This window comes from Oryzias latipes, chromosome 16, assembly GCF_053564925.1.
Source record: "Oryzias latipes strain Hd-rR chromosome 16, Olatipes_Hd-rR_3.1".
NCBI lineage: Eukaryota > Metazoa > Chordata > Actinopteri > Beloniformes > Adrianichthyidae > Oryzias > Oryzias latipes.
In genome coordinates, this window is record NC_136252.1 from 12,381,972 (window position 1) to 12,523,176 (window position 141,205).

Below are 141,205 nucleotides of genomic sequence, written 5' to 3' on the forward strand. Positions count from 1 at the left end.
CTTAAAGAAACTATTGGCCATTCATGACACACCTTTAAAATAAATCAATCATATCCCCATTAAATCAGAAATTGAATACCTGGCCATCTCCATCAACAAAGACCAAAAAAAAAGCCAGTCAAGGAATGTGGGGGAAAAATTGATGAATGCATGATAAAGTTAAATACGGGCTGCAAAGAGACATATCGCTGCTGGGCCGGTCTATCTGACAAAGAGGGAGTGTTTGTCAAGATGTATTCACCCATCTTTCTCTAATCCCATTCCAAACAAAATGATAAAATCCATCAACCAAATGACTTTTAACTTTATTTGGAGAAACAAGCTCATTACCTGAAAAAGAACTATGTGGTCAAAGAATTTAAAGACGGTGGTCTCAAAGTTATTGATTTTGACTGCCTCAACGGAACCCTAAAGATAAACTGGTTAAAATCGTGGATCACACAACACAACCAATCCTTCTGGTTTTGTCCCAAATTATTTATTTAACAAATCAGGCGGATTAAAGTTTGTGCTTATTAATAATTTTTATGTTAATAAGCTCCTTAGCAATATCAGAATTCCACAAACAAATTCTGTTATACTGGAAAAATGTTTATGCATAATTTCTCGCCACACTCAAATATTATTTGGAACAACAGATGCATCCTCCATTAAAAACAAGTCCTTGTTTTGTGAGAAGTCACTGATCTGATGGACAGGGAGGGTTATTTATTAGATTACGAGATATTTTGTTTAAAACATAACTTCAATCTTCCCATCTCCGAATTCTTAAAAGTATGCAATGCTCTTCGGCGAGAATTTGTATTTCTAACAAGGAACTAACAACAATTAGCCTCATTATCAATTGAAGGATGCCCTCTTATGGACAAAAAAAGGAATAACTCTTATCAGAAATAGGTTCAGACCCCTTGTGCTATCCTAGGCACTTTAACATTGGGAGTTGGGTCATTTAGACCCACTAGACAGTGCTCTGAACCTTTTTTCTTCAATGATTTGTAAACCTCACTGGTGTCCATGGATGACATGAAATCTTTCCACCTTTATCCACCTTTGTCATGGTAGGAAGAACACGTCAATGTAAGGGTGGGGTCATCTAAGATAGTACAAGGTTAAAAGGTTATTTCCTGGACAGCAGAACAAAGATAATATATTGCAGAAATTTGAACAAAATATTGTTACTAAATTAAGAACTGAATTCATGAAACTTCCTATTCCCCCAAAAGTTAAAGAAACACACTTCAAAATTATGAATAATATTTATCCCTCCAAAGAGTTAATTAGGTTACGTTTCAACATTGATGACAACTGCTGTTCCTTCTGCCAAACTGCTATTGAAGACACCAAGCACATATTTTTCCTGTGTAATGTTGTATAATATTTCTGGTAGGACGTTTACAAATTTAAAATCAAGTTCCCATTCGTAATGGACTTATTTTCAAAAGAAGTCATAATTTTTGGCCTATCACTACACAACAATGTAAATAATTTATGTATCAATACCGTGTTATATTTAGCCAGTTTTTTTTATACACAAAAACAGTTTACAGAAATGTCATCCCAACTTTACCTTCTTTAATAACAAAGTCAATTTATACTTAAAATCCATAGGATTAACCAACTCACCTAAAGCCATAACAGTTCATGATATTCCCAGTATCTGAGACAGTTTATTCATTTATTGTACCCGCCCTACAATTTGTACCACTATCCGACTCTGAAATAGATGTTTTCTTGGTTTATCTTTTTCTCTATAAAATGTGTATCTGCTTGTTTACATATCCATATTGATAAGTATTCTACTTTTTTTTTGGTTTCCTTTTAAATTGCGGTGTTCTTTCTACTTGTATCCACTATATTTTGTGATTTTTATGTGAGTGTTCTGATGTTGTTTTGTATTCAATAAAATTCTTTAAAAAAACAAACATTGTTTTTGCAAAAATTATTTAAACGCAATGCATTGTGGTCTGTATTTGCCAATCTAGTGATTGATGAACACTGGTTTTTCGCAGAGAATTCTGGGAAATCTATAGGGCACTCGATTTTGGAATTTGGACAGCACTACACAATGACAAATGCACTGTGTAGTGCACATCTAGTGAGTAGTGAAGGAATTCATACTTTTTTTCAAATCTTTATTCAAGACAAACAAATGACGTTCAGTAAGGAACAACATTACATCTATTTTTTTTATAACGAACAACAGTGAGAATTATAAATTTTAATAAATAAATACAAAAAAATCATCAACAATAAACTAAATTTATGTTGATCTACAAAGGTGAGAAAGATGATAGGTTTGAACTGAAACTCAAAGAACTTTGAACTTTTATTACAAAATGTTTTTATATAAATATACTATTTTGTTAATAATAACAAGATGCAACTAGCTTCATACAAGATGGAGCTCCCATTGACTGTAAAAGAGAACTGGACTGAGTGCGTGTGACGTCACCTACAGAAATTGCCTTCCTTCCACCTCCAGCCAAATGAACTTAAATCAATTCTTAAAAATCTCCACAGTGTTTCCACTCATAGTTACTGGTTAGATTAAGCCATTTACCATCAAATAAGTTCTGTTTGCCCTTTTTAAATACTAATGACAACAGAAACTTCCCAAATGACCCTGCTCAAAAGTTTACATCCCCCAGTTCCTAATACCTTTTATTTATTTATTTATTTATTTTTAACTTGTCCTGTCCAACAGCTAAGCAAACAGATGAGAGCCTAAACCTTTTGTGTTGGACATATTTTACTTCTACAACAGGGGGTTATGAATCTTATGATACACTAGATGTATATTTAAATAAACCCCTTTTGTAATTTCAGCTAAACTTTATTCATGTTAATTATATTTGTAAATATTTTTTGCTGGACCGGACGGAAAAGAAAAGGAGGAAAGAAGAGAAAGGGATGACAGATAAAAGGGGGGGGTAGAGGGTTGATTTTAGTAGCAAAGGTAAGATCATGAAGATCATGCGTCAGCAAGCAACAAGTTGCTGGAGCTTTATAATCAAAAACTGACAGGTTAAAATGCGTGAAAAATCTCAAATGGGCGGGGCCTGTCCACACACACACTCAAACGTTACGAACACACCTGTTGGCTCCAAAAGTGTTCACACACAAACAAGTCTACATGGACATACAACCACTAACATTAACACACGCATACATATGCATTCAGACTAACATGTGAAACATTTCATTCAGTCACGCAAACTGTGCAAAGGTGAGATAGCACCTTTGCTCGAGTGAGTGTCTATGTCCTTCTGGGGTGGATGATGGAATGTGAAGAGAGGGAGAGAACCCGCCCACCCCCCCACCCCCCACCAAGGCCCCCCACCACAGCAGCAGTGGCAGCCGGGACCCCCCCTCCAACACCCGCACAGTACAGCAGATAGAGAAAGAACGCCTGCCCGGCAACCATATTCGCCATGCCAGGCAGGGCCAGTGGGACTACCACAGCGGCCCCACCTCCAGAGAGCAGGGGGACGCAGGGGGCAGAGAGTGCAAGCCCCAGCCCGACCCGTAGAGCAGCCTCCCCCCCCGTGCCCAGGGGGCCCAACGAGGGGCCCCACCCCAGGGGGGCACCCTAAGCCCCAGACAGGCAGCCACCACCACACAGGAGTCCTGAGCATCTCCCCGCCCCAGCCCCAGGTACGAGTCAGGTCCGCTCAGGGAATACCCGCCCCCACGGTCCAGGCAGCCCCCCCCCAGCCCACGGTTAGTCCAGGAGAGAGCAAGGCAGGGGCGGCCCCCAACGCCCAGGAGGAGGATGCCCAAGAGGAGTGAGGGTCCCCAAGGGTTATAAATATGGCCCGACCAGGCTCACCCGCAGTTAGAAAATATAAAGAAGGCCGGCGCCCAGGGGCCAGGATCAGAACCCACACCACCGGGACAAGGACACCCCCAGGCTCAGATGTGATATGATCCCCGGCTCCTGGTCTTGCCCGAGAACTCAGAGATCCCTCTCCCTGCGTGGAGAGAGGGCTGCCGGGCCCAGTTAGCCAGCACTCCAGGGATGGGGCGGGGAACAGAAGATCAGAAGTCCCTCTTCCTTGTGTGATGTATGTGTGTTAGTGAGAGTGTGTGTGTGCATGTATGGGTGTGTGCGTTGGAGTGTTTATTTTGTGATGTAAAGGGGGTGTTTGTACTAAAGGGTGTGGTTAAAATTGGCAGCGAGGGCACTGAGAGGACATCTTCTGCTTGCAAACAGTGATGTCCAAGCACCCTCCCCACCAAGGGGCCCTAAAATGTCTAAGGTGCAGTTAAAATTGGCAGGTATGGCATTAAGGACATCTACTGCTTGCTGGCAGTGATGTCCAAGCACCCCCTCCCCCCACCAAGGGTCCTAGATGTCTAAAGTGCAATTAAAAGCGAGAACCGAATTTAAACCCCAGTTCCTAATACTTTGTATTGCCTCGTTTTGCATCAAAAACAGCTCAAAGTCTCTTGTGGACGTTGTGGATAAGGTTATTTCTTTTCTCTAATCGTAAAGCAGCCCATTCTTTTTGGCAGAAAACCTTAATTTCCTATAAATTCTTAGGCTGTCTCTCTTGAACTGTACATTCAAGATCTCCCCAGAGCGGCTCAATAATACTGAGGTCTGAGAGACTGAGACACTCGCTCCAGAACCTTCACTTTATTCTGTAGGAACCAATGACAGGTGGACTTAGCCTTGAGTTTGGGATGCTTGTCATGTTGAAATGTCCAAGTGCGTCTTGTCTGCAGCCTCCAAGCTGAAGAGAGCAAGTTTTCCTCCAGTATCTTCTAATGTGCCGCATTCATCTTGCCATCAATTCCGACCCAGTTTCCTGTTTCTTTGTAGCTCACACATCCCCAAACCATCAGCCATCCGCCTCCATGTTTCACAATAGGAAGTGTTCTTTTTATCATTGACTTTGTTGACTCCTCTCTAAATGCAGCATTTACGGTTGTGGCAAAAAGTTCAACCTTGTTCCCACTCCAAATGACTTTGGTCCAGATGTTTTGAGGCGTGTCTCTGTTCTGTTAGCCATATTGTAAATGAGCTATTTTGTGGCATTTGCGAAAAAGGTTTTCTTCTGGCAACTCAACCATGCAGCCCATTTTTCTTAAGGTGCCTCCTTATTTTCCATCTGGAAAAATCCAAACCTCAGTCTTTCAGAGAGTCCTGGATCACAGCTGAAGTTAGTTGGTGGTTTTTCTTTGCATTCCTAACAATTTTTCTGGCAGTTGTGGCAGAAATGTTTTTGACCGTGGTTTGGTTTCAACAGAACGCCTTACTTTCCACTTCTCACAGATTGAACCCTTCTGACAGCCATTCTCAGTTCCTTGTATATCCTTTTCTTTCCCTTTCCTGTGTTGTACAGTTCAGTTACCTTTTCCCGTAGATCTTTTGACAGCTCTTTAGCTTTCCCAAAGACTCAGGATCCAGTGCAGCACTGGATAAAGGATCTGTTGGGAGTCCAGAAACTTCAAGACCTTTTGTCCACACACATTGATGACAGACAAACAAGTCACAGGTGAGGATGGTTACCTTCAGCTGCTATTCAAACCCATTTTGATCAGCTTGTGTGCATTTTTTTAGAACAAAATCATCAGGGTGTGTGAACTTTTGAACAGGGTAATTTGGGGACATTTCCTATGTCATTTGAAATTTTTGACAAAAAATGGCTTAACCCAACCACTAACGATGAGTGGAAAAAAAGTTTTTGTGTTATCATTCATATTCTATGAAATAACCAATAAATCAGGATTTCCTCCAGGGTATGTAAACTTATGAGGACAACTATATATACAATTAAAAAAAAAAGAAAATCCAAAAATGTCTTATGAGAAAGTTTGAAGACACTCCTCATCAAGAGTCTGTTGCTTCAGGATGTGGTTAAGAATTCTCCCCACAGAATGAATCTGTTGTTTCCAGATGCCTTCAAAGGATTCTGTTCAGGTGGCGGATGTGATCGCCTGGGGGGTGGTTGTTCTCTATCTGTTACCGTCCGGGTGTTGGGGGGTTCTAGCTGCCCCTGCTGCAGCAGCGAGGGGCAGGGTGTGGGGATGACTGGGCACTCTCCCTCCTTCTTTTTAAATTCCATCATCCATTTTAGAAGAATATAAACACTCAATTGAGCACAGGTGTTAGCTCACCTTTGCACCAATACTTTGCGTGATTGAATGAAATGTTTCACACTAGTTGGTTTGAATGCATAGGTATGCATGTGTGAACATTATTTGTATTGTGTACATGTTGATGTGAACATTTTTGGAGCCAACAGGTGTGTTTATGGCATTTGAGTGTGTGTGTGGACAAGCCCCAACCTCATAGACCTGTGTTACATCTGAACCTCACTCTAGTGATAATAACCATCCAGCAACTTGTTGCTTTATGCTGCTTGATGGTTTTACCCCCCCCCCCCCTTCTATAATGACCCTCCTATCCCCCTCTCTCTAACATCCCTCTCTCTTTTTCCCTCCTTTGCTTTTCCGTCCGGTCCAACACAAAAGATTTTCAAACATGATTAACATGAATAAAGTTTGGCCTCGATTACAAAAGGGGTTTATTCAGACATACCTCTGGTTTGTCAGAAAATTCATAATCACTGTTGTTAAAGTAAAATATGTCCAACACAAGAGGCCTTCAGCTCTCATCTGTTTGCCCAGCTGTTGGACAGGACAAGTTAAAAAAAAAAAGGTTGATATCCAGGTGATGGTTTTTTTTCACAAGCATCTCTAAAATATTTGCATGATTCCACTTTTTTATTGCTTCATGTATCTCCTTCTCTGCACCCACATGTTTGTGACGGTGTCTGACCTCAGGACTGATACTTGACCTTTCCCTTTGTTGGATCTTCTGATGGCGTTTATGCTAGACTATGTGTCGAGTGAGTGTGCCACTCCAATATAAATTGATCTAACAGTGAGACATGTGAAAAACACCCTAGAGCTTTTTACAGTACTTCTCCCACACTTTCCACCAAACATCCCAAAATAGCCTATTGCAACATTAGAGATGGGAGGCTTGTATGCCACCAAACGATCTTGTAGAAATTGGCCATTCTTTACTGTACAGGCTTTGACAATTCTGTTTTGCATAGACACATTCTGAGAATATCTTTCTGATGTCAGAACCTGCTTGTGGAATCCCAAATGCGTGTAATACTTCCTGCTGTGTCCCAGTTCTTGATGTGTCCCCCTAAGACCCACAGGGTTCTGGTCCTGTCCCCTGGGTGCCGGCCTTATGTATATATTCAACTGCGGTTGATCCTGGTCAGGCCATGTTTATAACACCCTAGGGGACCCTCACTCCTCTTAAGCGTCCTCCTCCTTGGCTGGGGGGGGGGCTGCCTTGCTCTCTCCTGGACTAACTGTAGGCTGGGGGGGGGCTGCCTGGAGCGTGGGGGCAGGTATTCCCTGAGGGGACCTGACTCGTACCTGGGGCTGGGGCGGAGGGCTGCTCAGGACTCCTGGGTGGTGGTGGGCCGCCTATCTGGAACTTGGGGTGACCCCCTGGGGCGGGGCACCTCGTTGGGCCCCCTGGGCGCGGTGGGGAGGCTGCTCTACGGGTCAGGCTGGGGCTTGCACTCTCCCCCCCTGCTCTCTGGTGGTGAAGCCGCTGTGGTGGTCCCGCTGGCCCTGCCTGGGATGGCGAATGTGGTTGCCCGGCAGGAGGTCTTTCTCTATCTGCTGTACTGTGCGGGTGTTGGGGGGGGGGGTCCCGGCTGCCACTGCTGCTGCGGTGGGGGGCCTTGGTGGGGGGGGGGGGGGGGGGGGTGGCCGGGTTTTCTCCCTCTTTTCACATTCCATCATCCACCCCAGGAGGACATAGAAACTCACTCGAGCACAGGTGCTGTCTCACCTTTGCATAGTTTGCGTGACTGAATGAAATGTTTCACATGTGTTAGTCTGAATGCATAAGTATGTGTGTGTGAATGTTAGTGGTAGTATGTCCATGTAGACTTGTTTGTATGTGAACACTTTTGGAACCAACAGGTGTGTTCGTAACGTTTGAGTGTTTGTGTGGACAGGCCCCGCCCATATGATATTTTTCATGCATCTTAACCTGTCAGTTGTGATCATAAAGCTCCAGCAACTTGTTGCTTTCTGACACTTCATGATCTTATTTTCCATCTGGAAAAATCCAAACCTCAGTCTTTCAGAGAGTCCTGGACCACAGCTGAAGTTAGTTGGTGGTTTTTCTTTGCATTCCTAACAATTTTTCTGGCAGTTGTGGCAGAAATGTTTGTGACCATGGTTTGGTTTCAACAGAACGCCTCACTTTCCACTTCTCACAGATTGAACCCTTCTGACTGCCATTCTCAGTTCCTTGTATATCTTCTGAACCTGCTTGTGGAATCTCAAACGTGTGTAATGCCTTCTGCTGTGTCCCAATTTCTGATGTATCCCCATAAGACCCACAGTGGTCTTTGGGAACAATCACAGGATGCTTAGCATCTGACATCTCAGGTTCTTTATTATCAGACACGGTTGTGTGTTTTTCACAAACCTGACATGTTTCAATGAATGTCTTCCGTCTTCGTTAGAGTTGTCATCAGATGGTAGTGATGTGATGTATATAAATGCTTAGCATCTGCCTTCGTCCGACTCTCAAGATTCCACCATGGAATCACAGGATCAGGTTGCTTATATGACTAGTCTCTTTCAGAGCCAGGAGTTCTTGACTGAATTTCTTGACAGCATTCGATAATCTCAAGTATTCTTTCTGCAACATCACCAGCAATGTGATAGAAAGTGGGAAAGCTCAGTTAAAAATGGCGAATACCGCCTAGGAGGGGGATAAATAATTATAAACAAAACTGCTTTTTGAGTCTTCCTGCATGTTTGGGTGATTTATAGACAATATGATGTTTTCAAAGGAGTCTTTATCGTGTTTGACTTTAGTGCTAGGAAGTAAGCTAGACTGTGATAATACTGCTGAACCACCTCCTTTCCCTGAAATCCTGGATTTGTGATTGCTCGGGCTGTGCTTCATTCAGTTTAACATAGTCATCCTGTTGTAGCCAAGTTTCTGTTAAGGCTAGTAGACTAAGTTTGTTATCATTAATTAACTCATTGACTGAGAGGGATTTAGAGGAAAGGGATCCAATTTTTAATAACCCACATTTAATGACGTGGAATGATTCTTCTTGTTGTTATTGAGAGTCCTAGTATCTATTACTTTTAGGTTTCTGTGTCTCACTCCTTTCATTTGGCTCCCAGGACATGAGCTAAAGTTAGGAACTGCTCGACTTTCCCTGCATGGGGTTTGCACCAACGCTAAAGGAGGCTCAGAGGAGAGTTTTAAATTGCTGCTCTGTGCTCTTGTTCTTTGGAAGATCAATGCAGGAATCACAGCAATGACAAGAGAACCACTAGAACAGAAATTGTGCGTTTTTCTGATGCTGGAAACAACAAACTCCATGCTGGGAATAGAAAGACATGTTTTCTATGAATTCAGTTAGTTTTCAACCCAAACTTCTGTAGGAGAATCACTGAAGATCCTGGGTTGACAGGCAAGCTGTTTCTGAGGGACAGATTATTTTATTTTCCTCCAAAGCATGTGTCACGCTGCTTGACTGCGGGAATGCATCTGTGCAGCTCCTGCAGCTTTGAAAGGCTTGAGTAAAAATCACCAGCTAACTGTTGTTTAGAGTGAAAACAATGTGTTTCAGTCACAGTGTCCGTAACTGCCCAGTTTCTCTTTAAAAAGTGGTTAGGTGTGTCATCGGCAGCCTCTTTGAAAACCCTGTGACGATGTCCAGCAACCTTTAGCAGCTTGTGTGCCTTCATTAGAAAAAAATGTAGACTGTAATATCTGATGGGATGTCTTTGCAGCATCTGTGTGAAAATGCTCCGGTTGTTTTCAAGCACTGTTGTGTTCACAGAAAACAACACTATTACACACAAACAGAAAACAGGCTGAGACACCACCATTCATGAACTCCAAACCAAGAGAGGCAACACAATTGAGGCTGCAGGGGCCGAATGCAGCAACAAGGAAACCCCTGTTAAACGGGTCTAGGTAGACGTGTGCTTTCAAGGCTGCAGCTGATAGATGATTACTGGAGTGACAGCAGCACTTTTTTTTAATCTTATCTCTGTGTTACAGCTACGTTTCTTGGAAGCTCTCTTGTTCTCTAGGAACTAAACCAGGATCCAGTAATGAGTTAACATTATATTTGGCCCGTAGTCAAATTCACTGGGCTGGTGGGGGCTTTATTGCTTTAGTGTTTCATGTCTCTTCAGCCAACGACCTGATCAGTGCTGTTCAAGGACAGCAGAAATCCTGAATGCTGTCGTGTTCTCATCTATCTAATAAAGATGAAAGGCTTTGGGAGGATAAAAAGCAGTCATGTATCCTAAAATCAGTGGTGCAGAAGACCCAAACACTGGAGAACCCGAGATATGATGACAGAAGCCTGAATCAGGTTAACTCAAATACATCTGGTGGGGTTTCTCTGCGCTGGACCCTCCAGAAACAAAAAAGAGTGTCAGCAAACGGCCAGAAAAAAATGACTGAATGAGTGGAAAGAGTGAATAACCATGAGGGAACAGTTCTCTCAGATCTCTTAGTGTGTCTCGCGTTTATTGGGACTCACACAGACCGGCATTTAGTGAGGAGTTCTCATCCCTCCTCTGTCTGTTCAACATACAGCCCCCCAGCCTTTTTATGGGATCAACAAACTCCCTTTATTGGAAAGGAATACATTACTTTCCTAGGTCCAAAAATAACTAAATATGCATCTTAACATAAATATAAAATAACCACGGTCTTAACAGAACCAAAACCACATACAACACCAAAAGAAAACCCTCCAGAAAGTTAGTCTAGTGTTCTGCTTCTCTTCTTCCTCTCTGCTGATGGTTTAGTCCATTGGAAGGTAAACAGTTAATAGGGCCCAGCTGATCCTCCTCTGGTTTGTCTTCGTGTGTGCACCCAGGTGGACATCCTGTAGAGGTCAGCCTTGGACGAAGAAGCACCGTTAGCAGAACAGAGACGTTACAGAAAATGAAAACAACAAATGTTCATGCTGAATGCCTAATATTTTTATCCAGTGAAGATGGAGCGACAGCATCGTCACACATTCCAAAAAAAACCTTCATGAACCCCCCCACTATATGGTGGAAGAAGGGTTTTTAGACCTTGAGTGATCCCAGGAGCTTATGCCCCTGGTCGGGTCTCCCACTGAAGACAGGTCCGAGGTGGCAAGCCAGACAAGAGCGGTTCAGAATCCCTTTTATGAGTAGTAGCCTAGGATTATCACCTGGATTGGAGTCACCCCGGCCCCAGGGTTGGGGCTCATATGTGAGCACCTGGTGGCTCGCCACCACCCACTAGGAGAACTCAAAAGGGGCCAATGGAATGTGGTTCGGTTGGCAGTCAAGTGCAGATGCATCATTGGCCTTAACCTTGGTCATGGAACTTGGCTTATGAAAGTTGGAACACAAGCTCTCTGGGTATGAAGGAGCCTGAGCTTGTGTGGTAGGTTGAGATGTACCGGCGAGGTATAGCTCAGCTCACCTCCATGCAGCGGCTGGGCTCTGGAACCCAATCCCTTGAGAGGGGGTTGGACTCTCTACCATTCTGAACTTTCTCAAGGTGAGAGGCGGCGGGGGGCTGGTGTGGGCTTACTTGTGAGCCCCCAGCTCAGCTGTCAAGCTTTGAAGTTCACCCTGATGTATGAGAGGGTCATGTCCCTTTACCTTTGAGTGGAGGATAGGTTGTAATTGAACAGAAGAGTACCTGCCTTTCTTGGTGTCTCCCAGAGGGGTACTTGAATTAGCCCCAACGTGGGACTTCAATGCTCATTTGGGCAATGTCAGTGGCACCTGGAGGGTCGTGATTGGAAGGAATGGCCTCCTTGATCTGAACCTGAGTGTTGTTTTGTTGTTGACATTCTGTGCCCGTCATTGTTTGTCCACAACGAACACCATGTTCGAACACAAGGATCTCCACTAACACACATGGCATCAGGACACCCAAGACAGGAAATCGATTATTGACTTTATAGTCGTTTCAGTTGAAAAAAGGTGACGTGACAAAAAAAATTGTGAGTGAATTTGTTTTTTGTTTCTATTGGAGGTGCCCTTTGTCAGTCATCAGTTTCCGGTTTATTATGAACCACAGCTGTCTTCATTTCAGTTCATTGCCTTCAACTAATAGAAGTGTCTGGTTTTCAGTTTCTCATTGCCAGGTCATCTGTTCTGCTTTTGTCGCCTTTTTGTTTCTCCAGGGATTTTGTCAAATATCAGTTTATTTATTAAATGCTTTATATTCTGCCACTATGCCTAGTTTCCTGCATTCTGGGTCTTTCACCTACTATTCTGAAAATACGCTTGTGAAAAGCCCAAATGACCACTTGTCTTCTCTGACTCTATGGTGACAAATGGGGACCAATAGTTTTGACAACCGAAATACAACTCCAAACTGAAAGCTGAAAAACTGGTGTTGAAACTAAAAATAAATAAAACCAAAAAATGAATATTTCTGCAATTTGAATATTACCCTGATTTTTTTTCAGTTTCAAATAATCTGCTTTTTAAGTTTCAAAACTCAAATTCTCAAAAATTTCAAATCTTTTGTTCACTTTCAAAAAAAATTTTCAGTTTTAAATCATAAATCTCCAGTTTCGACTTTTTGTCAAGTGGGCCCCATGTGGTTTAAAAGTGGACAGAAAATGTGGGCGCCGAATGGGTTAGTTCGCAGTTTCTGTGGTGGCCCCACCTGTGTTTGCCCACTTTGGCTTAAGTGAGCACTCAGTGGGCTGGCTCCCAATGCTAACTTGGCACCCGGTGGACAGCGGAGCTTTACGCTCAAAGAAATGGGATTGATAGATGTGTGCAGAGATTTGTACCCATTTGAAAGAAATTACACCTATTTTTCCACATTCCCACACCACATCCAGTATATTTAAGAATAGACTACTTTTTGAATGGCTGGATGGCTTAGTTGGCTGGATGTAGGAATGTCATGCAGGAAACCTGAGTGTGCAACGAGCCAACATCAAGTATGGGTCCTTCAGCAGGACCCTTTGTGCTGCTGCCTATATGGGTCCCCCTGTGCCTTAAATTAAAGGGGTTGGGTCTGGTAGGGCATCTGGCATAAAAACTCTCCCAAAACTTCTGCCTGAATCAGTGAAAGCTGATCTGCTGTGGCAAAACCATCCATATACATTATATGGATGGATTGGCCGTCACGTGACATACGGTGTGAGACATGTGGCGCCATTTCTATGCATTCAGTCTTGCCTGTCTTACCTAGTGAAGTACTGACAAGCTCCAAACAGGCACGCAAAGAATCACAAAAGGGGACACAATTTTTTGCAATCAACTGCACTGAAAATAAACCGATGTGGAGGAATCACCTTTCACAGTTTAGTAATCACATTTTAATAAAGAGAAATCAGGCTGGGGGTGCGTGAAGCGGCTGCTAGCAAGCTGGTTTTGGTCATTGATATACATTTTATTAATGTTTGATGTGTTTAATTTAATAGTTTTTACCTCAAAATTTGACAAACCTGCTGTTTTCAAGACATGTTGGGTTTGTAGTGCAGGAATAAAATCTATTACTTTCTCAAAAGGCTTTGTAGTTGAAGACTGTGTATTAGACACATTTACAAAATAATTTACACACCTGTATAAAACTTATAAAGTGGCAGTTAGTAGACTAGTTAATGGTAAATTGTTAATTCATTTGGTTCATTTGGTTAAGACATAAGAGGATTTATCAATCTTTGTTATTTTTATGATAAAACACATATAAATGCATTTTTTAACAACAAAATGCTCTCTCAAATGCTCTGCAGATTCGTCATGGCCCAAAATTACTATAAAACTCAATAAGATGCTATAGCTTTGTAAACTTATTAACTGAATTGTTCTTGACAAGTGAGCAGTCATTGGACCAAAATTGATATAAAACGTTTCCCATGCTTATTTCTCTAGCATTTTTGAGGTTTTTCCATACTTTGTCTTGTAAATTGCAGTGGTTATTCTAGATGATTTTAAAGAAATCTTCTATAGAAGTATTTTGTGAGACATGTAGAGGATATCTCTACAGGCCTTCACTCTAGTAAACCTCGAAAGATCTTGGCAGGCTCCAGCAACCATCAGATTCAGTAATTACTATCCCGTCATCAGCAGAAAATCACATACAATGTGTATCACAATGCACATCTACACACATCACAGCTTCAGAAGCACAAACAGCAACAACGGTACACCAATTATTACCAAAGATCTATTAAAACGTCTATTTGAATGTGATTTTTAATATGATTGAGATGTGTTTGACATGTATGTCATGCAAAAATAATAAAATATAATAAAAGTTGTAGTTTGTTCTTAGTTATTTTTCATTATGGTAGATTTTTACAAGGTGTTGCTTACCTAATTTTATTTGCATGTGTGGTAGAGAGAGGTTTTTTCTTTATACAGCACTTTGAGGTGTTTTTAATAGAAAAAGGGCTTTGTTCCTTCACTTTGTCAAGTGTATTAGCCATTCCTGCTATATAACTTCAACAATCTCCCTCCTTTCTGGATTTGGGTGACAAGCATTTACGAGCTCAGGTACAAAGATTTTGGCATTTATGCAAGAGAAACAAATATTGAACATTTAAAAGATGTTAATTTGACAGGAATGCGTTTCCTGCAACACCAAAAGGCGTGGTTATTGGAGATTCACAGGTTAATCTTTAGGGATAGTGAATATAATATACCAAGAGATCAATAATTTTCCAAGCTTTAATTGAAACTATGTTTTGTGAAAATCGGTTAAAGAATTAGGGAGTTAGCCTGATTTTTGTGGTTGATGCCTGCCTGTCCTAAACTGGAACAGCAGGGTTCTGTTGACGTGACTTGATGCATAGCAATGGCGCCTGTGTGCGCACGTCGCTGTGTATAGCAGCAAATAGGCTAAGGCTATTCTATTAAAAAATGTTGAAGGGGGACACCTAACAGGAAAAGTCAAAAGGTGAAAAGAAATACTATTTTTGTATCAAACACAGACAGACACAGAATTGAGCTCTATGACAAAGGGATTAGAGACATTTCTTAGAAAGTATGACTGTATAAGGACGATGTTCTTATAACATTGTCTAACCCGAATGTCACTCTCCTCAATATTTTAATCCTACTTCAAAAACTCTGCACATTCTCCGAATTGAAATTAAATCTGCAGAAAACACAAATTCTTTGATTTTATTATCATCCGCTAAAAGAAATTTTAAAAATGTTCAAATTCAACTTGGGAAACACCAGTATTAAATGTTTAGGTTTACAAATACCCAAGGATTTAAAAATAAAGAAAATATCAAACTAAATTCTTCCAGGCTAATCGTAGAGATTAAAGCAGACATCCAGCGTTGGTCATTATTACCAATAAACCTTTACAATCGGATTGCTGTAATAAAAATTAATCTTATGCCGGTTTCTTTACTTGTTTCAGAGCCTGCCTGGGAATATTCCACCCACACAATTTCAAAATTAATTTAAGGAAAAGTAAAACCTAGAATAAAATTACAGACACTAGCAATAAGAAACGAGGACAGGGGGTTGCAGGTCTCAAGAACTATTACAAAGCAGACAGGCTACCATTGTTGATTGGCTGCTGTGATCCAAGCAATGGTGTGAAATGGAAGGAGATAGATCAATCCTTTTTTGACACACCTCTACAATTACTGCTCAGAGACTACCCCCTCCTGAAGAAACATTCAAACACGCGCCCGTTCTGTAGCTAGATATATGTGACATTAGAAACCTGGTCCAAAATACTTCAACCAAACAATATAGAGAGGGGTCGTAGAACCCAAAGATGGCCACCCGATGACCCTGAATTTCATACCAGCAAATATAGACAAAGGGTTTAAACAGTGTTTACATAAAGGTATTACATGATACTGGAAAAGTTTTGAAAATACATACTTGAAAGTTATCAACAACTACGGTACAATAAGACTTAGGAAAACAAGATTTTTGTTTATTCCTTTAATGAAGAAACTACTTTGACTGACATATAAAGCCCATTAATGAGAAAACTAGGAAACGGATCTAATCAAAATCTTTCTTGACTCGAGTAAAGGTAACATCATAAAAAACAAAAATCTAGATATATTCTTACCTACAAATGCTAAGAAACCTTTCTACAACATACGTTAAAGTCATATGGGAAAAAGAAGCTAGAGTGACAATATCAGATGACGACTGGCTATACAGAAACGAAAGATTAGATTCATAACCCCTGTTGTTAAAATAAAATATGTCCAACACAAGAAGCCTTCAGCTCTCATCTGTTTGCCCAGCTATTGGACAGGTCAAGTTAAAAAAATAAATAAATAAATAAATAAAAGAAACGAAAGATTACTTCATGTGTAAACATGTGGAGAAAATTCAAATGAAAAACACCATTTTTCTTTTATTACACCACTCATATCAAGCAACCACTATAACAAATCAGATGAAGCTCGGCGTTGGCGGGAATGTGGATATATAGCAGGACCGTTTCACATTTTTTGGAGCTGTGATGAGATCAGATCCTATTGGTCTGAGGTGATTAAAACAATCAATAACACAACTGGATTAGATTCACCAAAGGACTTCACAGTGATTTATCTGGAAAATGTACCTCAGGATACTCTAAAAAGTACCTCTGTTTGATAATGTTGGCGGGTGTGAAAAAAGTGATAACCTGGAAATGGCTGAGCAAGGACCCCCAACTCCACAAGGCTGGACGTCAATTCTAATAGATACATAGATCATGGAGAGACTAACCTTTTACTTTTGGACTCGCAATAAACACATTTGCCAAATACTGGGAAAGCTGGACTCCATAAATCAGCAGAACACCTAGAGATGTAATGCCTTTGAATGTATTTGTTTACCCTTTTGTTAGGTCATTAACCAGACATATGCAAATAATTGTTAATGTCAATTTCGGATGCTCTAAATATTCATGGGTTGTTGTCTGCTTTTTCATTTTCACAATAGAAAATTCTAAGTTTGAAAAAAAAAACAGCTTTGCGATGCCTCAGCTACAAATTTGGCATTCAAGGGCCCCACTTGTGTTAATGCAGTCCGCCCATGCAGCAGTGATGGGCTTCTAAGCACCCTGAACCACTCGAATCGTGCTGCTGCTGCTCACACTGGCTCAGCGTGAGCTGGTGTCCTCTTTTTTAAAGCTGCCATTAAACTAGCCCACGTGACATGTGGAAAGATGCTGTAACTTTCCACTGTACGCTCAGATTCAGTAACTTTCCATGCTAGGTGAAAGGACATAGTGCGGCCTTGCAGCAGCGCACATCCAAGTGAAAGTGCGTTTCACAACCTTGAGTTTGAACATGTGTTTCATGCGTGTTTCATTTAACCCCTGCACCAGTTTCTCACCTCTGCCCCACAGAGCCGCTCTGTTTTGGAAACAGACATTTAAGAAAGCACCACTCCATAATAAAGATGAGCTCTTCAGCTTCAATCAAAATGCATCACTGTTGGTTTAAGTGTGAAAGCAAAACCCACTGACCTTTCACGAATAAAGACTGCACGCTGTGTGATAAGGCTCCCAAGCAAAGGTCACAAAACCTTCTCTACATCCAACATGTCATTTTTGCACTGAGAATGTAGGTGATGAAAGTCTTCTGCTGGCTAACAGCAGGCGCTTAGATGATAAAGATTCATGGCTCTGATAGAACTCCACCTATCAGTCTTATCTTTAAAATCCCATTTGTCTGTGTTGCCGATGAATGATTACCCTGCTGTGAGACCGCTGGAACCAATGGTTTGACCCACCAACAACATACGTCTTATTCAGTCCTGCCGTTGATTTTAGGAAATATTTAGAGTGTATCCAAATGCATATATGGAAATGAGTCTCCATGGCTCCATTCAACAGGCGGGGTGTGTGTGCTTCACTGCTGATGTAATTTACAGGATGGCATTTCTATAAGCTATCAGTAGAGGTTGAATAGAGCAGCTCTGTGTGATGCTATAGATTTTTCTTGGTAGCTTCCTCTGGCTTCAGTGGGAAATTCCATGACATCAGGACTTGTGTATAAATACAGGCATCATTGCAGTTGGAGTCCAATCAGGCACGTGGAGCAAAATTCTTCAACATCTCATCTGAGAAGTGGCTTTGAGCATGGAGCAACACATGAATGGTGAGTTCAGGAGGAGGATTTCAAATGTTAGAGCAGAAGTGAACTGTGTCTTAACCCAGCCACAAAGGACTTCAGCTGTTATGTCTGTAAAATTAACTCCAATAACACAGAGCAGTGAGTTCTACCTGACTTTGGGTCACATCTGCACAGTTCTCTACTTAGTTACCTCTGCTGTTTTTACTAAAACATCCATCAGTGCTTTAATGTTCTGTTTCATGCAGCAGAATCTGAAGTTTGTGCTGGTCATGGGTTCACACGGGTGCACCATCAACTCAGTGCACTTCTCAAGGACACCTCTATGTCAGCAGTGGGTGGGGCGGTTGCTTTCATCTTTTTTTGTTGCTGACTTTAGTGCAAAAAAAAAAAACAACTTTGTAAAAATAAGATAATTTTCAAACCCAAGGTAAGAAAAACAAATGTGAACATGAAGACGCCTCTATGACGGCAGAGGTTGGGGTGAATGTTAGGTGGCCCTTGTTTCTAATTAAGAACTAAATTTCCACTTTTCAGAGCCCCAAATAAAATTTATTCTTGAAAGTGATTATCTAGAGAGGGCACTAGCTCAAAGCAGATGGTGGCAAAAAACAATGTTGGATTAGATTCAACCTTCCAATCTTAAAGACAGTTTTATGTCTTTAAGATTGGAAGGTTAAAAACCTTAAAAGCAGAAAAAGAAATAACCTTGTAGGTGTTCTTAAGTTACATGCATGTTATTACATACATGTTTGTGTCCCCTGGGCAATATCCTAAACTAGTAATTGATGTTGAGCCTTTGAACCGTAAAGAAAATATGCAGAAGTGACCAATAACTGTGTGGTTAAATGAAAAAAGCAGCTGCTTTTGGTTTCTATTAATTTAGCACAAGCTAAAAGTATGACTGTTGTGGAAGTCTCAGAAGTCTTGGTAAAAACACTGTCATTGTTGATAAAAAAAGACTGCACTCATGACGTGACTTAGCGCTGAGCGCTTTTGTCTGAACAAAACAGTTGTTTGGTAATGCTGCAGGATCCTTCTTACTCTGAGTGCATTTTCTGCAGCAGCTCACTGACCTCTCTCATGTTTCATCACGTGTCCTCACACTGCAGCACAAGTCTGGTTCAGGTGGACCACAGCCGCCGTTTCACTGCTGCTTCTCCCATCCATGCATTTGTACGACTTCATGAGTTAAAACCACAGCTGTCAGTCATGTGTCAGACGACTTTTCATGGCATTTAACCAACATTTGGATCAATTTCGAATCCAACTTTATATATTTAGCACTTTTCCTGCTACATATTAAAATAAGAAGTACGAAATACTAGTCAAGAGTAGCAATCATATTAAAAATAAATAAAAACAAATAAAATCCCAACACACATATACATCCCACAAATGCCAAATAAAAATAAATCAAATTCTTATTAATAAAAATTAAATTAAAACATGTGGACATGTAAAAAGATGAGTTGTGAGGTTTTTTTCAAAAGCCTCCGCAGTGGATGAAGCCCTCTCATTTTCAGTCGGGCTGTCCCGACTGAAGAACAGTCTGACTTTTGGGACTACCAGCAGATCTGCACCTCATGACCTAAGGGCTCTGGAGGCCCATACACTAAAAGTACATCTAATTCCATTTAAGCTTTTATAAAATAACCTTAAAATGGATCCTAAATTTGACTGGGAGCAAAGATTTCAAAATTGGAGTCATATGCTTTTTCTTTCTGGTTCTAGTTACAAGGCGAGCAGCTAAGTTTAGAACAAGCTGCAGCCGATTGACGGTATTTTTCTTAACGCCAGAAAGAAGGGCGTTACAGTAATCTTTTCTAGATGTTATATAAGCGTATATTTATATTTCAGCACTGGCTGATCAAGTACAGAAAAATATCTTCAATGTAGAAAGAAGTTTTCATTTTTCCACTTTCTTCAAACAGAGAGGCCTCTCCAAAACCACCCTATGTCTACACGCATAAGAACAGGCGTCAGCAGCCTGACAACCTTAACATTTTTCACATTAGCATTATCTCTTAGGCCGCTTTAAACTGTTCTCACACACAACAGGGATTCTATATTGTGAGCTTCTTCGTCCACTAAATTCATCCACTAATCATCTTCAAGTGGACACGCCATGCTGCTTCACCTCTCTGAAAACAAACTAACCTTCAACTAAACCTGCTCCAGGCCAGGTTATGTTCAGAGCATGAGTTGCTATGGGAACTAAGCATACCCTGAAACATACCTCCATTTGTGGAACCGAAAGCTGAGATTATCCGCTTCCTTAGTCTCAAACTTACCGTGGTAACTAGCATAACCTGCTTTCTGGAAAACCCTCCTGCTGTTTGTCGCTCAGGTGCAGATTTTCAATGTGTCAAATGCTTCTCAACCCTGAACCATTCGAACCATTCAAGCATCATGAAAGCTTTGGTTTCACTCTGACACTGACATGTGTCAGAGTGATTATTTATGAATCAGAATGTTTACATTGTCTCAGTCATGTCTGCGTTCCAGGTCTGTCCCTCCACACCTCTGCGCAGGAGTTCTATCTCTAGTCTGTTGACGCGTCAAGTTTGGAGCAAAAAGCAGGCGAATCGGAAACAGGTCCGGGTTTCAAAATAAAACTTTAATTTCGTTTCCTATTTACGGTGCTCATGCGATAACACACACGACAAAAGTGTAATTGTGGAAGTTCAAAACCATAGGATCATTTATGACACAAAACATGTATTTTACAAGGACTCAGGAAGGCCTTGGGGTCTGGTAAGTGTTGGATGATCGAAGAGAGCAGGACTAACTACTTGACATGGGGGTGACGGAACAAACCACTCCTCTGGAATCCTGGATGGACGGGAGACAAAACGGAGTCTACGTAAATTAGGAAATTCAGGGTAACAGTCAAGTCCAAAGACCTGAACCTGATGGTCTGACCTTCCCTCTCTCCAGGCCAGGGCCCTGAGGCTGGCTTCAGGCATCTTAGCAAATGCTGTCCAGCTGTTAGAGATGGTCCTGCCCTGAAGGAACCACCTGTAGAGATGAGTGCAGCGGAGCGCTTCATCCATGAAGCCATGGAAGTGATCATTGATGAAGCAGTGAAAAAGGCCACTGATGTCCAAGAAAAGGTAAACCTTTAGTTTACTGTGCACCTCATTTTGATTCTTCCTGACTGTTTTCTCCTACTATAACAGGTTTGTGAGTGGCAGTCCCCTGAAAAGCTGAGAGAGCTGCTGGACCTGGAGCTGAAAGATGGAGGGGAGTCTGACTCCAAAATTCTGCAGCACTGCAAAAATGCCATCAGATACAGCGTCAAGACCAGTAAGACTTCATGTTCAGGACCTGAAGGTCTCCCACATAATGTACCGTTATATGTGCAGTAAAAGGTGGAGTAGCTCTGTAACAGACTGGTGACCTTGAGTCCTGAAAGCTGGGATAGGCCTTTAGCAGCCTTGTGACCTTGAAAGGGTACAAAAAAATTGGTTGGATGGACAATGGAGTAACTCAATAACTATCTCTACACCAAAAAAAACCAGAAGACTTTAAATCAACTAAGCTTTAAATGTGTTGTACATTTTTACATTGTGTGACAAAAGTCAATCCTGGAAACCAACACAACAGCGGGAAAACACATCGTGAGCACTTTTGAGAAGGTACAACTGTTAAATGACGAAGGAGGAAGCCAAACCTTCTAGTCAGTAAAAACACATGGTCAAAAAACAATGCATCCTTTGTAGAGAAAAGAATAAGTGCAGGTGTAATAGAACTATCTGATTTGATAATAATAATAAAAAAAGAAGAATTATTCTGCTGCAAAAAACAGCTGATATCTCACCAACCAGCCAGCTGCAGGAGGTTTTTCATTGCACTAAGCTGATTCTTTACTTTTGCAGGTCATCCTCGTTTTTTTAACCAGCTGTTCGCAGGGTTGGAGCCTTACTCTATGGTGGCGAGCTTCATCACCGAAGCCGTCAAAACCAGTCTGTAAGTGATCACCTTTTATTGTTGTTATTAAGAGTTCAAAAGTGCTTGTTTCAGGAGACTCTTGTGTCGTGTGATTTGGATCAGGTACACATATGAGGTGGCACCAGTCTTTACTTTGATGGAGGATGCTGTGCTGAAAAAGATGATGGAGTTGATCGGCTGGGATGAGGGAGGAGATGGAATCTTTAATCCAGGTATATCAGTGAAAACATGTATAAAACCTGTGTGGAGCCAGGCTGTGTGTTTTATCCCCCCCCCCCCCCCCCTTTTCTCTTTTGGTGAAAACACCAAAGGCAGAGAGCAAAGATTGATTAGAAATCAGTACAAGAGTTCTTTAGAAAAAAAAAACTGTTGTTTATCTGATGTTTTCATGATGTTGTGACTTCCTTTCTCATTGCATTTAACCTAATATCATATTTTAAAATAACATCTATAGTTTTTCTTTGTAAAACGATGGAATAATTTGGTCTTTAGACATTTTATCCAACAGTCAACTTGGCTGGTGCGTCAAAAATGAGATTTTGGTCTCTGGGGTTTTGACTTTAAACTTGGAGTATCAAACCAAACACAGCAAAACCCATTTCCAGGATGTTGCTACCAAAAATGCTCTGCTAAGTGCGTTGTAGTGTTTCTCTTTTGGAGATGTTAGGGGTAGCTCCCAAAACATCTGCTGGATTGTTCTGGAAACATTTTTACAGCTTGTTATTAGTGGAACTTTGTGTTAGAGCCAAAATCCAAATGAGATCTAAATTAAATCATTTCCGTTACACATATTCCATATTTTTTAATTGTTGTTAAATAAAGCAAAAGCAGGGAGAAAAAAATTGATCAAAAATCAAAAATCAAATTTTAAATGGAAAAAAAAAATCAGAGCTTTTTTTTGGCCATACTTTGGGTAGGTTTTGTTTGGAATAACCATTATAATACACTCAAAAGTTAAAAAAAATATTTTGTGTGATAAAGGTCCTTTAACAAACAGTACAATATCAAGAACAACACCAGTAACATAAATGTGAGCACCTTGTTTGTGTCTCTGGCCTACAGTGAATAAAATGTCTTGTACCTGGTGCAGCGCCACACCGACTTTCACGCCCAGTCCATAATCCCTCAGAAGATACAGATGATCCTAAAAACACAATAAATACAAAATCAATAACAAATAAAGGTCAATTTACAAAAGTACAATCATTCATGCCAGATCTAGCTGAAAGAGCTCAAAATACACCTGATCAAACAAACGAAAATGGCAGCAGCTCACTTCCTCTATCAGCCTTCTTCTTATAGGGTTGGTGACAGCGCCCTCATCTGGTGCCTCCTGTTTGAGTTACAACTCAAAGAAATACATGTTGGTCATAAAGCATTCCATTTTTTTACCCTGCAAGTTAATTGTTGGAAACGATCTTTCTTCCAGGTGGTTCAATGTCCAACATGTATGCTGTGAATCTGGCCAGGTACCGGTTCTGCCCAGACATTAAGGAGGTTGGGCTTTATAATGCTCCACGACTGGTCATGTTTACATCACAGGAAGTGAGTGTCTTCATCAACTCTTCAAAAGCATAATTGAGAAAGAGAGATTTGGGATCCAACATGATCAACTGCTGATGATCAGAAAAAGGCACCAAAAAAAAAGCCATTTGTGAAAGGAGCAAGGACTGGACTTGTGTTTCATTCTTTGGACCGGAGCTGCTCAGCAATCTGTCTGCTCAGTCCAATTAGCATTTATGAACCAACAATGTTCATTTGGGCATAGAGAGGAGTGAACCAATCAGACGCCCCAACTGTCCCCCAACTCCATCTGGTTGAAGCCCATCTACTATACTATTATAACATGTAGTTGTAGCGTTAGATAAACTAATTCTTCTCTAAGAGTCCTTATACATCGCCTGTCCGTCCTGGGAGAGCATCCCTGCTTTATGTGGACATCCCTAAGGCCTTTCATTTTTTTCTGGAACTTTTTTAGAGGTTTTTCCTTACCAAGAAGGAGGGTCTTAGGGTAGGGATGCCCAGTTTAGCCTAGCCTGTTTAGTTTTGTTTGGCAATCACCTATTGAATTCTATGACTTCATTTTTTTTATGATTTCATGTTCTTATACAATTACTGGTAGGAAGCCCATAGAGATGACAATTGTTGTAATATTGGGCTATGTAAAGAAAACTGAATTAAACTGAATTGAAAAATGTGTTGCCTTTTTCAGGGACATTACTCCATTTCTAAAGCTGCAGCTTTGCTGGGACTTGGCACTAAAAATGTTTATGCGGTTCCATCCGATGACAGGTAACCTGCCTCAGACAACACAAACATCTTCTGTGAGGAGTAAAGATAGAAGTTTCTTTAAGTCTTAAGGCTGCATTGGCTCTTCATGTCTTTGGACTAAAATGTTTCACTCATGTGTGCAATGTTTTATACAGGGCCTCCTTCATGCTTCCTTTATGTTATTAGCAGTTCTCCCATTTTTAAAAATTTTCTCCAACTTTAGGAGTTATAACTATCTTTCTATCCAGCTGTCCATCTGCTACCGCAAACTTTCTCTTAATCGTTCCCAGGTTTTCTGCATAATTGATAATGGACAAGAAGCAAATTCAGGGTGATGGAAAAAGAGAAGACGTGTAGCAAATCATGAATGGATACATGGACCCTTAAAAAAAATTACATTTTGGTTTCTCCAACTCAACCTTCTGCACCCTCTTTGCACACACCAACCACCCTTTACATCCTCCTTCTCTACATCCATGAAACTCCTCTTTGGTCTTTCCGCGGGCATCTTTCCTGGAAGCTCCAACCTCAGCATCCTCTACCAACATCATCACCGGCCCTCGTCTCAGTGTGTCCAAACATCTCTGTCCATTTCATTTACATTTAACAAAGTTCTTCAAAGTTGTCATTCCACCTTTTCATCAAATTTGTGGAACCAATTAAGATATTTCTATTCCTGTCCTTGACCACACTAAACTTCTACACGTTATTTATTTTATATTAAGACACATTTTGCTTTCAGGGGTTCCTCCTTTTAGATTTAAAAAAGATGAAAAAGTGGAGTTAAGAACAAACACACAAAGAGAAACAAAAAAAAGACTAATTGTGACACAGGTTAGTTATTTAACAAACACACATAAACACACTTTGTGTGTGTGTGTGTGTGTGTTTGTGTGTGCGCACACACACAAACAAAGTAATAAATGTGAGACCACACACAAACACACACGCGCGCACGCTCACACACACACACACACACATACATAATAGCTCTCACTTTGACCTCTCATCCCAAGATAGCTTTACAGAAAATATTCAGGTAGTCAAAACACAGAACATATATTATATTGAAATATGGAAATGGAAAATTGAGGGTCGTGAAAACAAAGACAGATAAATATTTTGAGAGAGCTCCCCTACAAAATGTCAAAGATGTGCAGAAACTAACAGAAGAGGGAAGGTTATTCTGTTCTTTGGGAACTGAAACCCTCATTGCGTATTTTCCTGAATTTCAATGAAATCTGGGGACGTGAAAATAAATGTGATAAGTATGACGGAGGTTGTGTTGTGAACTTAATGGTATTACACATGTCTTTATGAATGCATTCAAAAATGAACTGTAAGCAGTGATTTGGTCTTTGAGCTGATGGTGAGAACCAACCATGCAGCATGGTGTCATGTAGGGGCAGCGGAGAAGAAAATGACAGAAGTGACTGCAAATGGCTTATGTCTGTCCCTCCATCTCTCCTCTAATTTCTTTGTGTCTGTTTGTTACGAAATAAAAGCATTATTTGGAGGCAACTGCTAGTTTGAAGGGGATATGGGACACCACCAACTGTGTTTACCTGAACTTGGATGTGGCACACAAATTCATGAGATTTGGCCTCTTGTGGCTGCATTGAACCCATACAGTGAATGAAAACTATTATTGGGAATAATGAAAAACAGAAAATCTAACAGAATTTTAAATCTGTTCTTCTATCATCAAATGAAATAGTTCCACTCTCCTCTTGTTTGGTTGTGCAAAACCCCACCATTGTATCTGCAACTGTATGGGCAAAGTCAATCTTCTTCCTCCATCAATACATTGAAAGAAGCAACACCCAGGACTGTTTGCTGGATTTACACTGTTTCCAAAAATGTTGAGAAAATATTGTGTGTCCTCTTGTATACGTATGTGTGTGCATAATTAACAAGCCTTTTCTTTTCTTGTTTCAAGAGGAAAGATGATTCCTTCAGCCCTGGAAGAGAAAATAGAGTTGGCACGCAGTGAAGTAAGGCAGTCCCCTTATTATTATTACCTGTCGAGTCCATACTGCCCCCTGCAGACATGTTACTGTCTTTATCGATACTTGTTCAGGGCGCCGTCCCCTTCTTTGTGAACGCCACCGCAGGAACCACGGTGTTTGGAGCCTTCGATCCTGTGGACGAGATCGCAGACATCTGTGAGAGGCACAGTCTGTGGCTGCATGTGGATGTCAGCTCCTTCTCTTATTCACTCTTCAGCATACATCAGTGTAGGAACATTTAACCAGTTCTTCGTCTTAATGTCCTCAGGCATGTTGGGGGGGAGCAGCTCTGGTTTCCAACCAACATAAACACCTGCTAAAAGGCATTCACAGGTAAAGAAAGGAACATGAAGATTGTGCTGTATGAAAGATCAACTAGGAAAAAAATTAATTTCTTTGCCATTAGTAATGACTAATCAATTTTCTTGCTGTCTGTGTCAAATCTGTTATGTTAGGGAATTGTGCTTTGAATAGCAAATAATCAAAATTATTTATTTGAAGGTCTATTGTGAATTTTAAATCTTCTGAATTCTTTTTGTTCAACAATTGAAAGAACTCATATTTATTTTTCTTTAAACTGCTTTAAAATCTGCTTTTCTCTCCTGTGACTCTTGCAAACAAGCTAAATGCTTTTTAGCAAACACTTTGAAATCCTTTTTTCTGCCACAAACGTTCTGTGAAAAACTTTTTGATATCTCGCGATGGGATACCCCCATATGTGTTACCCAGAAGCACTCATCTCATTGCAACAATTCTGATTGGCTGGTAATCACCCCACTAGCTTCACTTGTCCGAAACTAGGCAGTGTTACAACACAACATCAAAGATTTGCTATTTGAAGCTAAGCTTTATCTTTAATATTTATACTTTTATGCAATCCTTGTTGGACCGGATGGAAAAAGAAAAGAGGGGGAGTGAGTGGGATGTTAGAGATGAGGGGTAAGGGGTTAGGATGGGAGAGATAGAGGGGGTGGGGGAGCAGTCGATAATACAGAGTCATAACATAAGAGTGTCACAAGTATATTGCATGACTTAGTTCTCACATTCACACACCGATGCAGACCAACATATAGTCTGCACACAACTATTTACAGGATATAAATGTATTAATACAAAGAGGATTGTCTCACAGGGCGGACCCACTGGATGTGTCCTTAGATGGGAAACTGCATGCTATTGGTAGCTGGGGCACACAGTGACATCCGTATGCAGTGTCTCTGCCTACAGAGAGGGTCTGGAAACTGAACTATGTGCAAAATCTTCTTATATCCAAAGAGGATAAGGATTTCAAAAGTGCAAAGAGCTTATAAGGCTGTCAGAGCACTAAATACTTCTTCCATGCTCTCTGTGTACCCATTAGAACTGTATGGTCTGGTTGGTACACAAGAGATCCAGTGCTGTGCTGTCCAAGACACATCCATGGAAATGAGGGTGTTTCAGGAGCAGCCCACATGGCGCAGCCTGACCATCCAATTCAAAAGGCCAGCAGAGGGTCTGGCTCTCTTTGAGTTAAAATTGAAAAGCCTTGCACACTCCAGCTCAGTGTCAGTGGCACAGAAAATCTGCCCCAGCAGTAGGACAGCCATAAATGCCCCAGCAGCAAGTCAGCAGACTGTCAGCTGCCAGCCCAATCTCTCCACTTGAGAGAGAATCCTGGATTTTCCCCATTCCCTGATCCCCCTGCTCCAGCTGAGAGATACATCTGCTGATCTGAGTGACATTTCAACCTATGTCCAAATATATCCCTCTAACAGTTAATATCTCAGGCTTTTGGAACCAGTCTTACAAGTACGCAAAACCCAACCCGGCTTTAGTGCTGAACGTGGTTGATTCTCATGGATACATTCTTCTCACCTGATGGTTAGAGGATGTAGATTCTGTGTTTTGTGTGTGCTCTGTTCATCTACTTTAAAAGGACTCAGAAGTCTCATAAAAACAGTTCAATTTTTCATGACATGGAGACTCATTGGGTAAACCATCACAAAACAAATGCTCTCTCCCTTGATTGTGGAAGCATGTATGTTTTTGTATATCACTTGTGGTTCTCTAGCCTCTGTTGGCCTGCAAGCCTGCTCTGCTAGGTGTTTGACTGCCTCCTGGGTTTTTACAGGATTGTTTCTATCCACAACATTTGTGCGACAGCGAGTTGGTCTTCACATCTGTTTTTATACATTTTACATCTCTGCTATAGGCTCTAATTGCCAGTGGATTTTCACATGATCAGGCAAATAGGTCCTGATTATTGGTGAGTGTTTGAGATAAGCTTGTTTGGCAATGTGGAAATCTCTGTATCTCATAGCAAGACATTGAAACACATGCTATGAAAGAGAACTTTAGGTTACTTGCGGTACCCTGGTTTTTTAAGTAAATGTCAGGTGTCTAACCAGAAAGCTGGGTGAAAGTGACAAAAGGTGCGTATCTTGAAGGATTTTTCTACTTATGGAGGGAGGTGACAATCAACATCCAATCAGGATTTGCAAAAAAGACAAGTGCTTCCGAGGAACATGTGGCACACACCATGGCGAGACATCTCACCCATGCTACTTGGAGAACCAAGTAACCTAAAGGTTGTTCTTTTTACCCAAAAGAGCGGATTCTGTGGCTTGGAACCCACACAAAATGTTGATGGCTTGTCTGCAGTGTTCAGCATTCCTGATTAAAGATAAAACGGTAAGAAAAGATGCTTTACTTCCTGAAATAAGCACTGATACAAAATCCAGAAAATGGGACTGCTCAGCAGTGCAGCATTTTCAGCACGTGGAGGGCAAAACCTCCTCATTGTCTAGAGCCTGAGTGTGTGAAAGACTGTTTTCTTTCAGAGTCTCCTCCAACGCTGCCACTCTGCAAAGGCCTCCTACCTCTTTCAGCAGGACAAATTCTACGACGTGAGCTATGACACAGGGGACAAGTCGGTCCAGTGCAGCAGGAAGCCCGATGCTTTTAAGTTCTGGCTCATGTGGAAGGCTTTGGGATCCTCAGAGCTTGAGCGGAGGGTTGACAGAGCTCTGGCTATGGCAAGGTAGGTCTGAGGTAGCACACCTGTGGAGCTAGCTCAGGACAAACTAAAGTTGTGCTCAAATGTTGACATTCCCTGATGACTTTGTTCTAAAACCACACACACAAGCTGGTACAAACGGTAATTAATTATTAGTAGTATTAGTAAATAATTTTTATACCACCCAACCACTAACTATGAATGAAAAATACAAATTTGTGTTTTCATTCTTAGTCACTTAAAATAGACCAAGAAATCATAATTTCTTCCAACGTATGTAAACTTATGAGCACAACTGCATCAGCCTGCAGCCTGAAGCTGTGTTAAAGCTACCAAAAAGAAGTGTCCCTATGATAATGCCACTTCCCAGACTGGATGCAGGACAGTTAACTGAAGCACAGCAATGACAGCATGTGTTGATCTAAAAAACAGAAGACAACTTTTATTCAATGTCAATATGTGTATAATTATGAGTTTATGTTTCGTTTTATGAAGGAATGCAAAGAGTCATGTTTACATGTGATAGTTTTTGCAACACAACTCTGAGCTGTTAGTCACATAAGATTGTAATCATGAAAAATGTTCCTTCTTTCAGATATCTTGCTCAAACATTCAAGAAAAGAGAGGGATTTCATTTGTTAATGGAAGTGAGTTGTTGTTCCCATAAATTCTTCAAGCTTGTTTTTTATTTTAGTCCATCAGTTCATGATTTAGTACAAAACTTTTCATTCTCTCATCAGCCTGAATATTCAAATGTTTGCTTCTGGTACGTTCCACCGGCTCTGAGAGGTCTTCCTGATGGCCCTGAACTCTGGAGAAAGCTGCACACTGTAAGAGTATAACTTTGCTTCCAGTGAGATGTATAGGTTAGAGTCGCTACGCTAGCTGGTTACGTACGCAAAGCTGGACGTCATATTGGATAGGTCGAGATGCCGGCTCACTGTGCTCCAAACAGAGCTGGAAAAACAAGGATATGGCCTTCCACAAGTAAACGATTACTATCAGCTGATAAAGGAGAACTTTTAGTTTAGGAAGATCTGAGTGAGTTTTCAGAATAGTGAACATTTAGGCTGATCTTGTAGTCTATTCAAAGTCAAATGTAGCATTAGACTTTGCACTATTTCCATGTTTTCCGCCAGGACCACTTATCTTTTTTTGCTTTTTGGGGGATGACCCTCTGAATTGAAACATATTACGAAGTAGAGAAAAAGAAACTAACCAGGATTCGCTCAGTAGTGCCGAGCAAAGACCGTGGTGTGTTGCGACTGGCTCCGCCTCGACAAGGCCTGGCCGCTGCGTGCTTTACCTCGCCACACCGGGGCCGTGGACTGAAGTGGTCCTTCTGCCCTCTTTCCCATCTGGACCGGCGCGACTGTCAACTGGGTTACACTGTTCTCAGTCTATTCCGACCACGTCTTGCCGCCTCGGACAGGGACTGACCCATTTACAACGGACGCAAATGGTCTGTGGCAATGTGGGCTACCCCCGACTCATTCTGAAACACAGACACTTTGTGTAAATCTTAGTCTGTGTGTAGATTTGAATAAAATCACAACTATTTATCAGTTACGCATTGCGTTTCCTATATATTGATGAATTCACTTATAGAAAAGTTTGAAATGTCGTTCATCCATGTCTTGTACAAAAACATTAATACCATGACCTGGGTTTTATTTTTGTGATGATCAGTTTTTTGGTCTTTTTAAAATCAAACAAAAATTAAGCATTTTGTGGTCAGTTTACTGTATCTGCTACGCCGTGTTTCGTTGATTACAGATCTTATCAATATGGCGTCGCTCTTTACGTATCTTGGACAATGGTAACAGGCTAGTGTAGCATCTCTACCAAAATATCATTGTTTACTGCAGTCTGTGTGTTGATGTTCTTGCTCTAAAAGCTGCTGGGGTTTGCAGCAGTGATAGTTATGGATCATAATTTGGGTGGGTAAATAAATATTTAAATCAATGCTAACTTAGAAAACAAATATTGATTCATTCAATCCATCAAAGACTTACCTAAATGAACAGTAATTCTGGTATTTATACGTTTTCGCTTGTTAGTTTGTTAGTTTTTTGTTTTTGTTTGTAAAAATGCATTATTTTATTAATATTAGTTGCATCATTGTTCATATTGTGCAAGTCACATAAAAACCTTTCTTTGTCATGAACCAAAAGAAATTTCAGTGCAGCATGTTCTGGCCTCCTCCAGGTGGCTCCTGTGATTAAAGAGCGCATGATGAAGACAGGCAGCATGATGATAGGTTACCAGACCCATGGGGACAAGCCTAACTTCTTCAGGATGGTGGTCATCAATCCCCAAGTCAGCAAACAGGACCTGGACTTCGTCCTGGATGAGATCCATAGCCTGGGAAAGGACTTAAGATGAATCATGTAAACCTTTTAAAGACCTGCAGACAGCAGCAGCAGATCACAGTGAATTTCTGTCCCCTCCAGTACATCCAGACAGTTCATAATGGTGTCGGGTGTTTGCTAAATATGGTTATTGTGTGTGACAGCGCATGACTTTTAGAATCTTTTTGTTGAAATATATATAATCAAGACATCACCATCTTTCAGTTATGTTTACAATATATTCTAAATTTTAATCTTCCGTGCGTTCAGGAACATTTGCTGTCTACATCTTTTCTTGAAGAAAGACACCATGATGTTTCCATGGTGATCATAAATGTGTCTCCATACCACAGGATTTCTGTTCTTCAGTTCAGACATGAAGAAGGTACTTAAATGAGCAGCCAGATGTTATTAGAAACCTGAATGCTGAGGAACAGGAATTCTGTGATAACATGACCTGTATGAATGACAACCTTCAGTCTGTGGGCCATGTGAAGTGCCACATGGTTCCAACCTTGGACCTCTGTTGTTCAACATGTTTCCACTGATCAGATCATTCACTTAAATCATGTTACATACTGAATGTATCCCAATGACTTTGAGCTTTATGTAGCTTTGTCACAAAACCATCATCAGACTCTCTGCTGATGCAGATAAACTCCTGGATGTAGTCAAACTTGCTCCAGCTGAAAAACTAAAAGACTGAATGAAAGAAGGAATAAAACTGAACAGCTGATTTCCAGAGGTTTGAAGACCAATATTCAGAAATTTTGTAGTCATGATAGACTCAGATCTGAGCTTCAGCCACACATGGAGACCACTGAGAAAATCGATTTTTACCATCTACAGTACAGACAATTCAAATGAATGGGAGGGTGTGTCCATACTTTTGGTATGTACTGTAGGTCAAACAGAGATTGAAGCTAAAGTATTCTTCTCCTGCTGGCTGGACTACTGTGACAGTATTCCATCTGGAGCTCCATCAGTTTTTTGTTCTGTTTTATTTAGTTATGCTTTTGTCGTGTAATTGTGCTGCATCCTGTATTATTGTACTTGCGGTACAAGTAAAACTATGCTGCCTTTACTATAGAAGCTTTAATAAAACATATGTCCTGATTTGTTTGTCCTCCTTTCGTTGTTTATACAAACAGAGCCGGAAAAACAATTATTTGACTGAACTGCGTCACATTTTCCACAGCAAGCTTGTGAATCTGAAGAGAGCAGAGTAGCGCTGGAGAAGGAGGAATGAGTAAACCCATTCAGGTTCACAAAATAGCTGCTTGGGCAGAAGCGAAGCAGCCAACTTACCTGCTCCAGAGCAGATATCGACCACCACCTCAAAAAGACGTTCAGTGACAAATAAAGGGAGCATTTTCTAGGCCACTGCCAGCATCTGATTGAACCAAGTGGACCTACAGTGGATTTTGACAGGAGAGAACAGAGGCAGGAGGAGGTCCAGGAGCTTCATAAAGAAGGCTAGAGCAAACTCGTTTCCAGGTCCAAGTGGAGTACCTTACAAGGTTTACAAGAACTGCTAAAAGCTACTCTACAGGCTCTGTAAGATCTTGAAGGTGATATGGTGGAGGGGGGAGGTTGCTAGCAGTGGCGATTTGCAGAAGGGGCATGCATAACAAAGGAAGAGGAAGACCATTGATCGGTTCAGAATGATCTCTTTGCTCAGTATTGAGTGGAAGATATTCTTCAGCATTATGGGTAAACGCCTGACCAACTAACTCTTGTAGGATTCATAAAACGATACCTCAGTCCAGAAAAGAGGGATTCCAACTGTGCCGGGATGCTTAGAGCACAAAAGAGTGGTCACATCATGGATGTTGATTTATTTTTTCTGAAACCATATTGATCATCCGACATTAGTTTCTGCTCCTCAACAAATGTTTCTGTCATGATCGGTAGGCGGGACAGATCCAGACGCTGAATCTGAGCTTGGTAATTAAGTTTTAATGTCAATTTTGTTTTGGCTGGGAGATGATCCTTGGCGAAAGCGTGGCTCGTGGCGTGGCTGGAGGCAGAGCAGCGGCAGAGCGTCTCCGGAATTCATCGTGGCAGCAGGTAAGCAACTGAGGATTTCCACACAGGTCACCTTCGTCGTGATGAATCCTGAGACAGGGAGGCATGGAATTAGAACGAGACAAGACGAGAGTATACAAGGCATGAGCAGGCAGACCTGGCGTAGTCACCATTAGGGGTAACGAACTGGCGTCGAATGAATGGGCTGGATCTCCTTTTTTTTTTTTTTTCTTTTTTCTTAACTGGTTCTGTCCAACAGCTGAGCAAACAGATTAGAGCTGAAGGCTTTTTGTGTTGGACAGGTTTTACTATCACAAAAAGAGGTTATATAGCTTCAAGAAACTAGAGTGTAGATTTGTATAAACCCCTTTTTGTCGTATTATTTTTTATTTATTTGTTACATTTAGTGTGTGTGGGGAGGGAGAGGGGAAGAATGTGAGGGGAGGGTGGAAGAGAGTAAAAGGAAGAAAGGTGAAAAGGTGGAGGATACAAGCACTGATTTGAATAAGTTATTATTTTAAGCTGTAACAATTATACCAGATCTGCTGGAAAGACGAATGTTACATCAAAGGTGGAAATCTGACACTAAGATGAGCGAAAAAAATCTGTCCATCAATACACTGTGGGTAAGGAGGAGGGATGAAGCAGACAGGGAGCAGTGTGGCAGTGTGCACGTGCACGTGGGGGTGGAGATACATGCATGCTGCCGACGTGAACCGTGTGTTCATAAGGGGAGCCAGATCCTACCCAGCCAGACCAGCCAGACCAGGAGAGGGGAGGAGAGCCCCCCAGGCCAGAAGCCCCCCCAGCATCCGGACCCAGGCAGCCCGGGAGGGGAGGAGGAGGGGACCGCCCACCCCACCAGCCAGGCACAGAGAGGGCCCCCCTACAGGGGAAATTTTAGCAAACACATTTTTCAATAACACTTGCGAAAGTTTCCACGTTCGAGGCAGGGGCTCGATACACGCAACTGACAATGATAATGTCAATCTCTATAGACATATATTCCATGACATAATCAATACAGCCAGACATTGTCTCCACAACTTTGTGTTCAAGACCATGTTTCAGTCAGCACATGAAACTCAATGAGGAGATCTTGGACAAGATCCCCCTTGGTTGTGAGGGACCAAATGTTCAGGAGACTGAAGTTGACATTCATGCAGGGGAGGTTGTTAGCTGTGTTGTTAGTCAAGTGAGCTAGTACTTTTAGTACTGTCCAGGGAGTAGCGGGTGCCATGCACGCCATCGTTCACTCAACCCGGAAGTGTCCACCCCAATGTCGCTTTTTGACACTTGGATGTTGGCCCTTACCATCCTTGTGAAGCAGAATTTATCAAGCGTTGGATTGTTCACCCACTATTAAGAAACGTGAGCTTGGTTTTAGACCGTCATGAGACATCATTTTGAGGTCAGATATGCTGCTCATCTCAGAAGCTTCTAAGCAGATCGTTCTCTTGGAGTTGACTGTCCCCTGGAAGGACCGGATCAATGAGGCAAATGAGAGGAAGAGGGCAAAGTATGCTGACTCAGTGGAGGAGTACTGGAACAATGGTTGGAGAGAAAGTTGCGAGGTTCAGGGGGTTCATAGGCCAGCCGCTTTGCAGGGCATACATCATGCTGGACATCACCAGGGCCAGCAAACAAAGGGCCATTGAGGAGGTCACTGAGGCAGCAGAAGTAGCCTTAGTGTCAAAGGGCCTAAATCGTGCAAAATCAACTTTTTGAGCTTTTAAGTGAATCATAATGTTCATTCCGATCATCCCGATTTGCACTGTAAATGTCAGAATTTTAAAACTGAGATGGAACGGTTCGGATAAAAACAGTCACACTTTAACTGAATCTTTGTTTTGAGAAAACATCTTGGTAAGTTTGCCATTTTGCACAAATGGCGTCGAAGAAAACAAGTCCGAAGCAAAATAAATCGCAGCCGTCGGCCATGTGCGGGCATGACTACACTCAGATAGATGTTGCTTCCAACATAAAAAGAAAACCACCAACAACTCCCACAAAATCTATGGGACCACCTGTGAAGATATAAGCGGGACAGGAATCTATTTCCAGATCTGATGATGCTGTTTTGGCTGTAGTCGAAAGGTTAACTTCCAAAATAGAGGACTTCGGCTGCTTGAAAACACCATAATGGTGGCAAACATCTCCTGGCTGGTATGAACGCTGCTGAGATATAGGACTGCAAGACAAAGATTGCAATGATGGAAAGAGAAATACCATGGATCATGAAGGACAACAAAAAATAAAGGAAAAAGGTGCTGACTTGGAAAGATATAAACGACGTTGGAACATGAAAATTCATGGTCTGAAAGAAAAAGATCATGAGAACATCAAAGAAACTGTGGTTGAAATCTTGTCCAAAATCTCACCACAGTGGGCAGACGTGATGGACACGGTGGTGGACACTGTTCATCGACTGGGGAAGAGAGAGGAAGGAAGACATCGCCATGTGATCCTGCAGTTCCTCACGAGGCGACATAGAGTGATTCTGAAAAATCACTAAAAACTGCCAGACCTGCAAAGACCTGGGGATCCGCTTCAAGGAGGACTTCAGTAAAGCAGACCGAGAAGCTTGAGCGGCCGCCTGGCCAAAGATGGAGCGGGTCACTGTGGAGTGCAAAATTTAACAGGGAGGTGAATTATTTATTTATGTCATTGAGAGTTCATCGTGTTTAATTGAAATAGGTTATTTTATACTAGTTATTCTAAGGTTTGCTGGCTTATTAACATTTTAGTCACTTTGTATACATATTAGAACAAATTTAAGTTAAAAATTTACCTTTAATAACAAAAATACATTTTTTCCAAGATGTGAGAGGTCTTAATCCCTATGTTTCTATAATTTATCTCTTGATAATTTGTGTTATTTTCCAGTTAAACATTTCAGTAAAGTTCGCCATCTAATGTTAAAATTCTCAGTTCTATATTTAGAAAATAGTTAGAGGCGCAGCTGACCTGTAATTTAAAACGACATCCAGAAATTACAATGGAAGAAGCAGAAAAAGCCAAGAGAAGTTTAGCTTTAGATAAATCTCCAGGATCTGATTGGCTTACCATTAACTTTTATAGACATTTTTGGGAACACTTGAAAGAGCATTTTTGTTAGTCATAAAGGAAATTTCTGTCTTGAACATCCTTCCAATGAAGAAGGGCGTCATCACCTTGATTCCTAAACCTGGGAAAGATGCCATGACACAAAGATGACTAATTGATCATTTGAGACCTATATCCCTCCTCAATAGTGATTATAAAATTCTAACCAAGATTTATGCATCTAGAATGAAAACAGGAGAGAATCAGATAATCTCAGACACACAATCAGGGTTTTTAAAAGTACGATCAATTCACAATAATTTCCGCTTAGTTCTACATCTCAGCAAGTGTGAATGGTTGCTAATACACCAGTCTCATCAGTCAGTTATTCATAACATACCTGTTAGGACTGTTGTGAAATATCTGTTCACATTACCAAAGATAGCAAAAAAATGGAGGAAATGAACTTATGGAAAACTTTAGAAAAATGTAAAGTCAATTTAAACATGTGGTCACAGCGTGACATTTTTATTCTGGGCAGAGTGTTTCTCACTAAATTAGAATGCTTATCCAGATTCATTTATCCTGCATATTCCCTCCCAATTACTAAATCTGCAAGGAAAGCAATAAATCAGGTCAATATCAATTTCATATGGAAAAACAAGACTTATTACATAAAAAAGAACAATAATTGAGGATTACAGTCAAGGTGGACTTATAGCCATAGATTTTGAAAATTTGGATGGAAAGATTTATATTATTTGGCCTCGGTCTTTTCTGCAAAATGGGAGAAATATTTGGTTTCATATTCCTTCAAACATTTTCTCTCATCTAGGGACCATTGAGTTCCTTCTAAAATGTGACTAATTACAGAAACCTTCCAATCAAACGCTCTGCTTATCATCAGCAGGTATTACTGTACTGGAAACTCATCGTCAAACATAATTTTAGTCCACACAACACTCCCATATGGAACTGTCGGTATATTTTATGTAGGAACATATCAATATTTTACAAAAATTGGATTGATAACAGTATTCGGTTATTATTACACATTATGAATCTTAATGGAAACATTATTTCTTTCGAAACTTTTTCCAGTAAGTTTTAATTACATGATAGAAAACAATATAACAATGTGATAAAAGAACTTCCTCCAGCCTGGTACATAATGTTCCAATTCATCTTCTATCTCTGTTGTTTGATGGTGAATCGCTTAATTCCAAACTTTCAAACTCATTCATACGATCTTTGTTTATTAGAGAACTGTTTCAGACATCTTACAAAAATCATTCTATGTACACAAAAGAGGAAATATACAAGTTAAGATGTCAGTTGGCTATATATCTAATTCTTCCAAAATACAAAGAAATCCATTTTAAAATAATTAATGCAGTTTATCTATGCAAGGACCTACTACATATACACTATAGTTTTCAAGAAAATAATTGTTTCTTTCTACGATATAAATATAGAAACACTTGATCATCTCTTTTTTGAATGTGTATATACTAACAGTTTTTGAGTAGGAGTTTTTTTGTTGTTGGCGTTCAAAGTTTCCTTTTCCTATTCAGTTACAAAAAGACATCGTTTTGTTTGGAGTAATTTCTGGTGATAATTTATTTGATTTGGCATTTAACACTATTAACATCTGGAAAATGTTTCATTCATAAGTACAGATTTTTAAAAATCAAACCATTATTTGATACATTTCATTGAACATCAATTTTCATGAAAGGAACAAATAAATAAATGAAAAATGAAATGAATGAAAATGAAATAAAGAGATCTGTTTATATTTTAAACCTCTGAAATTTATGGAAAACAAAATGCCATAAAACTGTCTGTTTTCATTGAAGATTACGTGTTGTATGACAATCCCTAGTATTGTAGACTACAATACTAATTTTATTTTATTGTATTTTATTGTTTTTCTTCATTTTTATTTCTTTCTGTTCTATTCATCTATTCATATGTGTGTCATCTTTTAAAGTTCTAATAAAATAAAATAAAATACAGGGTAAATAACCAAATATGTTGCTGTTAATACTAATATTGCTGTTTGTAGTTCTTGAAAATATTAGAACGATTATTAAGGAAAATATTTGAACCAAGATCACCTGTGTTTGTGTGTATATTATATTTTGAAATATGTCAATAAAAAAACTCGTCTCATTCGTCCCTGTTATGGCGCAGAAGAACTTGTCCTTAGGTCAGGTTATAGTCTTTTCTTTGGTCATCATATTTGTCAGTCAAATTCTTTGTCCTTTTATTGGTGTTCTGAGAATCAAAGCACTTCCTGTTTTAGCTGTCTCACTCTGATAGGCTAACATCTCTTCCGCCTTGTGAGATGTTCCCGCCTCTATCAGGAAAGAAGGAGAAACTGCAAGAAGCGCGCGTGACTCTCCGAGGCTGTGAAACCACGCCGCTATGTGTCCAACGAACGACCGTGTTTGTGGGAAATAAGGGTGCCGAGTCTGCAAGGCAGCTTTGGGGAGTGTGAGAACAGAAAAGAAAAAGTCAAACCGAGCACTGTCCTCGGATACCCGCAGAGCTAGCCTGAACATGGCGGAGCATCAGCCGGTTTACGACAGCAAACAAAGATCCTTCCAGAGCCCCGGAGCATCGTACTCCAGTAACGGACGTCCAGAGAGGGACGGGGTGGCCTCAGCTGGAGCGTCCGGGGCTGCAGGTCTGTCCGGCGGCCTCTCGCAGCCGGCAGGTTGGCAGTCCCTGTTGTCGTTCACCGTCCTCTTCCTGGCTTGGCTGGCCGGGTTCAGCTCCAGGCTCTTCGCCGTCATCCGTTTTGAGAGCATCATTCACGAGTTCGACCCTTGGTGAGTTTTTATTGCTGGACGTGGAGGTGGTCTGAGTTTCTGAACTGCAGCATCATCACGAAGAAGCAAGTCACGTGACACTACCAGGAATGGTGGGGTCGTAGTACTTATCTAATTTATTCTAAGGCATTTGCACGAGCAGATGACTGGGATCACAAGTTGCTTGCGTGGCATTTTTTCCACAAATTGATTGTGATGAAACAACAGGTGTGGTCAGCTTTGCAGTAAGCAATGATTCCTGCGAGACGTCCTGGTCGCTGGTGCCCCATCAGTTCTTACTGAGACCAGGTCATCAATGGGAACCTTTATTCTACTAAGCACTCCTTTACTGTGTTGTAAATATCAATCCCCTATTTTGGATTTCCTTCATAGAATAAGTTCTCAAAATAGCATCCGTATGAAAACAGCCAACTGAGCTGTATCTCTGGAGTCTACGACTCGTCACACTGCAGTGAAAACCAGATACACCTGTCCAGGTCCGACTCAAGTGGTCTGACAGGATCTGCAGACAGCTTTCTCACCCTCCACGCCACAGTCTTTGCACCAAGCTGGACATCGGCAATAGTGGACATGATCTCGATGATCGGTGAAGGGCTTCTTTTGCTTGGTCAGAATGTGTGCTTCTTTAAATGATACCTCTAGCCTTCTTCATCGATTTAGTGAACAGGGGCTGTTTTTTAAATGACTTTTCAGCTCTTTCACCTTCTCTGCACAGATACTACTGCCCACCGAAAACTCCCGCACTATGGCGTAAGGTCATTCCATGTTGCATCTTTACAGACTTCCACGCTTGCTACACAGATCAGTGGTTTCAGCATCTGAAAAACGCAGATAAATCCAATCCATTCTAATTATTTTTATTCTGGGTGAATCCCATCTCTTAGCAGCTTGGTTCATTTGTGCTGCCAGGCACTCATGGAGTTCCATGAGTTTTTTTAGCCAGTAGGCAAGTATCATGTCAAGAACCAGTGCTGTCCAGTTCTTCATACTTGAGACTATTGTTTTCTCCCATGGTTGCTGTTATAGCCAAGCATCTCAAGGATCACTGCTGTAACAGTAGTTATTTGGGGTTGTCTTCCCATGTTTAGGTCTGGAGTGTGGTATAGCCTTCTCTCTGATCTGGTGTTCTGCCACTTCTGTGGTGTTACCACTTCAATTTCAAGTTGTGTTAGGGGTTGCTTTTTGTGAATGTTGGAACATTGGGCTACTAGTTGCGTGGCAATTGGCCTTGATTGTGGGGTTTGAAGCATCCACTCACTCCACATTCTCTGCATGTAACCTCTCTGAGTAGGATTACTTGTTCTCACATTGTCTCTCATGGGTTATGATGTAGACCAGGGGTCGGGAACCTTTTTGGCCGAGAGAGCCATAAACGCCACATATTTTTAATTGTAATTTTGAAAGAGCCATACAATAATGTAGTGTCCCTTTCCCACACTGAGGCACGGAGACTTGACCTCATTTAAGGTTCTTTGTTCTTGTTATTGCAGACCGCAACAAACGCCGCACAATTAATTCAGCAACTCCTGAATCTCTCCTGCCGACACGACAGCGCGTCTCCCAACTTTATATTCACCTGCTCCCGCTCCAGCCCACCCATTTCCCTTATTCGGCCCATAGCTGAACCCAATTGGTCCAAATTACCTAACAACAGGCTGAGCGACAGAACTGAGGGCCAATCAGATCTCTGCTTGATGCAAATCAGTCTGCAACAATATGTTTAAAAATAAATATACTGGTGAATGTGTGCATTTGATGTAATTTCAAGATTTTTAAAGTACAATAAGTCTGTGAATTCTTTTTAATAACATTGTTATGCTGTTGCTAATAAATGATGAGTATTTCTCGTGGTAGTTTTGCTGATGGTGTCTGGTTGCTACGTGGTGAGTTTCTGCTTCATGCAGGCGTTGAGACTTCCAACGTGATCGTAGGTCTGAATGTTCTGTAGATGTGAGACAGACTGCTCACATAAAGACGCGGAGCCAAACACACACTCACACTCTGCAGTGAGTGACGGGCAGTGGGTTTTACGTTTTTACAATCCCTGCGCGATTCACCTGCTGCCGGTCCTCACAACCCCTCACCCCTACACTCTGCTTCCTTCCTCACACATCCCTTCCCCGCATCTGCGCGCTCTTTTTCAGAGACGAGAGCGCGCAGTTTTAGGCACGGCAATTCACAGGTTTCCGGCTGGTACAAACTCTGTGAAATAATAGACAATAGTAAAGTGACCTCTGGCATCGCATCGCGCCCGAGAAGGACTGGTCTAATGAAAAAAAAAGTATAATTAAAGATTTGTCTGCGAGCCACATGTGACCATCAAAAGAGCCATATATGGCTCGCGTGCCATAGGTTCCCGACCCCTGATGTAGACAGTAGCATTAAGGGTATTATCCAAGGACCCTCACTTGGTTATGTTAATAGCTCATCATTGTTATGGTGTTGCCCCATTCATAGTCCATTCCACCCCTAGGAATCTTCTTATCTGCGCTTTTCCAGACGCTCAAAGCGTTTACAATGTGATATCCTGGGGTAGACTAGCAGAGGTTTGGCTGCCAGGATGCGCCTTTGGCTCCTCTGACTATCACCAGGACATTTATACACATTCACACACCAGTGGAGCCACACTGGAGGCAGGAAAAGTGAAATGTCTTGCCCAAAGACACAACAGTTGGCTGGAGGGAGCGGGGAGCTAATCGTCGAACCTTCGATCATTGGCCAACCTGCTAAACCAACTGAGCCACTGCCGCCCGCATCGAACCATGGTGAACGGATTCTACTGAAGATAACAGAACTAACTGCTTTTAAATGTTGGCTGGAAGGAAGCCAACATTTCAAACTTGAGTTGAAAACAGATGCCAGACTGTCACCTCGACCACGGTCGCGTGGAGACCTGAGGATTGAACGGCCAGGAGGGAGTAGCTCAGCAAAAGCGTCTTCTTCACGTGGTGTAATACACCAACTAAAGGAAGTTGGCGTTAAATAGTCATTCAGGATTAAAGTCTTGTTTTTGAAAGGTCTAGAGTTCAGGAGGGAGATACGAATAAGAGTGCGATCAGACTGTTGACAAGCAAGATTGACTGGCTGGAGGTTTTTCAGCGCAGGCCCTTGTCTGTGGATCCTCAGAGGCTGGTGACAGTAGCGGACGTCCAGACTTCGGAATGACAGGCTGCAGCCATTTGTAGGGGCACAGTGAGCTGCAGACACAGATGCTTTGCTATGGTAGCTGGTGCGATTGCCGAGATGTTTGGATGGGTTCAACGTTCGAGTGTTTGATGCGGGGGAAAAGTTAAAAAAACCTTAAGCAGCAGGAATCGCAGCTTCTTTGTGATATTTGCGGTGGCGGATGAGGAGTAAACCGCAAGTGAAGCGCACCAAGTAGGGAAGAGGAGACGCTAGAATCAGAGGAAGTGTCTTTTATTGTTGTCCCATAGGAGAAGTCCCAAGAATATTTGCAAAACCACAGATTTTTAGAAGATCAAACATGAGTAGTGGCGTCACTTCAAAAAACGCAAAATTGGGAACAGGGTGAAAAGCAGAGATTGGCAGCTTGCCTCATACTACGGTTCCATCTTGAACATGTGTGGAAAAGTTGTTTGCAAAAACACAGTTTGAAATTGTACTGAAAGAGTTTTACCCACACATTCCAGCAAAAAACTTGCTGACTCTTGCACTTTTAGCTCTAAAATAACATTTTGTGTCTGAGCTTTGAACAGGGAAACAAATGAAATCAGTCTTAAGGGACAGCAGTGTCTCCTGAGCAACAGTTAAGTGTTTTTCCCTTTGCAGGTTCAACTACAGGTCCACTCACCATCTCACTACCAATGGCTTCTATGAGTTTCTGAACTGGTTTGATGAAAGGGCCTGGTACCCCCTGGGAAGGATAGTTGGAGGGACGGTGAGTTGTTAATGTATGAGGGGTAGGAGAAGACAAATATGTACTTTTCTTCCTTTTCATCTCAGTAGTCCTAAAATGTTCTTTCTTCTGATAGTTTATTTCAACATATTTTGTTTGTACAATTAATTAACCATTATCTTTAATTCATTTCTCTAATTGATCTATTTTGAATGTACCATATTTTCAAAACCATTAGGCGCACTTAAAAGTCGTAAATTTTCTCCAAAATGTACAGTGCGCCCTATGGTGCGGTGCGCCTAAGGTGTTGTTGCGTGACTTTGGCAAAGAGGGCGTAGGATAAGATAGCATGAAAACGGTAAAGAGGGAAGTGTGGGCGTGAAAGAAGGCACACCCCAGAATAGTGCAATAGTGCAGATATGCATTGCGCAGAACAATATTGTTTTGGAAACCCTAATAATGCCACCTGCAAAGAGACACGCGCTCTCGAGCTGCACGCAAGCTTTCACCTGTGCTCTCTGGTACAGACATCTTCTCAGAATGTTATATATTGCCCAGTAATAAACAGACTACACACACTTTGTGACCTTTCAGGTAGCCATGAGCCTGACACCCATGAAGAACACGGGGCAGGAGGCTCCACCTTTGTTTATACAGACACGTAACTTTGCGCTGCACAAAATGGTTCCCAAACAAAACATGTAGTGATATTCATCGCACTCTAACAGTGTGCGTTTATGTTTGGTGTTACAGAGTGAAGGAGAACAGTAATAAACCCCCCCCAACACAAAATCCTCCGGCGGTCGGCCGTGTCGCGCACTAAAAAATGCACGCAGCTTATAATGGAAATGAAAACAATGGAAATTAATACAGTCAGGACCATAAATATGAGCCCATGTTTAATAAATGCTTTAGTTTTTAACATTTTTATGCAATCTTTTTGTTGAACCCATGAAATAAAAGATGAAAGTCTGTACTTCAATGGCATCTAAGTTGTTTTATTTAAAATTCACTGTGGTAATGTACAGAAACTAAATTAGAAAGAATGTGTCTCTGTCCAAATATTTATGGTCCTGACTGTAGTTAGAACGCAGTAAATTTGTTGTATTTCCTCGCGAGATAGAAACTTCTATTGTAGAATAAGGATGTGTATGTACTGCTGAAACCACGGGCGTGTGTGTAAGAAGAGGGAGTGTTCGCAGCGCAAGAGGGAGTAAGAGGGGCGGAGTAGGAAGTGAAGGAGAATGGGAATAAAAGGTTTCCCCCAGAAGCCCTTGAAGTCTGAACACAGGACTAGCAGAAAAAGTAAATTATCAGCAAGATGAATGTGTTTAATGTGTTTATTATAGTTCCACCTCGAAGGACATTCTCCCTTCTATACCTGTCCTATTTGTCACTCCATAACACGTTACTCCAAACGGGTTGATGCCTTTTGTGACGGGTTTCATCCCCACCCTTGTTCTCTTCCAGGTCTACCCTGGCCTGATGCTAACAGCAGGACTCATTCACTATGTCCTTAACTTGCTGCACATCACCGTGCACATCCGGGACGTGTGTGTCTTCTTGGCGCCTGTTTTCAGCGGCCTGACATCCATCTCTACCTTTTTGCTGACGAGGGAGCTGTGGAACCAGGGGGCAGGGCTGCTGGCAGCGTGTTTTATTGCTATCGTTCCAGGCTACATTTCCCGCTCTGTGGCCGGCTCCTTCGATAATGAAGGCATCGCCATCTTTGCCCTGCAGTTCACCTACTATCTCTGGGTAAACCTTTTCGTTCTTGGTCTTAGTATGGCACTTTGGTCTGTCTGTTTTACTTATATATCATTACCGTATTGTTGTATCTTTGCTACAGTGACACACTAGAGGTTGCAGAGTTACTTCAGATTGGCATTGACGGCTAAAAAGTCGAAAGAGCATACCTAATTTGCACACAATATCCTTTTCTAAAATATACATCTAGTGGCTATTGGTGCACTTCTAGTAAAGGTTAAGATGATCATAAAGCAGAAAGGTGTGGTTCGCAGAGAAAGTTAAAAGACAAACACAGTTTTGAAGAGCAGCTCTGTTGGAGGAAAACCACTAATGGAGGTGAGACTGCATGGTGTTAATGCTCTCCTGTATAACATGCAGGTGAAGTCTGTGAAGACTGGATCCATCTTCTGGGCCATTGGATGCTGTCTTTCCTACTTCTACATGGTAAGAACATTCACACAAACAGGGGTTCACAAAGCTGCCCACTCAATAAGCGTGGACCTGCTTAGAAGACAAAGTCTGCATTTCTGGTACGGACATCTTCTCAGAATATTATATGTTGCCCAGTAATAAACAGACTGCAGACTTTTTGTCACCTTTCCGGTAGCCATGAAGCCTGACACCCATGAAGAACACAGGGCAGGAGGCTCCGCCTTTGTTTATATAGACAGGTTACGTTGGGCTGCATAAAATAGTTTCCAAACAAAACATGTTGTGATATTTGTTGAAATCTAACAGTGCGCGCTCATGTTTGGTGTTACAGAGTGAAGGAGAACAGTAATAACACCCCCCCCCCCCCCCCCCCCAACACAAAATCCGCCGGGGGTCGGCCGTGTCGCACACTCAAGAACGCACACAGCTTGTAATGGAAATGAATACATGGAAATTTATAATTAGAATGCAGTAAATTTGTCGTATTTCCTCGCGAGATGGAAACTTCTGTTGCAGAATGAGGATGTGTATGTGCTGCTGAAACCACGGGCGTGTGTGTAAGAAGAGGGAGTGTTCACAGCACAAGAGGGAGTGAGAGGCGCGGCGCAGGAAGTGAAGGAGAACAGTAATAAAAGGTTTCCCCCAGAAGCCCTTGAAGTCTGAACAGAGGATTAGCAGAAAAAGTAAATTATCAGCAAAGATGAATGTATTTAATGCGTTTATTATAGTTCCAATCACGCTCCATGTGCAGAACTTTATAAAAAAAAAAAATTTCAAAAAACAAAAGTGTGGTGATGAGGTCATCACCCTTACGCCCACCAGAGGGGTTTCAAGAGTCTGCAACACCGCAACTCTTGCTGCTTCACCACCGCAGTGATAAAAATTCCACACTGTCACACCTCTAGGCTGGCTAAATGCAGGGCTGCTCCACACTAGTGGATGTTTAGGGGTTTTCACTGAGCTACAGGAAAAAAAGTTTTAATGGAGTTAAGATCTGGAGACTGGCTAGGCCACTCCAGAGCGTTAAAGGTCTTCTTTCAAAGCTAGTTCTTCTTTGCCCGAGCAGTCTGTTTGGGATCATTGTCCAGCTACATTTCATCTTCAATGGTCCGTCCGTCCGTCCATCCATCCATCCATCCATCCATCCATCCATTCATCAAACCAGTTTTGTCCCTTTTGATCACGGGGTTGCCGGAGCCTATCTGTGAGCGAAGGCAGGTGGCACCTTGGACAGGTCGCCAGGCTAACACAGGGCCACACACCCATGCACACTCACATTCACACCTATGGACAATTTAGAGTAACCAATAAACCTGCGAAGCATGTTTCTACAAACCAAATAAGAATGTTTCTACATGTCTGCATGTTTCTACAAACCAGGGGTCTTAAACCGGCACGCCGAGGGGCCCACCTTAATATGAAAGTTTAATATTGGCGTGACCCGTGAGTTTTATAAGAAAGCACTAAGGAACCACAGGCATTTACAGTGTTGTGTGCGTAGCTGATGAACCAACCAATCACAGTGGGACACATGGCTCCTGTGGGCGAGACATTGACCGGGCTTGATGGATGCAGGCAGAGAATCATTTAAGGCAGGAAACCTGACACCCCCCTCTCCATCTTACATAGGAGCAGATGGAGGTTACGATGTGCAATGCATTCTGATTGTAGCATACTCTCACATAGATCTGCTCTGATTGAGACTGCAGACCACATTAATGAGTTCCTTACTTTTCTTGTATCTCAGATATGTGCAGGGCTGAAAATAAGCAGCTACAACCAGGTACTGCTTAGCAGTATAAAATCTGGGAGTGGCACGGAGTTTTAACTGTGTGGCCAGTCTTTGTTGTTTTAACAGACACACACTTCTTTGCGTACACCAGAGTCCTTGTTCATCCCAATGTGTACGTGCATTCAAGCTGAGAATGCGGCCCAGCCTCAGCCGGAGTCTGCCTTCAGTGGATCGAGGCTAAATTGAGTTTGAGAGCCCTGTTCTAAAGTGCCCCTAGGTGTGCATGTGTGTGGGTGTGGCTCTGCGACAGACAGCAGGGTGAACCCCGCCTTCACCCAACAGTAGCCAGGACAGGCTCCAGCAACCCCATGACCCCGAAAAGGATATAACAGGTTAAGAAAATAAAAAAATGAATTGACAGCTGGATGAATGGACTTTCAAAGGTATTACAGCAGCAGCTGGTGGTGGCCCCAACAGGAGCTTGTGCCAGTCACTGGAAAGACTGCAGCATGACAGGAAGTGCCAAACTAAACCTGAACCTAAAAAATGAGCCTGTTTCAAATGTCATCCAGTCTGCTGATGTACTTGAATGACCGTGGTGTTCTGTTTGACAGGTGTCGGCCTGGGGCGGTTATGTGTTTATCATCAACCTTATTCCTCTACACGTGTTTGTGCTGCTGCTCATGCAGCGTTTCAGTAAAAGAGTCTACATCGGTGAGAAGCACACACACTCACAGGATCTTCTATAGAAATCAAAAGAACATTAGAGCAGAAACTTAAAAATCACACTGGCTTTTCCCCATATCCATCATCAAGAGGGACGAAATGCAAAGCAAGCAGGAGGCAAAATAAAAGACTAAGAATACACAGAAAATGTTTTTTTATATTGTTTATTGTATAATTAAAGGAAATTATCTTGTCAAACACAGATTGACAGGACCACAAGCACACAAACTGTGTGCTTGTGGTCCTGACTCTCAGGTGTGTTAAAACTCTGAACAAAGAATTTATCTTCTTCAAGATTCTGAGTAAGTCCAGGTCAGAAAATGTCAGCAGCAGCTTCCAAATTGACTGTGAGGAATAAAGAGGGGATTGTGAGGATGCAGTTGTCTTGTAGTCTTAAAATACGTTTTTTTTTTTGGTGAACAGTCGTATCATCCATGCACATGTTTACCTGCAGCATACAGCACCTTCTACATCATTGGGCTGATCCTGTCCATGCAGATCCCCTTTGTGGGCTTTCAGCCAATCAGGACCAGTGAACACATGGCAGCAGCAGGTCAGTAACCACACAAACAACACGCCTCTGCTGGATTGTTTTGTGAGGCACTAACGAGTCTCATCCCTTGCATTTAGGCGTGTTTGTGCTGCTCCAGGTCTATGCTTTCCTGCAGTATCTGAAGGACAGACTCACCAGGCAGGAATTCCAGACTCTCTTCTTTCTGGGGGTGTCTTTGGCTGCTGGGGTGGTTTTTCTCTCAGTCATCTATCTGACATACACAGGTCAGTGTCCCATAATGTGATCTAAAAGGACTTAAGAAATTTTGTGACCAATCGGGCTGCTGTCTTCTGCCAGGATTCAGTTCAGTTTGGTCATAAAAAGCTGAAAAAACCCCAGAAACATTATTAGAAGCCATCTTCAAGTTTGTGCTCTGTGTGAGTTGGTGTGAGTCTGTGTCAGTGTTTGTGTGTCAGTCTGAGTCTGTCTGCATCTCTGTGTGCATCTGTGCGTGATAATTTACACCGAGAGACTCACAGAACCACACAGTGTGTGCAGGCTGGCGGTAGATGGTTGACTTTAGTTTCGTCTGATTCCGCCTGCAGGTTACATCGCTCCGTGGAGTGGCCGCTTCTACTCCCTGTGGGACACCGGGTAGGTAGTGAAAGCAGCTCTGGAGTCAGTTTCAAATGTCAATCCAGCTTGTTGTGTTAATTTCTCAGACAAAGGCCTTCTGCTTTCGCTTTTGTTCTTCTGTACCGTGAGTGAATTTGTTTTCTGTGATCAGATATGCAAAGATCCACATTCCCATCATCGCATCAGTGTCTGAGCATCAGCCCACCACCTGGGTCTCTTTCTTCTTTGACCTGCACATTCTGGTCTGCACCTTCCCAGCAGGCCTGTGGTTTTGCATCAAGAGCATCAATGATGAGCGAGTCTTTGGTAAGAGGGGACCATCGACCTGATTATCATCCTTTCTGGGAGTATTTATTTATTTCAAGACAGTTCTTTAGCTGAATACAGGTAGAGGATCTATCCATGCGTTTTCCTTATGGCGCCGTTTCCCTTTTGGGCCCACGGGGTAGCTGGAGCCAGTCATGGCTACTGTTAGGCGAAGGCGGGCTACACCCTGCACAGGTCTCCAGTCTGTGGCACACACACACACACACACACGCACACACGCACACACACACACACACACACACACCAACACTAGAGTGAATAATCAACCTATGAAGCATGTTTTGGACTGTAGGATGAAGCCTGAGTGCAGGGAGAATCCACGGGAAGAACATGCAAACTCCACGCAGAAAGATCCCAGCCAGGATTCAGACCAGGGCCTTCTCACTGTGATGCGATAGCGCTAACCACTGCACCGCTGAGCAGCTCATGAGGATGTCTAACCTCTGCAAAAAAAAAAAAAAAGAAGTAGTTTGGGAGAAAATGTAAAATACTTCTAAATGAAGCTGGACTGTCGCTCTCTGCCTTTCGGTTTTCTGGGTTAAAATTCCCCTTTGTCCTTTTAGCCCACTATTCAAATGTGGGTTTTTTATGATGGATTTGCTTTTCTGGACAAGAACAAAAACATTTGTTAAAGAACGTAAACATGTTTCCACAGTAGTAAAGGAAGAAAAAGCTCTAAAAGGAAACACGGGAAGGCTTTGCTTTATTTTAGTAGAGTTTTAGTAGAATTTTTTGTCTTGCATGGAGATTGGCTTCATGTCATAATGCTGACGATAAGGTGTTTTTAACTAATAAAATATTGTATTCATTTTTAATTATAAATGCACACCTGGGGTTGCTTTCCATTGTGATTTGTTTTGTGAATTTCTGCTAAACTGGATGATGATCATGAATAGGCCTGCACAATATACCGCAAATTTATCGTTATCGCGACATCAAGCTGTGCAATATGCATACCGCAAAAGACGGCGAAAATCGCAATAAATGGTTACCTTGACCCTTGTGCTATCCTTGGCACTTTAACATTGGGAGTGGGGTCATCTAAACCCACTAGACAGTGCACTGAACCTTTTTTCTTCAATGATTTGTGATCTTCACTGGTGTCCATGGATTACATGAAGTCTTTCCACCTTTATCCACCTTTGTCATGGTAGGGAGAACACGTCAAAGTAAGGGTGGGGTCGTCTAAGATAGCACAAGGGTTAAATGTGCTAAAACAAACTCATGGCAGCTTGAAATATTGAATAAATGAAATAAATCCCTTTATGCATTTAACCAATCGGAAGGACCCGTTTACGCTGTTGATAAATCAAATGAGCCTCCTATGTCGACAAGGGTCATTTGGAGTATAATTTTCATACTGTTGCATTGAAATGGAAATTATGTTTTTGGTTGGTTTGATATTTGTTTATATACCGCAAATTGTATCGTTATCGCAATATTAATCACCAATATCGCATATAGCGAGTTTTCCTCATATCGTGCAGCCCTAATCATGAACGACTTTCTACATGCTGAAAGGACCCAAAGCCTGACTGTTGTGTTCTGCAGTGGCCTTGTACGCCATCAGCGCGGTATACTTTGCTGGCGTGATGGTGCGTCTGATGCTCACCCTGACTCCAGTGGTGTGCATGCTGTCAGCCGTGGCTTTCTCCAGTGTCTTTGAGCACTACCTGGGTGACGATGCAAAGAGACAGAGCCCCCCTGCAGAGGACAGCAGCGATGAGGACGACAGAAAGAACCCAGGCAACCTGTATGATAAAGTAAGCATGTTTCTGCTCTGTGAGGCCCTCTGGTCCACCACTGCTCACTTCTTTACCGACAGGACTCTCCTCACCCAGAGGTGGCTTCTTTTTTCCACTTTACTCATTTTTGTTTCACATTAGTTCAGTTTATTTTAACCTGAGTGCCTTTACAAGACTTTCAAAAGGGAAAGCTGGAAAATGAATAATTTAATCACTATGATGCTTTCTTAAGTTAAGTCTTGTGTAAAAAATACTATAATTTAAGCTTTTCTGCATCATGTAGAAACTGTTTGTTTTTAGAAAAGAAAACATTAATTCAGCTGTCCTGTGATGGATGGATGGATGGATGGAACTTGATCCCATGACGGGGCAGTTGCTTATGTTTTATCTTTGACTTTTCTATGGTTGAAAATATAAGTAGAAGAAATGTCTGGATGTTAACTCATGCTATGGAAATATTTCTTGCATCCTGTGGGGGTTTTTTTGTTTTTTTTTTGTGTAGGAAAGGTTTTCATGGGTGACGTTTCCTGTAAAATTGTGATTCCATCTCTTTGTAAACTGCCTCCCCACTCAGGCAGGGAAGGTGCGGAAACACGTGTCGGAGCAGGAGCAGGCTGAGGACGGCCTGGGCCCCAACATTAAGTCCATTGTTACCATGCTGATGCTGATGCTGCTCATGATGTTTGCTGTCCACTGCACCTGGGTCACCAGCAACGCCTACTCCAGCCCCAGCGTGGTGCTGGCATCGTACAACCATGACGGGTGTGTAGTGCAGTAATGATGAAAGAAAATGTCCCTCCATACATTTGGACCCACAGTAATGTTTGACCTTTGCCCCCTCTGCACCATGTGGCCCTTCAGTTCCAGAAACATCCTGGATGACTTCAGGGAAGCTTATTATTGGCTAAGGCAGAACACGGATGAACACGCCAGAGTGATGTCATGGTGGGACTATGGCTACCAGATAGCAGGCATGGCCAATAGGACCACTCTGGTGGACAACAACACATGGAACAACAGTCACATTGCTCTGGTGAGCCCCAACCCTCCACCCCCAACATAGAGGAGAAAAGCTCTGTGGAACTAATCAGAACCAGAAAGAGGTTCTGGCTCAGATGAGACAGACTAAATGTTAATCAGTGACTCTAATGAAGAACCGTGTTGACAAAATAAGCTTATAATTATAAAAGCTAAACGTGAAAAACTTTCAGTCCTCATCCAAATCAAATTTAATCTTTTCCAACTCGTGTTACTCAAAGTGCTTTATATAAAAACAGAATTGAATTTTCAAAACAAAAAGCAAGACAGTTTACAAAATTATAAAACCCATACAACACACATACAAACACACATGCACCATACTAAAGCATAAAATGGTTCACTTAACTGATTCAACGCATGTGTAATCTGACTTTGTACTCAAGTGGGCAAACAATATTTTGGGCACCAGTGACCCCCCCCCCCCCCCCCCCGACTCAAGTTCACAGAATGCGCCACCACAGGACCCCCCCCAGATCTACCCGAAGAGCCAGACATAGGAGATCCCACTGCGGCCACCCTGTTCACTGGGAAGGGTCAGTCAGTGATGTGGAGGATCCCTGTGAGGAAAACAGTTACAACTAAAATCTAAAAGGAATAAAATTAAAATAGATAAGCAAATAAGTACTTGAATAAATCTTAATAGACAGATATCAAATGATATATGTCAATGAAATAAAAATATAAATGTGTATATACCGGTATATATATTAAAGGTACATGTTTACATAAACGTTTATGAAATTAGTAAAAAGAGTAAATAAATAACTGAAATATCAAATCATTTCCTAAATTTTAACCAAAAGCAGATTAAAAAGGTCTTGAGCCTTTCTTTAAAAACATGAACAGTCTCTGCGGCCCTGAGGCATGCTGGGAGGCTGGTCCACTGGCGAGGTCCGTAAAAACTGAACGAGGCCTCGCCGTATGTTTTATTTCTAACTTTTGGGATAACCAAAAGGCCTGTATCAGAGTACCTCGGGGTCCACGAGGGCTCATACTTTAGATAGACCAAGACCATAAAAACACTTATAAACCAATAAAAGAACTTTAAAATCAATCATGAAGCGCACAGGGAGCCAATGCAGCGATTTTAAAAACCGGTGTTATGTGTTCCCGCCCCCTGGCCCTCATCATCACACTTGCGGCTGAAGTCTGCAGCAGTTGAAGGTTCGATATCCTTCTTCTGGGAAGACCAGAGAGCAGGGTGTTACAATACTCTAATCTGCTGGAAATAAAAGCATGCACTAGCACCTCTGTGCTGGCAAGAGAGAGAAATGAGCGGAGTCTGGCAATATTTTTAAGATGATAAAATCCTGGTTTTGTTAATTTTTAATTTGTGGTATAAAATGAATCTCAGTCAAAAATAACGCCCAGGTTTCTCACACAGTGAGAAGTTTGATCAGTTTTTAGTTTAGATGAAACAATCTCTCTCTTGTCTTCAGGTGGGCAAAGCCATGTCATCCAATGAGAGTGCAGCTTACAAAATCATGCGATCTCTGGATGTTGACTATGTCCTCATCATCTTTGGAGGGGTAATTGGGTACTCTGGAGATGACATCAACAAGTTTCTGTGGATGGTTCGCATTGCAGAGGGGGAGCATCCCAAGGACATCCGGGTGAGCTGGGATACACACTCACACACATGTGCACACGCACACAGACACGCGTGCAAAGACACTGAGATGTGCACACTCACAAACATTTTACTTTTGTCATATTGAAAAAGTGGTTACAAAATTAACAAAGTAGGTTTTGTTGTGTCTCCCTCCCCAGGAAAGCGACTACTTTACCCCCCAGGGTGAATTCAGGGTAGACAAAGCTGGCTCCCCCACTCTGCTCAACTGCCTCATGTACAAGATGTCCTACTACCGCTTTGGGGAGATGCAGGTACAGTTGGTCCTGTGATATGAACCCGCACCTTAAATTGAGACATCTGTAGAAACCGCCTTTGCCTTTAGCTAAAGCGAAGAACGGCCCAAAAACATCTGGACGTGGTCTGGTGTAACCTGGTCTGCCGTAGATCGTAGCCGTCTGAGAGGTCGGCAACCTTAACCACTCACAGAAATTTAAACACAGGAAGCCCCAACAGCCTTTGGAAAACCCGGTGTTTCCAGTGAACGACATCATTTTACTCGTTTTTAAAGATCCTGAAGAGATTTTGATGGATCCTGTCATTTAATGGGTTCTGATGGGAACTATTTCCCGAGAGTCCACAAAACTAGCAAGTATGTCATCATTAACTGGCAGTTAATCCGCTTCTCCAATAGATTTTTGTCAACAAAGCGTTTTTCCTCATCTGGATCAGGATGGTTTTGGACAAAAGCTGCGTGTTTATTCTGGGATGTCTCGCCACTTTTGAGACTTTGTTGTTTGCTAGTTCCTCATTACATATTATTCATACCGGCAAAGTGGTTGAAAGCAAACAGATCTGCCCAGGTGCCGCTAAACGTACCGTTTTCTTCAGGAACTTCAGTTTTCTGGAAAATTCTCCATCGTTGTCCTATCTGGGTGTTTTTGGGATTACACGCCGTCGAGAGTCGTGGCGGTGACACAGGTCGATAGTCACATAGAACTTTACTTAGAAAATGTCTACATTTAGATTTTATTTCAACCTAATTCTCAGTTTGTTTTGTTTTGTTTTAAAATTATTTTTATGAACCTTTCCTGTTTACTGCTTGGCGACGGTCGTTGTCGGCACAGTGAGCCGCTCCAGGGACAGGAAGCTCCTGTAACCCTTGTGCTATCCTAGGCACTTTAACATTGGGAGTTGGGTCATCTAGACCAGTGTTTTTCAACCTTTTCTGAGCCACGGCACACTTTAACCTTAAAAAAAATCCCGCGGCACACCAGCATCCAAAAATTAAAAAAAAGGAGAAACTTATAGTCTGTATTGATCTGCAGCCCCTCCGCAATCTCACATGCATTTTTGAGATAATTGTTGCAGAAAAAGCTGGAAACTGCAGCTGTTTTTTTTCTAAAAGATGCAATAAAAGATAAGTTAGAAGATTTAAAAACAGTTTGATGTGTGTTCGTTGGTTTCAAGACGTTTAACAACAGATATCCGTTTGCGCTGTCACTCTCACAACCCAATGCATCATGGGAGATGTAGTGCAAAAAACGGCCAGAGATCGCGTCTCTGAGCTTCATTGTTTTGTTCACTTGTTCCAGTCTGATACCGGATTCTGTGGAAAGCTACACCGCTAAAGACGAGCTTTAGCTGGTATTTTTTTTTAGAACTGAGCGACTTTACGAGCTAAATCGGGACAAGGAAGTGAAGACTTTAACCACTTCTGATTGGTCAGACTAATGACATGTGATTAAGCCTTCAAGAATGATTGGTGGAGACAGTTAAAGGGACGGGACGTTTCCAAAATACAGCCGAAGGTGCAGCTGAATCGCGGTACTGTATCGTCATTCTTATCAAAATGTCTTTAATAAAATAAAATAAACGCAAAGAAAAAGTATTTTATGATCTTTTATATTCCTAACTCCTCAGTGTTTTATCAGGGCCTGTTTGGATGAACAGAGAGCTGAAATCATGGAGATGGAAAATGTTTTTAGATCAGTTAATGAGGGCAATTTCCCACGGCACACTTGACCATCTCCCACGGCACACTAGTGTGCCGCGGCACACTGGTTGAAAAACACTGATCTAGACCCACTAGACAGTGCTCTGAACCTTTTTTTCTTCAATGATTTGTGATCTTCACTGGTGTCCATGGATTACATGAAATCTTTCCACCTTTATCCACCTTTGTCATGGTAGGAAGAACACGTCAATGTAAGGGTGGAGTCATCTAAGATGGCACAAGGGTTAAATACAACAGCTGGCCGGCAGACGACCCGGAGAGGCTCTGCATGATCAGGCTTTTTTTCCACTTCACTTTCAGTATGTGCTGTCTTTTTATAAGCGTTCACAGCCGCAGACTCCCGCTCCGCACGTTCACTCTGCTCTCATCCTCCTGCCCGCTTGCACATCCCGATGGTGTTAAAGGCACCACAACAATCTTAGAACATAAGTTATTTTACAAAACCACAGAGAGCCGCATGCGGCTGCCGACCCCTGCTTTAGATCGTACCATAGATGACGTTTGTGTGTCCTCAAACTTGTATTGTCAGACTGCAGGTTGACGTGTTTTTCAGACCTACTGATTTACTTCCAGAAAAGAACTAAGGGAATCTTTTTTCTGTTCAAAGTTGGACTTCCGGACACCCCCGGGCTTTGACCGGACAAGAAATGCAGAGATTGGCAACAAGGACATTAAGCTTAAGCACCTGGAGGAGGCCTTCACATCAGAGCACTGGTTGGTCAGAATTTATAAGGTCAAGAAGCTGGAGAACAGGGACCGGATGGAGAACAGGCTGCGCAGCACGGACTCCAGCCGCCAGAAGTTCACATCAAAGAAGGTAGGCTCTCCCAAAACCCTTCATGTAATCGGTTGATTCCTTCTGCTGGCTGTTATTCTCCAGTCAAGATCAATTGAAATTTCCACTGTGATCTGGAGCTTTCTGAACAAACGAATTTTCAGCAGTGAGTCTCTTGAGAAGTACTTATGTGTTTCTTCTGTTCCCCTAAAGACGGCCAAGAGGAAGCGTGGGTATGTCAAGAACAAGCTGGTCCTAAGGAAAGGCAAGACCAAGTCCTTATAAACTCCATCCACTCATCAGGCTGTGGACTGGGGTTTCAACAAACATCACAGCACCATCACACGAGGAAGGCTGTTTAGACCACTCGCACCTTCAGCTCCATCAGCCCACAAGACCTCTGAGCTGAGGACTGACGCCCCCCTCGACAAACTGCCACTGTTTTCTTTTTGTACTTGAACATATTTGGATGTGATGGGAGCTGTCCTGCATCCAGAACTTCTCTTAAATGTCTTTCACCTCGATTGCAGAACCGTGTCTGAACCTGAACCACACAGCCCCTTTCCTGTTCGTGGACCAGCAGGTCTAGCTTCTGCAGGACTGATGAGCTGCACCTCATTACATAATTCTCCACCAAAGATTTCCTTATGGAAGCATTTGTTCAAGGTTGCTATGGTTACTGCTTGCCCTCAGCAAAAAAACACAAAGCTGGCATTCAACAGACCAGCATGCATTTAACGCCCTTTCTGAGCATTTTTAAGTCTGTGTTTATGCCTGATGCATTCACACTCACAGCTGGTTCAACCTCACTGTTTAGTTCAAGCTTACTCACATGCAGACAAACACTACACACATGCAGACAAACACTACACACATGTTCAAACTCTGCACGGGATGCAGTCTGCTGGCCTTGGCGCCGGCTCCAGATCCGTCTCTCAGATACGAGGGACCTGGATACCTGAAGTTGGGTTTCCTGCCTGTCTGGATGTTCTCTTTAAATGTTACAGCAATTACTAACATTTTCCCAAGATCACAATCGGAGCAAAAATCACTTGAAGTTTTCAGGAAAATTTTGCATCCACTACAGTTTAAAATCCTGACTGCAGCTCAGAGCAGGCCTGGCGCCATTGATGTCTGCATGCAGCCTCCTGCTCGTGGATCCTCAGGAAGTGTCATCAGGCTCTGGTGTTTGTCACAGCAGCTGATACTCTGGTGAACCCAGCTGCAGCAGCGTTACACAACAACAAACATTTTCCAGTAAATTTTCCACAGAAACTGTTTGGTTTGTGCAAACTAACTCCTGTTGCATTTAAGTGCACCCAGCATCAGAACGCTCCCAAAACGGGGTTCTGAAGGCTGTGTGGGCCAGAGGCTGCAGAGTCCAATGATCCGGTCTTCGATCTGGTTGTAATTTCATCCGTTCAACACTCTTCCTTTGACTGTGAGGATCTGGATGCAGGTGTGATGGAAACATGCCTTTTTGAATAAAGAGGTTTAAATATGTGGATTCCTGTTTGTACCTAACAGTTCCAGCTCTTTGACGTGTCTGGGGCCACACGCTGTAGATGCATTACAAAGACCATTCAACAAGCAGCATCAGAAACTTTAGCTCAGCTTTATGATGATTCATATCTTCTCTCTGTGAGAAGCTGCTTGTAGAAACAGATCAGGTCTTCAGAGTCTGTTTTAAAGAACGGCTGGTGTCACAGGAATGAGGTTTCTGGAGCTAGGCCGGTTTGAAGAAGACCTCAGCAATGAGATGATGCTGCTGCGCTATCCAGGCTTTTCCATGAGTCAGAAAAAACCAGTGAGTCCGATCATTCAAATGTTTAATGCTAAACGGGGAAAAAACAGTAAAACTCTGAACATTTTCACAAAACGGCAGCGTTGATGCTAACTTTAAAAAGGTTTCAGTTTTCTTGCCTTGGGGACAGGGCAGAGGGTTGGACGAGTCCTGATTGGTCCATCATGCAGCCTCTGGTTTGGTTCTTCGGATTCTGGTATTCAGGTATGCGGTGACTGGAAACCAACAGCCAGGAAGTGGAGGACCAGAACCCAACAGTCTGTTTAACATTTAGTCTTCCTCGTCTTCATCATCCCCTCCAAATGAAAGAAGGCTGATATTTTTTATTTTCTTTCCTGCTTTCTTTTCAACCCCTTCCCTTTCTCCTCCCTCCTCCTCCTCATCCTCCTTCTTCTTCTTCTTCTTGCTGGAGCTGGCAGAGATACCCTGGAATTTCTCTGCAGAAGAGCGCTTGGCTGGTTTCTTGAAGAGGATTTTACCGTCTGATTTTTCATCTGTGGGGGGCAATTGAGGGTAGAGGGTGTGGTGCACAGGTAAAGAAATTAGGGTGTTGGCTTCAACTCAGAAGGAGAAATTTTTTTTTTTTTTTTTTTTACCTTTTTCTGCTGCACCTCCAGCTTTTATATCCTTGATCATCTCTGCAGACAGGTCTCCGTCTGTCAGAACAACAACTTGTGGTTGTTCATCCTCTCGATCACTGCCGCTGTCATCCTCAGGTGTGGGAATCACCTGGCGCTGAGGAGCAGAACAAGATTTTGACTGATGGGACATTCGTTTCAAAGGATTTACTCTTTTGGTCAAACAGTGCAGGTGTTGCAGGTCCGAATCCCCTTCATAGCAGTGTGGATGACGCTGAGTTCTACACAACAGCATCATCAGAAGGATGAGCGGATCACCAACTGGGCCTCCTGGGCTGATGTTGGCTTCACCAATCTGTGTATGTGACTATGAATCTGTCTATGTATGTCTATGTGTGTCTGTGACTGAAAATACTGGAAATGAGGAGCATATTAAACTTCAATCGTCGACGCAGAGGCGATTTCTGTCCTCGTGAATCTACGTCAAGGCTTTTCAATGGACTAAACGGATAAAACCCAAAGTGAATTCACGGCTTTGTTGTTGTAGGACAGAAGCGTTTCCGGTGTCGTTTCAGCTCGTGGAACCGCCTCTCGGTACCTTGGTGTCCACGTTCGGCCCCTCCTTGTATCCAACGTCCGTTTTGAACTTCTTCAGGAAGGTGGGTTCTGCCGGCTTCACCCACGAAACCCCGCCGCTCCTCTTTTTATCCATCCTCAATGAGACGCTTCCAAAGCTTCTACCCACGGAAACATCATCATGAAGCAGCCCCTCGTGACGGTGAGGGCAGCTCTAACTGGTGGAATTGAGTACGAACTCTTCCGGGTAAATATGGCACTTCAGAATAAAAGAGTTACGTGGATGTTTTTTGTTTCCTTTCATGGATTTTCAGTAAGGATTTTTTTCATTGGGACCTAACAAACAGTGAATGTTTTAAGCCCACAAATGTAAGATCATTTTTGGTTTTGAGTGTGTTATTGATGAGCTTCTGGCTCTTATTTTGAAATGTCACCATCACCGGAAGCTCGACCCTGCTGTCAACGGAAGTCGGTCTCCTGCTCTGCTTTCATTATGTCTGGTGGGACTCTGTCCGCGCTGACGGCCGGTCTCCTGGCTGCTGCCGCCTCTCTGGCTGCCAAGTTGTCCCTGGGGGGGGACCTCCTGAAGCTGTGCGAGGCCGACGTCCCCGGGGGGGCCGCATGTAGCCAATGGGTAACAGCAAACAGAAAATGAATTGATGTTTGAAAGAGGTGAATGGCCCTAAAGTAGGGACCGCACAAGCCACAACTTTCTGTGGTCCAGTCAGAGATACCACAAACGATGGAGCTTCCAATTCCGAACACAGATAATAAACACAATAGCCCAATAGACCTCAAGCTCAGCAAGTTAATATTTTAGATATTGCTGATGATGGTCTTGTTTGTTTGTGGATACAAAACTTGGTAATCACAACACTACATCTTCCATGTCTGTACTCTGACTAAACACCATCAATTTTTCACAGGACATTATTGAAGTGATGCTGCAATTTTTAATATTTTTCAGAAGATCGTTCATTTTATGTTAGATGCTTTACGTCTGCCGAGTGCAGTTTAATATTCTGTATTAAGGGTTTGAACCTGTGACCTCTCCTTACTGCGGAGGTGTGGGATTCGGGTCTGCAATGATGAACGTCACACAAAATTTCCTCAAAGTTCAGGGGGTGGTTCTGGCGCCCTAGTTTATCTTTTAGCTTTCACGAATCTGTGAAATCGATTAAAAGTCATGAGAAAGCTGCCGTTGGCTCACAAATGTCCACTAAGTCCACTGTACCTTGTTCTAAATCGAAATCAGAGTATAACTTATGTCAGTAAGCACCACGACACATATATCAACACTGTAGATTTTCCAATTCCAAAACCAAGTTCTTCAATGGTGAAGTAAACGGCATGCACAGCGACACCCTTTGTGGTACCTACCTAAAGTGTAGCCGTCAGGACTGAGCATAGATGACCAAAAGTGTCGTCATTTAGATGTTGGGCTGTTTTATTTCTTTTTTTGCTTTGTAAGCACAGAGTCATGGTGGCTTCCTGCTGTCCCGGCAGATCCATGTTCTGCTGCGGCTGCTGTGTGGTGGCCTGATGCTCAGCTGCAACGCTCTGATGTGGACCTTCTTCTCCAGAGCCCTCCGTCACTCCTCCTCCACAGCCAGGACCACCCTCACCACCACCGGCTCCAGCTTCATCTTTTCTGTGAGCACCTCGCTTCTCCTCATTGCCGTTGTGATCACGCAGTGACCCTGAATGTCCGGCTGCAGGGGATCCTGGGGCGGCTGATGTTTGGGGAGAACCACGGGCCTTTGTGGTGGACAGGCATCAGCCTCACTCTGTGTGGACTGCTGCTGCTTCACGGAACCGCTCAGATGCCGCCGGTAGACCGCAGCTCCAAGGATAAGTGAGGCGCCAGACCTTCACCGAAGCAGAGAAGTGACCGATAGTCTTCGGAGGACGGCTCACTACTGCGGTTGTCAGGATCCTTTGGTCCTACACCAAAGCTTTGAAAACAATCTATAGTGGCAGAGATGAACCACTTGGTGACAGAAAACTGTTTTTTCCACGAGGTGGTTAAGTAAGTTAGGGTGTGCTGGTTTAAATAAATACTTGGGACTGGTTTGAAACTTTAGCTGTTTTTTGTCTGAAGCACTTTGATGGTACATGCAGTTCACAAGGCTTCAAAGCTTCATGGATGCTGGGAACTGTGGTCTGTGATTAGCCACCTCTTGGAGCGTCCTCTCATCTCAGACCAGCAGGAGAATCTCCACCACTGTTTAAGAACTAAGAAACGTGAAGAGACTTGAGTCGAGGACATTTTTGTTTCAAAAAATGCCATATTCCTGCACTTGTTTTTCAGATAAGTCTAGCTTCTTAGCATGTATGAAAATTACAAGTCTAAAAAAAGTCCCATAATGATAAAAAAGATGATAGATGGCATCTATAAAAAAGACAAAAGAGGATATCTATCTATATATATATATATATGGAAACACTGGAGGGCCTGTCTAATGTTTATGGTGTTTTATGCATAAGTAATCTTTTTATTTTATTCATATATTTTTTTACGAATTTCTCTTTTACTTTTCATTAACTATTGTTATTTTTGTATACTGCTTCTTAACTGGTGTATTCTTGACATGCTGCTTTTTTTAATGTAGTGGGTCTGGGTACTTTTATTGATTGGACTACGAGTCTGGAATAAACTCCAACTGTCCGTCCGTCCGTCTAAAACCTCCACCTCCCTCATTTATTCAGGTCCTCTGCCGACTGAACTATTTCTGTTTAGTTTATGGTGTGCATGTAAGTTAAAAAAAAAACGTCTTGAGTTTTTATAATCGTGTGATCAAAATTTAGTTTTAACTCTAGAACCCCGCCTCCTGCCTTTGTGTGCAGTCAACGTATTTCACCATCTCTTTCCACTTTGGCACATAACGTTGTTTTTTTCTGTAAAGCTGTAACTGATGAAGGGTTTTAACAGTTTTTGTTGGTACTGAGAGAAACCGTGTGTAAATGTCTGTTTGGAGTATTTAATTCAAAGAAACCTGGAGTTTTATTGCTAAATATAGTTTTATGAATGTAATATTTGTTAATAAAATCAGGCTTTTTACCTTATTATCATAATCAGTGAAACCAAACAGAATGTTCTTCATAGTCTGGAAGAAAAGGGGATACGAGTCCTGATTCCATTCGGTAATTTGTTCCAAACTAGTTTAGTTTGCTCAGATGTCCAAATTACATTTATTAATGTTTCTTCATAGAGTTCATAGAATTTACAGTTTTTATTCAGATCTCTCTTAAACCTTTGCATGAACTGATTGGTTGGATAAAATCTATGTAAGAGTCTTTAACCCTTGTGCTATCTTAGATGACCCCACCCTTACATTGACGTGTTCTCCCTACCATGACAAAGGTGGATAAAAGTGGAAAGATTTCATGTAATCCATGGACACCAGTGAAGATCACAGATCATTAAAAGAAAAAAGGTTCAAAGCACTGTCTAGTGGGTCTAGATGACCCAACTCCCAATGTTAAAGTGCCTCGGATAGCACAAGGGTTTCATGAAACTTCTTGGACCTTATTGTTCAATACAAATTTTCTTGGCAGAGGGCAAGGAGGGAAGTCCAAAACATCATTGCTGGAGATTCAGCTGGAACAATCTCAGGATAGCTTTATTTATTTATTTTGTAGAAAAGCAGATTTTTTTCAACAGTTATGTTGAAGCTGATGCTGGCGGTCAGATGCACCTGTTCCATTCAATAGGTGAGATGAAGAAGAGCAGCAGGAAAGACGACTGAAAAGTCCTGAGGTTGGATGAATTCAGTTTAGGTGTAGAGTTGACCCTGATGATTGAAGTGCTATTATCAAACCATCGCTGTATGAAGACAGTTTTATACTGGAATATTTACATTATTCCAGATGTAGAACCTGCGAGGAGAGAAGTTATGTTGAGGCCACCCACCTGAGAGAAAACAGAGTTTGGGGATAAAAATCCATAAAGAGTTTGGATGTTTCAGAAACCTTCTGACCCACATTAATTTAAAAAGTCACAAGTAATGAAATCCAAAAAGTTCAGACCACCATTACTGTAGTCATTCATCAGAACTGATATCCTGATATGATGTGTTTGATTTCTCCAGACAAAGTCACATAATTTATGTACAGCTTTGCTTGTCAATTTGCTGACATATAGAGACTGAGCTGCATAAGTGACTAGAGAGCCCTTCAGCCTTGGAAAGGAGAATTCTACCTTTAATGGACGGATCTCAGAAGAGCCTAAACTACATTTTCTCCAAACTCTTACTAACTGCAACTTTCCATCCACATTTTGAATGGAGCCTAAGGACTTCATGCTGCTGTCCAAACTCATGGCACAATCTAAACCATTTCACGAATCAGTCATGTGGTACAGCCGGGCACCGAAGCTCTCGACGGCATTGTTTTTCCACTCCTCGGCATCGCGGACACTCCTCCTCCAGCCACTAAAAAGCCCCATAAAATTGCTCAGATGAACTGATAACAGAAAATACTCTTAGTGATGGAGACAAGCAGTTTAATTTTTCTCTTTGAAAGTAGGTCTGCTGGGTTTACCAGAAGAGAAGATGGTGATAAACCCAGACAGAAGAAAGTGACACATGGAGACTGCATACCTGATGGTGGGGTAGAAAAAGGCACAGAGTCTGTCTTTAGAGAGGAAGAGGAAAACCAGCAGAGACTTTTATGTCTCTTTGCTGTCGTTCCTGCACATTTTTTGGTAAAAGCTATAAATCCTCACAGTAGCTGCATTTTCCAACAAAATGAAACAAATTAAGTTTAAAGGTTTATCACTCTGAAAAGTCCCAAAATTCTAAAAAGGTTGTGCAGAGCCGCAGGTGTGTAGTGCTCTAGCTGAGCGGGATGGTGATGACGTCTTCCTCGATGATCTCCCCCTGCATGACTGCGGCGTGGCCTTCAGAGTCCTTTCGGCAGCTGAGGCCCGTGAAGGGGCTGCACCATGAAAAGGCCAGAGGGCCTCCAAATGCCTCCTGCATGGCCTCCCAACAAGGCATCTTCCCCCACTTTCCTGTCTCTCCTTTTAGGCGTTCAATTCCCTGAAGAAGACACAAGAGTGAGGCCAGCAGAGTTCAAAGCTAAGAACAGTAATGGCCTACTTTAATACACTCGGTCTGCTAAAAGATTTGAAATGATCTGCTTTGAAAGAGCTTGAAGGACTTTCAGTTGTGGCGCTTTGCACTGGCCAGGACCTCTGAAATGCACCGAGCATGTGCTGCAGTGGTCTACCACTCACGAGCGCCTGCAGGGAGCTTAGAACCTCAGCCTTCAGGCTCCAGTAAAGTGCAGCACAAACCCCTTTCTTAAGAACGGCTTAAACAGCTCCAATGAAAATTGTGTTTTTGGTGGTTTTACTATGTAACATTTTGTCATAATGGAGGACATTCATGAAGAAGATTAAAACTACATTCAAGTATTTCTTTAAATCGTGGTGAATCAGGAGCAGATGAAAAAAACAATGCTGTTGGAAAAAGCTTGTAGCAGTGACGTAGGTGCTTCAGTGGGCGGGCCAAAGTCTTCCTGCTCCGCCCCATTCTGACTCATCCACCTGCAGACCAATAGATCCATAAACGCCTTTGTTTTCCTCGTCTGAGCTGGAATCTGGATCTAAACTGTACGGCTGGAGAGCTCTGATACCGCTCGCCATTTATGTTGCACTGTTAATGTTAGGTTGGGGGTGTGAGGGGCTGTAAGCTAGTGGGAGAGAGTAAACATAAGGTATGATGGGAAATGAGCGCAGCAAACATGCCGGTCCAAAACTCAGAGGTGAATTTCTAATGAACATCTGTCGCTCTGCAGAAACTATGTCCTGGAAAACAAAACGCTTTTTGGATTTTGGCTGTATGAAACTGGTAAAATCCTAATGAAAAGACCACTGGGAATGCTTTGAAAATAGTTTAAAAGTTGATCGGACTAGGAATTTAAATTTGACTTCAGGAAAAAAAAGTCAGATTACAACAAGTCTAAAGTAATGGCCTCAGAAAATGTTTACTGTTTTTTTTTTACAACCAAGTGTGATCAAAGATGAGTTCAACCATTTGAAATCAAACGGTGACTTCCATAAGAAAACTGGTAAATTCCTTCCAGATGAGGAAAATGTTACACAGCTAACAGAAACTGTTGCATACCAACACCAGGACGAGCACTGAAGTGAAGCTGCAGATAGTCTGCTGGTACAATTCCCAATCCCACAAACCCAACATGCAGGTGTGACGGTGAGCGCCAAAAACCGTTTCCTTCAAATGGAACGAGAGCTGAACAAAGTGTCAGAGCAGCTGAATGAGTGGATTCACTGCAGTGCAGTGAGAGCTTCATGGCCAGTCCGGACAGGGCAGCTTTCACCTCAGGTAAAAGTCCCAAAAACATTGATTCAGAAACAGTGGGGGGGAGGGGGGGGACATGCAGGACTGTCATGCATGTCCAAGGCCTGAGGACAGAGTCTGCACAAAAGCCAGTCATCCACTCAGGTCGGCTGAACGACAGTAAAGGCAGAGGGGAAGGCTGGGCAGGGGGGAGGGGGGGGGGTCTGCATGCAGGGTGGGGCAGCTTACCTGTTAGGATCATTACAGATGTCTGCCTCAGAAAGCTGAGTTACTGAAGTAGAACACATGAGAGTGACGGGACACCGGGAAAGAGGCAGATCTCAGACATGGAGGGGCAAAGGTGTGAGCAGAAAAAGGGTCAAACTCTCCCCCCCCACCACCCAGGAAAGACGCACATACACTGCAGCTGAGAAGAATTTATTCTATTTACTGAAATATGTCAGAAATATTAAAAAAGTTTACATTTGTGTAAAAAACAAAAAACAAAACAGAAAATTGTTTTAAAGACATGAAAAAGAGGAGATCCATCCACATGCATCCAAACACAAAGATCAAAGGAGAAAACCCACAGAGAAAGTGCAGATTTGACTTGAAAAACAGCTGGTCTGAGGAGGAGAAACCAAGAAGACCCCTCCCATCACACAAACACAGGGGGTTACATTATATGTATAAGGAGAATGGACATGTGCTTTACATTTTAAAGCATGTCAGACAGTGAATAGGGAGCTTTATCTTGATTGAATCCGGAATTCTCTAATCTGAAAACTCAACATCTGATTCATGAATGTAAAACTGCACAGATGAGAGAAAAAAGCCAAAATTCCCCAAAAGGAAAAGCAGAGTTTAGTGTTTAAACGTTTAAAAGTCCAACAGGCTCAGTTCTAACTTCTTATCTCCATCTCTCCACATGAAACAGCTGCAGCTCCAGTTTATTGATTGAAACAGAAGATCCTGAGTTACAAGTTGAGCTGCGTTCACTGACGCAGCGGATCAGAACCTTCTTTTGGTCTGGATGTTGTGCAGGGGGTCGTCCTGCAGCCGAACTTTCCTGCTGCTTGATCTCTCACCCGTAATGATTTAGACAGCAATGCTGTCACATCCATTCAGATGCAGCGTGGGGAACATGTGACTGCAGAGAGCTGCCTTTGAAGCATTTCTCTCTCAGTTGAGTCCACAGTCTAAGCTGGCTGGTACGGAAAGCAAAGGTGTCATTCATTTGCTGACTTGTTTTCTGGATTCTGACTAAGTGAAGATGTTTGTGTTTCGTATCAGCTTCTTGACTGTCAGGTACAGGGTCAATCTTACCCAAAAAAGACCTTCTGATCCTTTTTTTCTGGATAAAAGAACATCTTAATGAAATCCACAAAGAACAGAGGTTCTCTGAAACCATTAAGGAGCAAATTCAGTCTTTTTCTCTGCGACTCGACTGACTAAAGGCAACACAAAAATGAAGAGGGAGCACAGAGAAGCACAGGAAAGGCTGCTCAAAGCCTGTGTAGGGGGGGGGGTAAGTCCCGGAGGGGAGCGGAGACTCTCACACCACATACTGATAGGTCTCCGCCTTCCCATGGTCAGGGGTAGAGAAGGGGCTAAACCACAAAAAGGAGAAGTGGTGTCCAAATACCGCCCTCATGTTCATCCACTTAGTTTTTTTAGCCCATCTTCTCTCTTCCTTTTTCAACTGCTCTATGCCCTGAAAACGAAAGACAACCAAACTTCAGACGGTGTGAGTTGGAGACCTGCGGGTTAATCCCAAACCACATTCCAAAGACTTTTTAGAACATAAGAAGACTTTCATGTTGGTAAAAATGCTCTTTTCACACAGCATAGCTTCACTCCCAATACGGAACATAAAGAGGAATTTGGTTTGGAAGATTTAAATCTGTTGAAAATGGGGTTTTTAACATGTAGCAGTTTTTCTCAGGATGGAGGACATTGTAAAGAGAATTAAGATTAAAACTGCATTTCAGAGTATTTTTTATTCAAATCATTGTGAATCGGGAGCAGAACAAAAAAATGCAGTTGGAAAAACTTTGTAGCAGTTATTTAGAAGCTACAATCAGCAGCTACAGTCTTCCTGCTCCGCTCCATTCTGATGCATCCACCTGCAGACAAATAGATCCGTGAACGTCTTTGTTTTCCTCGTCTGAGCTGGAATCTGGATCTAAAACGTACAGCTGGATGGCTCTGATATTGCTCGCCGTTTTTGTTGCACCGCTAAAGTTCGCTTGGGTTGTGAGGGGCTGTAAGCTAGTGGGAGAGAGGGGAAACAGAGGGCTGATGGGAAATGAGCACTGGCTCATCCCGCATCAACAGTCCCGCCCACAACCCAGAGGTGAAATTCGAACAAATTCTTGCCGCTCTGCAGAAACTATGTCCAAGAAAATGACATCTTTCGGATTTCGGATAAACCACTGGGATCACAACAGATCTGAAGATGATTGTAGTGGGACTTTAACACCAGCAGCACACTGGCAGAGGTCCATGTGACCACGGCAGAGCGAGGGGGGACACAGACTCCTCCCACCTCCACATAAACAATGCAGTGTGCAAAAGTCATCCAACCGTAAAACGGGAGTCAAAGTTTCATGCAGAAATGGGGGTTGAATCCAGGAGGAAGCTCCATCAGAGGCAGCCTTGCGGTCAGATGGTTCAGCGCTCCATCTGACCGCACCTCCAGTCTGTTCTCCGTCTCTTCACTCAGGTTAACTGGCACCTATGCATTCAGATTGTGCTTTTTTTTGTTCTAGAGCCACCTCAAACGCTCCACCACAGCCGTTTCTTCACGGCATTGACTCCCCTTTGTTAGCTCTCAGTTGCCTGCTCTTATGCAGGCTGCGAGGTGTGTGTGTGGGGGGGGGGGGGGTCATGTTCACATAAGGAAAAGGGGGGGTGGTGGTTAGTGTTAAACAGGCGTCTCAGTAGCAGAAAGAAGGAAGCAGAGAATAGTAGAGAGGGGAATGAGTGAAAAAGATCTCTAAAAGGGTCACTTACAGTCTCATCGGTACAGATGGAGTGGACTTGGGTGCCGAACATCACAGAGGTGAAGATGAGGAAGAGGAGGCCCTCAAAGCACAGGAGTATGAGGAGGATGACTGTTGCTGGAGGAGAGAAGGAACTGCACTCTGGGGGATGGAGGGACATGAAAAGGCCAGAAAAACTACATAAAGAAGTACTGCAGTAAGACTCAGAGTGCTGCTACTCTACTGCTCTGGGGGGGGGGATACAGACTGGCTTTTACCAACAGACCCCTCAACATCTCCAGGACCTGGAAACAAGCATCCTCACATCGCAACATGAATACAGATGCAATGCAGCATCTGTATGATTTTCATTTGAATCCCAAGCATTCTTACGTGACCTGGCAGATGTGGCCTAAAATCAGCTCGATTCCGACTGTTGATAATGCAATGCAACTATTTAGCGAGCTATTCAGTGATGTCACTAATAAGCGGCTCAAAGTAAAGGTCCCAGCCTCTGGTTTCACCATGAACTTAGTGTTGTTCTCCGAGAAAAGATCAAAGCATGGAAAAAAAAGTGCAGCAGATCTTCTGGCATGTAAACAAATCAGAAACAAGTCGCCCGCAAAGCAAAACCAAACTATTTTTAAAGAACAGCTTAGAGTCATTTCTGGAATGTGAGCTCTTGGAGGAGCTGCAAAACAGCCTCCAGGTTTAAATGGGCTGAGCCATTTCATTGCAGGCCCCATCGCAAATATTTTCAGCCTCTCTCTTTGTACTGCTGAACTCTGCTGCGGTGCACCTCCTCTTTAAGGGTGGGGATCGGTCTGACCCCAACTGTTACAGACCTGTCTCAACTCTTCCTCGTCTTGCAAAGGTTTTAGAAAGACCTGTCAATCAACTTACACATTACTTGGATTGTCACAATATCTCATCTCCTGTCCAATCAGGTTTCAGAACTCTCTGGCTCTAAGAAAACATTGGTCCAAATGACCATCCTTCCCTGTTTGATGTCATTTTCAGCTAATAAGCATTTGCTGAAAAAACTGGACCCTCTTTCCCATTCTGCCATACGATTTAAAACACGCTCCTTTCAAAACCCACCACTATTCCCTCTAATCTTCACTAAATTGGACTTCCTTACTCACTTGACATCAAATTGGTTTCTGTTAATTTAAAAAACTCTCCTTGGCCTTTCTGCTGTACTCTTCACCCCCTCCATGTACAACACCCGCTCTGCACAAACGGATTTTGTTATCGGTCCCTAAATCAAACTCCTCTTTGGGTTCTTTATCCTTTCAGTCTGCAAAGCCCAGAAACAGGAATAATTCATTAAAAAAACCCTGACAATGGACACTTTTATTTTCCCTGGTTGTTATTGTACATAAGAACATGTTCTCCATAGCTTATCTGGTTAAATAAAGGTTTAAAAAAATAAAAAAAGACTTTTAAAGGGAATCTTAGTGATCATTTTAACTAAAAATATTGATGCAACTTAGTTTTATGCATCTAATAATTGTAATAATTGTATTATTTTAATGATTGTCTGTGTTACTACTGTTTTATTCTGGTTTTTTGTTCTACATCTCTACTGCAACTCATTTTCTGTCCTCTAAGGCCTTTTGCCAGGCCACAGTTGAAAATAAGAATTTCTTTTCTTAATCTGTCTCGCCTGGATAAATAAAGGTTAAATAAAATAAAATAAAATGCACCTTATAGGGCTTTCTTTGTTTTCTCATTTTAGTAAGAAGTGCACCGATGGGTTGATGTTCTTCAGGGAAAAACCCAAACTTAAAGAACTGCGTAACGTGGGGTTGGAATGATGGGAAAAAAATGACTTTCCGACTGGGAAAACACACATGAACGTAAGAAAAACAACAAATCTTCTACCACCACATGAATGCAGAAGAACCTTTTGCAGCTAACGTCAATGTATTTGTAGAGCGCCATCTATGGACAAACACTAGAACTACAAGGAAAATAAAAGATTGAGTATTATCAATATAATCTACTCCAGTTTGGCGGGCCATATTAAATAATTTAACAGGGCGCTGATGGCCCCTGGGTGGTAGTTTACCCACCCCTGGTTTAGAAGCATGAGGTTGAGTTCCATTAAATTCCATACATTTGTTTGTTTCTAAGATATCTTAGTCCAAACAAACACCGGGATGAGTGAAAAGGAAAACTGAAGAGTACTCACTTGTCCAGTCATCTTCAAAGCAGTAGAGGAAATGGAAGACCACCATGACCAGAGAATGGAGAGAGACGAGTGCAATGTACATCTGGGTCAAAAAAGGTAGGTTCAATGAAAACCGTGCTCACAGGCTGAGTGAGAACTCTGTCAGATTTTAGAAATCAGTGCTCCAGAAGGGAAAAGACACATCTCAGCTACCAAAGTTCACTTTACAACAAAAGGCAGTTACTTACTGTGAATAGCACAAAGTACTTTTGGTTGTTCTCTCCCACGCAGTTATTGACCCATGGACAGTGATGGTCCATCTTCCGTATGCACCTCCTGCACACACTGAACAACAGAGATCACATTGTCTACTTCCTGCTGATCAGCTCATAAAGTTCACCTATGAAAAGACAATGTTGAAAACAACGTGCTTTCAATAGTGCCAATGTTTTGCTCTGCAGATCTCCAGACATCCTGACACGTCCGTACATCCTACCTGCAGTGGTGTGCTCGGTCAGGCTTGATGCTGCAGCATTTGGGACATTTGTAGACCACCTGTCCTGGTTTCAATTGAAGGCTTTCTATGTACTCCTTAGTGGCGTTCCCTTTTGGCACTGCTCCCTGTCAGCAAACCAATATGAAAGGACTTCACCGTAGGCTGTTCACCACACAATGAAAGGCCAGAGAAGAGGCGGATCAAGAGCATGACGGTATCAGTGAGGCTGTGAGGACTTACAGGGTCTGTGCACATGGCCCTGAGGTGAGAAGCGAGGGCCAAAAAGGCCAGGCTGTTAAACACAGTCCCATTCACAACACTGTATATCAGATTCTTGGAGGGCAGCAGCATCACGAACACCACCACAAACTCTGCATAGAAAACCAGGAGCCATGTGATGACGGCACACACGATGCCACAGGTGTCTCTGATGAACCACAGGCCGGAAGTGGAAGATGAAGTGATGACATCTTTGGAGACGGGGATGCGTTGCTCAGCCTGCAAGCACTCGGACACTGCCACTGTCCCGGTCTGCCCACGCCCGTGATCAACATCCCTGCATCTGTGCACTGGACTCTTCATCCTTCCCGAGGTTAGAGGCGACCTCCAACGGCCCCCGGACTCCCTGCACCTTTATGGCACGCCCATTATTTGATGGGTAGGGATGACAGCTGCAAGATACTCACACGTGTTAACTTTCAGGTCATGTAGAAAGTTTCACAGCAGAGCTCAGGACAAATGAAGTGACTTCATGTGATCAACCTCTTTGTTTGAGACCACAGTTTGTCATAAAGGTTTTCTGTCAGGAATCTTAAACTCTAACAGAACTTTTTCATCTCTCTTAGCCCTTGTGCCATCTCCCAACGTTGACGTGCCTTGGAGGCACGTCAACGTTGGGAGTTGGTTCATCTGGACCATACAAAACAGCACGCTGAACCTTTTTTCTTCCATGATTAGTGATCTTCACTGGTCTCCACGGATTACATAAAATCCTCTTCACCTTTATCCACCTTTGTCATGGTAGGGAGAACACGTCAATGTAAGGGTGGGGTCATCTGGACCCCACAAGATAGCACAAGGGTTAGTAAAAATCTACAAAAATCAGGTCACCGAACAAATCGTTTTGTTCGTGAGTCACACGAGTTTATGATCACATAAATTAATTTTATGAAAAAGCTAACAGACAGGCTCACACAGAGAGACAGTTTAATACAAAAATATACTTAACTTCTATATAAAGTCTAAATTAGGATCAGTTTTAGATCAGAGGAATAGTACTTCATCCTTCAATGTATTTACACCATCTGCATTTTCTGTTCTCTAATCCATCCATGAGCCCGGTTTGATGTTGACAGCTGTGTGAATGTGCTGCACAACAGAAACTAAAAGCAGTGGAACCAAGAACCCTACACTATAACCAGTCTTGAAAATATGTCCAGTTTACCTTTGACTCACATTAAAATGAATCTGATCTGACAAATTAGTGCAGACGTCCTGCTGGAGATTCAAGTCCAAAGCCCTTGTAATACAGGGGTCGATATCTCATTAGGCCCCACTCCAACCTTTTGATCTTTTCCAGCTGTTCCCAGCTGTATTAATTATAATGGTGCCAAAGACCTGAGTTGTTCTCTAGAACATAGTTTCTGCCGAGCGACAGGGCTTTGTCCGAAATTCCTCTCTGAGTTGTGGCCAGGACTGTTGGCACGGAGTAAGCCCTCCCCCATTTCCCATCATCGCTCCGCTCTACTGCTACCCTGGAGCCCCTCACAACCCCAAGCTAACATTAGCAGTGTAACATGAATGGCGAGCGATATCAGAGCTATCCAGCCGTAAAGTTCTGATGCAGATTCCAACTCAACGAGGAAAACAAAGACGCACACGGATTGGATTTTTTTCTTCAAAGCCAAAAGATTCACAATAGAGATGTAGAGGTAGGTACCACAACAGATGTGGCTGCGCACGCCGTTTGCACATGTTCACTTCACCATTGAAGAACTTGGTTTTGGAATTGGAAAATATTAAGGGTTAATATATGTGTCGTGGTGCTTACTGGGACGGCTTATCAATTTGGAACAAGGTACAGTGGACTTTTGTGAGCCAACTTCAGCTTTCTTATGACTTTGGATCCATTTCACGGCTTCTATCATTTGTGGTCACCAACTTTTATCTCTGCACCACAGAAGGTTGTGGCTTGTGGTCCCTGTACTAGAGGAGCCACAACATTGAATTACAGGAATCGAAACAGCGATCTAAAGGAACTACAACAGAGATCTGGAGGAACCACACGTGGCCCTAAGCCTCAGGTTCCAGACCCCTGGTCTTCACTGTAAAGACCAGATTTCCTAACTGGAGAGGTGGAACCTACTGTTTCTCTGTTTGAGGAACTACTCCTGAGCCGGTGTTGATATATTTCTCCTGTGACTGAAAGGTCTTTTGTCAGATGACGTATCTTGTGTTTGACTCTCTGGTCGTGTCGCTCGGAAGGTCAGATCATCCATCCAGCTCGTCCATCGTCTACACAGAGAGAGACGTCGATTCTGCTCTGAAAACGCTGATCTCTGTCTCCGGAAGACGGCGGGAGAAAGGTGAGAAGACTGACGACAGAGCGAAGGCTCCGGGATTCAGCGGCATGTTTGTTCTTGATGACGGAAACTGTTCAGAATGAAGACTAACACGTTTGTCGGATTTCACATCCGGAAGTGAGGACGGCTCTCACCGATAGATACTAGCGCGGACGGGTTAGGTTCGGTTTACCGTGTGTAGTTAATGCTAAATAGGTTGTTAACGTGGATTCTAATCTTCAGATTAAAAGCTCCAGATACTATAAAGACGAGGGACTGCGCTAATTTTAGATTCATTGATGGTTTCCGTTCTCCTGCAGAGGCTTACCTGCATGCTAACCATCCTCAGCTGGATCTTCAGCTTCCTACTCGGTCTGTGGCCCCGCCCCTACCCGACCAGTGAACGGGATGACGTTTAAGCAATCGCCAATGGGATCGTAGTTTTTTCTTTTGTTTAATTTTTGTTAAACTTCTGCATCTGGAAGTGATCATGGAAGTTGAACCATAGACTGTATAGAGTACTGGACTGAGTGACTCCGCCCCCTGGTGTTCCAAACAGGAAGTGGCTCCAAGAAGGCAAAATCCATAGACTTCAGTAGAGAAATAAACAGCTGCTTACTCAGTCATTCTATTGTTCAGAATAACCATTCTGGCTCGGATACATTTTTTAAACATCTTCTTGATAATCCTCATTTTTTTCTTAATTTTTTTTTTTTGTCAAAAGTTCTTCAACTTATGCACTGACCAATCAGAGGCCTCAGTAAAAGCAAGTGGCGCCTGCTGGCATTTGATTGACAGATTCTCCAGAGCTGCTTTCAGTGGAAGGGGTGTGGACTTCCAACAAGCTTAGTCTTGATTGGCGAGAATAGTTTCCATAGAAATGTGATAAGAATCTGTCGTGTCGCTGTGTGGGCGGTGAAAGGAGTAGCTCAGGTGATGGTCATTCTCAGCTGTTAAAGGAAGATCTGAGCCACCTCTTGTGAGAGCATTCTGCCAGAGCTACCAGCCACTCAACCTTATGGGGAAGGTGCCGCTCGCTGCTATTTAGGGCGGTGTAGACAGGTAGAGCTGTTCCTGTGCAAGGAGGGCCGGGACCAGGAGTTGGCTGGCTGCCGGTGCCCTGCCCCCAGCCAGGACACCTAGCTGATCATCCCTGCCACCCGGAGCAGTCACACCCCGGGGAGCCGGCGGCACTGAACCACAATGCCAATAGCGAGCTCTCAGTTAAAATAAATAAGGTCTCTCTCAATTGAAAGTGTTACAAAAATCAAATTCTTGGGGATTGTTATCGATGACAAACTAAGTTGGAAGTCATACAGACACATACAAACTAAAGTTTCAAAAAGTATTTAAATCATAAATATATCTAAACATACAGTTAACGACAGTAGATAGTTATTGTACTGCTCATTGATACTACTATTTTTCACTTACTGTTTAGGTACATCCTCTAATTCTACTTCAGAAATGAGCCGTCAGAATTGTACATAAAGCTATCTTGATTGTACAAACAGTTTATTTGATCAATCCAGACTTTTAAAACTTTATGACCTTGTTGATTTTTTACACCACACAACTTCTATACGGAGCTAGTGGGAAATCATTGCCATGAAATATCCAGAAACAGTTCTTAGAAGATGAAGGCGGCTACAAACTGAGAGGATGTAGGAACTTCAAGAACCACAAAGGAAAGTTTCTGTGTGTCGGTGTGTGGCACTAAACTCTGGAACGGGTTAAGTAATGAATGTTGTTCAAATATCCAAATATTCAAGAAAATGTATAAAGAAACTCTGATTTCATGATATAAAGATCAGAGGATTAAGGATCAACAGGTGTTTGAATAATTCCACATACATGTGTGAACGTGATTGTGGTGAAATAATCAAAGCTCTTTTAATTACAACCAATGAGTTTTACATTGTAATGTGTAATAATGATTACTGAAATGTTTGTATTACAATCAACAAGCTATTGATTTTCTTTACTTAATCTGCAATGTGTAGCAATAATTACTGGTTTACTGTGATAATATGCTCCAATGATAATCAATGATTTTACATATCGGTTAACCGTTACTGTTTACTGAATCATGAATGAATGTTTTCTCAAGATAATCAATCATTACTAGGCACTGGATTTTGTTAATCAAAAGAATCTATCTGATCAGAAGTGGATTACAAAAACTATGTAAAACTATAAAATAGATTAACTCAGTTGGGGTGGGATTATATAAACTCGCTTCTTCCCACTCCTTTTCAATCAATAATTCAAGCTCCACTTGACTTTAGATGATGATCACTATGTTTAATTAAGCAAATGAGATTTAAGTGTGTCTTTTTTCAGTGTTTTTTAATCCATGCATTTTATAATTTCTGTTATGAGTTTGATAAATCCGTGTAATCTTTTTATTGTATTGACTACAATTATTTGCCTGAAATCCATCCATCCATCCATCCATCCATCCATCCATCCATCCATCCATCCATCCATCCATCCATCCATCCATCCATCCATCCATCCATCCATCCATCCATCCATCCATCCATCCATCCATCCATCCATCCAACAATAAATGTGTTGTGTTTTGTGTAGTCATTGTCAGAAACTGTGGCACTGTTTTTTTTAAAGCCTAATAAAAGTTTTTCAATTGTTTTTTCTTCATTTTTGAACTACTGCTAAAGTGTTTGTGTGAGAAATCTCTTGGGAAATGTTGTTTGTGCTGCACCTTTACACAAACACACACATTTAACATTTTCGAAGAAAATACTTATTTTATAACTTCATTTTTTAAATGATATGATTAAAAGTAAACAAAAAGAAATGAGTTTGGGCCCTGGAAACAGCAAGAAAGAGAAGAAAAAACATAAAGAGTAAATGACTTTCCTTGAGCTGATGGATTACTGGAGACAACCGAAACAAGGTAATGAGTAAAATAACACGAAAGCAGCCTTGATGAGACAGCCATCCAAGGCTAAATAAGACTCTGTCCTCCTGCTTGATTAAACCTGATTAGCCAAAGCTCTGGGACACAGGTCTATTTGAGACCTTTCAAGAGCTGCTCTCCAGAAGAAAGAAGTAATTTTTAAAAATAATTTGAAAGAATAATTTAGCAGCTGTCAAAAGAGGAGGAACCATCGTCTGACAAAGGATTCAGCAGGTAGACTGAAAACTAACATTTTGCTTCATCGTGCATTTTCCAAGTGAAGAACTGTGATTCTTTAGATGATTGTCATCAGTATGAAGTCTTAAAGGCTTACAGAAAATGAAGTTTAGGCACATGTAAAAGAGAAAGCTCAGCAGGGCCAGAACACATTAAGACTACACTTCCATTGAGAAAAACATTTTTATCAGAAATGCAACCTGCAGTAAAAACTCGTACCAAGCAGATAGGAGCATCGACTGGCTTCTTCAGAGATAGTAGTCCTCTGAGAAGATTATTTGAAAAAACTGTGGACTTGGTGCAACAATCTCAAGAAAACAGCAGCACAGTAAACAGACTTAGCTTCTGTTTCAATAGTGACAGCAGAACTATTAATACAATTTAGTGGGGTTTTTTTTTGCAACAGTAGAAACAGTAGAAAACTCAACTTCCATGTGAGCTTCGGACAAAATTACAAAAGAAAATCCTTTGGATTGTGTTTTCATGGCAAATGATACCAAGTAAGTGAAACGTTGTGGATTTATTTTGTCTGCTATTACAGCAATATACCTCTTTTTTTATGTATTTCTGCAGCAAAGGAAGAAAGAGATGTTTTTTGGGGGCAGCGATGAGATGTATAAAGAGTTTACTTTGACATGTTCTGTCGGCTGCATTCTACCTCACAGGACAAAAACTGTGATTAGGAAAAAAAACAGACCAATAAAACAGCTGCTGCTGTAATCATCAGAACAACCCACATATGCATACACACTCACCGATGCACACAATCATACATAAACATGCAGACCCAGAGAGACATATAAGCATAAAACACACACCCACACACATGCAAACATCTAAACAAATACACAAGCTCACACACACAAATACTTAATTACTAATGTTTATAACCTTGTTAGTTACTTATTTGGTCAATAATACTTCTTTAAATCCTTGAATGTTGGGCCTGCAAATATTTGCATGATGCACCTGTCTTTAAGGGTGATGTAATACAGATTTGTTTAAACAATGTTAAAAGACATATGTCTGTTTCTTTTCCTCACAGAATGCCTTTTTTTTACCTAATGTGTCACTATCTTGTTACAAATAGTTTGTGCTGCTAGAGCTCTGAATCACTCTAATCTCAAATTCCATTTTATCATGGAAAAAGGCTACTGGCAGATTAATGATGACACTAGTAATTAGTGATCTTCAATTTTTTTTTTTTTTTTTACAGTTTAACCGGTTCATGTCAAGCTCCCTAAAGAATAGAAAAATAAAATAAATATGGTGCTGTTAAAGGCTACCATGACACCGGATGATCACAACCAAGAAATTAGATTCACTTTCTTTGCATGACTAAAGGTAATATGAAGTTGTGCCAAGACCACCAAGTTTCTGGTAGAAAATGGGATGTTTGATGCCAAAAAACAAATGTTCCAATCCAGCTCTAAGTTCTTAGCTATGCAAGAGGCAAACTGCCATGTCTGGTTTTATTTTATTAGGATTTCTAGTTACTGAGTCATTATCTAGACAAAATTTTTTGTTTTTTTCCAGATAATAACTTGATATCTCATTTTCATAGGAAAGCAAAACTTATTCTCTCGATATTATGGAAAACACCTTTATTTTTTGGAGATGAGAAGAAAAACAACAGTTTACTGTAGATGTCAACCAAAATGGAATTGCTGCTTTATAAACCTATTTTGTGTTACCTTGGTACTCCCCTTGGCAGTGTAGACATACAAATAACACCTTTTCTAAGCTCATTTAGAAAAACAACAACATAAATACAATACAAGACCTGAAAAGCTGAAAAGAAGATCCGACACGGATGCTCTCGCTTCCTTACTTAGCAACTTTTGTGTCAATTTCCTGAAAGTGGTATCTGCTTTTGTCATTATCTGTTGGTTAACAGCTGAGTGTTTTGGTATTACTGGTCTTTTTTCCAAAACATTACCATGTATAAATGGTTAACACGTTTACTATTTTCTGTTTTCTTTTTTTGGTTAAACACAAAAACACAGGAAAAACACAGGAACATGAGCCTCCGGACAGAGAAAGAGTCAAGTCAGTGAGTGCAGCACTATGTACAGTTAGCGGGAAGAGAATACCTGTGTTTTGAGTTCCTAATTGTGTTAGAACTAAAACCTGTGAGTTATCAATTATTTTAAAACACATTGTATCTTCAAATATGCTGTGATACTGACTATGATTCTTACTTGGTGATATGTTGTCAGATTTTATTTTCAATATTATAAATAGATGTTTATTTTGATTAAAAGTGTTCTAATTTTTCAAAAACATTGTCTTTTTTCACAATTTGATCAAGCTCCTTTAGCTCTAACTTTGAAGTCATGAATACTAATTCAGTAAACCGGACGGACTGCCCAGAGGTGAAGGTCCCCTTCCTCATCTTCTTCACGGTTGGAATCGTGAGCCTGGCTGAGAACTTGCTGGTTGTACTGGCCGTCATACTGAACAGAAACCTGCACTCGCCCATGTACTGCTTCATCTGCAGCCTGGCCGCCTTTAACACCATTGCAAGTCTGACAAAAACCTGGGAGAACCTGATGATAGTTTTTGCTGATGTGGGACAGCTGGAGAAGAGAGGTCCCTCAGAGACAAAGCTGGATGACATGATGGACTCCCTGCTCTGCATGTCATTTGTTGGCTCCATTTTCAGTTTCCTAGCCATTGCTGTGGATCGGTACGTAAACAGGAAATACTTCAGAACATTTAGGATGCTCTTTTGCAAACCACTGATTAAGCAATGCAAATGTCCAGACCTTTATCATTAACGCTCACATTTCATTATGGAACTTTAGTCTGCTTCAGACATCTTAAATCAGGTTTTTTCCAGATGACTGCAGAACTACTGCCAAAGTGATCAGAGAGACTGGGAGGAAGGGACTTGATGTATCATATAGAATGAGGAAAGAAGATCAAGGGGACTTGGTGGTGGAATGAAGAAGCTCAGGAGTGCGTTAAAAGGAAAAGGTTCGCTGTGAAAACATGACGCACTGAGAGGACAGAAGGAGGAGTAGATATAGCACAAGCTGAAAGTGGAGGTGGCAAAGGCCAAACAGAGGGTGTATGAGGGCTTGTATGACATGTTGGAGGGAAGGAGAAGAGCAAGTGATGGATCTGAGATGGATCTGAACAGGTGATGCAGAGAAACAGAGGGAAGGATAAGCCGCAGGTTAGCGTGACCAAGGCCTCTGATGAAAATATGTTGACAGCTTTGGAAGGAGAACTTTGAAGACATTCTTAAAATGTTAGAGGGCACAAGGTTGAGGCAGGCAGTAGTACATTTTACCAAGGATTCATCCTTTAAACTGAAGTCAGGAAGTCATTGAAGATGATGAAGACAGCCAACAACAATCAAAGGTCAATAAAGATGCAGAACACAGTGCACCCTTTGAAAAAAGCATGCAAAGTTGCACCGGAAGAAATTTACAAAACAGCAAACTGAAAGATGAACCATGATATAGCGAAGACACATTGTAGAGGAAGGTAGACTGAGGTCAGAAGTGAACATTTGTGAGCCACAATGTTTTCATGAACTGTAAAAGAACCACAGATGCAATATTTGCTTTGAGAATGCCTCTGGAGAAGAACAAGGTCAGAGGGATCTGTACTGTGCCTTTGTAGATCAAGAGAAGGTCTATGACAGAGTGTGACAGGGAGCTGTGGTTTGGATGAGGAAGTCCATGTATAGAAATACGTTGGAGTTGTGCAGGACACGTATGAGGGCTGGAAGACAGTGGTGAGATGGGTTGTAGGTGTGAGAGAGGAGTTGAAGGTGGAGGTGGGACTACACTGAGGTCAACGTTGAACCCTGTCTTGTTTGCTGTGGTGATGGACAGACTGACAGACGAGGTTAGACTGGAATTTCTGTAGACTATGATACTGAACAGTCCAGAAAGTGTAGTAAACAGGTGAAAAGGTGTCTGAAGCTAGTTGGAACGGGTGGAGGAATGTTTCAGGTGTGATGTGTGACTAAACAGTGTTAGAATAATGAAAGGTAAAGGTGTAGAAGACTATGGTGAGAGCAGCCATGTTGCTCTGATGCAGAGCTGGAGGCAGCAGAGATGAAGATGTTGAGGTTCTCTTTGGGAGAGACCGGGATGGATCAGGAATGAATCCATCAGAAATCAGATCATACTAAATGTTCTGGAGATCAATGCAGAGAAGCAGATGGAGATGTTTGAACACGTGATGATGTTGGTGAAAGGATGCTGAGGTTGGAGCTACCAGGAAAGAGAGGAAGACCAAAGAGGAGGTTCATGGATGTAGAGGAGGACATGAGGGGGTTGGTGTGAATGAGGAGGATGCAGAGAAAGGATTAGAGGGACATGCACGATTTACTGTGGGAACCCTAATCAGAACAGCCAAGAGACAAAGAATAAGAAGATCAGATTTAATCATGTTTCATGACTGAAAGGTTTAAATTTTCAGGCTAGCGCACTTCTGAAGATTTTTTTGTGACAATCTGGAGTTGTGATCTCCAAAAACTGTTGAGGGCAGTAATAGCCCTTGAAATCATTTTCTTTCTGCCTTTCAGCTACATCACCATCTTCAATGCTCTGCGATACCACAACATCATGACAATGCAGCGAACTGGAGGTATTTTGGTGGTCATCTGGACTACATGTGGTGTGTCAGCTGTGCTGATGGTGAGGTTCTTTGACTTCAAGTTCATCATGATCTGCTTTGTTGTCTTTTTCATCGTTTCTCTGGCTATTATTTGCTTCCTATATGTCTACATGTTTCTGTTGGCACGCATCCATGCCAAGAGCATTGCAGCCCTCCCCCCCGGTAGTGGGGGCAAGTGCCAGCGTCAACGGCGGTGGGCCAGCAACATGAGAGGGGCTCTGACGCTCACCATCCTTTTTGGAGCTTTTGTGGTGTGTTGGGCACCATTTTTCACCCACCTGATCATCATCATGGTGTGCCCCTTGAACCCTTATTGCGAGTGTTACAGATCACTGTTCCAGCTGCACGTGGTGCTGATTATGAGCCATGCCCTCATCGACCCCGCCATCTATGCCTTTCGCAGTGCTGAGCTCAGATACACCTTCAGGAAGATGCTCCTATGTTCAAGCTGGAAGTTGTGCTCATGAGAAAAACATTGAAGTCCACCCCACTGGCATTTGGGGTCACCTGTGTGTGCTGTTTGTCGTTGGACCTTTGGGACTAACACGTTGTGGCTGAAGTGTTTTCTTGTTTTTCAGTGTATGTCTGAGAAGTACAATAAGTAAGAGATGGATATAAACTACATTATAATTGCATTTACTTTACATAATTGTGTCTGATTGCTAAAAAAGTTTTTAATAATGCTAAATTTGCTTGCCAAAGGTCATGAAGTCCCACTTGCAGTGCCACCCTTTGGCCAGTAGTGATGCAGCTTGTTGAGCTCATTCATGACCTCCGTAGTAAAACAATTTTCCGTTAGGTTTGTTGCCACGTCCTCCTAATTCCCATGATGTTTGCTTGATTTAACACTTAACAATGACGATCTAAATCTAAACATTTGTCCTGTTATTTTTTGTTGCTGAATGTTTAATGAGTTGTTTGTTACTGAGCAAAGAAAAACATGTAGTAAGACATGGAATTTATACCTGTTGTGAGATTCGAACCCAGGTCACTCTAAGAAAACGATTGACATGAAAACAACATGTTCTCCTGCACCACATGTGCCTGTAGAAATGCCCAGGGTTTCTTTCTTTCTGAACAAATACACAAACACTGATCTCAATAAGACGAGGACATTGCGAAAGATTTGTTCATCCTTGGATTTTCCACATTATTTAAATAGAAACTGCGTGCTTGTGTTGTAAAAGTATGATGGTTTGATAATTTGTTGAGAAAGAATATTTGTCAGCAAAAAATTAAACGTCCCTTAATATTTTTAGTAGTTTATAATTAAAACTAATAATTTTAAGAAATAAAGCAAACTAGAAAAGAAAAACCTACGCACATTCAAACCAATACAGTTAGTAAAAGACAGCAAACTAAAGAAAACATATAAGCTTAAAAGAAATACTGCTCCCTATCTGGATTCTACATCAAAAGGCAAATCGTGACTGTGGCCTGAACCTCAGGGCCATCATATGGAATAGCTGTAAAAGTCAGGACAGAATGCATAATGCACAGCGAGAGTGACCACTATAAATTTCCACTAGGTAGCACTAGAAATCTAGTTCTTCTATATGTTATTAATGACACCGTAAAGCAATTTTTCTCCCTGTTCCTACTTATTGTGTCAGGAGCCGGAGCCAGGGCGGGTTTGGTGGGTGTTTTCTCACTTCCGGTTTTGGGCTTTTATTTTGTTACTTCCTTTCAGGGCTCACTGTTTCACTAGGTAACTTCACCAGTCATCACCGGCACCTGTCTGCTCACCTGTTTGTCATTCCCATTTGTGTATTTAAACCCTGGTCTGTTTGTTTCTTGTCACTGGGTCGTTTTGTAAGTTCGCTTCAGTCATTTCAAGTACTATTGTGATTAAACCTTGTTTGCTTTTGAAGCTCTTTTCGCTGTCCTGCATTTGTGTCCCGACTCAACCTTGACATATTGATCCTGAAAGCAACATTTTCTGTCACAAAATAAAAACTTTGGTTTACAATAAAACCTTAGCAATGTAAAGAAATGCATATTCTAGTCCCCAGAGGCTCCTATCTTTCAGGTTTGAGATGTTTCCTGCTTTAACGGATCAGTTTCTGATTACATTTAAAATTATTCTCCCCAAGCTGTAGTAACCTATTAACTCAGGTGTGATGAAATATGTAAATACCTAATATATAAAATGATAGGAGACAGTAGTCATCTATGCCCACAAATACACTGTAGTTTAAGGAGATTCATTATTTGGGCTTCATTATTTAAGGACTGATTGTTGCATTGCCACAAAGGTATTTGTCACGGTTTTAGTTACTTTCTTTTGTGTTCTAATTGTCTATTGTTTCTGTCATGTTGTGAGTTCAGTTTCCTGTTTTATTTTGTAGGGTTTCCTGTGTTGTGTCGTGTTTTCGAGTTTTACTTCTGGTCCCCATCTGCCCTCATTGTTTCCACCTGTGACTCCTGCATGTATTTAAGTCCTGTCTTCCCTTCCTCCTGTGCTGATCCATGGTCTCATGTTAGTTTGTTCTCGAGTTCCTATGTCTTTGTCATTAGAGTTTCGAGTTTGCCTGCATGCTGTAGTGGAGTTTTGTTCAGTTTTATTTTAGTTTAGTTATTCAAGATCCCTTTGCTTGGACCCTCATGCCTCCTAATCCGCTCTGCGCCTGGGTGCTTCCCTCATTCCCTTTGTAACAGTATTCAGGGAAAAAAAAATCTCAATGACAACTGAGTTACAGATATGCATAAAGTCCATAGGTTTGAAAAAACTACTACAAATGTACAGGCTGGTATACCTGGTGGGGGGAGGGGGGGGGGCAGCTTGTAGAGGCACGTAGTACATGAGTGGTGCGTTCAAGGATCCTCGGACATATTAGTTTTACTATTAAGATATCGTTTAACATGTAATGCGAAACCAAGTTTCAGTCTCAGCTTGTGGGAGCAACTGGGGTGGCACGCCCCCCCCCCCCCCCCCCCCCTCACTAGAGACGCCCCTGCTTACACTCAGTAAACATTTCACAAACCCCAACTGCAGAGATGTTGTATTTCTGAGTTTCTATTGATTTCCCTGGTCTTTAAGGAATGTTTTTATTATAAATTGCACAGAAATCAACAGTAAGGACAGTACAGTACAAAAGGAAACTAGTTCTTCCCTCTCACTGTCTCACCCTGTTTTCTTTCAAATTCATACCTTTTCCCAGCATAAAAAAAATGTAACACATGAAGTAATAATGAATGAACAAAGCTATTTTGTGTGCAAAAAATACTGACATGAGACACAAAAGAGCTGTTTTAGTGTGTGGCACAAAGCAATGCTGCATTACATTCGGTCTACCACCCACACAATATCTACATTTTTTTTTTACATTCAAGAGTAACCTGATGGCGTCTCTATAAATCAGAAAACAGATGGGATGTAAATGCACAGAGACAGAAAAGAGTTCACTTCACATTCAAAAAAGCAGCAGGTTGGAAGTCAGCTGTTTACACCCGATTCTGCCACAGTGTTCTTCTAGCGGACAGTGAATGTAGCATGTCTGCATGGGGATGTGAGAGGAACCAAATTCTTCTCTTGTTAGCAGACAGAATCACAATAATCCAGAAACTTGGATCACGATTTGTAGCTTTAAAATACAGTAAAGTCCAGATTAGACCACTTTAGTCTTCTGTATTAGTTATACTTACTCTCCTTTAAGATTTAAGCTTAGCTCCATTATTCTGAGTTTGGAGGTGTTCCCATTCCTTCAGCTGCCTATCATATCGAGGTTCCCTGGCAAATGTCAGGGTTGCAGCTGCATGCAAAAGAAGAGCTACCTGTCACTCATCTACATGAAGAGCTGGAATCTGGAGGTATTTCTAGAGCCGCATCTGGATTAATTCCTCGTGTCAAGTTTCCCTGTCTTTGACATTCAATAGTAACTTTTCAATTTTTCATACGAATATAGTCTGTTAAATAAAGACCATCGAAATTAGACACAAAGTGACTGAATTTTTTTAACAGAGTTTTCAGGTCCCAGTGTGTTGTTCCCTGTAATCTTTTTGATCAGAGCATGCCACAAAAATGAGAAATAGATGTAAAGACATTGGCATCGGTTTCATGCTAACAAGCATAATAACTAGCTCATATTTTCAGATGGAGCTGGCAGAGTATTTGCATCTGTGGATGCGCTGTTTGATACAACATAGAGACTATTTGAAGATGCTGTTTTCAATACATATCAAGGTTCCTCAGTTTGCTGCACACGTCAGTCATTTGGCTGTAGATCCTGTCAAGTTCATGGCATGCTTCCTGCTCATGGTTTTCTCTGTTCTTAGTACTTACCGGTCAGAGCACAGAGGTTGGTACAGATGTTTGTCAAACTAAAACAAAAGATGATCTCCTTAAAAGTCTTCCTCATCTCCTGACTCCTGAAGGCGTAGATCAGCGGGTCAATCACTGCGTTACACATAATGAGGATGAGGTACATATTGAAGTGGGACATGAAGCACATACAGTACAAGTTGCGTGGACAGGAGATCATCAAGATCAGATGGAGGAAGAAGGGTGCCCAGCAGACAATGAAGATTCCCAGGAGGATAGTGAGTGTAATGGCCCCTTTCATGCTGGCCCTCTGGTGGATGGAGTTGTAACCAGGAAGAGCAGCAATCCTCTTGACATGCGAACGGGCCAACATAAACATGTGGCTGTAAAGGGAGGCCATGATGAGAAGCATGGCAAAGAACATGGAGACCAGGCAGATGATGACAGGGGTGGTTTCAGAGTAGAGGATGAAGACTATTCCACATCCTGTGCAGAAGATCCAGATTCCACCAATGATGCAGCCCGCTCTCCTCATCGTCATGATGTTGTGGTACCTCAGTGCATAGAAGATTGTAACGTACCTGTTGGTAAAAATGAAAAGAAACTTCAGTAAAGGGCGAACTGCATCTCAGTGAAAAAAAACAATGACCAGTTCATGGTCCAGCAGAAAGGTCCATCTTCTGCTTTATCAGCTGCTTCATCTGACATTTTACTTTTTTAAATGGGAGGTGTGGTATTTGTTCTCTACATGACGGTTTGTGAGGTTTTGCCAATGATCTATGTGTTGAAAAGGTCAAATTCCGTTCCAGCATTAACTTTCTTCTTAACTGAGTTGTATTTCCAACTCGGCTTCATTCTGCAGTGTTGAAAGTGACTGTTTTGATTAAAGGCAGATGCTGTCTTTTTTTAGGCTGGCTAACGAACACTGAGTTGCTTCTTATGTGCAGATTATTCAAAAGCACTGGTGGCCTCCTTTCTTAGCCCCCATTGCATGAAAACTCTTTTCTCTGTGTGGCAGGGTGGGCCAGTCACTTTGCTGCATCTGGTAATTGGGAGGCAAGCTGTCAAGAGCTGCTGCTCCTGGTGTGCTGGGCTTGCTAATTACAGTTATGTCCCACTGGATCAGCCCATGCACCAAACATTTGGTCTTAAAAAGTCCTCACTGTATCTGTACTGCGCATTGGATGGTCGGTGAAGAGGCAGTTTAAGGACTTCACTGCGATTGTGATACTCCCTTGTTGATGCAGCAGAACTAGATGGACCAATCCATGCATATTCATACAAGTGACAACATATACCTACAGGAGCTTTTAAGGGACATAATACCCATAAAGAAATGATCCAATAATAACTTCTGAGGGCTGAACAAAAATCTGTTGCAGACATGAACTTAGTAGGTAATATACGATCTAATAGGGTGGTACATTCTCTACTCTACTCCCCAGTGTCCGATTATCACATTTGTTAGATGAGTATTTTTTAATATTTTAAAATGGTCTATCAAAAGAAAGTGGGAGTAGAACTTGCAAAATCCAGGCAAGTGGGTAAACACTTGATGAGAAACTGACATATTCCAATCTAAATTTTTAGGAAAGAAAAAGCGGGTTAATCAGTAAATTAAAGAAATAACACAACAATGTGATTGATTTTGCTTTAATTTAAAAAATTTGAGATTGAATGTAATTTATAATGATAAATTGCAAAATGCCATTAAAATTTGCATGATTAAATTGCAAATTGAAGTATTATTCGTTCATTCATTCATCTTTTAATCCGTTTGTTCCCTTTCGGGGTCACAGGGCTGCTGGAGCCTATCCCGGGGCTATCCCCGGACTCTTTGGGGCGAAGGCATGGGACATCCTGGACAGGTCGCCAGTCTGTCCCAGGGCCACAAATCAGACACCCATACATACTCACATCCACTCTTAGGGACAATTTAGAGTAACCAGCTAACCAATGAAGCGTTTTTTGGACAGTGGGAGGAAGTCGCAGTCTCCGGAGAAAACCCATCCATGTACACAGAAAGGTCCCCCATTGATGTTCTGTTTCAGGTCCCCCAGGCAGGACTTGAGCCAGGGGCATTCTTGCTGTGAGGCAAAAACCGTTAACCATTGAATTTTTATAGTTTAAACTATGGGAGATAAACTTCCATAAAAAGGGATTTTAACGGTGTGCAACTTTATTTCTGTCTCAATATGATGAAAGAGTATTCCGTTGGATCCACATTTAGTTTTAGTTCTGCTGCTGTCTATCAGACCTACTGCTGTTCCTTTGTTTGTCTCGTTTTCTCCACCATTTCAGAAGCTTGCCCATCACCCCTGCACATACACATTAGCTATATTAGAGACCCCTGAAGCCCTTAATATTTTTCAAAACCACAACGTTTAATCAAGGTTGTATTTCTAACAAAGCTCTAAGGCCAGTTGTCTCCCTGGTGATTGCATTTCCGTTTGAATGAGATTCTGTTTTACAACTGATAAGTAATGACTCGATATTAGATGCCATTTAGATGTAATCAAATCATTAAATGTTCCCGTTCTTTACCTGTCCACAGCAATGGCCAGCAGGCTGCACATGGATGCAACAACAGAGATACAGATCATGGAGTCGAAGATGTTGTCCAGCTGCCTGATAAAGTGCTCCTCCACCACCAGCTGTCTGTTGTTAAGCAGGTAAATGATGATGGTCTCCCAGGCATTGGACACGCTAACCAGCATGTCTGCCACCGCCAGGCTGCAACAGCCAGAAAGCTTCATGAATGTTTTTTTAATGCAAAAGATGTTCAAGAAAGCAAACAAACCCTTCTTTGATGTGAAAGCGACTGTTGTGCTCAATTTTCTAAAGCAGTGTGCTCTCTGTTATCCGTTTCTCCTAACCTGATGCTCAGGGGCGTGCAAATGATTTCAGAAGTCGGAAAAGGGCTGCAAAAGCACTTTTTTTTCCTGTAACCCTTGTGCTATCCTAGGCACTTTAACATTGGGAGTTGGGTCATCTAGACCCACTAGACAGTGCTCTGAACCTTTTTTCTTCAATGATTTGTGATCTTCACTGGTGTCCATGGATTACAGGAAATCTTTCCACCTTTATCCACCTTTGTCATGGTAGGAAGAACATGTAACATGTAAGGGTGGGGTCATCTAAGATAGCACAAGAGTTAAACAATATGAAAAGTAAAGTATAAAAATAAAGCACTAATAAATAACTACACAGCAATGTGTCCTGTGTAGGTGAAAGTGAAACAATTGTCTTTTTTTATATAAACAAATGTCAACATAAGTTTGTTCATTTTATCATAGACTTGGAAGACATTAAAGCGATAAAACACTGGAAGCTATTTATGTTGGTACATGTGCTTCAGGCATAATCAACATGAATCAAGTTTTATACAAATGGTAATATTTTAAACACAGATTTCCTACAATTTTCATCCCCAGAATGGTGAAATCTTTTATATGTAACGTTATCATAATGTTCTAGGATTCTGCAGTTTAGTTCAGTTTTTCAGTGGTGTTCTGTCCCCGGTTAGTCCCTCTATGTTCATGCAAATCATCCACAGCTGTCTTCATTTCTGTTCATTGTCCTCAGTGACTCGAAGTGTGTGGTTTTCAGTTCTACATTGTCAGGTCATCCACTGTTTCTCCACAGTTTTTGTCCTGTTTAAAGTTTTTCTTTTATGTTTACGTTTCTACCTCCAAGCCCAGGTTCCTGCATTTTGGCTCCTTCACCTCCAGCTCCTGAGTTACACCTAATGTGACTCTTGCTCAAAATGGGGAGTCACAGCCAGATAAACTCTCTTTTTCATCTTGTCCTCGCAGATTTTTGTTTTTATTGGCAAGATTTCAATACAAAAGATTGTGAAACTAAATCAAAAAGAATTTTAAAAAGGCAAATCTACTCAGACAATATTAACAAATTAATTTACGGTAGTGTCAGACCTGTAGTGAGGAAGTTAAAAACTGGTTGTGGTTCAATTATTTTGAAAATTTACCCAGTGTTTTATTTTGTTCAAATACTGAAAAACTTTCTAAGGCCAAGAAAATCACAGGAATATGTGGAAAAAAGGTGTCGATATCAGTGACTGAGAGAAGGGATGTGGTTAAAGTTGTAATTTATAAAGTGTGTGCAGATAAGAATTTTTCTGAAAATATCGCATGTGTGGGAGACATGGTTACACCCTAGTCTGAATGTGGTCATTCCAGGATTTGATTGTGTGATAGAACGGATAGGTTTGGACCAGATATATATTTGTTGCTTTAAGGAAACATTGTGCAACGAGGGTAGAAAAAACATCAGATAAGTGACAAAAGTAACAAACAAACAGCAAATAAACTACAGTATGTAAAAAGCAACAAAATATATCCAAATACTTGTTTTTATTAATTTCTCAAGGGATCGTCATCTTTATTCGGTGTGGAACTAGAGATGTTAATAGAATTTCCTCCTCAAAAAAGGAAAAATAGCCTAAAGATAAATAATTGCTACAAGACCAGTACGCATGCAGACACACAATTACTGTTCCAACTGATTCTTCATTGAACCTTGAGTTCATAAGTGTCCCTCAAACCTGATTCATGAATCCATTTCTCCACTTCGTCATTTTCTGAAACTTTGAGATGAAACAGTTGAGATGTGTTGGTCCAGCACAGTCATCCTTAATTTTTACTTTAGGTTTTCGTTGAAAGTCCAATATTTAGACATATTCAAATAATATTACATCTGCTATTTTTGCTGTCAGATGAACAAACATGAGTTCAAGAGCCCCCACTACACTAAGACAGAGCTACTGCCTGCCTGACCTTGTGCCTTTTCAATGTGGCTTAAGTCAGATCCAAACAGTAAATGAACAACAGACAAACATGAAATACCTGTACCCTGTTTAGTCTTTTTTATTGGCCCTCCTTCTCTGGACTCGGACACAGCTTTCTGGATTGGAGTAGTGATGAGTAGATGAAGCTTCGTGAAGCGTTTCGGCACATTGCCCAAACTGTTTTGATACTGTGTCACTCAATACTGACTCCTGCTGGACCGAAAACATCATTGCAGGTAACCAAGTGAAGAAACTCTACTGATGTACTGATGAAATAAACTAGTGTAAACACAATATTTCTCATTGTATTTGTTGCTTCTTCGTTCCCATGTCTCGTTCTATAATGCCCCAGCATTAAGGAGGTGCTTTTAAGGTTGACAGTTCTGCTAAACAAATGCCTCATTTAACCTCCAGAATAATTAATGATTAACTTCAAATAAGAGTCAGTTTGAAATTGATTAATATTATGCATATATGGGGGGGACAAAAAGCCAGAAACACTATTAAAACTATCAAATAATTCCACAAACCTAATTAAAACACGACATTTAACACCTTTAGGAAAGATTCAGTAAAAGAAAACGTTAAACACAGATGGGTGGGGGAAACGGGGGGTTTCCCCCACGCCAGTGCCAGTGCGAGAATTCAGCACCCAAGTGACAGAAATGTAACCGAGAAGATCCAGTAATTTTTCAAAAGAAAATATTTTTCAAATTTAAAGATAGCTTAGACTCAAAATAAAACTAAATTAACCCCACCAAATTGATGCGAAACCTGCCCAAAGCAGATTTTCTCTGCAATGTCAAAATCAAATCCACCCACCTGGGTGGAAAACCGCAGAATCTGGCAACACTGCTGGCAGATGCACTTCCCTGTTTGGCCCCTCTGTGACACACCAACACAGTGGCTGTATCGTGAATTTTCCTGAAGTGAGACACGCACCGACACAGGGTTTCACTTTCTGAGCTCAACACGTTAGCCTGCGCATTGGTGTTGCCGGACCCATCGCTAGGTTGGAGCTGGATGTCACTTCTCGTTAAGGACGACCTCACATGTCAACCCTTCTACGCAAAACTTCAAAGCAGGAGCAGCCACCAACATCCAAGTGAGAGACCCTGTACTGTGTCTTGTGGCAGTTTTGAGCCGGACTAATTGGTCTCTTTCTACTAGTGTCACCACTGCTGTTCACGGTCAGAAAGGTCCTGAGGCCTCCTCAAACTCCAAAGTTCCAGCCTAGAGTATAATATATATATTAAAACGTCTGCCTAAAGCCTTACAGAAAGATGTGAAAATTAAATAAATAACATCTAAGTAAAAACATAAAATGGAAAATAAAATTGAGACCCTTCGCGCTACTACCTCACTATGTAGCCACAAGGGGGCCCAAGTCTGGGTCCCCATGAGCCAGTCCCTAGTCCAGATAAAATACAGGGTTGTGTCAGGAAGGGCATCTGGCGTAGAAATCTCTGCCAAACCAACTGTGTGGATCAGTAGAAGCTGGTTCCACAAGGGATATGCCAAAAGGGTAACAACGTGTGTGATTCTGATCATTTTTATACTCCAAATCACTGTTTTCTGCTAATGTCCTGTTCAACTAAAGCACAGGCTGCGAGGTGAGGCAGCACCAAGACCTGCCTCACTTGCTCAGAGTAGGCAAATGTTAAAAAATGGACATAAGGAATACGTTTTTGCTAAAGTCGCTGAGATTTTTGTCCAGAAAAAGAGGCATAAGTGCTTTGTTTACAACTAAAGGTAAAACCAGTGTGTGAATTTTGTGGGTGTGCACACACGACGATGTGTGTCAGAGAGAGCTTGTATTTTGCTGTGTCTATTTGATAGTCTGTCTGTATCATTCACGTTTGTGTTTTTGGGAGACATTCTTCCTGGCCCAAAATGAACCTGCTCTGTTTGTAAAAAGAATGCTGATTTAAGATATGAAACACAATTTGTAGTTGGCAAATGTATTGGGTTTTTATGCATGCAAATATTCATAACACTGTCCACGCTTTCAGGCTAGATAATTTCTGATTAACGTCTTGGATGTTTTTTTTGTTTTTTTTGGGAGTCTGTTGGCTTTTAGATGTTATCTGGGCTGAAAAACTGATTCTACCTGGTAACACTGGTTCACAGTGGCAATAACTACAGTGAGTGATCTGATAAAGTATAATTAAAATAGCCTTTAGGCTGCAGGGCAAAAGTACTGTTTTGAAACAGCAATAACAGAGGTTTATGGAATCACTGGATAATGCTTGGGGGGAAATTTAATCTATACATTAATGAATGAAACTGGAGTTTTAAACACTGAGAATAAGACGTTAACCAAACTTACAAAGCACATTTAAAACCAGGTTCAACAATATAATGAATTGTTGAAATACAAAAGTGTAAAACTGTTTCATGTTTCCCTCACAACATGACTTGCTCACCTGCAGACAAAAAAGTACATGGGGGAGTGCAGGTTCTTGTTCTTGACTATGGCTGTGATCACCAGGATGTTCTCCAGCAGAGAAACGATGCCAAGAATGAGAAAAACCTGCAGAGGAGAAAAGCAGGCACCAATCAAACAACAATGGATGAATAAGCAAAAGGTATGTCCACATTGGACGCAATTTGCACTTCAGGGGCATCGAGTTTTAAAGTTAAGTTAATGTAGAGTCTCGGTCGATGGTCTCAGGCGCAGCACACGAGTGTCAACCAATTAGGGACTCCGCACATGACATTTTCACAGCTAGATCAAATGAGAATAAAATTAATTCAATAAGGGTGCTCGATGCGAGGATTTTCGTCCTGAACTTCCATCCATTTTCTTAACCCGCTGGGGCCGCGGGGTTGCTGGAGACTGTCCCGATTACTGTTGGGAGCAGGCGGGATACATCCTTGAAAGGCCGCCGCCACCCAGGGTCCATCCAGACGGCAGCGGCCTGTCAACCGGAAGTGCACCGGAAGAGTCTCTGAAGGCGCATACAGACTGGCCGTGTGTGGTGCATTCAAGAACGTGCTGCATGATTCATGAACTCACATTCAGCCGGTGGTGTTCACACCGGACCACCGCCAGACACGCAGGTAGCCTGAGGGAGGGGGGGATTCTTTTTCTTTTGTGTTTTTACTGTTTACTAGCGTTCGTCCGACACATACAATAGGTTGACTCTCAGTGCGCAAAGTCAAAGCAGTGCAAGTCCTGCAAACTTTCCTCCAGGCTTTTTGTTTTCCCAGCTCTGTTCCTTTAAATATCCATCTTTGTGTCATATTAATCCAGCTGGGCACAAACCGCGATTATTATCTCCTTTGTGATCATGTTTACAACAGATGACACGTCTGGACTTTACTAACATGTCACTAAGAAATGCGAGTCCCTGATTGTTCAAATCTCTGCGTTGCTGCGTAAAAAAGTTCAACCGGTTGAATTGGTACGTAGAGCTCGCGATCACGTGCGTTTCAGACGCAACAGCCAGAAATTCTGGTCTGCATGCGTTTGCATAGACTTTTCTTTCAAAGTGGCCACTTAAATGCAAGTCGACCCAGCTGGTGTGTTAGCACTTTGAAGGATCTGGTGAACCCAGACTCAGCGGCGTGCTTGACGGTGCCTCAGTAGAGCTCTCCAAAACATATGACCCCAAGCTACTTGCTCAACATCCTCCATGTTTTCCTCGAGGTGGCAACAAGTGAAGTCCAGAAAAACGTTGGCGGTTGCTGCGGGGCTGGGGCGTCAAGGCTTGATCAGTACATTTGACATTTACATCAAATGAGAGGCGGCAGACGCGATTTTGATGCGCAAATTGCGTCCGGTGTGAATCCAGCAAAATACAAATCAAAGATGTTCATGGTTCAAGTCAAGTCCCGAGAGTGTTTCATGCAAACTTTCTGAAAGAACAAATCCATCTCTGCTTAGCTACATTTGCTACAAAGACAGCGAAACTAATAAAGATGTACACAAGTGTCATGCTTGATGGTACGCGTTGCATCACTGTAATGAGACCTGACTCAAAGTCCCATCACTGGTTGACGTTTTTCCAAAGATACCTGAAATGCCAGGAACAAGCTTACACGCCTCGGTACAGACCTCCACAGCGATGTGGACCTGCTCGCATGCTGCAGCAGCAGAAGGGCTTGTCTTGTCTTTTAGGGAGGGAGGAGCTATGGTGTAGTTCTGTTGGTAGAAGTTCCATGTGGAGTTGGCCAGCTGCGCCTTGTGCAAAGAATTGGTTTTATCTGTCACTTCCATTGGGGCGGTGCGTCTTTAGATGCTTACAACTCTATCTGCAGGCCATTCTCAATGCAGGCTAAAACAGAAAAGAAGAGTGAGGGATTGTTAATTTTATGAAGAAAGAATTGTAGTAATATAACATTTTTGATCCAGTCTGGACACAAGGAGAAACACAAATAAATGAAAGAATAAAGCGAACAAATCACATGCAGGCGCCACCTTTCTTACCTCAATCCTTAAGTGAACATTTGACACCTTCCCATCTTAAGGTGTGACAAAAACTTTGGTGACATTGTTAAAACATTGTTTAAATGCTATTTGGGAATTGTTTCACCAGTCACCACATTTGGTGTGATTACTATAATATAGTAGTATTGTAGAAGTTTAATGTTAGTATCCGCATGTTCAAAATTTCAGAAACAATGTTTTCACAATAATTTCTCACTATGTATCTTTAAGTCTTGTGAACTCTGGAGACATTGAGATCCTGCATCCATACTTCTATCAGAATATTATAATCATGTGATAAATCTTAATAAAGAATCTACAAACAACTGCAGAGCTGTTGCTTTCACTCTGTGATTTCCATGAAGCCCCACAAGCTTGCAGCAAACTGATTTCAGTCTGCGGCTCCTTTAATGATGTGACTAATTCCAATCACAGTAACATGGATAAAGGCAGAGCTTTTCTGAAGCTTTCTGCCTGTGTCTTTCATCAAAGCAGTTGGGTAATGCTGCATTTATCAGAAGTTCCAGTGGCTTGCTGCCACAATTTGCTGCCACCAGAGGATTTTAGGATTTAAATAACTCACGATTCCTATTTATTGTAAGCAGCTATAAGATGAAAAGGTTTTTATTTGTTTTCACGGTGTAGCTGTGTTGGAACATTTTTAGAATCCATATTTTCTAGTTTTCACATAATGTTTTAGTCCTCCAAAGAGCCACAATATTACTTACAAATGCAAACTCAATAAGGCTCTTACCATAACTGTTTGTGCTCTTATATGCATAGTATTTTAATAGAAAATGGAAACATGTTTTGGTTTTCTGTTGATTGTTCCTGAATTCATTTGGATAGTACTGGGCCATATCCAAATGAATTCCCCTGAAGGATAATTCTGTTCATCTCTGGATTTTCAACCATCACTTGAAATGCACAGAGGAATGATGTCACCAGGGCAGTATAATACAGTATAATTAGCATTAACATTATCAGGCTAATAGAATATTCTAATGTTATTGGGTTCTTTGGGATATTTTGAATGAGTTTGTTGTCAGTGACAAACATGCAGATGTGGGCTGCTCTTTATGTAAAAGGAATGACGTAACTGACAACCATTTTTGTGAAAGACGTCATTTGACTGTATCAAAGACCAGATTTGGATCAGCCGTTTGAAATAGGTCTTTGTAACTCATTGACTAATTCTTCTCTGTGTTATTTTGGGAGGCAAAATCATTATTTAATCTCTTTTCAAAATACATTTAATCATTTTCTGACATGTGCTAAACCCTGTCAGATATGTTGTAGCATCACACATGTTATGTGTACAGTTTTCTCCAAAGAACCTGAACCTGAACCTGAAAGAAAAAAATACTGTCCTGCATTTTGAAAGACAGACTTTCGCATTGTGAAGATTGAGATTTCACAGTTTCTGCTTTTAGTCAAGACTGCTGATGATAAAATGCTCATTAGCTCAGGTTTTACTGAAGAAACTCAAATCAAGACTTCCACAAAAAAGCAGTCACCCATGATAAAACGCACACTGCCTTCGGCATATCCTCACCGCGGTCGTTGTAGCTAAACAGTGAGGGGGAAAAACAGCCGGATCTACGTGAAGACTTAGCAGGTCTCTGCTCTGCAGCATTTGTGCTTCGACAAGAGCAGCTCAGAGGGAGGCTGTGTCTGATCAAAGCTGTGCCAGCACCAGCGATTCATTCCCACACATTTAGCTGCAAACAGCAACAGTAAGAAGAGCTGAAGCACAGCACCACCGCAGCTTCAGGAGGAAAATCCTTCCTCTGCCTTTGTTGGCAGCCTGTAAAGGACAAAAGCCACGACTGCTTCAACCTTTATGTTGTGTGTTTTGTCTTTTGGAGTAGGTTTCCAGCTCGTTTTCCCACAGTGTCACAGCTGCCATTTGTGAAATTAGATCATGCTGCTTGGAGCTGACAGGATTTACGATGTGACATAGCAGAATATTCAGATTTAATTTAACAAAATCCTGTTATTACCAAGAAGAAGAAAATTCTCTCTGATAGTGACATAAAAAGTTTGTGATGAAAAGACAGCAATAGGGGAAAAAAATGACAATTCAAGTGTGAAAAAGCTTAAAAATGAGAAATGAAAATAAACTCAAAATCATTCTAGATGATCATGAGATATTTAACATTATTGTGAAGAAAAAAAAAAGAATGACTCACCTCACAGGGGCTGTTCACTGAAATCCTCTCTCCAAATGGCTGCTGTTGAATGCTGCTGTTGTGGAGCCTTAGAAGGGTGAATTTACTGTGAGAGTGAAGATGCGGAGCTGTGTGTGTGTGTGTGTGAGAGGGAGAGAAAGTCCAAGCAATTTTTGCTGTCTCAAAGTGGAAGACAAGGAGCAGCAGCAAAATGACAGACATTCATGTTGGTGTGGATTCCGTGCAACCTGCCAACCTTTAAAGAATTGTATTGCCAAAAAGATCGAAAGGTCAAACACCTTTCAATGCATTAAGGAAGACCTGTTCAAACCCCAGCTCACTGGCCCCATGGCACCCAAGAGCAACCTCTGAGTAGCCCAGACCACAATCATTAAAAACTATCTAGATTAAAGGGTTTTAATGCATTGAATTGAAATAGCTGCAGGATTTCCCACACCAGAAGTCATTAAATGCAGCACATCGGGTTACCTAGTGTGTCAGAGGATTATTTATGCCTATGGCAAGGCAAGGCAAGTTTATTTGTATAGCACAATTCATACACAAAGTAATTCACGGTGCTTCACAAAACAGAAAAATGCATTAAAATCACAATACATCATAGAAATAATCAACATAAAATTTACTTTAAAAGAAAAGAAAAAAAAATTTGAAAACTGATTTAAAAATAAAGGAAGGAAAGGAAAGAAAAGTGCAGATAGGACCTTTCAGTCATATACACGGCTAAACAGAAATGTTTTAAGTCTAGATTTGAACATGAACACATGACGCCTCATCGTAATATAAAAATAATTTGTTATTCTGCTTGAACCATCATGACACATTCCCCTTTTTTCCTTTCAAAATAAAAGTGACACAACAGCATACCTCTCAACTTAAAGACCCACTCCAATGAAAGTTGTGTTTTTGGTGTTTTAACATGTTTGTGTAGCATTTTTCTTGTGATGGAGGAAATATTAAAATCAAAACTGAGTTTCTGAGTTTTTCTTAACTTGTACATGTTGCTTCTTGGGGATGTCATCAGGACACACGGCATTGACATTCACAGTTATGCTGATGATACACAGCTGGAAAAGCAAGCGCCAGACTGACATCAGAGGAGTGTAGCGGGAAAAGCAAACGCCAATTCTCACCGAGTGAAGCAGCTCTGGGACCGATCTGAGAGGGGCGCCTTGGGAGTCGGGATAGACAAGGGATGTTTCCCCTGCCAGAATTTGTATCCTAGGTCAAGTCACTGCTGCAGTGCATGCATGTCAACACATTTTTTGCAAAATACCGGTTCATTGTGCGGGTTTCAACTGCCAAATTCAGAGAAATGAGTCCATGAAGGAGGAAGGCATAACATTTCACAGGTAAGTACTGTAATTAATTTATTTTAATGCTGCATGGGCTTCATTAATAGTACACATGTTGACATGCATGATGCTGCAGGGCTATTATCAACATGCTGCATGATGTACATTTAATATGCTGTCGACATAAATGTAAACTTTCTCGTGTTAAACCTATATACAGTAAAAATGGAATTAGGCTATTATAGTAATGTAGTTTTCTACATTTCTGACTCAGTGACTGAACTTTTCTTGCAGGTTTCCAATGGATTCAGACTTAATGAAAAAGTGGGCCTTAGCTATCAAAAGAGCTAACCCAGATGGATCACTGTGGTTACCAACTAGCATTACAGTCTGGCTATGTTCAAAACATTTTATGGAACCAGATTTTGATAAGACTGGCCAGACTGTTCGCTTGAAACCCGACACCATACAATCTGAGTAACACCTATTGATCACTCACATGAATCAGTAGTGTAAATCTATTTTTTTTCTTTGTTTTTTGTTTTTTTTAAGAGGTAAATCTGTTGTTGACTTTGGGACTTATTGTTGACTTATTATTGATGTATTATTATCATTTATTATTATTGACCTATTATGGATTTATTGTTATCATTTATTATTTTTATTGAGTTACTATTGATTTATTATCGTTATTATCTATTATTGATTCATCATTATTATTATTGACTTATTTATATATTGTTCTTAATTATTATTATTAACTTATTGTTGGGCTTTTCTAAATAATTTAAATTACATGTCAAAGAGGTCTAAAACTTCTAAATGTTTAAAAATGATTTATAGAAATTCTTTGTAATATTTTTTTATTTACAAGTCATGCAACTTTGCATATTTCATTAAAGTTTTAGCTTATAAGGCTGACTGTTTCTCTTATTTAACAGCAACAAATGATGTATATATATCTATATATATCTATATATAGATATATATAGATATATATATATATATATATAGATAATATATCTATTTATATTTAGAAATATGTAGAAATATGAATATATATAAATTACATAAAAGCTACTTAGATGCCACCAAAGGCTATAGAAATCATTGTCATGTGGGCGTCGTCGACCTCACCAAGATGGCATCGCGCTCCGCCAGTGTCGGCCAGGTTTCCCAAGCGGGCGTGTCTCCTCTAGCGATATAACTCATTGGTTTTAGTATTAGCACTTTATCATACCTCACTACATCTCCCATAGTTCATTGGGGTGAGCTTTTTTTTGTATGAATCTTTACTCCAAAGTAATGAATCTCAATAAGGAACATGGAACAATAAACTGAACTTTTTTTTTTTCAACATCAATCCCAGAGCGTTTATAAGAGTAAAAATGCTTTTTTTTAATAAAATTATGTACATGCATAAAGTATAAAAAGACAATAGGTTTGAACCAGAAACATATAAGTAACTGTTTAATAACTGTTTTTTTATTTTTACTGATTGAAACTGACAGTATATGTTACTGATTTGGGCCAAAAATAAATTTAAAGAAATTTGTTATTTGATTGCTAAATTTGATTTTAGGAATATAAAGCACACCATAAACATGAATTTACTATGAAAGTGAATTTACTGTGAGTGGGTTTGAGAGAAATCTATTGTTCATGTTCTGTTGGTGAAATATGAACTCATGTACTGTGATCAGATAGAAAGTTCAGGTTTTTTTTAATCAACTTTATAAAACACCTTAGGATCAATAACGATATGGAAGAAATGATACAATTATAATATTTATGTGATTTTATTAACAGTCGGAGAAATAAGTGTTTGGGCCAAGTGATCTTTCAAACAGAATCACGAGTTTTCTAATACAGACTGAGATAAATCATTGATTTACCATTAGACTGAGAATCAACAATCAGTTTAGATCAACAAGATCTATTCACTTGGAAATAGTGCTAAATGTAGGCTACCTGTACTTAATCAATTGCAAAGATGTACTGAGACATTGAGACATGTACGAAGACATTTGCAATTTGATGAAATTAATGAGAAATTCCATTCTGTTGTGAACAATTGCCAAGTGGTTTGGAGGTTTGTCCATGTTGTTTTAAGAATGTAATTTCTATTTCAAGAAATGAGCCAAACCAATGGAGAAAAACTGTAAAAAAAAAAAAGAAGGAAGCAAGTACAAACCTGTGTTGTGAGAAAATGTTGCCACCTATTTTAGTAATGCAGTTTAAAAAAATAAATCAAACTGTCAACTTAAAGTGCCTGTATAATGCAAAATCAATTTTTGAGCTTTTAAGTGTATTACAATCTTAATTTCCTGCACACACAAAATACAACCCCAAAGAGGTATTTTTGCTCCATTCACATTTCTGAGCATTTCTCAAAAAACTGCGCTCTGAGAACTAGCCCCTTCTCTACGAAAACAAGAGGTTTCTCACAGTGTGACGTAGTTAAGTGAGGAACAGCCCCTTCCGGGAAGAGTCTGCACTGCCAGCACCGCCCACAAGCTAACACACACACTAACTTTCTCCGCTGAGCTAGTGGTGATCGTCAAAAACAGTCATTTTATATGCAAAGTATGCACACCCATCTTTTCAAAAGTTCAGATGTTGGTTGTTTTCGTGGGCGAAATGCAAACAAGCTGCTGTCAAGGTTGATTTCATGAAATTGGTGGCAACCATAAGGAGCCAAAGCCTGTGCCTCCGGTATCTTGTCTCATTTCTGGGTAGGAGAATGACTGAACTGCGAAAATAACTATTATTTCATAAAACATTTGTTCTGTAGTGTGCCAAAGGTGAGAGAGAGAGAGAGAGAGAGATAGAGAGAGATAGAGAGAGAGAGAGAGAGAGATAGATAGATAGATAGATAGATAGATAGATAGATAGATAGATAGATAGATAGATAGATAGATAGATAGATAGATAGATAGATAGATAGATAGATAGATAGATAGATAGATAGATAGATAGATAGATAGATAGATAGATAGATAGATAGATAGATAGATAGATAGATAGATAGATAGATAGATAGATAGACAGACAGCATGATATGGGCCCTTTAGAATATAAACAAAAAGAACAAAAGCACTGATTTATGAGGCTTTATTGAAACTGCATGTATACAAAATAAACAGCTGCAAAGTGACATGACAATAAATCCATCTTATGACAGCACCTTTGATCATATTTGTTCAGGAGTTATGGCTAGGTTAATTTACTGACACCATTTGAGAAAATCTAAAGTGCTTGCCCTACTCCAATCCACATGTAGCAAACCTTTATTACCCAAGTATGCCTAAAAATCATTTCAATTCAACAAAAAAAATTTAAGAATAACATTATATTTTCTAATGAGCAGATAGAATAATTCACAAACTCCCTCCAAGTCCTATATTATAGAAAGAAAAAAAAGAAATCAAAAAGGCTCAGAAAAAAGTCTGGCTTTTCTTTGCAGGGCTCAGCAAAACTGAAATTTAAAGAAAAGAAACATATTTTTTAAACTTATTTAAGTAAATACATTTTTTTGTTTCCCGTTTAAAGGCTTACCTTCCAGCGGTAACCACACTCATTACACAAAACAAATGTGGTCATGGGCTCGTCAGCGCTGCGAGTTTGAACCTAAAACACACACAAAGAAGAAAGAAAGCAAACAGCAGAGCAGAAAACAAGAAGGAGCAGTTTGAGTATGGGGTAAGATAACTGTCAATAAGAAACGTGTGCATAAAAATAATACTTTGCGCACAATTAAAAAAAAACATGAATGCAAAATTTAGTTCTATTTTTGACATGTCTGTTTACATGTCTGAATACGACTCTTGCTTTCCTTGAATATGAAACTTCCCCTGTTAACAAACTATCATAAATACATCACAGGGTCACAGGCCTATACATCGACTCCCTAAACATCGATTCAACTGAGTGAGCATGGGCATTGAGGCTCATTTCTCAAACTAATACAGAATTTAACTTTTACAATTTTTGAATGTTAATGCTCCCCTAGCAGGAAATCTAGCCACAGGGGTTGCAAGCCAGTTGCCTCTGTGCCGGTCCCAAGCCCGGATAAATAGAGAGGGTTGCGTCAGGAAGGGCATCCGGCGTAAAAATTGCCAAAATAACCATGCGAATCATCCACAACACTTTAGACATACCGGATCGGTCGAGGCCCGGGTTAACAACGACCGCCACCGATGCTGTTAACCTACAGGGTGTTGGTGGAAATTTGACTACTGTTGGTCGAAGAAAGAGGGGAGGCAGAAGGGTCCGTGGCCAGAGAGAGAAGGGAAAAGGCAGGAACATAGGTTTGAGAATAGGGACTCTTAACGTTGGCACAATGACAGGGAAAGGCAGAGAGCTGGCAGACATGATGGAGAGAAGGAAGGTAGATGTACTGTGTGTGCAGGAGACAAGGTGGAAGGGCAGCAAGGCACGTAGTATTGGAGGAGGATACAAACTGTTCCATCATGGTGTTGATAGGAAGAGAAACGGGGTAGGAGTGATTCTGAAGGGGGAGTTTGTAAAAAGTGTTCTAGAGGTGAAAAGAGTCTCAGACAGGATGATGAGCCTAAAGTTAGAAATTGAAGGGGTGATGGTGAATGTAGTCAGTGGGTATGCGCCACAGGTTGGCTGTGAGTTAGAAGTGAAGGAGAGATTCTGGAGTGAGTTGGATGAGGTCATAGAGAGTTTCCCCAGAGGAGAGAGAGTTGTTATTGGAGCAGACTTTAATGGGCATGTTGGTGAGGGCAACAGAGGTGATGAGGAGGTGATGGGCAGGTTTGGTGTGAAGGAAAGGAATCTGGAGGGACAGATGGTGGTGGACTTTGCGAAGAGGATGGAAATGGCTGTAGTCAACACTTACTTCCAGAAGAGAGAGGAACATAGAGTGACATACAGAAGTGGAGGTAGGAGTACTCAGGTGGACTACATCCTATGTAGACGAGGTCATTTGAGAGAGGTTAATGACTGCAAAGTGGTGGTAGGAGAGAGTGTAGCCAGACAGCACCGCATGGTGGTGTGTAAGATGACTCTGGAGGTCAGGAAGAAGAAGAGAGGGAAAACAGAAAAGAAGACCAAGTGGTGGAAGCTACAGAATGAAGAAACTTCATATGACAGGTTAGACACAAAGGAAGGAGAGAAGGACTTGTACAGGCTAGCCAGACAGAGAGACAGAGATGGGAAGGACGTGCAACAGATAAGGGTGATTAAGGACAGAGATGGAAAGGTGCTAACAACCCAGGAGAGTGTACAGAAAAGATGGAAGGAGTATTTTGAGGAGCTGATGAATGTGGAAAATGACAGGGAAAGAAGGGAGGAAGATGTGGTTGTTGTGGAGCAGGAAGTAGCAGAGATTGGAAAGGATGAGGTTAGGAAGGCTCTGAAAAGGATGAAGAGCGGAAAGGCCGTTGGTCCTGATGACGTACCTGTGGAGGTATGGAAGTGCTTAGGAGAGACAGCAGTGGAATTTCTAACGAGGTTGCTCAATAGGATTTTAGAGAGTGAGAAGATGCCTGAGGAATGGAGGAGAAGCGTTCTGGTCCCGATCTTTAAGAACAAGGATGACACGCAGAACTGCAGCAACTATAGAGGAATAAAGTTGATGAGCCACACAATGAAGCTGTGGGAAAGAGTAGTGGAAGCCAGGCTTAGGAAGAAGGTGGAGATCTGTGAGCAGCAGTATGGTTTCATGCCCCGTAAGAGCACCACTGATGCCATTTTTGCTTTGAGAATGTTGATGGAAACGTACAGAGATGGTTAGAAGGAGCTGCATTGTGTGTTCGTAGATTTAGAGAAGGCGTATGACAGGGTGCCGAGGGAGGAGCTGTGGTACTGTATGAGGTCGTCTGGAGTGGCAGAGAAGTATGTCAGAGTAGTTCAGGACATGTATGAGAGAAGTATGGCGGTGGTGAGATGTGCTGTGGGTCAGACAGAGGAGTTCAAGGTGGAGGTGGGACTACACCAAGGATCAGCTTTGAGTCCTTTTTTGTTTGCTATGCTGATGGACAGGCTGACAGACAGGGTAAGACAGGAATCTCCCTGGACAATGATGTTTGCGGATGACATTGTAATTTGCAGTGAGAGTAGAGAGCAGGTGGAGGAACAGCTAGAGAGGTGGAGGTTTGCTCTGGAAAGAAGAGGCATGAAGGTCAGTCGTAGTAAGACAGAATACATGTGTCTGAACGAGAGGGAGAGAGGGATCAAGGTAGAAGCGTTAGGTTACAGGGGGCTGAGGTGAAGAAGGTGCAGGAGTTTACGTACTTGGGGTCAACAGTTCAGTGTGATGGGGAGTGTGGAAAAGAGGTGAAGAGGCGAGTGCAGGCAGGTTGGAGCGGGTGGAGGAAAGTGTCAGGAGTGTTGTGTGACAGAAGAGTGCCAGCAAGACTCAAAGGAAAGGTGTACAAGACAGTGGTGAGACCAGCTCTGCTCTATGGGTTAGAGACGGTAGCAGTGAGACAGAGACAAGAGGCTGAGATGGAGGTAGCGGAGATGAAGATGTTGAGGTTCTCCTTGGGAGTGACCAGGTTAGACAGGATAAGGAACGAGTACATCAGAGGGACGGCTCATGTTTCCTGTGTTAGCGACAAAGTCAGAGAAGCCAGACTGAGATGGTTTGGACATGTTCAGAGGAGGGATAGTGGATATATTGGTAGAAGGATTTTGGAGATGGAGCTGCCTGGCAGGAGGGCAAGAGGACGGCCAAAGAGGAGATATATGGATGTCTTAACAGAGGACATGAAGTTGGCTAATGTTAGGGTAGAAGATGTCCATGATAGAGTGAGGTGGAAAACGATGATTCGCTGTGGCGACCCCTGATGGGAAAAGCCGAAAGAGAAAGAAGAATGCTCCCCTAGCAGGGAAATTACCTTGGTACCAAAGCTCTGATGAATTAAAAAAAAAAGATTGTACAGCGATGTCCTGCCACATTTTTTGTTGTCAAAACAGCTGATTGAATAAATAATACACAGGCCCGGAAGTGGTTGTGATAAAAGAGCAGCAGACATTCCTCTTATTAGGTGTAAAAAGACTCGGTCCTGGGAGGAGTTTGGTGAGGCCAAAGGACTATCAGTTGGCCTCGAAGAGATTCTGGCAAACCCTCCGGGGCCTCAGAGGGGAAAGCAGTTCTCTACAGGCACCGTTTTCAGTGCAGGTGGGGAGCTGTTGACTTCGACTGGGGACATTGTCTGGCGGTGAAAGGAATACTTTGAGGATCTCCTCAATCCCACTGACACGCCTTCTTTTGAAGAAGCAGAGAATGAGGACTTTGGGGTGAGGCTGTCTATTACCCAAGATGAAGTCACTGAGGTAGTCAACGAGCTCCTCAGTGGTAAGGCTCCGGGATTGGATAAGGTCCGCCCTGAGTACCTCAAGTCTCTGGATGCTGTAGGAGTGTCTTGGCTGACACATCTCTGCAGTATCGCGTGGCAGTCGGGAACTGTACCACTGGACTGGCAGACAGGGGTGTTGGTTCTCCTCTTTCAGTAATGGGACCGGAGGGTGTGTTCCAACTACCAGGGATCACACTCCTCAGCCTCCCTGGGAAAGTCTATGCCAGGGTACTGGAGAGGAGAGTCCATCTGATAGTCGAACCTCAGATTCAGGAACAACAGTGCGGTTTCCGTCCCTGTCATGGAACAGTTGAGGTTGCTTGGGGATGTAGTCCAGATGCCTCCTGGACGCCTTCCTGGAGAGGTGTTCCGGGCATGTCCCACTGGGCGGAGGCCCCGGGGAAGACCCAGGACACGTTAGACACGGGGCGGCCGTGGTGCAGCGGTAGGGCGGTCGACCCATGATCATAAGATTGCAGGTTCGATTCCCGCCTTGCACGCCCATGAGTCGAAGTGTCCTTGTCAAGACACTGAACCCCACCTTGCCTCTGGTGGTAGGCAGGCGCCTGTGTTTGGCAGCGGAGCCGCCATCAGTGTGTGAATGTGTGAGTGAATGTGTGTGTGACTGGGTGAATGGGTCTGTGACTGTAAAGCGCTTTGTCCTTGTAGGAAGAAAGGCGCTATACAAGTATACGCCATACGCCATTTACCATGTCTCTCGGCTGGCCTGGAAATGCCTCGGGGTCTCCCCAGAGGAGCTGGAAGAAGTGCCCGGGGCAAGGGAAGTCTGGGCATCTCTGCTTAGACTGCTGCCCTCGCGACCCGGTCCCGGATAAGCAGAGGAAGATGGATGGATAGGTGTAAAAAAGTCCATGTTTGTCAAAAAAAGAGATGTTAAGACAATGATTAAACTAAATTAGAAAAACCTGACTAGGTGGCGGAGAGATCCCTGGTTCCCTGCTGTCCACCTGACGGCTAACGGGCAACAACAGTGAAACAGGGGGGGGGGTGCTTGCTCCATTCCCTGGACCTGTCCAGGTGTGCCCAACAGTAGGCAGGACAGGCTCGAGCAGCACCATGATCCCAAAAGGGATATAGTGGGTTAAGGAAATGATTGGAAAAATAACAAAATCAACAAAGCTAATTTGGAGATGAAGTAGGCTAACTGTCAGCTGGCTGTAGCCATAATTAAAAAAGAAAATTCAAAAAGAGACAGAAAGATGGATATTTTCTGATCCTATTGGCGTTTTTAATATTTTTTTCATCCTTTTTACTGCCGCAACAGTCGGCTGCCAGTTACCCTACTTTAGTGCTGAGTTAGCTGATTTTGTTTTGGTATCTTAGTATAACATCAACAAATTTAAACAGGTGCAATGCACTTTTTTACAATAAAAAGAAGAGTGGCACGTCTGCTACCGCTTTCAGGGCTGTTTTCCACCACTTCTGGGTCTGAAACTATCTGCTTGTGCATTTACAAGATCAGCTGTCGACGCCTGCCACCGCCAAAATGCGGCCGGAATTTGCACTGATATGTGTGTGTGTTTATAAATGCGAGGGACATTTTTTACAAAAAATACAAGAAACAAAACTTTGAACCAAAGGAAAAAGTACCAATGTTCACTTCACGTCACTTCCATAAACCGGAAAAACAACCATTCATCCTCATGCAGCATTCCGCTGTGTTCCACTTCAGACTTTCTGTGCCACAACGACCCAAAACCCTGGCAGGAAGGATCCCTTCAATTTTGTACGCTCATGCGCAAGTCATTTTTTTCAATAGCTCCCAAACCACGTGACCTAACAAGTCCATCATGGTATTATGTTCTTGACTAATTTTGACAATTGAACAGACTATTGGGCCCGATGCTCATACACTCTCCACCTCCAAGCGGAGAAAAACTCCTCAATAGGATTGAGGATAGGAGAGTAAGGTGGTAAGAACACTATGACCATCCTTGGATGAGTAGTGAACCAGGCCCCGATCAGCGGGCCATGGTGGAAATTCACATTGTCCCATACAATAACATATAGTGGCAGGTGAGGCCCTACGAGACCTCTCTCATATTCAGGGATCAAATCATAATAATAATAAATGTATCAAATGTTCCAAGGGATTCATATATCGTATTCATGTTATTATGTTCTTGACTAATTTTGACAATTGAACAGACTATTGGGCATATGATGACTTACACAATGAAATGATGCCGACTCATTTTGGAGCGAACAAACATTAGACTGAGAATCAACAATCAGTTTAGATCAACAAGATCTATTCACTTGGAAATAGTGCTAAATGTAGGCTACCTGTACTTAATCAATTGCAAAGATGTACTGAGACATTGAGACATGTACGAAGACATTTGCAATTTGATGAAATTAATGAGAAATTCCATTCTGTTGTGAACAATTGCCAAGTGGTTTGAAGGTTTGTCCATGTTGTTTTAAGAATGTAATTTCTATTTCAAGAAATGAGCCAAACCAATGGAGAAAAATTGTAAAAAAAAGAAGGAAGCAAGTACAAACCTGTGTTGTGAGAAAATGTTGCCACCTATTTTAGTAATGCAGTTTAAAAAAAATAAATCAAACTGTCAACTTAAAGTGCCTGTATAATGCAAAATCAATTTTTGATTTTGACTCGGATTGAGTCAAAATCAAAAAGAAGAAATCGGTTTCTTGTATTTTCTACAAAAACTACAAGAAACAAAACTTTGAACCAAAGCAAAAAGTACCAATGTTTTTACTGTAATAATCCAATTTTTTTATGGTAAATATCGGACAAGCAGATCTTCCAAAGGAATCTTTGAAGACCCACTCCAAAAAATGGTAGTTTTAAGATGTTCTTGTGGCCTTTTTCTGATGATGGAGGACATACGTAAAGAAATTTAAACTTAATATTGTGTTTCTGAATATTTTTTTATTCAGAGTAAATGGTTGTTAATCAGGAGCAGACAAAACACTGGGTGGACCTTATGTCCCTTTCTATGCCTCAACAGAAAGCTCTCAGCAACAGGAAAGGAAGAGGGGCCGGGGTTTCTCTTTGAAAACGACACAGGTTTTTTGATTGAAAAGAATTTCGTAATCATAATTAAAATACCACACTGGGAATGCTTGTAAAATAGATCAAAAGATGATCAGAGTGGGACTTCAATCATTGGTGTAGGTGTTCTTAGACCAGCTAAGAGGAATAATGAATCTCTGGCATGTCTGGGATAACTTGCTATGGAGAGCGCTTGGGAGGCATTTGCCAGATGTGAAAACTGCCATGGCTGGATTATCTGTGGAGAAGAAGCAGCTTTTCCACTTATTCCAAATTTCTGCCAAATGGCTAAACTTTTCACCCTCAGTCTCTGGGCGACCCCGGCCTTCCAAATATTACCCACATTTCTCCATGTCAGTTGATATCACTCAGTCTTGCAGGTTTTCTTCTACTTTAACTTTTCTTCTTTAACTCCCACTTTATTGGAGGGTTCTCTCGCTTAGATTTAGCTTTGAGAACATTGTCCTGTTGTATGGTTGCTCGTTACCTGGTTGTAGGTGCAGTTTTTCTTATTGCATTTGCCACACTGCAGCAGGTCCGTGGTGGTCCCACCAGTTTTGGCCATCTGATGCTCTCTGATGGCCTCCTGGGTGAGAACGTTCCTCAGCTGCTTCAGCTCGTCACTGGCCATTTCCTTAAACAGAAAGCGCACAGTGAGACAGGAGGCTAGCCACATGGCCAAACTTGAGGATCTCAGCGTTATGTACTTCCGCAGACATGGAGGCAATACGGCTTAACTCGATGCTGCCTGCCAGAACATTTCTTCGCAGCCCTGGGTTCTTGGGGTCTTTCAAGTTACTGATGCGACTCCGCACTCTGTTCTTGTACTTCATGTCAGTGGCCTTTATTTCCTGGTAGATATGTGAAGTTACACGGTCAAGGATGAAGTAGTCTTACAATCGTAAAGTACAAGGCATTAGCAGTCGAGCACAGAATGACATGGCTCATTAAACAAATTTAGAGGATATAATCTTCAATCTCTGCTCCCATGCTGTCACAGTTTACTCCAAATTCCTTGTGATCATCTGCAAACACCAGAGCATCAAGAAAAAAGGATCTTTGGATTGGTGTTCATAGGTGTGAAATTCTGCTGACCAATAGCATTGTAGCCTCACCGTCTGTGCGCAGGGCAGCTGCCAGCATCTCAATACATTTGTCCCTGATGGAATCTCCGGTCGCCAGGTGAGGAGGCAGCAGACCCCCAGCAGAACTGAAGCTGAGGGACATGGGGCTGGTTGGGGTGGTGGGAGTCCTGGGTGTGTCAGACTTGCCTTTCCTGCAGAAAAAGAACATCAAGTGTTTTCAGAACTTCAAATCATGTCATTGCTTTTAAAAAATGCAAAACACATTTTAGATTTTGTATACCTAAATTGCGTATACTTGTATAGCGCTTTTCTTCTATGGAAGCATTTCTGTCTCAAAATGCAAAATAAAAGTCAATATCGGAACAGCTTTTTCATTTCCACAATAAAGCTGTTTCATTTTATTTTTGAGTCAACAAACACAGCTATATTGTGAAAATGAAAAAGCATCTCTGGTATTGACTTTTATCCTGAATTATGAGACAAAAATGCTTTCATATTTCTTTTTTTTTTTTAAATTTATTTATTTCTTACTTGTTCTGTCCAACAACTGAACAAAAAAATGAGGTCTGAAGACCTTTTGCGTTGAACAGGTTTTACTGTTACAAAAAGGGGTTATGAATCTTTGGATCGCCACTAACCCCTTTCTGTTTTTTTTTTGTTTTTTTTAAATTATTTTTGTATTTATTTGTAACATTTTGTGTTTTAAGTATATATACATAATTCTTTTTATTAAAGGGAAGGCCTTCTTCGAAGACCCAAAGCACTTTAAAGTCACAGTTCCATTCACCCACACGCATTCACACACTAATGGCAGCTCTGTAAGTTCCCCTCATGTGATCCTAACATTCTGTTTCCTCCCCTTGTGCTACATGTCAAAAAATACCCCAATTACCAGGGCAACCTAATTGAATTTTAAGTCTAAAATCTATTTTGCATGATGAAACAACTTGTTGTTTATTAATTTACCTCAATTTAAATAATTTGGGATTATATTTTTTTCAACACAATACTAACATTTTAAATTTTTTTGCACTATACTTCAACACAAATGACCTGTCATAACGGCCTTCTGTTATACTGTAAATGTTTCTTCTTGCTATTATATAAATGTGAAGTAATTACTTCAGAATTAATTATATTGATGGGGGAAAAAACATAAATAATTTTGAATTTGTTGTCAATAGTTGTGTGTGTAGGTTTGTACTTGTGTGTGTGAATTGGAGAATTTATGTGTGGCCTTTAAACTTTTTGTGTTGTTAACATGCTTTTATAATTCACAGATAAAAAATGACCCATTAGACCATCTTAGTTCTCTAGGGGATCTAAAGCCCACTTGAAACTTAAACACAATCAAAGTATCCCTTTTTCCGAAGATAAAGCCCATTTAGGAAAAGTCACGACATTTCAAGTTAGAAAAAGATAAGTTGGTGTATTTTTTCTACAGCTAAACATGGCAATGGGTTACTTTGACCCTCAAAACAGCACAGGGGGTTTAAACAAAAGTCAGTGTTGAAAAAGAGAGAATCAAATCATTTATTGCATAAATACCGCTCAGTGCTGTCTGTGGAGAGCTTCCTCTGTGCACGTCCAGGCTGAGAAGGTTTGGAACTGAGAGATTCTCTCCTTGAACACAAATCATTTTATGAAACATGTGTTTTTTTTCACCAAAGCTCTGCCTCTCTCCTTTATTCACCCTTCAGCTGTCAGCTTCTTTGCTGGCGGTGAGCTGCTTCGCTTTGAATCGGAGGATTCCTGTCTGGGTGGGAAGACAGTAGAGCTGTTTTTGTTATTTTTTTCAAATCATTTCTTAGTTTTACTGAATTTAAAGGTAAACTCCCACCTTTCTAGTTTAGAATTAGATGATGATGATGATGATCTTGCAAGCTGGCCAGGCTTACAGTCAGAGGAATCCTTCCTGCAAAGAGAGGTTGGGATATTTTCCTGTAAAAAACATCCAACAACACTGATCTGCAGGATTCATTTCCGCACTTCTGCACACCTTTTTTCTTTTTTGACCTCAACACACGGTTCTTTAGGAAGATGAGGTTTAGACTCAGATGAATCTTTCCTGACAGAAGAGAACAACTGTTCATAAATGGTGAAATCCACATAAGAACTGTAAAAGTCCAATCTGCACATGCACTGAGAGCATTAAATACCTTTCTTTCTTTGCTTCACCTGAGAGCTTTTTGGATATTTTGCCATCCACTGAATCTTTCCTGACAAAAGAAAGATAGCAATTATGCCAATGGGACAGAAAAAAAACACAAACAAAATGTTCCTTCCTGGCCTCACTTTAGGCATCAAAGTATAAACTCGTATTACAGCGGTGTCAAGCTCAGTTGCACAGGGGGGCTCTAAAACACGCTTTAGGTTGCGGGCCGAACAAGATAAACATTCAGTGAACACACTAAAGCTAACCTTTTAAACTTTTAAAACTTAACTTTTTGAACATAAATATGAATAAAAAACAGACAGGAATATGAATCACCATAAGCAGTGAGAGAGAAAAGGAAACGGAGAGGGAAAAAGGGGAGAAGGAAAGAAGAAGATAAAGAGAAGACATAAGGAAAGAGAGGAGGAGAAGAAGAAAAAGAGGGAAAGAGAAAAGAGAAAAAAGAAGAAACGGGTGTATATGGGTTTACTGATGTTTTCTTGGTCGGTTTTGTTTGTGTTTCTTTTTTTCAGCTGAGGCGTTTTGTTTCTTTCTTCCTTTTTCTTTCTTTCTTTTTTCTTCTCTTTTACAGGAGGTGTGGTCTGTGGTCGGCGTGATGGGCGTGTCTGTCTGTCTTTGTCTTGTGTTTGTCGTAAGCTAGCGTTATAATGTCAAATTGTTTAATCTTGTTGTTTTCTGTTATGAGTGTTGTTGAGTGGGTGATTGGATTCTTATAAGCATAAGCTTCTTCCATTCCCCTTTCAAATCTTATTTTCAAAGTTTTGTGTAGACTTATGTTTCATTTCATGTAAATGTTGATTTGATTTGAAATAAATCTTGTACTAATCCAGAATAAATCAAGTTAACCTTAATAACGTATAATATTTTGCTCACCATAAAAATATATGCTGTCAAAATTATACAAATATGAACATGCTGCAGAGCAAAACAAACAAAGCTTGGAAATATCAATAATAAGAAATAACAAATCAAATCATTCATTTTTTGCTTGGTGTGTGATGTCCTGTGTGTGTCTTTGTGAAACATATCAGAGGGATTTGATTCTTTTTAAGACCTGTTATTGTGATTATCATTTTTAGGTCTTTAAAAAGTAAATCATATAACTAACTCATCCCTAGGATTACTCCAAAAGTATTTGGCATTTTCCTAATTTTGTGCAACACCAACAGTAAAAAAACTCCATTACATTAACCTCAACACATACATTACATAAAAAAAATGATCTTTTGTTTATTTATTATCTCAAAAAGTACAGCTGTTTTACTGCCTGCAGTACCTGCTTTCTTTACGTCAAAGAGGTTACTAACACCAACTAGAGGCATACGTAAAAAATACATTTATAAAGACGCATGGTAAAAATGTCTACAACAGTTAATAAAAAATTACATTATTAGTATGAGCTGAGTAATCTAAAAGCACGCGATGATCCTGGTTGCACAATCGAGGCTGTGCTCCGCGCGCCGTTTACTTTGTAGCCTGCGCCCTCCACCCCTCCCCTTTTCCTTCATTTGCGGCACCGTCTCACAGACAGGAGCGCGTGCAGCTACGAGGGACGCCAATTTGCAGGTTTCAGACTGTTCCAAACTCTGTGGCATAACAGATAATAGTAAACCATAATGGTGCAGATTCTTTTAGTTTTTTATTTATTTATTTGTTTCCAAGCCCCCTTTAAATTTGCGCCCCGGGCAATCGCCCGTATGGCCCATGTCTAAAACCGCTACTGTCAACAAGTTATGTAAGGCTTTACGGTAGATTTGGGGTCATATCTAATTCTCGTGGAGCATGTTCTGACTTTTTTTATTTAAACAACTGTTAACATTTGACAAATGAGAACTGTTTTATAGTTAATTCATCTTAAATTTTGTCTGATTGTGTCCATGATTCCCCCCTTTCTTTAAAACCTCTGGCACAGTTAGACCACTGGTTCAAACAATGAATGTTTAATTTAAAAAAAAACTTTGAACATGAACATTGAAAAGTTAAATGAATTTTTAATTTATTTTCTTGTGATTAAGAACCAAAATCCTTCCCAGACTCCAGACCTTTCTCTTTTCTCGTGTTTCGGCTGAGGAAGCTTTGCGTCTGTGGACAGTTTCCTGCTGCAAAAAACAAGGAAGAAGATTCTAAATCTGACTTCCCCGCCAAATCTCCAAATCTTCAAGACTGCATGCACTCCATCATGATGAACTCATCAGACCTGTCTTTTTCCTTTTTCCCATCTATAAGGGGATGTTTCAGAGCCAGAGGAGGCGGGTGAAGGTGAAGAGGAAGTGGAGGAAGAGGAGCGTTGGGATCAGGAGGCTCTTTCCTAAGTGGCACAAAAACCTCTCAGCTCAGATGAATCACTTTATATCCAGGGTGAGTCAGATCAGCAAAAACACACTGGGATGCAGAACAGGTGGGCATGCAGGGCCTCACCTTTGTGGAGGAGGACGAAGGTGAAGAGGTAAAGCTATAGGAGCATTAGGTTCCGGTGGAATTTTCCTAAAAATCAGACATTGCTTACGTCTCCTTTATTAGTGTTGAACCAATTAAAGAGCATGCACGAAAGCAGGCCTGACCTCTCTTTCTTTACTTCTGCAGCAGGTTTTTTAGCTGGGGGGATGGTCGGTTGAGGTGGGCGATGGTTTCTTGAGGCGGAGTCATCCTTTCTGAACGTCACAACAGCACAAATGAGAGCGGTGCCGCAGAAGTATGCTCTTTGAGCTTTAAAGTCAGGACTGGTGAGCTCAGTACACCGCATGGACAGATGTTAAACGCATGCATGTATGCAATCAGTCATACAGCCATCAGCAAGCAGGTCAGACCTGTCTTTTTTTACATCCAAAGCTTGACGTTTGGGGTTTAGAGGCCGAGCAGGTTGGGAAGGAGGGGGTGAGCTGGTGGGGTACAGGAGGCTGCTGTCCAGAACCCCTCGTCTGAAAAAAGAGTAACATCTGAAGCTCTGTTGGACCTTTATGTCGACCCCTTTCACTGCTCCTCACCTTTCAAAGCGTGGATTACTAACATCTGCAGGTTTCTGGGGTTTAACCAGCGGCCTGGCAGGCATGTGGACCGGCAAGCTCTCTTTTCCATGTTTCTCCTTCCTCACATCATCTGCAGTCTTCTTCATTTGTTCACTTTGCTCTTCTCTCTTCAGTTCCTCCCCATGTCTCATCCTTTTTGGATCTTCTATCAGTCCATCCTTCACCCGGTCTAACTTGTGTTTTCGGAATTGCTGGTCCTCACTACGCACCGGTTTCTTGTCTCCTTGCACCCTTTGGAGTTTATTTTCTCTGGTTTCTTGAAGATGTTTCTCATTGTCCTCCTTTTTATTCTCGGGTTCACTCGTCTGCATCTTTCTGTGCGTGTGGTGCTCTTTCTGCTTCTCCTCACTGTTTTTGTCAGAGGGCTTTCTGTCAGGATCTGATTTCATTTTGACATCCAGCCACCTGTGACTCACAGAGACATTGAATCACCCGGAGTTCTTTGTACTGCAGCTTAACTGAAGTTCAGACAAAAAATTTTTTAACTCCTAGGCCATACGAGCCTCCTGCAGGAGGACAGGCAGCAGTAAAACATACAGACAGTACACTATATTGGCAAAAGTATTCGCTCACCTGCCTTGACTCACATGTGAACTGACGTGCCATCCCATTCCTAACCCATAGAGTTCAATATGATTTCTGTCCACCTTTTGCAGCTATGACAGCTTCAGCTCTTTTGCGAAGGCTGTCCACAAGGTTGAGGAGTGTGTTTATAGGAATTTCTGACCATTCTTACAAAAGTACAAGGTACTTGATGTTGGTGGAGAAGGCCTGGCTCCCAGTCTCTGCTCTGATTCATCTCAAAGGTGTTCTATGGGGTTCAGGTCAGGACTCGGTGCAGACCAGTCAAATTAATTCACAACAGAGTGCTAACCATCTCTTTGTGGATCTTGCTTTGTGCACTGGTGCACAGTCATGTTGGAAAAGAAAAAGGCCTACTCCAAACTGCTCCCACAAGGTTGAGAGCATGGAATTGTGCAAAATGTTTTGTTTCAAGCATTCAAAGTTCCTTCTACTGAAATACAACCCCACACCATAATTCCTCCTCCACCAAATTTCACACTCGCCACAATGCAGTCCAGAATCTACCGTTCTCCTGGCAACCTCCAAACCCAGACTCTTCCATCAGATTTCCAGATGGAAAAAACGTGTTTCATCACCCCAGAGAAGGCGTCTCCACTTCTCTTGAGTCCAGTGGCCATGCACTTGGTGATATGCTTGGATTTATAGTGGGGCAAAAAAGTATTTAGTCAGCCACCAATTGTGCAAGTTCTACCACTTAAAAAGATGAGAGAGGCCTGTCATTTTCATCATAGGTAGACCTTAACTATGAGAGACTAAATGAGAAAGAAAATCCAGAAAATCATTGTATAATCTTTAAAAAAATTATTTGTAAATTATGATGGAAAATAAGTATTTGGTCTATAACAAATAAGCAATATTTCTGGTTCTCACAGACCTGTAACTTCTTCTGTAATATGATCCTCTGTCCTCCACTGGTTACCTACCGTATATATAAGACACCTGTCCACAACCTCAAACAGTCACACTCCAAACTCCACTATGTCCAAGACCAAAGAGCTGTCTAAGGACACCAGAAACACAATTGTTGACCTGCACCAGGCTGGGAAAACTGAATCAGCAATAGGTAAGCAGCTTGCTGTGAAGAAATCTCGTATGGATTTCCCCCTACTGATGTTTTTTAGGTTGTGTTTTTTGCAGGTTGGCTGTGGCCTCCCCTGAATTGGTCACAGCTACCTGCAATTATCTAATCTAGCTTCCTTATGTAAGGACATTTCGTTCTGTGTTGGATGTTGGAGCGTCTTCTGTGACTTATGTTTGGCCTTTTGATTAAATCCTTGAAACCTTCTAGATCAGGGGTCGGGAACCTTTTTTGCCGAGAGAGCCATAAACGCCATATATTTTTAAATGTAATTTCGAAAGAGCCATACAATAATGTAGTGTCCCTTTCCCACACTGAGGCACGGAGACTTAAACTCTTTTAAGGTTCTTTATTCTGGTTACTGCAGACCGCAACAAACGCCGTACAATTAATTCAGCAACTTCTGAATCTCTCCAGCGAGACGAGAGAGCGCTTCTCCCAACTTTATATTCGCTCCTGCCGCGTCAGCCCTCCCATTTCCCTTATTCGGCCCATAGCTGAACCCCATTGGTCCAAACTCCCTAACAACAGGCTGAGCGACAGAACTGAGAGCCAATCAGATCTCTGCTTGATGCGTTCCAGAACTCCAGAACTTATGACGCGGTCCAACAGCCAAGTTAAACTCAGTCCGCGACAATATTTTTAAAACTAAATATACAAGTGAATGTGTGCATTTGATGTAATTTCAACATTTTAAAGTACAATAAGTCTGTGGATTCTTTTTAATAACATTGTTATGCTGTTTCTAATAACTGATGAGTATTTCTCATGGTAGTTTTGCTGATTGTCTAGTCTGGTTGATACGTGGTGAGTTTCTGCTTCATGCAGACGTTGAGACTTTAAACGTGATCGTAGGTCTGAATGTTCTGTAGATGTGACAAAGACTGCTCACATGCAGACGGGGAGCCAAACATATACTCACACGCCACAGTGAGTGACAGGCAGTGGGTTTTACGTATTTACAAACCCTGCGCGATTCACCTGCTGCCGGTCCCCACAACCCCCTCACCCCCACCCTCTGCTTTCTTCCTCACACATCCCGTCTCCGCAACTGCGCGCTCTTTCTCAGAGACGGGAGCGCGTAGTTTTAGCCACGGCAATTCACACAGGTTTTCAGCTGGCACAAACTCTGTGAAATAATAGATAATAGTAAACTGAAAGTGCTGGCGCAGATTTCTCTCTCTAAGCACCGCTACTACTGCGCGCCTCTGGCATCGCATCGCGCCGAGGACTGGTCTAATGAAAAAAAAAAAAGTATAATTAAAGATTTGTCTGCGAGCCACATGTGACCATCAAAAGAGCCATATATGGCTCGCGAGCCATAGGTTCCCGACCCCTGTTCTAGATGGATTCGAGTATTCCTGCTCCCGGGTTTATCCTCCCTAACCAACCGTAACAAAATCAACTGTGGGAGCCATTATTAGTTAATGGAAGACAAACAAGACCACTGATAATCTCCCTCCATCTGGGGCTCCCCTTAAGATCTCACCCCGATGGGGTCAAAATGATCACAAGAACGGTGAGCAAACATCCCAGAACCACTACCATCTAGTGAATGACCTGCAGAGAGCTGGGACCAAAGCAACAAAGGCTACCATCAGTAACACACTACGCCACCAGGGACTCAAACCCTGCACTGTCAGACGTGTCCCCCTGCTAAAGCCAGTACATGTGCAGGACCATCTAAAGTTTGCTAGAGAGCATTTGGATGATCCAGAAGAGGATTGGGAGAATGTCCTATGGTGAGATGAAACCAAAATAGAACATTTTGGTAAGAACTCTAATCGTGTTTGGAGGAGAAAGAAAGCTGCATTTCATCCAAAGAAAACCATACCTACTGTAAAGCATGGGGGTGGAAACATCATGCTCTGGGGCTGTTTTTAAGCAAAGGGACCAGGACGACTGAAGATTAAACATGTTTGGGTCTTTCAGCGTGACAACAATCCCAAGCACACTGTCTGGGTAATGAAGGAGTGGATTTATAAGTATTTAAAGGTCCTGGAATAGTTTAGCCAGTCTCCAGATATCAATCCCATATCTTTGGAGGGAGTTGAAAGTCTGTGTTGCCCAGCAACAGCCCCAAAACATCACGGCTCTAGAGGAGAACTGCAAGGAGGAATGGGCCAAAATACCAGTAACAGTTTATGAAAACTTTGTAAAGACTTACAGAAAATGTTTGACTGCTGTCATTGCCAACAAAGGCTATAAAACAAAGTATTGAGTTGAACTCTTGTTAATAACCAGATACTTATTTTCCACCAAAATGTACAAATAAATTCCTTAAAATCCGACAATGTGCTTTTCATATTTGAGGTTTATCTATGAACTTGCACAATTGGTGGCTGATCAAATGCCTTCTTGCCCCACTGTGGCTGCTCGGCCATAGAAACCCATTCCATGAAGCTCTCTGTGTGCTGTAGTTTGGCTAATCTGAAGATCACATGGAGTTTGAAGATCTGTAGCAACTGACTGGGCAGAAAGTCGGCGATCTCTTTACACTATGTGCTTCAGCATACGCTGACCCCTCTCTGACTACCACTTCACGGCTGAGATGCTTTTGTTCCCAAAGTATTCCATGTTGTTTTGAAAGAGCTGACAGTTGACCATATAATATTTAGGAGCGAGGACATTACACGACTGGATTCATTGCACAGATGACATCCTATGACAGTTTCACGCTGGAATTCACTGAACTCCTGAGAGCGGCCCACTCCTTCAGAAATGTTTGTGAAAACAGTCTGCCTGCCTGAGGGCCTGATTTTATACCAAGTGATTATGACACCTGATTCTGATCATTTGGAAGACTAAGCGAATACTTTCGGTAATATAGTGTATAAAAAAGGAGTTCCTGATTTGACATCTGCTAATAAAGAGGCCTTCTCTGTTGAGGCAGTCTTATCAGCGCAGGCCAAGGATACAGCTGCAGAGTTTTTCCCATTTCACAAGTGTTGATCACAAGTTACAGAAATTACAGAATAAGATTTCTGGTTCGTTCTTTGTTTTGTTTTAGGCTTGATTGAGTCATATTAACGCTATTATTCCTTATTTTTTCTCTTAAGAAAAAAATTTCAAAGTTAATTTGACTATTTGTTCTTTCACCATATTTCCTTTTAATTCATAGTAAAATATACTTTAAGGTACATTTTCCAGTTTCCATTGAGAAATACTTCTGCAACGGAAAAAAGAAAGTAACTTCAAAGTAACTTTAAGTCTCAATCCTGGAACAGTACTAAGTAAGTACTAAGTAAGTAATCAGTAATGTTTTACAGTTTAGAGATAATTTGATATTATACATGAACAGGAAGAACATTGAATAAGATTTGTATCTGAATAGACCCATGTGATGTTTTTATTTTACATTTTTCGCTCTTAGTAGTCTGGAGCCGTTCAGAGCTTTTTTTCTACTTTACAATTTGCTCAATCCTCTTTAAACTGTTTTTTTTTTTTTGTGGCAATGCTTGATATCCATCTTTTTAGTATGACTCCTAGCTTCTACTTTTTACAGATCTATTTTTGATTATTTTAAAAAAACTCAGTGGTAAATGTAGTCGTTTTTTTTTAACTGCACAAATCACTAAAAATGAGATCAAACCATCTTATGGTTATATAACTAAATTCAAACATTTTGAGACGACGTAAATATGTATAAAATCCACAAACAAAGAAAAGATAAAGTCAGAACAACGTAAAACTTGTTTAAAACAACAGACAAAACTCCAAGCAAATTTCCAAGAATTTATTCCAAGAAGTTTCACAAATGTAACTATTGTTATGTATGTTTTGAACCAGAAAAAAAATAACTATTTGAAAATTTCACTTGAAGAAAGATATTGTGGTCTGAGTCAACCCTGTCATTGTAAACAGCCAATGAGATTGACAAAAATCGCCAGAGACCACTGAGGGTTAAGAATTTTAACAAGTAGAAGCAACACTTTTCTATAAAAGTATTCTGTAAGGTCTGTCACTCAGCCCTTTTAGTTGAAGTATGAAGTGCTTGGAACTTTTTCATCCTTCTGTCACTGATTGATCATATCAGCGGAACTCAACTGTCAGCAGATGTTCCAGCAGAAATACTAACCTGCCTTGTGTCTCGGGGGAGAGGCTGTTGGATCCTGAAGACTTTTTGCTGGAGTCCAAACCATTCTCCACTTCAGAAGATTTTTCAGACTGAGTTGGACCAGAGTCTGTGAGGAGAACATCAGCCAACAGTTAAACACGGCACAAACAAAGCTCTGCTGCTCCGAGAGCCAACAATCTGAGTACCCAAGAGTCTCTTCCAATCTTTAATGAGGAGTTTGGCCAAAGAAATGACTTCTTCATCCGTGCAGTGCTTCCTGATGCTGTTCACAGACATTCCAATTCTTGTTTCCTGCAACACATCAATTTAGAGCTTTGATTCTCCCAAACTGAAGCAGGGGGAAACACATTTCCTCCTGTGCTCACCTGGAGAAGCTTCAGTGTCATTTTAAGGCTCCTCAGCTCCTTCAGAAGGTCCAGTGCTCCTTCCTGCGCACAGTGTTGACAAAGATTTGTTAAGAGGGGATTAGTTTGTGTCTTTGTTTCAACTCATGAAATAACAATTTCATAACAACCAATAGAATTTCTTGGGGGGAAAAAACGTTAACTTGTGTTTTGTTGCGTTCAAATCAAACTGTAAAACATCAGTGCACAGATTCCACTTGCTTTTACCAGAATGCAAAGGTCAGAAGTTGCTGTGGCCCCTCGTTTGCAGCAGATGCGCCAAGCAAAACCCTGTCCTGTTTCCAGGGGCAGACACATATTTCGCTCGAGCGAGCCGCATTGTTGTTTACTTTCTTGTGCACGTTTTAGAATACGCACAACTGCGCAGATTACTTTTTTTTTTTTTGCAGAAAAACTGCTTCAAATGGAAGAGATTGCTGCATGCTGGAAATGCACTGAGAGACCAACTCTGTTGACCAACACCTGTTGATCGTCCGTTACGGGGCAGCTGGCACGTTGCTGAGCTGGAGTTTGCGCGCGCCACGAGCGCATTAAAGTTAAATTCCAGCTTCGAGGAACGCGTTCTCGCGCGGCCTTCGGCGCAGCACGCGGGGACGGCGGGACCACCTGTCAAAAGTCCAGTCTCACCGTGCTATTTCTAGACACCATCTTGTCCAGCTTTTTTGCGATTCGAACGAGATCTTCCTCTGGAGTCATCGCTGCCTTTAGAAGACCATGAAGAACCAGGCAGAGGTGTCGGACAACAAATCCTCAACAAAACCAAAAAAAAAAAAAAAATACTGGGGAGGTTTGGATCCACGGCAGGTCTGGCGTTACGCACGGCACCCTTCATTCAGCGCAGGGGCGTGTCCTGCCGCGCTGTCCCAGTTGACAGGCAGGACATATGACAACTAAATTTAGACGTGGAAGAAAGTCAGCGCAGATATCAAGGTGAATCCTGGTGAACCAGGCAGATAGTTTGATTGTTAAAATTGAGAAGAAGAAGAAGAAGAAGAAGAAAAAACGTTAAATTTTCTAACATGACACAGGGGGTTTGGATGTTTTGTTTGCGTAAACAGATCACCAGAAGACTTATGCGTTAAATCTTAAACGGGGTCACTGTGTAATGATTAAACTAGATGAATGTGAGGCTGGGCGTAGCCTGGACTCCCACTATTTATTTGCACCACAGACAGAGCGAACTGCTGTGCCAAAGAGCGCGCGGACTGCCCACTAGCTATCTGTCTGTCTGTCTGTCTGTCTGTCTGTCTGTCTGTCTGTCTGTCTGACTGTCTGTCTGTCTACCTGCCTGCCTATCTGTCAAACTCATAAAAAACCATACACGAGGTGAATGGCAGTTTATCCAAGAAAAAACAGAAGGAAAATATTTTTTTGTTTTACTTCCACCAGGTGGTGCTGTCGTGTCAATCATCTGGTGAGTGTTGAGTGAAATAAGTTCAGGGCCACTCCGATTGCACAAACACGCTTTCACCGGTAGAGGGCAGCAGCAGACTTGAGTCTATTCCTACTGACTGGATGAAATGGATGAAAATTTTTGTTTTTTAATGTTTTTTATTTAACACCGAAAATGATATAGCGGGTATAGATGAAAAGGATGGATGGTTATAAGTGTTTTTTTTATTTTCTACTGATAAGGAAAACACAAAACCTTTTGGTCCAGGATCTGCCATTTGTTATACATTTTAATCTATAATATTGAAATTGTTATACATATAAACCCAATTTAAATGCTTTTGTGTTTACTGAAGAAAAGAGCTACTTGAATAAAAGCTACAAAAAGTTATATTTAGGGAAAATACGAATGCATTACTTATTAAGTCAGGACTTTTGAAATTTTAAGATTTACAGCAGGGGTGTCCAAGCGTTCTGCAAAGAGAGCCAGATTTGATAAGGTGAAATAAGGGCCAACCATTTAGTCAGCATTTTTTAAACACTTATGTTTGTTTTTGTTTTGTTTTTTTGTTTTTTGCCTTTTGGCATTTCCCTGCAGCAAGTCAGCTTTCCCTGATTTGCACAGGTGGTTTGGTATAGATTTTTACACCGGATGCCGTTCCTGACACAACCATTTTCTCTGGGCTGGTGACCAACACAGGGAGACCCAGACTTGGGCCCCCTTGTGGCTACATAGTTGTGCAGTTGTGCAAAGGGTCTTGCCCAAGAACCCTCACTGGATGAAGCTCATTGCACAATCTTTGAGCTCTTATAACAACATAAAATGCAAAAGATAAAATAAATGATATATACTATATATCGGGCCTTGAGTTTGACACATGTGCCTTAGACCTTCCTTCTCGGTAAGGAAAAACAACACAAAAAAAAACAGATTCTAGAAAGAAAAAAAAGAAGAACCCTCAGGGGTGTCCACATGAAGGAGAGATCCTCTCCCAGGACAGACAGGCAATGTACCAGATCTCTTAGAGCAGAATTAGCTTATCTAGCTCTACAAGGACATGTTTAAACAGTCCAGTAGATGGGCTTCATCCAGACGAGTTGGGGGACGGTTGGGGGCGCGAGACGAGCCAGAGGCGAGGTCCACAGCCAAGTAGGAGCAAGAGAAGAGGAAGAACACGGTCAGATACAGGAGCACAGTATTCTGTTATAACTAACAGTTGTGTTTTACAAATGTGGTTTTAAATCTTCTTTGGTGCGCTGATTATTTTCAACGTGTTTTGGAGCCCTCTAAACTTTATTGAAGATTGCACTTGAAGAGACAAAGGATACATGTTACCATGCACACACTTCGTTGTATCGTTTGAAAGATTTTGCATACATCTTAAGTCACAAGTTGCATCATCAGTTTGTGTTGAAATTTTGATTTTGCGAATTTTGATTTTGGTGAAATAAATACTTTTTATTATTATATTTTTAAGTATTTTACAATAATAATGCAATGCTATGCATACTTGATTCTATCGATCCTTTGCTTTCAGTTTCACGCTCTTAAGTATCAATAAACCTGCTGACAATATTCGACGGTTTCCAGAGTCGTGATTTGACAAAGGTGTTCAAAAGCTCCTGCATTGCACATGCATGAAATAGCGCGGTGCCAGACAGCTTACAAAAGGTATTTCTTTGTACTTCAGAAAATCACTAGGGGAGATAGGAATTTAAGTTTCAAGTTGCTACTACTTTAAAGCAAAATGTTTTAATTTTTCATTCATTCATTTTCTATTCCGTTTTTCCCTTTCGGGGTCACGGGGCTGCCGGAGCCTATCCCGGCCACTTGTGGGCGAAGGCAGAAGACACCCTGGACAGGTCGCCAGTCTGTCGCAGATGTTTTAATTTTGTTGGGGTAAAAGTTTGGAATTCCCAACAAAGTGACTTAAAAAGTTTTTCAAATGAAACTGCTTGCGGTGACAAGTGTTAAAGGCCATGTAGATTGTCTCTTTTTTTCAATTTTTCCTTTAAGCTTTGATATAGGAGCAGAATTAAAAAAAAAAAAGAGTTTTTACTGTTCCTTTCCAGTCATGAAAACGTGTGGACTTATGTTGTATTGAACACGTTAATGTATTGTGTTACTCTTCATGAACGAAACAAACCCAACAAAACTGAGAACTCTAAAAGTTCCACTCCAATCACCTTTTTATTGATTTGAAAATCATTCCCAGTAGTCTATTAATTATGTTTATGCTGTTTTTTTTGTCAAAAAAAACAATAACCTTCTAGTAGGACATAGTTGCAACGTAGCGGCAGTAGTTCATTATAAATTCACCTCAGAATTGTGAGTGAGACTGTTGGTTTGGATTAAGCCCGCCCCATCTTTCTGACACCCATCTGTTCATACTCTCTCCTGCTAGCTTACAGTCCCTCACAACCCCTACCCAACATTAGTGCTGCAACAAAATAGCGAGCTAAATCAGACCTATTCAGCCTTACAGCTTTGACTCAGGTGCAAGTCCAGAAAACGAAGGCCAACGAAGACATATCTGGATCTGTTGGTCTACAAGTGAATGCCCCAGAAAAGAGAGGAGGAGGGAGCTTGTGGCTTGCCGTTGTAGGTCCTACGTCACATCTATGATCTTTTGTACAATAAGTTGAATCTATATTTAAGCTGGTTGCCTCCGCACCAGGCCGCCAGCACCCGGACCTGCTCCCTGTATGCTTCTTTCTTATCGTCTTCAATCAACCCAACTGTGGTTGTATCATCTGCTAATTTGATGAGTCATGGATGGAAACACAATCATGGTTTTATAATGTGTATAGTATCAGTGTCATTGCTACAGAACAATATAGACCCAGACACTGAAACCCGGAAGGAGACACAGGTTAGAGCTGGCGTGATTAGAAAAATGGATTTAATGTTCAGATCCAGAATAAGGTGAGTATGAGGGACAGCAGACTCCGAGGGGTCCCACGACGAGGGTGAACGGTTCCTGTAGACTCGTGGCGTCACTGGTGCCTTCGTTCGTGGATTCCGACAAACAGCAGGTTCAGCTGAGGCTCGTGGTGGAGAGGGGGATCGGCAGAGGCTCGTGGTTTGACCGGGTGAAGCAGACAGAGCAGGGTTCCAGAATAAATGCAGGTTCAGGCGACCACTCGTGGCTGTGGATTCCTGGAGAGGTAAGAACAAGATTTTAGGTGCGGGCTTGGGACAATAAGCAAAAACGTGACAACCAAACTATGCACCATCAGGGGCAACGAACTGGTGAAGAATACTGGTCCTGGACCTCCTTATGAAGGTAGACGGGTGATGAGGTAAGTGGTCGCAGCTGTGTCACATCAGGAGCCAAGCAGAGAGGGGAGGGGGAGGAGACTGACAGGGGCACCATCACAATCAGACTCAAATTTAAATATGATTTTCGCGTATTTTCCGGTTCTTGAAGGATGAAAATTCAGCTCTGGACTCAGGATGTTCAGATTTAAGATGGTGGTGCAGCAAAGTGTGTGGTTCCTGAAACTTTTTGGACAAGAGGTTCGTCTGAGAAACATGTGGCCATCACATTAATTTATTCCATAAATGCAGCTTAAAATGTAACTGCGCTCAATGAAAGTCTTGTAGAAACACTTGGACATTTTTTGAAGGTTTTCCAGGCTTCTAATACAAACACGTTTCTTTTCTTAAGTAAATAAAAAAATGAAAAAGGTAATGTTCAAAAGAAAAAGTTCAAACAATTTTGTTTTCCTCTTTAACATTTTGTAAGAACTGGCTTCGGTTTAATTTCTGACATACAAATTGTTGAGACTTTCAAATCCAAGCCAGGAGAGGGACAGTAAACGATGCAGAAATACACCATTTTTCCCGCGGATCCCCTGACTCAGTCCTGACTGGAGCACCAGTTCGTGCTGCTCACAATAGCTCAACAGCTTCTCCAGTTCAATACACATTTTTGGAATTAATCTGCTACGTAAAAAGTCCTTGGTGTCCCTTTAAAAGGTGTTTGTATTTAACTACTGACACATTTGTAACCCTTGTGCTATCCTAGGCACTTTAACATTGGGAGTGGGTCATCTAGACCCACTAGACAGTGCTCTGAACCTTTTTTCTCCAATGATTTGTGATCCTCACTGGTGTCCATGGATTACATGAAATCTTTCCACCTTTATCCACCTTTGTCATGGTAGGGGGAACGCGTCAATGTAAGGGTGGGGTCATCTAAGATAGCACAAGGGCTAAAAAAGTTGATCGACTGTTTGATAAAGATGTTTTTAACAGACATGTTGGTTCCCTCCCACAACCCACCAGGCACTGAAGATGAATTTAGTTCAGATGGTAGAGACACCCTAAATTTTCAAATGTAACTGGAAGCATTTTAAAATTGATCCGATGTTGGTGAGATGACTCTCAATCTGTTACAAAAATATTAAATACCAGAGAAAAACATGGAAACATGGAACATAAAATCCTTTAAAATGAATACAGCCTGTTGATAAACAGAAGCTGTGACTGTGTGTCTACATTGCAGGGATTTCAAGATAACTGTGTTAATGACCACAGGTGAAAGTACAGACTTAAAGCTTGTCTCGAGCAAAGCATATGACCTCTGTGCACGGCTATTACACAACAGACTATGAGCCCCACCTACCCCTGTCTGGGAGGTAGACAGTGCTGGAAAACATGGGATGTGGGACAGATCACTGAGGTAAGAGAGGAAGCAGGCTAAAAAGAAGAACCAGTGATCAAGGTCAGCTTACAACATCCCTTAACTCCATGTAGTAAACCTCCATGCCCCACAAGCGCCCCTGCAGCAGCTTATGACCTCTGAACCAGATCAGACACTCAAACCGGACAACCTGTTGAGTCTGATAGTTGAATAGATACTTTATTCAACCCTGAAGGGAAATAACACTTAAACTGTGACTCAAAATTTGAATTTTTCTGTTTGGACCAGGATAAAGACTTTACTTCCAGGATTATTCCAACTGATTTACAACATTTTACTGGTGCTTAAAAGATATTCTCTTATGATTCCATAACTCCTCAGCAGTTTAACAGAAATGTGCAATATCACACACAGAAATCCACATATTAACAAAGGTCACAATCTCAGAGGAACTTGTACATTAGGATTCCTGATCCTCCATGACAGGGCGGCCCCTGAGTACCACAGCAAGGATAACAGAAGATAGATCAACTGATCACAGTCAACTGTCAGCTCTATCAGAACAAAATGGAAGAGTTTGGGAACAACAGCAACTCAACCACAAATTGTGAATGGAGAGGGGTCAGCAGATGCTGAAACGCATACTCCAAAGAGGTCGCTGACTTTCTGCACAGTCAAAGTTCCAAACTTCATGTGATCTTCAGATTAGCCCAAGTACAGTTCGCAGAGAGCTTCATGGAATGAGTTTTTATGGCTGAGCAGCTACAGTCAAGCCACGTAACACCAACAGCTGGGCAGACAGATGAGAACTGAAGGCCTCTTGTGTTGGACATATTTTATTTTAACAATAGGGGTTATTAATCTTCTGACAAACCAAAGGTATGTCTGAATAAACCCCTTTTGTAATCGAGGCTAAACTTTATTCATTTGAATCATATATGAAAATCTTTGGTGTTGGACCAGATGGAAAATGAAAGGAGGGAAGAAGAGAGAGGGACGTTAGAGAGAGGGGGGATAGGAGGGTGATCATAGGAGGGTGGGGGTGGGGGGTTAAGACTATAAAGCGGCATAAAGCAACAAGTTACTGGATGTTTATCATTACGGTAAGGTTGAGAAGTAATACAAATCTCAAAGGCCTGTCCACACACACACTCAAATGTTATAAACACCCCTGTTAGCTGCAAAATGTCCAAATGTCAACATGTATACAGATAATGTTCACACACACATACTTATACCTTCAAACCAACTAGTGTGAAATTATATTTCATTCAACACGCAAACTATTAGTGCAAAGGTGAGCTAACACCTGTGCTCAGGTGAGTGTTTATGTTCTTCTAAAATGGATGGTGGAATGTGAAAAGAAGGAGGGGGAGTGACCAGCCATCCCCACACCCAGACCCCCGCCACAGATAGTGAAATCTCAATATTAGACACAAATTGAATCAAGTTATTCCTACTATCAGCCCAGAACAGGCTGAAGCAGTAGAAATGAAGGCATCCAAAGAAACCTCTGTAACATTAGACTGCTTCACTGCTGAGGATCAAGTGGAAATAAGAACAGTTATTACATCCTGCAAAACCTCAACTGGTCTCTTAGACACAATACCCACTAAGCTTTTTAAAGAAGCCTTCCCCCTAATTAATAAATCCACATGAACTATAATAAATACCTCTCTGGAAACAGGTTATATGCCACAGTCTTTTAAATATGTAGTTGTTAAGCCTCTTCTGAAAAATCCCAGTTTAGATCCTGGCAATCTGGCCAACTATAGACCAATTTCAAACCTTCCCTTTATTTCTAAAATCCTAAAAAGATTTGTAGTTAGGCAGCTTTACTGCTACCTACAGGACAACAGCTACTTTTAAGATTTTCAGTCAGGATTCAGACCACACCACAGCACTGAAACTGCACTAGTTAGAGTTTCTAATGACTTATTACTGGCCTCAGAAAAGGGACTACTTTCTATTCTGGTCCTGTTAGACCTCAGTGCAGCCTTTGACACTATCGATTACAGTATTTTACTCCAAAAATTAGAGGATGAGATAAGAGGATTTTCCCTCTAGTGGTTTGAATCCTATTTATCCGATAGGCATCAGTTTGTTAATGTAAATGGACAGTCCTCTCAGTGCACTCAAGTTAGCTACGGAGTCCCACAGGGCTCAGTTCTAGGGCCCATCCTGTTTATGCTTTATGTGCTACGCTTAGGAAACATAATCAGGAAACACAGCACAGATTTTCACTGTTATGCGGATGATACGCAGTTGTATGTATCCATTAAACCTGAACAGAGTGACCATGTGGAGAAATTTAATGCCTGCATCAGAGCATCCAGACATGGATGACAATAATGACCTTGTCCTAAACCCAGAGAAAACTGAGGTCATTATAGTAGGTCCTAAAAACCTGAAAGATGCTCTGTCTGTTCAGATAGTCTCCCTGGATGGCATAAATATAGCTTCCAATTTCACAGTTAGAAATGTAGGTGTTTTATTTGACCAGGATGTTTAATTTAAGGCTCATATATCAGAGGCTTGTAAAACTGTATTTTTTTCTTCTGCGCAATACAGCTAAGATCACAAAATAAGCTTTCTAAGAGTGATGCTGAAAAACTCATCCATACGTTTGTTACGTCGAGGCTGGATTACTGTAACTCTTTGTTAGCAGTGTTCCCTAAAAGTTAATTAAAAAGCCTTCACCTTGTTCAAAATGCAACAGCAAGGTTGTTAGCAGGAACTGGCAGAAGAGATCACATCACTCCTGTGTTAGCTTCAATTCACTGGCTCCCAGTTGAATCTAGAATCAAGTTCAAAATCCTCCTGTTAACCTACAAGGCCTTACATAGTATGGTCCCGTCCTATATCAAAGACCTCTTACTGCCTTACCACCCAAATAGAACACTTGGCTCATAAAATGCAGGACTGCTTGTGGTTCCTAGAATTAGTAAAAGTACAGTTGGAGGTAGAGCGTTTAGCCACCAAGCCCCTGTTTTATGGAATAAACTCCCAGCTTATGTAAGAGAGGCCGACACTGTTTCTACATTCAAAGTTAGACGTTCCTCTTTGGACAGGCTTATTGTTGGACTAGCTAGTAATCAGATAATATTTAACTTACTGTCAATATGTTTAAATTAAACTTCATAACAATAGCAATTAATTGTTGATGGGCTGCTAGAAGTTAAAAGCTGGGGAAAGCATGGTGCACTGGGGTTCCGTCCTCTATTCACATCTACTTCTCCTCTCCTCTATTCTTAATCGTGTATTTATCATTTAGTTCTCCATGCCTCTGTTTGGTGCAGTGCAATTCATGTGTTGTCCCTCTTTCCCACCCCTCTCTGGGGAGGAGTGGAGTGGGAGGGTCTAAGGGCAGGGATGCCCAGTTTAGCTTGGTCTTTTTAGTTTAGATTAGCAATTACAGTACCTATTGTATTACATGACAGATTTTAGGTTCTTATACAATTACTGGTATGAAACCCACTGAGAGAACTATTGTTGTAATATTGGTCTATATAAATACAATTTAATAGAATTGAATTGAATACAAAAGCAGATACTGAAATAAAACAGAGCAATAGAAAGCTGGCACAAGTCCAGGAGTAAATCTTAGGCCTTTTTCAGTTTTTCATAGACTCCTTTTGTATCACTGGTGAGTGTTTGTTTAACCCCGAGCCAGAACCATGCTGAGATGGTATTTCAGACAGGTTAGACAGATGAGACAGTAAAGCAGAGGGCAGGTGCAGGTTGGTATGTAGGTACAAAAAGGGACAGGAGGGTGTGGCTGGCAGAGCAGAGAGGGTCATTACAAACAAAGGAGGAGGAGTTGCATTACGCTCCTGTTTTAGGCAGGCAACATGACTATAGAGGTATTTTTGCTTTTTGGAGCCAAAGAGCTTGGCATTTAGAAAAAAGTGAAAAAACAAAATACTCACGCTTGGCTTGACTCCTTGAGCATATACCAAAGTCAGTTTCAACCATTTAAAAGCAAAACCAAAGGGCTCTTTTCTTGTTTCCTCATGGAAAATGAAAGACTTGCTGAGAGAGGATTTTTCTTTCCTGTCGAAAACCGATTAGATTGGCACTACAGATTCTTCAGTGTTGTTTTCTCTGCACCCCTATCAGATTTATGGCTCTCAGACGTACACAGTTACGTAACTGCATAGCTTACATACCCCTGAGCTCCAGTGAAGTTATGCGTAAAGTTGCTGCTGCTGCTGGGGGCATATTTGAGAGACATTATTGGCCTCCAGGATTTGGATACATCAAGTGCTGTCTTGAAATGCTGCACCATATTCAGGTGTGCTGTTTTGGTCAAGCAGGCCAGCAAAGGGATCCCTGCTTCTCATTTAGTCTTTTTTATGAACCAGATTCACCAGAAAGAATTTTTCTTTCCGTGGACCTCACCCTGCTCTGCTGTAACTTGACAGTCCCAGAACAAAGTCGCTAGACTCGGACAATCATGGTCGTTTTTTTGATGAATCGGATGAGTAAATGAGTGATTTCATTTTGTTGTCCATTTTTTTCTGGCTCATGGGCGTCTGCAGTTTAATCCAACCAGCCTTGTGTGGTTTGTCTGTTATTAATGACCACTGTGTGATGTCAGTACTCACAAAAAGAGTCAGCTGAAAAAGTAGGACCACCCAAAGACTTCTTTGTACCTTCAGCTGGGTCTAAATGTCTATTTACTGCCACACACACCAAACCCGCCACATCCAGAACTGTCTGTGGTGCCACAGCTTTTGGCTACATTTGACCAAAGTAAGTGGTGGTGCTTTTTATACGCAATCCAACAAAAAAAAGGCAAATGAAAAACCAAATTCAGTCTGAATTACGCCCCAAGCAGGAGATGTTTAACCCCATTTTAAAAACAAAAGTACCATTTTTGTGTGTCACCCAAACTGCAGACTATCACAGGCGGGACGCGAAAAGTGTGGCTCAGAGCACCAGAGTCAAAGGCAATAGGTACTTTAAAATGCAAAATGTGATGAGAGAATGCAAGCTGTGAAATAACTCCTCTCAGCTGTCTGTCATCGGAACGTTAAAGTCTTCCTCCAGGCTGAGATTTTAATTTCACTTCATGGAGCCCTTTGATGTGTTTGAGCGTTTGCTTCATGCCAATGAATAAAGCATCAAATTTCTATAAATGTTTCACTATGAATCTGCAGTTTTCCAACAGAAACATTTCTTAGCTCAAACCCATCAGATGAAACTCTGGTAATTGTCAAAGCACAGCTCGCAGGTTAACGGCTAAAATGTGTTAGTGTGTAAATCCCCTCTTAGTCTGATTTCCTTTTCAACTGCTCACTAATCCACAGAGTGCACTATAGTTCAAAACCAGAGACACCTTTCCCCTCCTGAGCTTGCAGCTTCTCCATGGCTCTAATTAAAGAGACGTTATACGCAGTGGTTTACAGTTAACTAGTACCTTCACCCACAGCCATGTCTGTGCTTTAGCTTAAAATGAAGACTTCTCGTGGGAATGGCGAGAACGCTCAAGGTAGCTCGCAAACATCTCTTATGGACATCATTTATCATTTCTACAGTAATGCAACTTGCACTTAGGGTTTATTTAAATACAAAAATACCATTTTTTTCAGAAATAATCCCTAACACTTCAACTCTTTTCCCATCAGCCCCCACAGCTTTCTGTGTTTTATGATGAACTTCACACAAAAATAGATTCAGTCATGTTTCAAACTCACCACCTTAAAAGAAACGCTTCACTTTGATCGAAGCCGATGTTTGAGGACAACAACACCTTGTGAAAAAAATGTATGTGTGTAGTACCACCGGTCCATCAGTTCACTAATTCACTATTTGACAGCTATCCAAACATCCTTCAGCTTTGGATGTTGCAACGTTGAATCAGATTCTTCGGCACCACATCATTTGTGAAAATCCTGATGGAAAAGAAAATTATGTACCTTTTGTGAACCTTTATGCCAACTGGATAAACTTTGGTTGAGCAACTGTATGCAGACATGAGTGGAGATGTGTGCATCTCATTCTGAAACAACTCTTGAAGCTTCCTGAAATGTTTCCTTGTTTTTAAATGACTCTTTTGAGGACTCAGAGAAGAACAAATTAAGAGGACGAAAGAAAACAAAAAGATTATGAGGAAAAGCAAACTCATCCAATCAATTCATTAATGTTGCAGTCTCTACAGAGCTGAAGAAACTAGGTTACTGTTACATCATTATATGGCTGAGTGACAAAGGTCAGGGTTGGCCTTGATACACCTCATCACTCTTCTGCAACTCTACCTGCACTGAGATACCTTCAATCATGTGTTACTGTCCAACACTGTCCTTCAACATTAAAAAATACATTTAGAAAATATATATATTTATATAATTTATAAATCAATATAAAGAAAATATTTAAAAAGTTACAATTTCTGGACGCAAGTTTAGATTCTGCTTTTATTTTGAACGTTGCCTCTTGCCATCTGTTTAAAAAATGAGCAGCTCAAGTCAGTAACACTTCCAAAAAACATGTTTTGATTATTAAATCGTTTATCCCTAAACGGTGACCCTATCTCAAATAAAGTAATAAATCACGATGTCTCTAACAGTAGAGACAGAGGTGATGTTCGATTCTTTGTTTGATCAGACCAGATTTTGCTTTTCTTTGTGGGTGTTAAAGCCACTCTAAAGTTATTCAGAAGAAAACATTTCATGTAGTGCTAGCATCAGATGTTTAGGTTTCTTTTAAAGTAATGTTTGCCTAACCTCACAATAATGAACACATGTTTAAATTATTGCAGCTTTGATTGTTCCTAGTGCAAAAATGAAGTCTGTCTCTTATTTGGAGTGACAGTTATTTTTTTCATAAGTATTGTCATATTTCCACTCAAAGAAAAAGAAACAGACATATTAAACTTAAAAATGAGCTAATGATCAAATAAGTGTTAGACACAACGCATGGATTTACAGTATTGGATAAAACTGTCTTTTTATTTTAACTTGTCCTGTCCAACAGCTGAGCGAACAGATCAGAGCTGAAGGCCTCTTGTGTTGGACAGATTTACATGTTACAACAGGGGTTATGAATCTTCTGACATACAATGTGTATATTTGTATAAACCCCTTTTGCATTTGAGGCTAAACTTTATTTATATTGATCATATTTGTATACATTTTATTGTTGGATCAGATGAAAACATGTCAACACGTGCACAGTACAAATACAGCTCACACGCACATACTTATGCAATCAAACACATGTGAAGCGTATATTATTCGCTTACTATTTGTGCAAAGGTGAGCTGATACCTGTACACAGGTGAGTGTTTGTGTTCTACTGCGATGGAATGATGATGGAGGGATGATGAATGGATGATGGAGGGAGCAGTGGCAGCTGTGGCCCCCAGACACCTGCGCAGAAAAGCAGATCAAGGAAATCTGCCAGCCAGGTAACCCAACATCAGCCATCCAGTACAGGGGCCCGCCACAGGGGCCCTCAGAGCCAGAGAACAACTCTCAGGTACAAACCAGAGTCTGGGGCTGGGAGGGCTTGTTGTAGATTTACTTTACATTTATTTTTCCTGTCATTTCTAGTTCTTACTGTACTGAGGGCATTTGTGTAGGAACAGATATAGTGGTGGACAACCGGGGAGGACACTTAAAGAGGACGGACTCTGAGGTAGCAGAAAGTAATGAGCTAAGATTGAGTGTCAAAGCTACAGTTAGAGTTAAAAGAGACTCCTGGCTTCTTGGTCATGGCATGCATGTTCAGACATAATTTCAGTCATTCCCTTTAACCGCATCCATCACCCCATTTGGACGGTGCAGTTACAAAAGACTATGTGGTAGGAATGGACTTTTTGATCCAAACTGATCATAAGCCTCTCATTTCCCTACTTAGCAGCAGAGCTCTTGTTGACTTTCCAGCTCGTATTCTAAGATTTACAGTAGGATACGACTACTCCGTTTCATATAAAAAACCAAACCAGTTCCAGGAAAGAACTTAACCATGGCAGATACACTGTCCAGGGCACCCATCCAAGCTCCACCCACAATACATGATAAGCACTTGGAAGAAAATGTGTGTGTGTGTTTTAATCAGATTTTGCAACAGTTGCCAGCATCCAGTGACGTGCAGTCAGGAGAGGCAGGTGAGGCACAGCCTCACCTGTCATTATGGGAAGAAAAGAGAAAAAATAAATTCAATTATTATATTTAATCAGTAAGTTGTGCTTTGCGGTCATTTTCCATTTAAATGTACCATTTTTGGGTGTTTTTTCTTTTCAAAATCGCTGAATTTCCGCATTTGCCGTTCAGATACTAAGTGACCTGCGATGAGGCATCAGCCCGCTGAGCCTCACCTTGGATTGCGCAATACCTATGCAGTCAGACGGTACTGCTGTCTCTCTGTATGTCGATTCAATCACTTGTACTATATGAGCTGAGTTTAAATAATTTAGCAGATGTATATGATGCACAGTGCTTGTTTTTATAAATAACTGTATGTGAGGGACGTGTTTCTTGTGCTGAGCGCTAAACGACGGCGAAAAAGCCGCTGGGTGAGGCCAGACATTCTCGTGCCTCATGTTGCAGTTCTCGTGCCTCGTGTTAGGGGGCGCCGGTGAGCCCTGAGATTATGACGCTAAAAATACTAGAAGAAGTGATAGCAAGCGGCAAGTCATTTTCTTCAGAAGGAGCGGCGTATGGACTTTATTTACAACTAAAGGTAAGACGATAATAACGTTTGTGCTTTTTTCTATGCTGCAGTTTGTATATGAAAAAAAAAACATGTTGAAATTATATTTTAAACAAAACGTTAACTGTTGTCAATCAAATGGTGAATAAGTTACTCAGTTATTTATATTCATGGTTCATATGTTTGTAAATCTGACTGATGACGTCAGTGCCTCACCAGCCATTAACCTCACCGCACGTCACTGCCAGCATCTAAAAGTAAACTAGCACAAATCAGAAGGGCGCAGGAAATGGACTCTACATGCCAACATCTCAATAACAGGGTGGCCCACCAGCAGGAAAGCACATTTTCCTGAGCTTCAAGTGTACTGACAGGACCACCAAGACCTGCTTGTTGCAAATGGATTATTAGTGTAAGACTTGTCATTCCAGTAGACATACAGGAGAAAATACTGAAAATGGTGCACGAAGGTCACCAGGGCATGAAAAAATACATCGTCAGAGCAGAACAGTCCATATGGTGGCCGGGTTTGACCAAACAAATCAAAGCCAAAGTTGAAAACTGCAGTGTGCACGCAGGAGGTTCATATTGCGCCAGAGCCTCTCATGACAACACCACTCACTAGTAGACCATGGCAGCATGTTCCAGCCGATCATTTCCAGTGGAATCGTGCCATGTACCTATAAGTAGTGGATTACATTTTCCGATACTCAAAGTTGCTAACCTTACCTCTACTACTGTAGTCCCAGTGATAAACAAACTTAAGGTCATTTTTGCGTGACACGGAGTTCCTAAAACCTTTGTTATAGATAACGGCCTTCAGTTTTCAGCAGCTGAGTTTGAAGCATTTGCAAAGGACTATGATTTCAGCCATGCGACCACGACTCCCCACTATCCTTAAACCAACAGGGAAGCAGAGAGGGCTGTGAAGACTATCAAGGCTCTCCAGAAGAAGGGGGAAGATCTGCACAAGGCTCTCCTGGCATACAGAGCCACACCATTGGTGCACAGCTCCTCACCTGCAAAGCTGCTGATGGGTGACAACATCAGGACACCAATGCCCGTAAGTGAAGAGAAATTTCAACCAAAGTAGCTTCTACTTCTCCAGAGCAAAGAACAGGACCATAAACAGAAATAAGCTTCCTGGTACAACAAGAGACACAAAGCTTAAACGAAACAAGAGCTCAGACCAGGACAAAAGGTCTGGGTGAAGAACAATAGACAATAGCCCAGGAATGGTTAGCAGCCCAGCCAACACCCCATGTTCCTATAACATTGACGTGTCACTTGTATGCTTCAGGAGAAACAGATCTCACATCAGAGTGATTCCTGAGGGCTCCAAGGTTACGAGGTTAGGGCAGGTTGATTGCACCCCATAGAAACATACTGTCCAGTTTAGGAAAGTGTGGTTCACAGGCAGAGGCAGTCCTGGATAGTTTGATGTCCTGGCGAAATACTGGACTTCTTGAAGTGAACACAGCCCTGGCACAAACTATGAAGCGGTTATAACGCGGTTTACTTTTCACGGTTTCGCTACTTCACGGATTTGCATCGTGCATTGTGTTCTGCATTCTGATTGGCTAAAAAGTCACTCCGCTTCTTCTCTACCTGTGTGTCAATAACGTTGCAGTTTAAAATGTACAGGTACGTGAAACAGCTTTACATTACGTACATGCAAATTCTCTTGCAATTTCGAGTTTCTCTAAAACCCATAGAAAAAGAGCAACAACAACTGCCAATCACTATGTTCTTCTCCCGGACAAACACAGCTGCACCGCGGGCTTCAAAAGAAGAAAACACTGCAGAGCGGAGTCAGGATGCAGCGGCTCAGTCTGAAGAGCAGTGAAATACACCTGAGTCAGTCACTATTTGTCCGACTGTACTTTTTATTTTTTTCATAATCATTTTAAATTTTCTCCCGCTTAATCCAATTACTCGGGTCGCGGTGGGCGGTGCTAATATCCGCAATTTGAAGCCTTCACTTCACATCGATGATTAAAATTATTATTTGACAGTACAGTACAGAAGTTATTTGTTGAAAAAAATGTTTCTAAAGTACCTTTATTTGTGAAACAAATGCTTGAGCCTGTAAAATGGTTTGTTCTTTCTTTTCAATGTATAATAGAGTATTTAATTGTATATTAATTGTAAGAAAAAAATTAAGGTTTCTACTTGACGGATTTTGCCTATCACGGGTTGTTTTTGGAACGTAACCCCCGTGAAAAACAAGGGTTTACTGTAATTAATTCCGGTCATTTCCATTGGCTTCATTAATGATCATCAATGGAAACTAAAGAGCATGTTATTCTGTTTTTTGTGCTCAAGTGCAAGGGTGGAGAGGGTCCAACAAAAAAAAAGGAAACAAATGCAACCAATTGTCAGGGTTCTGACTTTTTCCTTAATAAAGAGAAGAACCACACAGGAGATGAGAACTTTTGCAGAAGGAGAATCGGTCTGTGACAGCGCGAACTGTCACAGAGGAGTTCTGCCTTCCCAGTGTATCCAGTCTGGTTTTATTGGTGGCCAGGGTTGATAACATAAAAGTAGGTCATTCAATCAAGCAGTACAGGAACATCATATTCATGTATAATCAGAACTTTTCAGGTCAGTGTTTGTTTTCTTACTAAAAGATAGAACGGTGACGAACATATCATGGTGATAATAGCGTGTAAGCAAATGATAATTACATAACCCTAACACCAATATAGAGATAGTTCAGACCGTGTAAAAAGTGAATATAATAATGGAGCCGAGAGACATAAGTCTGTCCGGAATCAGCACCACTGCATTTCACTCCATCTCCCATGATGCATTGCGTTAATGTGACGGCGTCCCTTACTGCACTGTTGTTAACTGTCATGAAACACAACAAATGCAAACATCTGTTTTAGCAGTTTGCAAATATTAATAATGAAAACAGGAAAACAGTTTATTTCTCCTCCAATAACTCGTGTGTTAGAGCAGAAAGGAGTCACAGTCAGAGATTCCAGTGTTTGGTACAAGTCATTTTTATAAAAGATAGAACTGTTTTCTAATAATGAAGGACAAATTCAATTTCAGGCTTTACTATCACTATCAAAAAACTAGAAGTTAGGTTTAATTATAAGTAAAACCGCAATAAAAGAAACAACATTAAGGTGAAGTGGCCAACAGACACATTTAACTCAAATATAACGATCACCCAAAAATAAATAAAACACTGTTGTTAAGGTTACATTTATGATTTAGACAAAAGAAAACTAATAAAACTTCAGCGTGTTCACTTTTTGTTTAGAAAAACTGAACTTATAAACATGAATAAAATGTGGGTCTATTTGTCTAAAATGTATCAAACATTTTGTGAGTTTAGGCTATTTCTTCAAAAATTACAGTTACTCTTGCACACACATAAAAAATAGGACTATTTAAAAACTAAACTACCATTTAGAAAATATACATTTTTATTTGGTTTTTGTGAGATTACATTAAAATTGCATTTTAATCAACTGGAGGGGGAAAAAACTAACTGGGCAATTCAATTCAATTCAACTAAATTATTTAAAAATCATTCTTGAAAGCTATCGCAACTTTTAGGAAAAACTGCTAAAACTTCCATTCGTTAATTAGTTCAATGTTCTTGTGTCACGAACTAAAATCAGCATTAACAGGTCTTACTGTTTTTCTTTCTCTTTAAAGCTGCAGACTAAACACCAAAAATATGTTTCAATGAAAGGACACAAGAAAATAAGAACTTTGTCACGAGTGTCTGTCTTTGTCAGCACTCCAGGTTAACCTTCCTTGACCTTGAGTGAATAAACCAAAGGAAATATGAGCAGATAAAATTCAGGGGAAAAACAGGGAGAGGATTTTAGTTGTGTGAGAGATATGGAAATATACTGAAGAACAGACTCCAGATTCCAGCCTATAACAGCAAAAGTCACATTTCATAAAAATAGAAACCAAACTATTTTGTGATTTATGAGTTTTGACTTTATTTTTCATTGAGTTTCAGCTTGAGATGCTGAAGGAATGTGATTTGATAGAATTGTTGGTTCCTTGTGGGAAACATTCCATCCTCAAAGGTTCTCCAATGAGACGTGAAGATTGGAACCCACAGCGTCTGAGCCCAACAGGAGCGGTTTGTGGGGACCAGACACCCCCACAGTGCAGTGAAGTCATAAAAGCTGCTTTGAGACATAAAGAAACCTCAAAATGTTAAAAATTTGAGCTAAAGCAAGAAGATCACATCCGATCAGATCTTTTTAAGTAATCCACGCCAGGAAAAAAAATACAGATGCCAATCATCGCTTTTGAAAGCACACACAGCTTTTTCTCAACCTCACACTTCCTGTTCCATTTTCCAGCTGGAGAGGGAGCACAAAGGGGGGGGGGGGGGGGGGACTCACTTTGACCCGTCGTAAATTCATCCACCAGATTGTTTATTGCTTAAGAAGCAGAGTCACATGGAATTTTATGTTTGCTTTGTTTTTATTCCACCGAGAAATTGTTCGATCAGTAACAGCAGCAAAACAGTAAATCCCACCAGAAAAGCTACTCTTATATGCTGGGGAGTTGGTTTAAACTCACCCAGATGTCATTGTAAAGCTGTAACATTGTAAATGGTTGTCATTCTATTTGACAACTTTTAATGACCGACTTGTTTGTATCTAGTAAGCATGACCTGGGTTTTTGTTGCATCTTTACAGACCAGGCCCTTCTTAAGAGGACAAGATGTTTATTGTGACATGCTACAGGTGCAAAAAAGATTAAAGTGGCAATGC

General features: G+C 41.5%; 8 protein-coding genes and 1 long non-coding RNA gene across 20 annotated transcripts; 4 read left to right on the top strand and 5 right to left on the bottom strand.

Moving 5' to 3' along the window:
* Positions 1–5,332: 5,332 nt before the first annotated feature.
* Positions 5,333–32,788, top strand: LOC101172521 (acidic amino acid decarboxylase GADL1). Of its 2 annotated transcripts, none has more exons than XM_011484949.4 (15): positions 5,333–5,501; positions 21,033–21,208; positions 21,275–21,401; positions 21,974–22,064; positions 22,149–22,258; positions 23,476–23,591; positions 24,259–24,338; positions 26,257–26,311; positions 26,398–26,514; positions 26,595–26,659; positions 28,915–28,996; positions 29,146–29,345; positions 29,917–29,968; positions 30,062–30,151; positions 31,530–32,788. In XM_011484949.4, the coding sequence occupies exons 1-15, from the start codon at positions 5,480–5,482 to the stop codon at positions 31,704–31,706; spliced, it is 1,560 nt and encodes a 519-aa protein (XP_011483251.1). In that variant the 5' UTR covers positions 5,333–5,479; the 3' UTR covers positions 31,707–32,788. The 2 variants fall into 2 exon arrangements, with proteins under 2 accessions (XP_011483251.1, XP_004077778.1); XM_004077730.5 differs by lacking the exon at positions 5,333–5,501 and adding an exon at positions 17,818–18,119.
* On the bottom strand, positions 20,694–21,154 carry LOC110016622 (uncharacterized). The gene is made up of 2 exons (XR_002291936.2): positions 21,018–21,154; positions 20,694–20,927 (listed from the first exon to the last, which is right to left on the bottom strand). It is a non-coding gene; the product is annotated as an uncharacterized LOC110016622 (long non-coding RNA).
* A 6,275-nt stretch (positions 32,789–39,063) lies between the features above and the next one.
* LOC101173575 (dolichyl-diphosphooligosaccharide--protein glycosyltransferase subunit STT3B) lies at positions 39,064–58,188 on the top strand. The gene is made up of 16 exons (XM_004077656.5): positions 39,064–39,582; positions 43,372–43,480; positions 44,909–45,196; positions 45,566–45,631; positions 47,966–48,065; positions 48,532–48,630; positions 48,708–48,854; positions 49,176–49,224; positions 49,358–49,512; positions 51,085–51,296; positions 51,853–52,040; positions 52,140–52,311; positions 53,759–53,932; positions 54,090–54,203; positions 56,514–56,723; positions 56,895–58,188. The coding sequence occupies exons 1-16, from the start codon at positions 39,311–39,313 to the stop codon at positions 56,964–56,966; spliced, it is 2,427 nt and encodes an 808-aa protein (XP_004077704.1). The 5' UTR covers positions 39,064–39,310; the 3' UTR covers positions 56,967–58,188.
* Positions 58,189–58,493: 305 nt separating this feature from the next.
* Positions 58,494–59,815, bottom strand: kiaa1143 (KIAA1143 ortholog). Its single transcript, XM_011484950.3, has 3 exons — positions 59,662–59,815; positions 59,082–59,220; positions 58,494–58,979 (listed from the first exon to the last, which is right to left on the bottom strand). Exons 1-3 carry the CDS (start codon positions 59,773–59,775, stop codon positions 58,756–58,758), a joined length of 477 nt encoding a protein of 158 aa, XP_011483252.1. The 5' UTR covers positions 59,776–59,815; the 3' UTR covers positions 58,494–58,755.
* On the top strand, positions 59,746–62,324 carry LOC101174048 (transmembrane protein 42). 2 transcript variants are annotated; one of them, XM_004077658.4, is made up of 4 exons: positions 59,746–59,886; positions 60,086–60,273; positions 61,146–61,292; positions 61,358–62,324. In XM_004077658.4, the coding sequence occupies exons 2-4, from the start codon at positions 60,133–60,135 to the stop codon at positions 61,496–61,498; spliced, it is 429 nt and encodes a 142-aa protein (XP_004077706.3). In that variant the 5' UTR covers positions 59,746–59,886; positions 60,086–60,132; the 3' UTR covers positions 61,499–62,324. The 2 variants fall into 2 exon arrangements, with proteins under 2 accessions (XP_004077706.3, XP_078789552.1); XM_078933426.1 differs by lacking the exon at positions 60,086–60,273 and having other exon boundaries at positions 59,752–59,886.
* A 1,802-nt stretch (positions 62,325–64,126) lies between these two features.
* Positions 64,127–75,530, bottom strand: zdhhc3a (zDHHC palmitoyltransferase 3a). Of its 3 annotated transcripts, none has more exons than XM_023964178.2 (7): positions 74,490–75,530; positions 71,841–72,271; positions 71,601–71,725; positions 71,353–71,449; positions 71,126–71,207; positions 68,960–69,090; positions 64,127–64,681 (listed from the first exon to the last, which is right to left on the bottom strand). In XM_023964178.2, the coding sequence occupies exons 2-7, from the start codon at positions 72,180–72,182 to the stop codon at positions 64,475–64,477; spliced, it is 984 nt and encodes a 327-aa protein (XP_023819946.1). In that variant the 5' UTR covers positions 72,183–72,271; positions 74,490–75,530; the 3' UTR covers positions 64,127–64,474. The 3 variants fall into 3 exon arrangements, with proteins under 3 accessions (XP_023819946.1, XP_023819947.1, XP_023819948.1); XM_023964179.2 differs by lacking the exon at positions 74,490–75,530 and adding an exon at positions 73,966–74,483; XM_023964180.2 differs by lacking the exon at positions 64,127–64,681 and adding an exon at positions 66,367–67,658.
* A 1,651-nt stretch (positions 75,531–77,181) lies between these two features.
* Positions 77,182–82,840, top strand: mc2r (melanocortin 2 receptor). 4 transcript variants are annotated; one of them, XM_078933430.1, is made up of 4 exons: positions 77,182–77,318; positions 79,328–79,374; positions 79,633–80,010; positions 81,868–82,840. In XM_078933430.1, exons 2-4 carry the CDS (start codon positions 79,343–79,345, stop codon positions 82,424–82,426), a joined length of 969 nt encoding a protein of 322 aa, XP_078789556.1. In that variant the 5' UTR covers positions 77,182–77,318; positions 79,328–79,342; the 3' UTR covers positions 82,427–82,840. The 4 variants fall into 4 exon arrangements, with proteins under 4 accessions (XP_078789556.1, XP_004077780.1, XP_078789557.1 ...); XM_078933431.1 differs by lacking the exon at positions 77,182–77,318 and having other exon boundaries at positions 77,751–79,374; positions 81,868–81,979; positions 82,100–82,840; XM_004077732.4 differs by lacking the exon at positions 79,328–79,374.
* Positions 82,841–84,972: 2,132 nt separating this feature from the next.
* Positions 84,973–97,985, bottom strand: LOC101174292 (melanocortin receptor 5). Of its 3 annotated transcripts, XM_078933427.1 has the most exons (6): positions 97,652–97,985; positions 95,088–95,307; positions 93,454–93,560; positions 91,850–91,951; positions 88,765–88,953; positions 84,973–86,801 (listed from the first exon to the last, which is right to left on the bottom strand). In XM_078933427.1, exons 2-6 carry the CDS (start codon positions 95,247–95,249, stop codon positions 86,231–86,233), a joined length of 1,131 nt encoding a protein of 376 aa, XP_078789553.1. In that variant the 5' UTR covers positions 95,250–95,307; positions 97,652–97,985; the 3' UTR covers positions 84,973–86,230. The 3 variants fall into 3 exon arrangements, with proteins under 3 accessions (XP_078789553.1, XP_004077707.1, XP_078789554.1); XM_004077659.5 differs by lacking the exon at positions 91,850–91,951 and having other exon boundaries at positions 97,652–97,974; XM_078933428.1 differs by lacking the exon at positions 97,652–97,985 and having other exon boundaries at positions 95,048–95,184.
* A 4,058-nt stretch (positions 97,986–102,043) lies between these two features.
* Positions 102,044–131,867, bottom strand: tcea3 (transcription elongation factor A (SII), 3). 3 transcript variants are annotated; one of them, XM_078933434.1, is made up of 21 exons: positions 131,717–131,867; positions 121,708–121,770; positions 121,528–121,633; positions 121,343–121,448; positions 115,560–116,006; positions 115,383–115,493; positions 115,137–115,226; positions 114,994–115,059; positions 114,773–114,883; positions 114,618–114,674; positions 112,559–112,618; positions 112,399–112,467; positions 112,240–112,314; positions 112,093–112,155; positions 111,948–112,022; positions 110,430–110,590; positions 110,278–110,339; positions 110,022–110,171; positions 109,802–109,948; positions 102,502–102,573; positions 102,044–102,421 (listed from the first exon to the last, which is right to left on the bottom strand). In XM_078933434.1, exons 2-21 carry the CDS (start codon positions 121,726–121,728, stop codon positions 102,413–102,415), a joined length of 2,058 nt encoding a protein of 685 aa, XP_078789560.1. In that variant the 5' UTR covers positions 121,729–121,770; positions 131,717–131,867; the 3' UTR covers positions 102,044–102,412. The 3 variants fall into 3 exon arrangements, with proteins under 3 accessions (XP_078789560.1, XP_078789559.1, XP_078789558.1); XM_078933433.1 differs by lacking the exon at positions 131,717–131,867 and adding an exon at positions 122,374–124,082 and having other exon boundaries at positions 114,618–114,671; XM_078933432.1 differs by lacking the exon at positions 131,717–131,867 and adding an exon at positions 122,374–124,082.
* Between the last annotated feature and the right edge of the window lie 9,338 nt (positions 131,868–141,205).

Coding starts and splice junctions, on each gene's coding strand:
- LOC101172521 (XM_011484949.4), top strand. CDS start 5,480: ATGACAGACAAACAAGTCACAG. Junction 21,209..21,274: donor CCACTGATGTCCAAGAAAAG/GTAAACCTTTAG, acceptor CTACTATAACAG/GTTTGTGAGTGGCAGTCCCC. Junction 22,065..22,148: donor GAAGCCGTCAAAACCAGTCT/GTAAGTGATCAC, acceptor GATTTGGATCAG/GTACACATATGAGGTGGCAC.
- LOC101173575 (XM_004077656.5), top strand. CDS start 39,311: ATGGCGGAGCATCAGCCGGTTTACGACAGCAAACAAAGATCCTTCCAG. Junction 39,583..43,371: donor ATTCACGAGTTCGACCCTTG/GTGAGTTTTTAT, acceptor TTCCCTTTGCAG/GTTCAACTACAGGTCCACTC. Junction 53,933..54,089: donor AGCATCCCAAGGACATCCGG/GTGAGCTGGGAT, acceptor CTCCCTCCCCAG/GAAAGCGACTACTTTACCCC.
- kiaa1143 (XM_011484950.3), bottom strand. CDS start 59,775: ATGGATAAAAAGAGGAGCGGCGGGGTTTCGTGGGTGAAGCCGGCAGAA. Junction 59,221..59,661: donor GGCCGAACGTGGACACCAAG/GTACCGAGAGGC, acceptor TCTGCTCCTCAG/CGCCAGGTGATTCCCACACC. Junction 58,980..59,081: donor TGGAGGTGCAGCAGAAAAAG/GTAAAAAAAAAA, acceptor TGCCCCCCACAG/ATGAAAAATCAGACGGTAAA.
- LOC101174048 (XM_004077658.4), top strand. CDS start 60,133: ATGTCTGGTGGGACTCTGTCCGCGCTGACGGCCGGTCTCCTGGCTGCT. Junction 60,274..61,145: donor GGGCCGCATGTAGCCAATGG/GTAACAGCAAAC, acceptor CTGTCCCGGCAG/ATCCATGTTCTGCTGCGGCT. Junction 61,293..61,357: donor GCTCCAGCTTCATCTTTTCT/GTGAGCACCTCG, acceptor GTCCGGCTGCAG/GGGATCCTGGGGCGGCTGAT.
- zdhhc3a (XM_023964178.2), bottom strand. CDS start 72,182: ATGAAGAGTCCAGTGCACAGATGCAGGGATGTTGATCACGGGCGTGGG. Junction 71,726..71,840: donor GGGCCATGTGCACAGACCCT/GTAAGTCCTCAC, acceptor GTTTGCTGACAG/GGAGCAGTGCCAAAAGGGAA. Junction 64,682..68,959: donor CCATCTGTACCGATGAGACT/GTAAGTGACCCT, acceptor TGTCTTCTTCAG/GGAATTGAACGCCTAAAAGG.
- mc2r (XM_078933429.1), top strand. CDS start 79,262: ATGTATAAATGGTTAACACGTTTACTATTTTCTGTTTTCTTTTTTTGG. Junction 79,375..79,632: donor ACAGAGAAAGAGTCAAGTCA/GTGAGTGCAGCA, acceptor AATTTGATCAAG/CTCCTTTAGCTCTAACTTTG. Junction 80,011..81,867: donor CTAGCCATTGCTGTGGATCG/GTACGTAAACAG, acceptor TCTGCCTTTCAG/CTACATCACCATCTTCAATG.
- LOC101174292 (XM_078933427.1), bottom strand. CDS start 95,249: ATGGAAGTGACAGATAAAACCAATTCTTTGCACAAGGCGCAGCTGGCC. Junction 91,952..93,453: donor ATGTACTTTTTTGTCTGCAG/GTGAGCAAGTCA, acceptor GTCTCACTTCAG/GAAAATTCACGATACAGCCA. Junction 86,802..88,764: donor CTGGCCATTGCTGTGGACAG/GTAAAGAACGGG, acceptor TTTTACCAACAG/GTACGTTACAATCTTCTATG.
- tcea3 (XM_078933432.1), bottom strand. CDS start 122,442: ATGACTCCAGAGGAAGATCTCGTTCGAATCGCAAAAAAGCTGGACAAG. Junction 115,060..115,136: donor GCAGAAGTAAAGAAAGAGAG/GTCAGGCCTGCT, acceptor TCTGATTTTTAG/GAAAATTCCACCGGAACCTA. Junction 112,023..112,092: donor AAGAAGCTGACAGCTGAAGG/GTGAATAAAGGA, acceptor TTTGTGTTCAAG/GAGAGAATCTCTCAGTTCCA.